The following is a 134,510-nucleotide window of genomic DNA, read 5'->3' on the forward strand; positions in this document are numbered from 1 at the left end:
TGGGTGAAGGGGACATGGCCCAGTCACTTTTCAGCCACCCCACAGGGGCCAAGCCTGGGGTGAGGCAGGCCCCTTCTCCTCACATGTCTTTCCCAGCTCCTATTATCTCCATGGTGCAGAGTAGGAATGTGAGGCTCAGAGAGGTTAAGTGACTGCCCAGGGTCACACAGCTCTATCATCTGAACTAAGGGTACAAAATATCATGGGGTTTCAGAAAGTGAAGGGTGTGCTTAGAGAAGGAAGGGGCACCCAACATGGGTCCCAAAGAATGAGAGTCACTCCAATACCACTCCCCAACATATCCAAAGCACCAACAGCACCAGGGAATTCCCACTGTGGCTCAGCAGGTTAAGCATCCAACTAGTAACCATGAAGATGTGGGTTCAGTCCCTGACCTTGCTCATCAGGTTAACGATCTAGCATTACTGCAAGCTGTGTTGTAGGTTGCAGCTGTGGCTTGGGTCTGCATGGCTATGGCATGGGCCCAAAGCCACAGCTCCAATTGGACCCCTATCCTGGGAACTTCCATATGCCGCAGGTGTGGGCCTAAAAAGAAAAAAGACAGCACCAGGAGCAAGACCAGGAGCCCCTCCCAGCCCTGGGCACCTCTGCCCACTTCAACCCACTCTCCACCCTCAGGCTGGCACAGGTGCTCGGGCCACAAAAGCCACAATCCAAGCCATCAACAGTGGACACACAGCTAACTGGCCCCACAAGGCCCGGTAGCAGCCCGGGGACCTATTACCTCTCAGCCAAGGTGAAGTCCCCGTCCTTCAAAGCTGGCACCTTCCTCAGGGGATTCACTTGGGCAAAGTCATCACTGAAGTGCTGGCCTGAGAGACAGTCCAGAGAGGCAGGTGGCAAGGCCTCTGTCCACTCCCGCCCCAATGTCCAGGCACCAACTTTCTGAGGCCTCAGGGAAGAGGGGGCCACTCTGCTGGTCACCAGATCACACACACTGAGCCCACTGGAGACCCACCCTTCTTGTGTCCACCCCTCTTGGAACCTGCACCAAGGAGCATCTTAGCTTGGGTTTAGGGGGAGGGTAACTCCCTACAACTGAAATTCACGCCCAGCCCCAGCCAACTCTGCTCTGTCCTTAGCCAGACGCTCCAGCCTCCCCCCTGGACTCTGGGCTTGTCCCCTGCAATCCACCTCTCTATGCTGACTGGGTGATGTGGACACACTCTGGGGCTCCAGCCATACCTGCTCACAGCCCTCGGCACACCTCGCTGTGGCTGCAACACCTGCCCTATACAGCCGCTCAGCCTCCAGGAGCTCAGCTCCTCTTTCTTTCTTGTGCCAAACCTTCAAGGCCTCTCCCCCATGGGAGTTCCCAGGTTGGACTCACTGCATACCTGCCCAGCCTGGGGCCAGAGCACCCCAGTTAATATGTGTGGAGTCAGAGGGCTTCAAGCGGAGCCAGACTCCAGCCTAGCCATGGGACCACCTGTGGGCCTCTGCCCTTTAACAGAGTGGACAGAACCCACCCCCACCCATTCTCCCTCCAGAAACTGCCCCTCAGGGCGTGAAAAGGCCAAGCAAGGTGGCACCATAGCATCTGGAAGCCCAGGCTGGGGCACCAAGGGCAGAAGTCAGGCAGGCTCAGCCAAGCAGGGGTCTCCCTCCCAGCCTGCCTGAGGGGCTCTGAATCCAGGGTTTGTTCTACTGTCCACTTACAGCCCTGCCCTCTCCGCCAGATTCTGTATAAGTGGAGGCCCAGGCAGGAGCAAAGAGGAGACTGGATGAAGGTGGGACAACCTTCTTCTGCACTCAGAAGCAGCACTGAGATGGGGGCAATGCTTCTCCTGGGAATGATGAGACCGTTTCGTTGTTTCCTCCAAGCCCTGGTGTGGAGGTACTCGCGCCCTCACCCCACTTCCCTCCGCTTCTCCACGTCCCGACACCCCCATTGCTCTCTTCCTGCTCTGCTTCCTCTTAACCTGTATTTTCGGTACGGTCGGTATTCACTAGGCTCTGAAAATTCACAACTAATAGGCGACGCCACTGTTGCCGACTGGAGTCTCCTCCAGTCGGTCTGCAAGGGCCCCCATGACCATGAGACGCCGGGAGTCCGTGTGCACAGAGGGGCCAGCCCCCGGGGCCCGCCGGCGGGACCCACCTTTGAGCAGGTCCACGGTGCGCAGCTCGAAGGGGATGCCGTTCTTCTTGGCGAAGATGTAGACGGCGCGGCAGGGCTGGGACAGCAGGTCCAGGTAGAGCTCCAAGACCATGGCGGTGGCAGGGTTCGAGGTCAGGGCAGGAGTGGGGCCTGGGGTTGGGATGAGGAAAAGGGCTGGGGACAGAAACGGTCGGCCTCGGAGCCCGCAGCCGCGTGAAGCCGGGGACCAAGCCCAGTCACGCCCTCCCCGCCCATTGGACGGCGCCGGAGAACTTTGGGCCAATCGTTTGCGGGCCTGCTCTCCCAGCTTCCCTTCCCAGGGCTCACAGTCAGGGTCCCTTTCTTCGTGGGGAGGGAGCCCGGAGAGACAGATTCTGACCCTGTATCTCGCTGCCAGGTCAATGCCCTTCCCTGGATCTGAGTGAACCTGAGTCAAATGGGGAGGGGAAATGGTATGAAAGGCAGGATTATACCCCAGCGAGCTGCCACTCCCCAATCCCTGGGGTCATATTCTTTACATTCTCCATTAATCCCTCGGCAAGCAGAAGCCCCATGGGGCCCAACTAGAGGTTTGCAGGGGAGTGTGGAACCTCCCTACTTCCTTTGCAGGGCCAAAGCCCTCCTATTGCAAGTCTGGGGCTGCTGTGGTCTGTGGTCTGTGGCTATGATGCCCTCATTCTGCAAGAGAGCCTCCTGGATGAAAAACCCTGTCCCTAAATCCATGATTCAGAGAAGGCCTCTCAGCAAGAGGGTGAGTTACTGGAAAACTTGAGAGTAGCTTTGTCTTCTTGGGCCCCATGCCCCTAGTTTAAGGAAGAACCTTCCCTCCTCCAGGAGAGAGTCTTCCTGACCTAGTGCTGCAGCCCTCTGGGCTCATGGGATCATGATCAGCTCCCCAGTTCACCCCCTTCGGTGGACTGCCCTCCTCCACAAGTCACCTTTGGCTGGATGCCTGCAATATCCAATCACCCTACTTCCTCCTTGGCCACCCTCCAGTCCAACCCCAACAAATAGCCAAAATGTTATTCTAAAATGCAATCTGAGCACTCTGTTCCTGTTCATAGTTTGCAGCACCTAGGCGAGGCATTTAAGGCCCCGCATGACCAAGTCCTAACCAGGAGAGCTGCTGTTTGGGTCCCCATTCCTCAGGACAGGTGCAGGATTCCTGATTTACAGTACTTGGGCCAAAGAGCCACGTCCCAGGTGACTAGCCCAGCAAAATGATCATCAGCATGCCTATAGCCAGCTCCTGAGGAAGCCTGCCACCCCCTGATGTCCCTTTGAAAACTCAACGGCTAGGGGGCATTTGTTAATATCACTCATGGCAATCATTAGAGGAAAGCTGATCCATAGGACCTAGGGAGGCAGGGGTCTTTCAGATAGAGGCCAAGGCCAAGGTCAGGACATAAGACAGGTCAAATAAATCATACATCAGAGTCAAAAGCAGAGGCTCAAGCTAAGCTCAGGTTTATTTTCCAAATTGAAAACAAAATGCATTGATTAAAGGAGAGACGGTCTGGGTGTGCCATTCTCATTGTGCTTTTCAGGCAGCTGTGGAAGATGGGAGGAGGTGGGGAGGGTGGACCTGGCCCTGGGAGCAGAGGTGCAGTGAGACTCAGGCAAGTCACTGAGTCTGCCTCCTGTGGACACTGGAAATCCAGGGCAGAGCAGGGGGGAGGCTTCCCGGCTCACTGGATCATGGCCAGCACCTTTGGCAGCAGCTTCTGCTTTAGGGTGGGGTCTACAGGCTGAGAGTCCTTGGCCTTCAGAATGACCTCATGGGCCTCCTGGAAGAGGACCTCCCCGATTGCCACCTCCACGCGCTGGCGCCATGCAGCCAGCTTGGGTCTGCCTTCAAAGACCTGGCAGCCAGCCCCCACAGGCTGAAGGGAGAGCAAGGACAGGATGGGGGTGGATGTGGGTGGATGGGGGAGGCCAAGGGTGGCAAAGAACCTTGGTCAAACTCCTCTACCTGGTTTGGAGGCCACGGCACTACAGAAGGTGTCTACACATAAGCACAGTTGTATGGCCAGGTGAGGCAGTGTGAGCAGGACTTGCGCAGCCACCCAGGGCTCCCTGCCCCACCGCCCCTCCCCCCCACCCCCACCCATAGCACTCACGTGCATCAGCTCCGTGATGGCTACCAGGTCAGCCAGAGAGATGTGGGGCCCAGCCAGAAAAGCCTTGCTCTGGAGAAACTTGTCCTCAAGCACCTGCAGGGTCACATCCAACTCTGCCAGCGTGGTCCCCAGTGTCTCAGGAGAGACCAGCTCCCCCATGAAAACAGGGAGCATCACCTGGTGGGTGGGCAGGCAAAGTGGGGGGTCAGGGGCCAGCCCGGCCTCCCTGCCCTTGGCGCTGCTTCCTGGGTCCATGCATTTTTTTTCCCACAGCCTGGCTGGGCCTACAGGGAAAGGATTCCTTTGCCCAGAACTATGCCTGCTTCCATGACCTGAGCCTTGGGTATCTGTCAGGAGGACTCACACCCCTCTGAGAATAACTCAAAGGGGACCAAAACGATGTGTCATACTGTGGGGGAGGGGCTGGCTTGGGAACTTTTTTTTTTTTTTTTAGGCCCACAAGTGTGGCATATGGAAGTTCCCAGGCTAGGGGTCGAATTGGAGCTGCAGACGTCAGCCTATGCCACAGCCATAACCAAACCGGATTCGAGCTGCATCTGCAACCTATAGCATAGCTCATGGTAATGCCTGATCCTTAACCCACTGAGCAAGGCCAGGAATTGAACCCAAGTCCTTATGGATCCTAGCTGGGTTCATTTCTGCTGAGCCACAATGGGAATTCCAGGAACTATCTACTTTTTAAGCTCTTTGCCCTGGAATATAAAATCAGTACTATATACAGTATAATTAAGAGGATGGGCTTTTAAGGTGTCAACTCTGTCACGTATACACTGTGTGAAGTAGAACAAAACACTCAACCCCTCTGAGCCTCTATTTCCTCATCTATGATATGGGAATAATAGTATGTGACTCCTCTCAAAAATGGAAAAGAGGCCCAGAGAGGGACAGCCAGCTGCCCAAGATGACACAGCCAAGAAAAGACTAAGCCAGGGTGGAACTGACACCTTCTGATCCAGTCAGCTGCCAGGAACTAGGGAGGAAAGCCAGGAGAGAGTGGCACTCAGGATTCTAGGAGGAGGGCACCTGGGGTAAGGCCATCAACAGCCCTAGGTTCGGAGTTCCTATCGTGGCACAGTGGAGAAGAATCCGACTAAGAACCATGAAGTGGATTCGATCCCTGGCCTGGCTCAGTGGATTAAGGATCTGGCGTTGCCGTGAGCTGTGGTGTAGGTCGCAGACACGGCTCAGGTTCCAAGTTGCTGTTGCTATGGCATAGTCTGGCAGCCGTAGCTCTGATTTGATCCCTAGCCTGGGAACCTCCATATGCTGCGAGTACAGCCCTAAAAAGAAAAAAAAAAAAAGAAGAAGCAAAGAAAGAGGAAATGTGACCCATAACAAGAAGGGAACCAATAGAAACAAACCCACAGAGAACTGAAGTGTTAAAATTAGCTGACAAAGTAACTATTATAAATACATTAAAGAATTTAGAAGAAAAGATGGACCAAACAGGTGAACAGATAGTGGATTTCAGCAGAGAAATGGAAACTGTGAAAAAAAAGAACCAAACGGAACTTCCAGAAGAGAAAAATACATATCTCAACTAAAGAATGTATTAGATGTGCTTAACAGCAGCTTGGGCAAATAGAAGAAAGGATTAGGAAGTCAAAGTCAGGTCAACAGAAGCCATTCAAACTGAAAAGAATGCAATAGTGCCCTAGCCCTTTTGGGGGAAATGCCCTCACTATCCCCGCCTGAGGGAGGGGGCACCTTACCTTATGCCACAGGGCCCGGAGGCAGTTTCTCCGCAGAGTCGTGTGCTGCCAGGCCAGGTACTCATCCACTTGGGCACAGGCCTGCAGGTCTTGAGGGTACCAGTGGTCAGGGACCTTATACTTGCGGGTCAGGTAGAGCAGGATGGCCACGCTGTGGAGGAGGGGAGGGTGTGATGGATGCAGGGAAGCTCCTGTACAAAGGCCCTTCTTTAATCTTCCTGATGGTGTGCCAGGTATCTGCTCAGTTTCCAGATAAGGAAACGAGGCTCAGAACAGGAAAGGGATTTGCCCAGGACACAGCCTTTGATGGCAGAGCTGAGAGTCTAAGGTTAATACCCAAGCTCATCCTATCACCAGGCAAAATCCCATGGCAGACTGTTCTGCCAAGTGTTCTGAGACAGTTTCTGATGGGAAGACCAAAGAGAGATGGCATCAAAGCCAAGCCATAAGGAAGCTTGGTTCTGTGCAGTCTGTATCGACTCTCATTTGACTCTCATCACCCAACATTCAGCCGCCCTGCACTACCCCCCTCCCCCGATGGCCTGATGGTTCAGAAAGGCTTTGCTGTCATCCCTTTGTGTCCCCACAGCACCTGCTGGAGACACTGCCGTGCTGGAGGTCATATTCCAGCAGGACAGACAAGACTCCAGCAGCTCTCCTCCTGCCCTGGCTGAGGAGGGCTGCCACAGTGTTGGGACAGGGATGGACCTGGAAGGGCACTGAACATGGGAATTTGGGACCATGGAAAGGCCATCAGGAACTTGGGGTACCCTATGGGCTGGGAACCCCTTCAAAAGAGCAGAAAGCTCTGTGTCGGCCAGTGGCCTGTGTTCTCCATTGGGAATCCTGCACCTGACCCCAGCTCACTTGTCTGTGCAAGATATGCTGCAGCTTATTTTGCTCTCAGCTAATTGTTGAAGTGACCTCTGAGCAGGGCTGCTGGATTCTGGGGGCCACACTCCCCCAAGGCAGGGGGAAGAGACAAGAGAAATACAGAGGTTGCACACTGCCCCCGGCACATACCCAAGGGCAGCCAATACTGGGTGACATGAGACTCGGGACAGAAGAAGGCAGCGGGAAGGAAGATGGTCCAAGGAATTGTTTGGGGTATGTTCACCTCGGGCCTCCAGAGCTGAGTTCTAAAGCTCCAGGTTCCCCTTGTTGCGGGAGGAGTGACTTCAGTGATGAAGGGGGCAGAACTGGGAAAAGAGTTGGCCTTCCCTAAAGAGACTTCCACTTCTTGGGACTGTTGTCTGGTGGTCTTCCAGTGGGTAGGTGCCACCCAGGAAAGCGGCACCCCAGAGATGGAGCCACCGGGTAGTGCGGACACCCCTGGGGCAGCTCAACACCAATTTGGTCAGACAACTGCCCTGGGGGATGAAGCAGACATGTCCTGCCCCATCCTCCTCCCCAGCCTCCCACCAAAACCCACAGGATTGGTACAGTTGTGAAACAGATGCTTGCTTTGCCAACCATCTCTGTGAACTAGAACTGTGGACAAGCCGCGGATCCAGCTCTGACTCTGTGGGATGTTAAGGAAAGGGCTTTTCACCTCTGAGGACTTTAGTTTTTTGTCTATAACATAGAGAGCTAGGACGAGATGGTTCCAGAGAGGTCTGGTAACCCCGGGGCTCTGCTTACCTCTCCGTCAAGATGAAATCCCCGTCCTTCAAGACAGGCACCTTCTGCAGGGGGTTCACCTGGGCAAAGGCACCGCTGAGGTGTTGGCCTGCAGAAAGCCCACCGTGGTGGGTGGTGGGAGGAAAACGCCAAGCCCTACATGCTCCCCCCTCCTTTCTCCCCCGACCTCAAACTCTGATTTTGTGGCTTCTCTCCATCCCTGGCTGCTCTCCAGTGTGGGGAAGGCAGATGGGGGCCACTGCGGGAGCTGTTCTGCCAGGGGGTACAAAAGAGACCTTGCTACACTTTGCCAAGTCCCAGTGGGCATGACCTCCCCCCAAATAAAACAGAGCTCAAGGAACTCCAAGGACCTGTCTTTGCCCAGCCCTCACAGATACCCCACCCACCACCTTTCTTTTTTTCTTTTTCTTTTTCTTTTTTTTTTTTTTTTTGGCTTTTTAGGGCCACACCTTCGGCATATGGAAGTTCCCAGGCTAGGGGTTGAATGGGAGCTGCAGCTGCCGACTACACCAGAGTCACAGCAACACAGGATCCAAGCCGTGTCTGTGACAGACCCATCTCCTTTCCATCAGTGCTAGCATCATGAGCTCACTGCGGGGTGTCCCCAGCTGAGCGGGCAGGGAGGCTGGTGACCTGAGTGGACTCTGTCTTCCTACGGTGTCCCTCTCCCTGTGGACTCTAAGGTAGGGTCACCAAATAGAGACACATGGCCTTTTCCTGCTATCTAACTTGCAAACCAACTTACACCAGGTCCTCTTTGTCCCCTTGCTCACCCTGTTCTAAGCACAGGGGACAGAGCTGGTCCCGTGTTTAGGCTCTGCAGTCTTGTCCCACCACAGTCCCCGAAAGTTGCAGTCCAGAGTCCCCCAGTCATTGCTCTGAGCTCATGAGTGATTTATGCTCCTTCAGATGCAGCCCGAGGGAAGCTTCTGAAGGGCACTTAAGTATCACTGCTGCCCTGCTCCACAGCCTCTAGCAGCTCCCCATTCCCCAAGGATCAGAGAAGTTCCTACCTCCTTAACCCTCCAACAGCAGTCACACCCTCTCTCCTCCCTTTTCCCTCCGTTCAGACTGTTCCTTCATCAGGGACCCTCCCCTCCTCCTGGTGAAACACCCCTCCCACTGCACCCTCTATTTGACAGCATGACTAGAACATCACTTTGTCCCCATGCCCTCTCCCTGACCCCACACTCTGCAGAGGTAACCCCTGGTCAGGACAAATGGGCAGTCCCCAGAGGAGGCTGGGGAGAGAGGGCCAGAAGAGGCTCAGGCGGAGGGCTAGGCTGGCCCAAAGGCACAATGGCTGGCGAGGCCCGCAATGGTGGGGGTGCTGGGTGGGAAGTTCAGCCAAGCAGATTTTCAGTACTTGTGCATCCTCAGCAACAAGAGGCTTCTACTTTCCTTATCCCCAGCCGCCCTAACATGCCAGCTGTGCCCTTGGGGCCCTGGGGACCTGCCAGGGAAACAAACACTCCAGTGCAGGGTGCAGCAAGCCCTGCAGTCCCCCTCCGGCATCCAGCACTTCCCATGGGACACCTCATCCCAGCAGGAATAAGAGGCTGAGGACGAGGGAAGTGAGGGCAAAGCAGAGTAGGAGGAAGGGCAGAGGGGGATTCAGTGCAACCCTCGCCAGAGCAGAGAGCAGGGCTGGGAAGTCCTGGCAGCTCCTGCTGTTGCAGAACTTCAGCAGTTGGGGGTCACAAAGGCAGGACTCCCTCTACACGTGGCCCCTTAAACCTCTCTCCTTTTGCCTCCATCTCTCTCCCGGGGCCCCCATCTCCTCCTTTCCTCATGCCCCTCTCCCCACCTCAGCTGAGGTGATGCCTCCGCTGAGCCCCGCGTCCACTCCACCGAACCAAATAGAGCTTGGGGGATCCCCGAATCCCGGATGACCCCAGTAAAGGGATATTTCGGGGAGGAGTCCACCTAAGCGCTGTCTGGCCTTCCCGGTCCCTCCCCCATGTCTCGGTCCCCCAAACCTGGGCAGGACTCACCTTTGCGCAGGTCCACGGTGCGCAGCTCGAAGGGGATGCCGTTCTTCTTGGCGAAGATGTAGATGGCGCGGCAGGGCTGGGACAGCAGGTCCAGGTAGAGCTCCAGGCCCATGGCGGGGTGGACCGGCCTTGCAAGGCAGTGGACTCGGACGGACGCCGCCAGAAGACCAGCGGCCCTCCCCACCGCCACCCCCGCCCCCTCGCCGTTCCCCCATTGGCCTTGGCCTCCCACTTGGGTCCAATCGCCTGCGCCCAGAGGGTCTGCGGGCTGGGCGGGGCTTGGATGGTGCCCCTGCCGGCGGGGAGGCGGGATGCTCAGAGGGCACCAGGTCCAGGCTCGTCTCACAGGGCATAATGTCCCCAGGGCTCATGCCTATTGTAGCGTGTGTCACAAGTTCCTATTGTCCCTCTTTTATGGATGAGGAAACGGAGGCCCAAAGCGATGGTAGGCCGGGAAACTTTGGCTCCAGCGTCCGTGTTCTTGGCCCCACGCTTCAGAGGCCGTGGTGCTTGCAAGCGACAAAGCCTCAGGGCTTCTTTCAGCGCTTCATGCTAACTCACTTGCCCCAGTGCACGCCTGGAATTTACAGCTAGTCTTGCCGCGCCCAGCACAGCGCCTCAACCACATTCCCTGGGTTTCTTTCTCCCCTTCTCTGGGCCTCTGTTTCTCCATCTTTAAAATGATGGGGGAGATCCAGCTAGTCCACTTCTGGGCATATATCCAAAGAAAATGAAAACAGAATCTCAAAGACATATCTGTAATTCCATATTCACTGCAGCGTTTTTCGCAATAGCCAAGATATGTAAACAACTTAAGTATCTGTTAAGGGGTGAATGGATAATGCAAATCTGGAGACTATACCACACAGACACACAGACACACACACACACACACACACACACACACACACACACTCAGGAATATTTATTCAGCCTTAAAAAAGTAGGAAACTTGGGGTTCCCGTAGTGGTGCAGGGGAAATGAATCCAACTAGGAACCATGGGGTTGTGGATTCGATCCCTAGCCTGGCTCAGTGGGCTAAGGATCTGGTGTTGCTGTGAGCCGTGGTGTAGGTTGCAGACATAGCTCGGATCCTGCATTGCTGTGGCTGTGGCCTAGGTCAGCACCTCAGCTCTGATAGGACTCCTAGCCTGGGAACCTCCATATGCCGCAAGAGTGGCCCTAATTTAAAAAAAAAAAAAAAAAAAAAAAAAAAAAGGAAACGTCATTTTCCACAACATGGATGAACCTGAAGGTAATTATGCTAAATAAAATAAGCCAGACACAGAAAGACAAATACTGCATGATCTCACTCAAGTGTGCAATCTTAAAAAGTGCAACTTCTGGAGTTCCCGTTGTGGCTCAGCAGTAACAAACCCAACAAGAATCCATGAGGATGCAGGTTTGATCCCTGGCTTTGCTCAGTGGGTTAAGGATCCGGCGTTGCTGTGAGCTGTGGTGTAGGTCCCAGACAAGGGTCGGATCTTGCTTTGCTGTGGCTGTGGCTAGTGGCCGGCCACAGTGTAGATTCAACCCCTAGCCTGGGAACTTCCATATGCCGTGGATGCACCCCCCCAAAAAAAAAGTGGAACTGGTAGAAGTAGAGAGCTGAACGTTGGTTACCAGGAGCTGGGGGGAGAGGGAAATGGGGAGATGTTGGTCAAAGAGTATAAAGTTTTGGATCCCCAAGATAAATAAGGTGTGAACATTTAATGCACAGCATGATAACTGTTAACAATACTGTGCCGTATACTTGAAATCTGCTGAGTGGTCCTTAATTCTTCTCAGCAACAACAACAAATTTGATAACTGTCTTTTGAAAGAAAAATGCACACCCTGAATGATATAAGTTTTATCTAGGGTTTTGCTGAGAATTATAGCCTGGGAAACAGCCTCTCAGCTCTGAGGAACTGGGCCAAAGAAGTAAGGGGGAAGGGTAGTTTGTATGTGTTTTTCTTAGCAATCCATGCAGTCAAACAGACATCTTGGTAAAAGATTACAGCTGGTCACAAAGAACAGCTATCTCAAGTTAGTGAGTTTACTATCCTGTGGATTCAATCTGCTAGTATTTCATTAAGGATTTTTGCTGCTGTATTATAAGGGATCGTGCTGGACAGTTTTATTTTTGTGATATCTTTTCTTGCCTTTGGTATCAGGGTAATGTTGGCTTCATGGAATGAGTTGTGGACTCTTTCCTCCTGCCCTATTTTTTGGAAGAGTTAGTTTGTGAAGGCTTGGTGTTAATTCTTTAAGCATTTGGTAGAATTCACCAATGAAAGCATCTGGTCCTTAGGCTTTCCTTTGTAGAAAGTGTTTTTATTACTATTTCCAACTCTTTGTCATAGGTCTATTCAAATTTTCTATTCCTGAGTTTGTTTTGGTAAATAGGTGTATCTAAGAATTTTCCCATTTCATCTAGTTTATATCATTTGTTCACATAGTCTTTCCTTATAATATTTCCTATTTCAAAAAGATCAGTAGTGATGTGTTCCCTTTCATTCCTGACCTGAGCAATTGAAGTCCTTTTTTTCTTGGTCATTTTAGCTAGAGAGTTGTCAATTTTGTTGTTAATCTTTTCAAAAATCCAATTTTTGGTTTTGATGATCTTCTCTATTGTTTTTCTATTCTCTTATTTCACGTATCTCCACTCTAATCTTTTTGTTGTTGTTGATGTCTTTTTTTTTTTTTTTTTTTTTTTTTTAGGGCTGCACCCGAAGCATATGGAAATTCCCAGGCTAGGGGATGAATTGGAACTGCAGCTGCTGGCCTATGTCACAGCCACAGCAACACGGGATCTGAGTTGCATCTGTGAACTACACCACAGCTCACAGCTCAACCCACTGAGCGAGGCTAGGGATTGAACCCACATCCTCATGGATATTAGTCTGATTCATTAACGCTGAGCCATGACGGGAAGTCCTCCACTCTAATCTTTATTATTTCCTTTCCTCTACTGGTGTTGTGTTTTGTTTGCTCTTATTTTTCTATTTCCCTAGGGTGAAAGTTAGGTTCTTTTTTCTTCTTTCTTTTTTTTGGCCACTCCACAGCATATGGAATTCCTGGGCCAGGGATCACAACCTAGCCACAGTCGAAACTTAAGCCTCAGCTGCAGCAACATGGGATCCTGACCCCATTGTGCTGGGCCAGGGATCGAATCTGCATCCTAGGAGCTCCAAAGATGCCTCTGATTCCATTGCACCACAGCAGAAACTCTGGAAGCCAGGTTCTTTTTTTTTTTTTTTTTTTTGTCTTTTTTTTTGTTGTTGTTGTTGTTGCCATTTCTTGGGCCGCTCCCTCGGCATATGGAGGTTCCCAGGCTAGGGGTTGAATCAGAGCTGTAGCCACCGGCCTACGCCAGAGCCACAGCAACGCGGGATCCAAGCCACGTCTGCAACCTACACCACAGCTCAAGGCAATGCCGGATCGTTAACCCGCTGAGCAAGGGCAGGGACCGAACCCGCAACCTCATGGTTCCTAGTCGGATTCGTTAACCACTGTGCCATGACGGGAACTCCTGGAAGCCAGGTTCTTGATTTGAGCTCTGAATGTGTTCACAGCTACCAGTTTCCCTCTTAGCACAGCTTCTCCCATGTCCCACAAGTTTGGGTGTTTGTTTTCATTTGTCTGAGTACTTTCTAAGTTCCCTTGTGATTTCCTCTTTGACTCATTGGTTGTTTAAACATATATCATTTAATTTCTAGATATCTCATTTTCTAGTGTTCCGTTTGTTATAGCTTTCTCATTTCTGAATCCCATTGTGTTCAGAGAACACATACTGTATGATTTCAATTGGCTGAAATGTATTGGTTTTATTTTATGGCCTCATTTGGGGTCTATGCTGGCGAACACTGCCCATTCACTTGGGAAGGGTGTATACTCTGTGGGCAGTGGAGTGCTCTGTGTATACCTGGTGGACTGATGGGTTTAGTATGTTGTCCACGTCCTTCACTTCCTTGGTGACCTTCAGTCTTGCTACTCTATCCATCAGTGACAGTGAAGCACTGAAGCCATCAAACATTATTATTGACAGTTTAATCATATTTAACCTTTAAGCTTTAAATTCTTTCTGTCTTTTTCTCTTTTTGACTGCACCAGTTGCATGTGGAAGTTCCCAGGCCAAGGGTCAAACCCAAGCCACAGCAATGACAATACCAGATTTTTAACTTGCTGAGCTACCAGGGAACTCCCTTGAATTTTTACGCATGAGGAGTTCCCGTCGTGGTGCAGTGGTTAACAAATCCAACTAGGAACCATGAGGTTGCAGGTTCTATCCCTGGCCTTGCTCAGTGGGTTAACGATCTGGCATTGCCGTGAGCTGTGGTGTAAGTCGAAGATGCAGCTCGGATCCTGCGTTGCTGTGGCTCTGACGTAGGCTGGCAGCTACAGCTCCGATTAGACCCCTAGCCTGGGAACCTCCATATGCCGCAGGAGCGGCCCAAGAGATGGCAAAAAGCCAAAGGAAAAAAAAAATTTTACGCATTACCACCACCCAGTCCCACATCAAACACTATGCTCACACCCACATCCAGGCTCAGTGGTTTTCCCAGGTCTTTATTGGGCAAAGAAACAGTGGTTTGCAGCATCTCCCAGAAGGAAGGAGGCTCTGAGGGCTGAGCTGGCCAGGCCCTGCAGGGTAGGCTACTTCTACTTGAACTTCTGCAGCAAATCACAGATCCTCTCCTTGACCATTGGATCCAGGGTTGAACAGTCCCACTCCGTCAGCTTTACCAGCCGGTCATGGGCCTCCCAGAAGAGGCCAGAGCCAATGGCCAGCTCCACCCTCATGCGCCACTCAGCCAGCTTGGAACTGTTGAGAAAGACGTTATGGTTGCCCCCCATGGGCTGCAGAGAGACAAAGAGGAAGGTGTGGTCAGTCTGTGCCCCAGCCACCCCAGGGTCCCCTCCTACAGCCACCGGGGCTCTCCCCATCCCAACCCCAAGGCCTGGCCAGGAGTCACAGACTATGCAATAGGTATAGGTGGAGACAGAAGGGCCCGAGTCCCCCAGGGCTCTCCATCACTGGTCTTTCACCAAAGCTCCTGAATCCCTCTCTGAGGTGCCCCCTGGCCCAGGTGGTTCCCACTTCCCAGAGTGACACCTCCCCTGGGCCTAGCCCTCTTCCAGGGAAACCCCTTATCCCCTGATGAGTGTGAGAGGAATTCAGTTATTCTTTTTTTTTTTTTTTTTTTTTTTTTTTTTTTGTCTTTTTAGGCCCGCACCTATGGCATATGGATGTTCCCAGGCTAGGGGTGAAATTGGAGTTGTAGCTGATGGCCCACACTACAGCCACAGCAGTGTGAGATCCCAGCTGAGTTTGTGACCTACACCACAACTCATGGCAGTGCTGTGTCCTTAACCTAGTGAGCGAGGCCAGGGATCAAACCCTCGTCTTCAGAGTTTCTGTTGTGGCTCAGAGGAAATGAATCTGACTAGTATCCATGAGGATGTGGGTTCGATCCCTGGCTTCCCTCAGCGGGTCAGGGATCCAGTATTGCCACGTGCCATAGTATAGGTCACAGGTATGCCTCAGATCCTGCATTGCTGTGACTGTGGCATAGGCCAGCAGCTGAAGCTCTGATTCGACCCCTAGCCTGGGAACGTCCATATGCTGTGGGCATAGCCCTAGAAAAGCAAAGCAAAACAAAACAAAATCCTCGTCTTCATGGATACCAGTCAGGTTCATTACCACTGAGCCATGATGGGAACTCCTGAATTCAGTTATTCTTGAAACTCCCTCTGTTATCAAGCACAGGCGCTGGAAAGAGAGACCCAGTAGGCAACCTGAGAAACATGCCTGCAAAATGTCTGAGAGGCCCCACGTGGGGTGCAGGTGAGGGACATGTGAGAGCTGCAGGGTGAAAGTTAGGCAACTGCACATCCTGGAACAGAAAGACTGAACTGCTTTCTCCTGGTACTGGCCTGCACTGCATGCTAAGCAGGGACCAAAGTGCTGCTCTGCCTACTGGCCAGGGTCTCAAATCCATCCTGCACACCAGCTGGGTCAGAACTGGCCACCCTCCCCCACACATAGCAACCACATACATGCCCCTGACACACAGAGAATGCCCCTCAGACCTAAAGCTGGGGAACTGCTCTGTCTAACCATCTGTCTGGAGCTCTGGGAAAGAGGCGGGAGGACACTTTGGAAGCGTCTGGACACTTCCCGAGAGTCCAGAGGGAGGGAAGGAATCAAGGACCCTGACCAAGCAATGCTGTGTTCTCCTCCCTGTCCCAGGCTTGCCCTCCAGCTGCTGCCCCTGTGGAGGAATTTTTGTGAAGCACGGATGACCACAATCCTCCCTGGTTCAAAACCTGTTTTCTGTGGTCCCTGGGTCAAGACCAGGACCCAGGTGTGGCTCCTGCAGCCCCCTCATCTCCCCCACTCGCCAGCCTCTCTGCAGGTTCCAATCACAGAGGAGTCCCAGGCCCTTCCCCCATCACCCACAGCAACCTGCATCATTTCCACCAGGGCGACCAAGTCGGCCAGGGAGATGTTGTCCCCAGCAATGAACAGCTTGTCCTGCAAAAACTTTTCCTCAAAAAGCTTCAGGTTGTTCTTCACCTCTGCCAGCATCTGCTCCGTCTTCTCAGCTGGAACCTCCTCACCTGTGATCATCGGGATCAGCAACTGGGGGCGGGCAGGGGGAGAGGAGGGGGAGGAGGCTGCAGCTGACCCTCCAGGCCCAGCATCCTTGGACAGGACCAAGGATGTAGAGGGGTGCTGCCAGTTATGCTTCATAGAAGTTGCCTGGGGCCAGTGTTCAGAAGGATTTTGAGGTCCCAGCAGGAAAGAATACTGTGATTGATTAGTGATGTCTGTTACAGGCATAGGATAAGAAGTATGGACACACATACTGGTTATTTGTCATCTTCAAATCTGGTAGTCTTTTTTTTTTTTTTTTTTGTCTGCGCCCATGGCATGTGAAAGTTCCCAGGCCAGGGATGGAACCCACACCACAGAAGTAACCTGAGCTACAGCACTGATAATGCTGGATCCTGTACCCTCTGAGTCACAAGGGAACTCCCAAATCTGGTAGTCTTTATGGACCCTTCCACTCTGATATTTTCTAGTTCAGAATGAAATGTCTTGGACCCTATCCTGGCAGGAGTAATAGCACCCCCTCCTCTTTCATATGCAGGGGTTCATATCCTCCCCACAGCTCTGTAAGGTGGGCAGGAAAGGGAGCTGCAGAAATGAGGCTCAGGGAGGGGAAGGGACACCTGCTTGGGCCCCAGCAGAGGCCCCGCTCACCTTAATCCAGAGTATCTTGTTCATGGGCAGCTGAATGGCCGTGTGCTGCCAGGCCATAAACTCATCCACACGGGCACGCGCGTGCAGGTCTGGTGGGTACCAGTGCGAGGGTGTGCTGTACTTGCGGCACAGGTAGAAAAGGATGGCCACGCTGCAGAGAGGGTGGGTCAGGGCTCTCCTCTGGCTGCCCTGACCCTCTATACCAATCACCCAGAGCGGCTCTAGGCATAGGTGAGCTCTAGGCACTGACCCTTCTCTAGGAGGACAAGCTCAAAGAGCTCTGTGCAAGGTAGTCTGCCCGCCCCCATCAGCCTGGCAGGGTGGGGGACCTGCAGGGGATGGGATGGCAGGCAGGGCAGGCCAGACAGGGGACAACATGCAGATACAGGTAAGAGGGAGGTCAGCAAATCTGGAGTGTCTGGGAGAGGGTAGAGCTGGGTGGGGGAGGTCAGAGACAGAGACGGCCTGTGCCCACCGCCCCCCACCGCCACACTCTCCGAGTCTCCTGCTCCTGCCCCTGGAGGTCGGGGCCCTGCCCTCAGCCCTCCCGGATCCCACACCAGCATGTTCCCACACCTCCTGCCCCACCACCGAGGAGAACCAGAGTTTGCTGTGACCTGATGGGCCCCCTTCCTGGGTACCACGTCTGGCAGCATCACAGCCCTGGGAGGACCCTGGAATGGGCAGCTGGCCTCTTGTCTACCCAGCACCCTTCCCCCTACCCTCCCTGCAGGGACCCGCTCCACCAGCAGTGATTCTAAAGGGGGCGACTGGCAGTCAGTCACAAGTCCCAGGGTCCTGGCCAGTGAGTGGACCAAAAGTAAGTAGGTGACTCACCCTGGGCCTGTCCCTGCTCTTCCCTGTGAACTTCGGATCACCCATAAAGGGGGTCATGCTCATTGCTGAGGACTAGGTGCTTCAAAGAGGTAGTACCAGAGTTGCTGTTAGCAGTGAGTAGAGGAGGAAATGCTAAGGGAAGCTGGCAGGCAGCCAGGTGGGAAAAGGCATCAGCGCCCCCGTGGCCAGGCCTGGATTCCCCTGGCTTGTCACTTTCACCACTAAATTCAGACTAGTTGAGCTGGGTTTCTGCCTTTGCAGCTGGCATCCTTAGCCCCTTCCTCAGTGCCGTGGGCAGAGAAGCTGGGAGGCTGGTGGAGTGGGGCAGAGGTGGGTGTTTGGAGAAGGCCTACGCAGGTGGCAGTGGATTCACTGTGTTTGAAGGCCCAGGCCTGGGAGCTGGGAGGGAAGGACCACCAGCATGAAAAGGTGGCATAAGAAGGCCAAGATCCTTCCTGGGCCCTTCCATGGTCCGCTTGGGAGACATACTTTAAGTTATGAGACCCCCCTCCCCTGCCCCTCCGGAGTTCTATGGTACAGCAGGTTAAGGATCTGGCGTCAGTGCTGTGGCTCAGGTTCGATCCCTGGCCCAGAACTTCCACATGCCAAAAAAATTTTTTCAAAGTTTCAAGACCCCCACCCCCCCACCCCGTGAAGCAGTCTGAGAAGCTGACAGTCAAGCCTTGAATCTTACCAAACCGCAAGATCCAACTATGAATTCACAGGCAATGAAGAGACAGAAAACCATTCTACAGAGCACCACAAAAATGCAATCAGCAAAATTCAGACTGATTTTGAAATTCCACAGGACAAAGGGCCCGGTTTCTTCAACCAGGGCCAAAATGCAAAGGTCAAAGGTCAAAGGTCCCCTGGAGAGGACTGTAGGTGAAAAGAGAGATTAAACAGGCAGATCAATCATTGGCGCCCTTTGCAGCTTATCTGGACCCTGATGATAACCCACAAACCGCAAAGAAAATATCTATGAGGGAGCTCCCCTTGTGGTGCAGTGGTTAACGAATCTGACTGGGAACCATGAGGTTTCGGGTTCTATCCCTGCCCTTGCTCAGTGAGTTAAGGATCCGGTGTTGCCCTGAGCTGTGGTTTAGGTAGCAGACACGGCTCGGATCCGGTATTGCTGTGGCTGTGGCGTAGGCCGGCAGCTACAGCTCCAATTGGACCCCTAGCCTGAGAACCTCCATATGCCGCAGGAGCGGCCCAAGAAAAGGTAAAAATACACACACAAAAAACAAAAAACAATTCCCAGAAATAAAAAGAGAATCTAGGCAATAAAATAAAGCCTAACCTGTTTTTTAAAAAAAAAGAAAAGAAAATATCTATGAGATACTCAGAGACTTTTGAATACGAAGGGGTATTTGATAAAATATAAGAATTATTATTAATTTTATTAGGGGTCCTCATGGTACTGTAGTAGGGCCTTTTTTTTTTTTTTTAAGAGCCCTTATCTCTTAGAAGTTCATTTCCAATCATTTACGGATGAAGGATGGGGTGGCCAGGAGGCAGAAGAACAGAGTGGGGTACAAATGATGCAAAAGGGGCCCTGAGGGGACCATAGCCCGAGGTGGGCGATGCCTACGTGAGGTTCGTGATATTCATTACTTGGTATTTGTTGTATTTTTGTGTATATGTGAAACTTTCCATCATGGAAAAAAATAAATGGCAAAAATCAATAGGCACCAGCAGGTGGCTGCTGCTGAATCTCCTAGGAAGAGAGACAGATGGCAAGAGGGCCTGGGAAGATCTTTACCTTTCAGATAAGATAAATTTTCCATCTTTGAGGCTGGGCAGCTTCCTCAGGGGGTTGATCTCGATGTACTCCTTGCTGTGGTGGTGACCTGAGAGGAGCAGGAAGGCCTGAGACTGCTCATTCTCCAGGCACCCAGGGCAGAGACACCCGGAACTCCCAGAGGCAGAAACGCCTTTCTATTATCTAAAGAAGGGAAAGGTGAGCCCCAGAGGAACCGCAGGTAAGAGGGCAAGTCAGGGAGTGGCAGAGCAGGGACCAGGTTGGGACTCCTGCCCCATCCCAGGCTCCAGGACCAGGACAACCCTGTGGCTCTCAGAAGCTGGAGGCCTCAGGCCCTCACCCCCAAGTCTGGGCCTAAAGCCACAGCCTGTTAATCAGCAGCAGCTATAAAGGCCTAGATCCCACCCAGCCCTAGGCGCCTCTAAGGGTAGCAGGGCAGGTGCCAGCACAGCAGGAGCCCCAGCCCCAGCACACAGCTGGAATCCAAAAGGAATCCTCAGAGTTCCCATTGTGGCACAGCGGAAATGAATCCGACTAGGAACCATGAAGTTGCGAGTTCGATCCCTGACCTTGCTCAGTGGGCTAAGGATCCGGCGTTGCTGTGAGCTGTGGTGTAGGTGGTAGACATAGCTCGGATCCTGCATTGCTGTGGCTGTGGCCTAGGTCAGCAGCTATAGCTCCGATTCGACCCCTAGCTTGGGAAACTCCATATGCCAGGGGTGTGGCCCTGAAAAAAACAAAAACAAGAGTGAGTCTCCCACATGCACCCAGCCTGATCTGAACAGAGAACCCAATAACGTGGGGGCAGGAGTTTTAACTCTTCCCTGACCGGCTGCCTCTGTTGGAGACACTTCCAGGCTGTATTCACACCCCAGTTGTTTCTGGGGCTCCTGTGTCTCCTCCTCTGTATTCTGGAGGCTCCTGCCCCTGCAAGCTGAGATTTTTTAAATTTTTTTAAATTTATCATTTTTTTTTTCCTCAGGCTTTCCCACAGCATGCAGAAGTTCCTAGACCAGGGATCAAACCCACAGTACACCAGTGATAACACCGGATCCTTAACCCACTGAGCCACCAGGAAATTCCTGCAAGCTGAGATTTTAGAGCCCGTTCTGTGCTTAGGGTGGAGTTGGGGACTAGAGCCATGAATGTCACCGATGGTCATGGTTACCCTGAGCAGGTCTGAAGGCTGCAGGGGGGCGGGGGGGGAACGTGGTGTGTGGACGGAAGCAGGCACAGAATAACCACACATCCCGTGACTTTTGCCAACCTAATTGGCAGCAGGTGCTGCAGCTGATGAGGTGTTGGACACCCTCTAGGAAAAGGTGAGGTACAGTGTGGGGACCTGGGGGCCCCTCTGCCCCTCTTCCTTCCATCTGGCCCTAGAAGAGCCTGTTCATCACTGTGGGGCAGAATCAGTGAGGCAAAGGCAGGCTGGGCAGCTTTCCTATCCTGTGGACTTTGGGGCAGCAGGGGGTGGTCTCCTCTGTCTCCATCTCCCTCTTTCAGAAATCCCCTGACCTTGTGTCCTGCCTCCCCCCACAACCTGGCCCACCCAGGCAGCTGCAGGTACCAACCTTTTAGCAGATCCACAAACTGGAAGTCGAAGGGGATGCTGTTCTTCCTGGCGAAGATGTAGACGGCGCGGCAAGACGCAGACAGCAGGTCCAGGTAGAGCTCCAGGCCCATGCTGAGACATGCGCTGAGCCCCCGCTTCAGCTGGCAGATACCCAACCGGAGCCCACCAGCCCAAGTCCCAGCCCCTGCATTCTGGAACCTCTGATTCTCCGGGTGTTGTCATGAGGCCAGGAGGCCTAGAACTCTCACCACAGCAAGGATTCTGAGGAGGCCCAGGAGCAAACTGGGGAGAGAGGCCTGTGGCTCGGGCCCCAGGTGGGAGCGGCTGTGACCCTGTTCTTCCCTCCCTGGGCGTATGTGTGCATCTGGCCTGGCTCTAAGAAGAGTGTACTCATGGGAATTCCAGGGTCAGGCAACTGTAGAACATGGTTAAAGGAGCTTTGCAGGGTCCAGAGTGAGGACAAGATGACAACCAACCCAGGAAGTTTCCAGAAGCAGACTGTGAGGGTATCCACAGGTCAGTCTAGCCTGAAATGTGGCTAGAAATGGGTGGGGAGAAAGAAATAGAAGCCCAGGGAGTTGTTAGGGCATGGGTTGACACACGGGGGACACAAAAGACCATGCTGAGAGCCCAGAAACTTCTAGCCTGGGCTGGGACTAGCCGTGGCCAGGCCATGCATGCACTTAGACTCGCCATCTGGCTGCTGAGGAAGGTCACCAGACCCCTAGGGGGGACCGAGTGCTGCTCACTTGGAGCTGCAGGATCTCTGGAGCATCCCCATCTGTTTGGAAGCACAGAGACCCCACTTCACTTCCCTGGGCAGAGTGAGCCAGGAGACAGTGGAGGCATACAGCACGTTTATTGCAGATTGCAGAGGGTGGGATGCAGCAGCCCCATCAACGGAGCCGCTCCTTCACGCACTTCGCCAGCTTCTGGGCCAGCTGGGGATCCTGCTGGATCTCTTAGGGGTCCCGAGGCTGGAGTACAAGCCTGTGGGCCTCCTGGACAAGCTGTCCAGGGCAGCTGGAGCTGGGGCTTTGGCTCAGCCAGTGCCTAGAGCACCCCCAGAGGACAAGAGAACAGGATGACCTCACCTGCATCAGCTCCGTGAGTGCCTTCAGATCTGCCAGGGAGACCTGCTCAGAGGCCAGGAAGGGCTTAGCTGCCAGAATCTCCTGATCCAGGTGCTACACAGCTGGCATCAGCTTTCCCAACAGCTGCTCCAGCTGTGTGGCATCCACAGGCTGCCCAGAGAAGTGGGACAGGAGAGACTGGGCAGGGAAGAGAGGGGGCAGTTTACCTAAGGCCCTTCCAAGTCTTCCAAGCCTCCTCTCCAAGCCTCCTCACCAGCCATCTTTCAGCATGCCCTCTGGGGCTCTATGTTCAGAAGGATTCTGAGGTTCATTCAGGCTCAGAGGAATGAGAACTGTGATTGATTAGTGATGTCTGCCTAGGCAGTAGATGGGAGCTGGTATACAGACCAACTGGTCCACTCCAGCTCTGGGGGTCCTGGCTCCTGCCCAAGCTGGCAGGACAGAGCAGGGAGGTTCACCTTGTACAGGTAGACCTTGGTGGCAGGCAGCTGGATGGCAGTGTGCTGCCACATGAGGTACTCATCCACATGGGTGTAAGCCTGCAGTTCAGGTGGATACCAGTGGGCCCATGTCTGGTACTTGTGGCTAAAAAGGATGGCTACGCTGCACGCAGGGGGTGTCAGAGACCCCAGTCCACCTGGGCTGGGCGACTCCATCTCTCATCAGCAAGGAGATATGATGGCACCAATCCCCCAACTCTGCCTCCAGGGGAGGACCTCCCCATTGCCACACCCTCTAGGAGGCATCCACCACCAAACAGCCCTTCAGCCCAAACTCTGCTCCTCCCAGGTTTCCACTCCTCTCCACTGCCACTCCAGCTACCCTCTGCCCCCAACCCAGCTCTCTGGTCTCAGGGTCCCTACTCAGAGAGACAGAGGCAGGCTCACCACAAAGCCCTGCCCAAGGGGTCTCCAAGTTCCCTTCTTGGACTGGTGCCCCCTAGGGCTCAGGGTGTAGGGAAGGGGCTCAGAGGTCCCCACTCTTTTTTTTTTTTTTTTTTTTGGTCTTTTTGTCTTTGTTGTTGTTGTTGTTGTTGCTATTTCTTGGGCCGCTCCCGCGGCATATGGAGGTTCCCAGGCTAGAGGTCGAATCGGAGCTGTAGCCACCGGCCTACACCAGAGCCACAGCAATGCAGGATCCGAGCCGCGTCTGCAACCTACACCACAGCTCACGGCAACGCCGGATCCCCAACCCACTGAGCAAGGGCAGGGACCAAACCCGCAACCTCATGGTTCCTAGTCGGATTCGTTAACCACTGCGCCACAACAGGAACTCCCCTTTTTTCTTTTTTATGGTTATACTTACAGCATACAGAAGTTCCCAGTCTAGGGGTCAAATGTGAATTGAAGCTGCAGCTGCCAGCCTACCCCACAACCACAGCAACACAGGATCTGAGCCCTGTCTGCAACCTACACCACAGGTCACGGCAACACTGGTTCCTTAATCCGCTGAGTGAAGCCAGGGAATAAACCTGCATCCTCATGGATACTAGTCAGGTTTGTAATCCACTGAGCCACAAAAGGAACTTTGGGTCCCCCACTCTCAGTCCCCCTTGGCCTCTAGGCATGTGGTGCCCAGTTTCCATGCCCTGACAAGCCTTGGGAGGTGGTTACCTCATAACCCTATTTTACAGAAGCAGCAGCCCCAGGGCATGAAGCTTTGTAACCTGCCCACTGGCAAAAGGTGGGAACAGGGAGGTGGCACTCAGAGCCCCATGCAGTCCCAGGGCTGCCCCGCTCTGGTGAGTCTGACATCTGCAGAGAGGCTACCCTCAAGCCTGGGTCTTCCTTGGTGGGTTCCAGGTTGTCCAGGCCTGGGAGGTGGCCCAAACCCCTGCCCACTCTGAAGCTCCCAGCTTTAGCCTCAAAGCAACCCCATACTCTCCAAGCTGAACTGGCCGCAAGGGAGAGGGACCCAGAAGTCTGGAAAGATTGCCAAGCCAGAGGTGACCAGCTTTCTGTCTGCCTTCCTCTGCCTACCTCCAACATTGAGTCCTGGACCCAGGTCACCCTACCTCTCAGCCAGCAGGAAATCCCCATCCCTGAGAGTAGGCACCTTCCCCAGGGGGTTCACCTTCAGGAATTTGGGTTTCAGGTGCTCCCCTGAGGGGCAGAGAGCAGGAGAGTCTCAGCGCAGGGTCTGGCCCCTGGGCATCTCCTCCATGGAGCCCACCTAGCTCCTAGCTCACCCCGTACCAGCTCCACAGGCCGCAGCTTGAAGGGAATGCCATTTTTCCTGGCGAAAATGTAGACGGCACAGCAGGGGACCAGTACAGGTCCAGAAAGAGCTCAAGCACCATCGCTGTGCTGGCTTAGTACTGGGCCACTTCACAATGGTGCCCGCGCTCTGGTTCGTGACCCTCCCTGAAGCCTACTCCCTCCACCACTGGCTGGGCACCCAGCCAGGCCACCACACCTCTTGGAGACTGGAGGTGGGTGGGCTGTGCCCCTGTGAGGGGCACTGGTTTTCCAAAGGCAAGGTCCCCAGCCTGGCCCCCCTCCTCCTCCATAGTACAAGCCTGTGGACACTCCCACCCCTGCTCCCTCCCTCTGCCTGGCTGGGGCCAAACCACCCCCTACTCCATCTCTGCTTCTCTCCAGCCTGGGCAGCTTCCATGTCCTTCAAATCCACTGGGGGCCAGCTGAGGACACACACTTCAGGGTTATTTTGTTTGGTCGGTTTTTGTTTTAGGGCCACACCCCGCAGCATGTGGAAGTTCTCTGGGATTGAATCTGAGCCACAGCACAGCCGTGGGATCCTTTAACCCACTTGCTGGGCTAGGGATGGAACCCACACCTCTGCAGTGCCCCGACCCCCTGCAGTCAGATTCTTAACCCACAGCACAGGATGAAAGGGGATTTTCTTTTCTTTTTTCTTTTCTTTCTTTCCTTTCCTTCCTTCCTCCCTCCCTTCCTTTTTCATGAGGAGAGCCCTGGAAGATTGCCCCCAGCCCTCCCACCCATAAGAAAATCAATCACTCCATTGAAAATAGACATGTGGGGTAGGAAACCAGGAGAAACTTGAAAGGGCAAGTCCCTAAACATTTATGTTTGGGCTCCTGGCTGGTTGTAAGGAGCCCCAGGAGGGTGGGAATGGTCTGCAAAAGGCGGAGGTGACCTGACCGTAGCCTGCACAAGCCCCAAGGACCCAGATCTCAGGGAAGCCAGTGGTGGCTGGGGCTGGGTAAGCTCAGGGGCACTCCCTGCTGCACAGACAGAGGGGCAGAGGGCCCCAATAGGACTGCAGGTTCTAAGATGCTTACCCTTCCATGTCCCAAACACCTTCCTAAGGCAACGACGTACAAGGGCCCTTCACAAATACAAGAAAAGGCCACAGGAGAGGGAAAGCAAGGAAAGTGCCCAGGTTTACTCTTAAAAATGTAAATCCCCAGAGAAACCAGTCTGAGAAGCAATAAGAAAGGAAGGAGCTTTCGTCGTGGCTCAGCAGTAACAAATCCAACTAGCATCCATGAAGATTTGGGTTCAATCCCTGGCCTCACTCAGTGGGTTAAGTATCCAGCGTTGCCGTGAGCTGTGGTGTAGGTTGCAGACATGGCTCGGATCCTGACTGGCTGTGGCGTAGGCTGACGGCTGCAGCTCTGATTTTGACCCCTAGCCTGGGAACTTCCAAATGCCGCAGGTGTGGCCCTAAAAAGCAAAACAACAACAACAACAACAAAAACCAAAAATACACACAAGGCAAAAGAAAAACAGGCAATTCTTAGAACATGAAAAGTGAGTTGACAAAAAACATATAAAAAGAAGCCTAAACTTACTAAAAGAAGTTAAAATTGCAATGTTATTAACGCTATTTATTCCACATCCAACAGGTTTAAAATATGTTCAGTATGTTGTTCAGTATTCTATTATAACCTTATAATAGTGAAGAGTTGAAAGCATTCTCAACACCCATTTACCAAAAGAATCTAACACAGTGCAGGGCGAAAATTAGTGAATTAAGCCCACATACCTGCCTGAGAGAGAGCATCTCAGACAACTGAGGGGCAAAGTGCCCAAAAAAATGCAAACCATGAAGCCAGCTACCAGGACTGTGCCAAAAAGGTAAAATTTTACCTTTGTTTTCTGAGGGTTTTTTCCAGCTGGGCCTGATTGGCATAATAAAGATCAACAGGAGAAAAGCATAAAAAACGTATTAATACAAGTTTTTCCTGATGTGGGACCCTTCATAAGGATTGATGACCCAAAGATGGCAAACTCGACATGCTTTTATGTTAGGTTGAACACAGAGGTCATGGGGAGAAAATAAACTACATGGAGAGGCTAACGGAAGATTATTTTCACAAGGTTTGTACAGAATTCTCTTGGTCTCAACTTCTCCTCCTTGATGTTAAGTCCATTACTTTCCTTCTGGTGCGTGGAAAACCTTTTCCTATGGCAATTTCATCTCCTGTTCTTAATAAAAAGACAATCAGGCAGTTCCTGTTGTGGTTCAGCAGCTTAAGAACCCAATGTAGGAGTTCCCGTCGTGGCGCAGTGGTTAACGAATCCGACTAGGAACCATGAGGTTGCAGGTTCGGTCCCTGCCCTTGCTCAGTGGGTTAACGATCCGGCATTGCCGTGAGCTGTGGTGTAGGTTGCAGACGCGGCTCGGATCCTGCATTGCTGTGGCTCTGGCGTAGGCCGGTGGCTACAACTCCGATTCGACCCCTAGCCTGGGAACCTCCATATGCCGCGGGAGCGGCCCAAGAAATAGCAACAACAAAAGACAAAAGACAAAAAAAAAAGACAAAAAAAAAAAAAAAAAGAACCCAATGTATACTCTGAGGATGCAGGTTCCATCCCTGGCCTTGCTCAGTGGGTTAAGGATCCTGCGTTGCCACAAGCTGTGGTGCAGGCCTGCAGCTCCAGCTTCCATTAAACCACTAGCCCGGGAACTTCCATATGCTGCAGGTGTGGCTTTTAAAAAAAGAAAAGAAAAAAAAAAAAGGCGAATCAGTGTCTTTCTTGCATTTGCTGTTTCTTCAAGTATCTTTGACTCAAAATCGTCAATATGCCAAAGCAGCCTATTTTGGGATGGTAGTTCTGAACTCCTTCAATTACAGACACATAGCCACAGCCACCACCAGATTCCTGAATGTGGTTTCCTCCGAGGAGACTGAGGTGGAAGCACCCAGGGTGGCCCTCACTTACGCCTGATCCAAACGGGGGATACACGAGTACTCATATATTATTCTTTATAATAATAAATTAAAACTACCATACCAACAAAAAGGTCACGGCAATAAACCAAAATTATGTCAGACGGGCTTTCTCTTGGACGGGTGTTTTACGCGAGCCCTCAGCACAGCAACTTATCAGCCCTCACTTCGCGGCTTGGGACCCCCTGTCAAGCACAGGCGTCCTGGCGCCACAGACCCTGGAGCTTGCAGGGGGTGGGCGGATCCCCCGACCTCGCCGGCCCCGCCCCCGCCCCCGCCCCCGCCCCCGCCCCCGCCCGGCGCTGCTCGCGGTGCTTGCCGGGAGGAAGGGGTGTGGGTGGGCGGGTTGCCTGGCAACAGGCAGCCGGCTCGCGCCAGTCAGTTAAGGTCTGGTGACTTGAGCTGCCCCTGTGCTCTGGGCCTCTTGAGTGCGGCGGGTGGTTCCGTTATTGCCAAGCGGCATCCGAGGCTGACGGGAAGGGGAGGGAAAGGACCCGGGAGCGGAGCGTAAGGGAAGGATCTGGGGCACAAAGAGATCTGGGGCGGAGACCCCGAGGGGCGAGGGCAGGGAGTGCAGCCTCCTGTCGGCGGTGGGAGGAACTGTTCGGGTCCCTGGGGGAAGACAGGGAGAAGGGGAGACAGGAGGGCGCGAAGAGACGAGGGTGGACCCAAAAAGTGGAGAGAAAAAAGAAATGAAGGAACCGAGCAGGGCGGCCTCCTGACAAAGCTGAGTCCATGGCGACTTTCCCCAGCCTTAGAAGCCCCTTCATTAAGCAGACCATAATAGACCCCTACTAATTTTTAGATCAATATTTTTTATGCACAGGATGGGAGAGGGAAAGGGTGGAGGACAGTCAGGAGACCTGAAGCAAGAGCCCAGTTCCAGAGCAGGAAGGAACCTCAGAGGTTACTGTCACTTGCAGGTGAAAGTGTGACCGCAGCTCTTTCCGGCACCTAAAGCTCTCTTAACCACCCTTCGTCTTAGCTCTACCTGTGGGAGACTTACCTTTGGGTTGAGGAGAAAGAGGGACAGATGGACAATAGCAACGCAAGGAAGGGATGCCAATGGGAGGAGAGAGTGAAAGCACCCTGGGGGCACACCCTGGTGAGAACTAGACACTAGTTTTAAGGGAAGTCTGTGTCATGAACACCCCAGTCCCATTTCAGGGCTTCTGGATGAGGTGGACCAAGTGTAGGACTAGGGGGTCAGAGCAAGAAGCCTCTCAGGATCCCTTGTCAATAGGAGACTTAACATGGGGTTCCCCCCCCATCTTGTTCATGCTTTGTTCATCCTTTGCCAGGGCACCTTGGGGACCCAGCCCACCTCCCTCAGGGAGGACCTTGGCAGTCTTCTGGTAGAATCTGTTCTGACCTTAGGTGAATGGCCCCTGTAGAGCAGGTTACATCCCAATGGGGAGGTTACTGAGCTCCCCGAAGTTTTCTGAGGCTGCTTTGTCATCTGTAAAATAATCACAGCTCTTATCTGTTCCTGAGGTGGTTATATCTAGTGAGACACAGTGCTTTTAATGGGCATGGGGCCCTCAAATGCAAAGACGTGGTACCAGAGAGCCCAGTCCATGTGGCTTGAGGAAGCCACTTGGAAGGGGCTAAAGCCAACCTTTCCCAGCCAAGGCCTGCTGCCACCACCTGCAGGGCCAGGCCACCTCAATGGGCTGCCAGTCTGTTTGTCCTTGTCCTCCCTGGCCCAGCTCTGAGTCCAGAGACCTGGATTTGAATCCTGGATCTGTCACTTACTAGCTGAGTGATCTTGGGCAAGTCATTTCAGCTTTCCTGCTTAAGTAGAGCTAAGATGGCCTGTGAATGAAACCATATAAACCAAGGCATTTCTGGCTCCAGAGGGAGGCCACTGCTGTGGGGGAGGAGCCCCGGCCAGAGAATCTGTTAGAGACAGTTATTTTGTCATCGACTGGCATGGCCTTGGGACAAAGCATCGCAGCTGTCTTGACCTCACTAACTGCCTAGACCTCATCCCTCATGTCATGCTGTCATTATCAACACTGTCAACTCCTTCAGCCTTAACATTGGCCTTGGCCTCAGTTTCCTTCTGTGTGACTTGGAGATGATGACTCCTGCAGAAATCAGAAGCTTGGGATAAGGAAGATCTTAGGTCACATGACAGTTTACCTGCATGAGGTGGGATGTTCAGTCCTGGACAGCAGCAGATGGCACAGCATAACAGAGCTGCGGAGAACATCAGGGGCCCCATTAACAGCCAGTAAGAGTCTGATCCATAAGCAGGAGGGCATTGAGTCTTGAGCGAAGAATTGGTTGGAAAAGCAGGCTGAACAGAAAAGCGGGTCATTGGCAACACACTCAAAATGATAAGCACCCCTTTTTTTATATAAAGCAATTGTTTAGATTGAGAAGTTAATGAATTTTAAAAACAAGTACCACAAATATCACACAAGAAAAATATCCAGACATCTTTATTAACTGTCACATACCTTCACCTTTCAAATGCTCCCTTCCCTGTATTTCTTGACTACAGGCTTTGATTACTTTTCTTTGTGACAATGATTTTATAGTATTTCCTATAGAAAATAGATAATTTCACCTCTTCTTTGGCAGTAAGCATATCCCAGAAGCCATTTATGCACCAAGATACAGTGATGGTAATTTTAAGCAGACTCAGGAGTGACTTCAAAGCATGTGAATCCATGCCACCCCCCCACCCCACATTAGTGATCCCCCAATTTTACCTTCCCCCTTAGCCACACCCCAAATGCCCACAGCTACTCCCACAGTTTTGTGACAGCAGGAATTTACAGTGGAAAGAGACAACCAACTTATAAAAATATCTTCTGCAAATTTTTCAAAAGCACCTGAAAGTTGAAAGCATGTTTGGGACCCCTGAAGAGGCACACAGGTGCCCTGGAGCTTAAGCTCTGCTTACCTTGGCTGTGAAAAATCCACCTTTGCTCTGAGTAATTGCAGCAGTGCTAGGCTCCAGGTTCGCCCCGGGGAGTTGAAGGGAGAGGAGCAGACACCTTTGACCACTGCCAAGCACTGGCTGACTCTTGAATTTTGCCTCATTTTGTGTGGACACACTAACTCCTCTGCTCCATCCACTGCAATATGCACAGCAGGGAGGTTCCTGGCATTTGTGCCCACCCCAAAAAGCCCTCCTCCAGACGGGAAAGGGTCCTTGGCCCTTAGCAGAATTCTCCCTGCTGAGCCCACCACACCCTCTCCTGTGCACACACAGCTGGTCAAGCTGATCCAGAGCACAGGCCATGTCCTGAGCCCTGAGCAGGAGAGGGGTGGGACTGGCAAAGCGATCCCTGGTTCAGGTCCCAGACAGGCCTGGCAGAGCCTCGGCCATATGCCCTTCACCTGCCTGTCTTCTGAGAGGACAGGGGAGGGGGAAAATATAGAAGAAGAAGAAGAATTGGAAGAAAAGCTTGGAAAGGAGGGCAGGGGTGAGGATGGGTGCTGGTCCTGCCACTGACTGGTTGTGTGACTGTGGGGAGGCCTCTTACTTTACCCCTCTGGGCCTCAGTTTCCCCTTAAAGTAGGGCCGCTACCACCTACCTTGCAGGGTTGTTGTGAGGATAACACAAGGTAACGTCTGGGGAACTTGCTTGGGAAATTGGGAAAGGCCACTTAAAGTGAGAGCCCCTCTTAACCTTTTGTCCGAAGAGGGCTCCAGCCGCCTGTTTTGGGAGGCCGCCCCCTGCCTTTACTCAAAGCTGACCCTGCCCTAGGCGGAGCGGCGGGCACCTAGAGCACTGCCCAGGTGAGCCCCCAAGCCCCAGCCTGACTGGCCAGGCTGCTGGAGGAGCCTTGGAAACCGAGGGGCTGCTGTCCTGGTCTGGCCAGGACACCTCACCCCCACCCCAGCTGCCCCTCCAGGGACCGCAGGGAAGATGAGCACCGGGGAGGAGCATCAGAGAGGTGACAGGGCAGCCCAGGGGGCAGCACAGGGTCCACCTTGGTGGGAGCTGCAGCGGGGAAGCTCACCTGGGGCTCCAGCTCGGGGCCGGAGCTGGCCTGGCCCACCTGTTTGCTCCTGGTTGGTGTCCCTCCGCTGCACCTGGGCCCACCCTCTGGTCCCATCCTGCTCCCTGTTGCCTCCACAATCTGAATACATTCTGCATCTTCCCAGGTATGCAGAGGGAGCCCTTTAAGAAATAAAAAAGTTTAACCTGAAATGATAGTTGGGGGTTCATTTCCAGCAGAGAAAATGGGTGTGGGGCTCCAGGGACCAGAGGGCAGAGGTCAGGGCAGGGATGTAGCACCGAGGATGAGAAGGGGGAGGAAGACGAGGAGGGGGTGGGCAAAGGAGGAGAGGTCAGCAGCCTGTTGGAGGTCTGGAGCCATGGAGAGTGTCCTTCACAAGCTGGGTGGCTGGCTCTGCTTTCACCCCCAACCAGAGCAAGGGCGCCCCTGGGCACCCACATGGCAAGGGGAACCAGATCCTTGGGAGCTGGATTGAACCTGCCGCCCACTGTCTTTTCCCAATTCATGGATCCGAGGTATTGCTGCCACTTGCTGAGCAGAGTGGTGGGTGAGACCAGGTGGGAGGGAAAGGCCCCGGGGGCCTCCCCAGCTGTTTCCAAGGGGGAGCAGGTGGCCCCATTCCATCCATGCCCCTGTGGGACCCATGGGCACCGCCTCAGACACAGATACTCCAATTAAAAAGTCAACACAGAAATCCCCTTTATCATGAATTTCCTAGGGTGACATTCAAATCAAAAAGTTAAATTCCTTTGCCACCTTAGGTTAAAGTTCAAAGAAATAGAAATTGAAGTTCTTAAGGTCAAAGGACTAAAGCCCAAAGCATCCCCAGAGAGCCTTGCTATTAACTCCGGCATCGCTTCTGGAACAGGGTCCTTCTCCATGCCTCTGTATTTTAATTAGCCTGTCATGTGCCCCACTTTTTTTTTTTTTTTTTTAAAGATTCAGAGTTACCAGGAAAAACCAGAGGGTGACAGCCTCCCAGCCCCGCCCACCACAGGGAAATCCACCCCTAGGGCAGCCGGCAGGTGCTGGGTGTCCTCAGAATCCAGCGTTCAGCCCTATAGACCCTCTTCCTGCTGCCTCAGGACCCAGGTAGAAATGGAAGGAGAGTGGACAGGGAAGCGGGTGCCAGCCCAGTCCCCCCACCTGCAGTTCTGACCCAGTCAGGGGTGAGCCTAGCCCTGTGGGACACCTTGCGTGGGGCAGGAAGTGACTGCCTTCCTTCTCTTCTGAGCACATTTGTGCCACTCCTGCCTTCTCACTACTGGTCACCCCCGGCCCTGGCCTGGGGCGGCCTGGCCACTGGATCTCATTTATGACAGCTTCTTTCTTCCAGAATGTTCCGTTCCCCTCTGGGGCACTCTGGCCTTGAGTGGCGGCTGCTTCCAGCGGGGGGAGGATCTGTGCCCACTGCTGGCTGCGGCTCCTGACAGTGGTTTCATCCCTTTTGCTCACCAAACAGAGGACTGGCCATTTTTGTTGGATTCCAGTGCCTTCCCTCCTTTTACTTTCTCTTTGCTTTCTGACCCAAACATTCACCTTTTTCTGACATATTCCGCTAGATTTTGTCTCTTGGGATCGCCTGTGGCAAGAGAAAGAAATACCAGGCAATTCCAGCTTCATCACAGCATCCACTGTTGAAACAGCCCCTTGGCTCCACTCAAGAGACCCGAGTGGCCAGCCATCAGCCACTCTCCCCGCTGCCAGCCCCCTCTCGCAGCTGGCTCTGCTCGCCCCGGGTAGGGCTCCGCTGAGCCCTTGAGATCTAATCCATACATCTGAAAACATATTCCTTAGGGCCGTGGAATCTGGGATCCCCAAATTTTCTCAGTATTTGGTGCTGACCTTCCGTCCTTGAATTTGCCCAGATCCTCCACAGCCTCTGCGGGCTGCCAGCCTCGTGGGATGGCTTCTGGTTCCTAGGAGCAGGCCCTGTCAGCTGCGTGGGGTGGCCAGCCCTCACGAGTGTTCTGAGTCGGCTGACTCACCAAGGGGCCTGGCTGGTCCCCAACCTCAACCCCATCCCCAGGGAGCATTGCTGGCACAAGCTGGCCCCTCCACTCCGGGGTCCCATGCCCCTTCATTTCTGCCCAGCCTGCCCTCCAACACCTCGTGTTCCTTTGAGGACATTCCTCTTTCTCATTTTCCACTGCTCCTGTCCTGAGAGAGAGACTTTCAAACCATTCCAGTTCTTCCTTTACCTCCCAAGGGAGCCTGCCGCCTGGGGCAGATGGCTGCCACACAAGCCTCTCACTCGGCCCTCTAGCTTTGGGGTGTGCAGTGACTTCCTTAAGCTGTTTTTCTATCTCAACTCTTCTTTTCTGAAGGGCCTCCACTGCTGGGACCTCTCCTATCGATGAACAATCCCTGACCTTGTGCAGGCGAGCCAGGCTCCATGTCTGGGCTCCAGGGATGCACCTCCACAGCCCCTGTTCTGGCAGGAACTCATGGGCCACCCCTACCCTGTGTCTGACCCCGGAAACACCCCAACCCCCCCAGAAGATAGAAGCTCTCTGGAGACCAGGCAAGACCCCTGCGGCTCACAAACTTGCCCACAGGGCCCGGCTTGCATGGCAGGTGGAGTCTCCTGTCAGGACCACTAGTGAGATCCACCCACCCAGCCTGGGCATCTGCTCACAGCCCCAAAGCCCTGGGCGTGGGGGGGGGGTACCTTGCCACAGTGTGGGAATCATAGCACATGCCGGAAAGGTGAGCCCAGGGCAGAGCGGAGCAGGTTGAGGGAGTTGGTGGGGGAGGGCTACTTTAGGGATGGAAACACCTCACAGGGAAATGTGAGGAGATGAGGGAAGCCCCCCACCCCCAGCAGGCGCACCAGTGGCAGGAAGCTCAGGGTGGCTGGGGGGGTGGGAAGAGGTGGGCTGGGGAGAAGGCAGCCAGTGGGAGCAGCCCTTGTCACGGGCCAGAGTCCAGGCAAGGTCTTTGAGGGCTGGGGGAGCTGGGTAGCACCTCTGCATGGTATGTGGTGGTGTCTACCCTTCCTTCTGTGTGTGTGTGTGTGTGTGTGTGGTCACTTGTACCATGAAGTAGAATGTACACACAGAAAAATGCATAACGGTTTAACAAGTATAACACAGACACTTGTAAGAAGCGTGAGGGGAAAGAATATCACTGCAGCACCTGTCAACCATCGTGTGCTCCCGCCCCCCTAGTCAACCACCCGCCCTCACTGGTGGGACCACTGTCCTGATGGGAGGCGAGCCACCACAGCCTGGCTTTCATCACAGTTTTACTACCTAGGTCTGGACCTCTGATCATGTAGCTTGGGGGCCCCTGGCTTTGGACTTTAAATAAATGAAATCCTATTACCTGCATCTTGCATCTTTTGCTCAACACTTTATGCCTGTGCGACTCACCCATGGTGGGACCTGTCCCTGTGGCTTGTGAATCGCACTGCTATATAGTACTCCATGCCAGTAATGTGCCACGATTTATTTATCCATTCTGTTCTTGATGGACATTTGGGGTGTTCCAGGGACAGGTTTCCTTAGGGCATTATATACCTGGCAGTGGGACTGGGGGCATATTAATCACAGACACCACGATGGGTGGTAGGAGCATCCTGTAGTGCCTGTAACTGCAGGTCCCTCATTTCTGCTGATGCCGAACACCTTCTCCATTTGGAAATTCTGTTTTGGGAAGTGGCTTCTAAAGCCCTTTGCTAATTTTTTATTGGGTTGTCTATTATCAATTTGTAGGAGATGTCTTTTAATTTTAATTTTAATTTTTGCTGTTTAGGGCTGTGCCTGTGGCATATGGCAATTCCCAGGCTAGGGATCAAATTGAAGCTACAGCTGTCGGCCTACACCACAGCCACAGCCACACGGGATCCGAGCCGCATCTGCGACCTACACCACAGCTCATAGCAACGCGAGATCCTTAACTCACTGAGTGAGGCCAGGGATTGAACCCGAAACCTCATGGTTACTAGTCGGATTCGTTTCCGCTGTGCCACAACGGGAACTCCTGTAGGAGTTTTTTTAATGTATATGTTCTGGATATGAATCCTTTGGCTGCAGCATGTCTTTTCAGGCTTCATGGTGTCTTACTAATATTAGGTCAAAGTGTCCATCTCTTCTTAGTCGTTTGCACTTTCTGAACCTTATTTAAGAAATCATTCAGATGATATCTTCTCCTATCACCTTGCTGTCATTAATTCCCTGAAAACTGACTTTTGAGTGGGCATGAAACAGAAATCCAGTCTGCTTTCTCCCCATGCAGTGGCCAGCTGCCCTGCACCGCTGACTGAATCTCGCCTCTGGTTACATAGGTTTCCATGCTTCCCTGGTCCCTATGTGTGTGTAGATGTCTGCCCTGTGCGGATCTCGCTTGGCCTTGATTATGGAGCTTGATGACAAAGTTTGACTTCGGAAAGCAAGCCCTCCCGCCTTGCCTTCTTCAAGAAAATGTTTTGGCTCCTCCTGGCCCTTGGGTGTCTCATAAATATTAGCATTCAGTTGTCAAATTGCACCATAAAATATGTTGGAATTTCTACTGGGACTGTGTTGAATCACAAACCAGACCAGGGAGAAGTGATGGCATCATGACAATGTCCCCCCATGTCTGTGGTCCTTCAATGATTCCCCCACCCCTGCATTGGTTTTCTCTGTAGAGTCTGGCACATGCCCGGTTCACTCCTTGGTACAGGGCAGCATGCTCTCTAATCACTTGTTCCCTTTGCTCTCCCCAGCCATTTTTCTCTGCATGTGTGAAGTCATGTTCTGTCTGGTATCTGTAAAGTCACATCCTCTTCTGGAAAATGTCTGTTTCTTCACTGATATTCACTGTATTCTAAGCATTCCTTGTCTTGCCTATCTGGAAAATACTTAAGTCCATAGGACAGGGGATTAAATGTCAAAATTGCGTGAATTCACACCCTTCATGTCCTTGGGCTTTTTTTTTTTTTTTAATCCACCCATGATCACCTGGATCCTTATCCGTGTCTCCCCTTGGTATAGCAGTAGGGGGGCTGTGAAGCCTGCACTTTCTTCTCTGCTTTGTGGCTGTGTTTTGTTTGACTGGCAGCAACTCACAAGAACTCACCCCTCCCCTGAAGGGATTGGTTCCCAGAAACAGGACTCCCTTCCAGAACCTTCCTTAGCACACAGCTCTCGTCATGCTTTGCTACTGGAGGAGCCCTGTGGACAGCTGGGATGGAGGCCCTGGGCTCTTTGTTATGAGGTATCCCCGGGTCTGTTGCTGGCAGGGAGGACGGGGTGTCATATCAGTCACCCAGTTTGAACGGGTGATGTGCTGACACAAGGCTTCTGTCACCTCTTACCTGGCTGTTCCTCTTGTTTTTTCTCCTTGGCTGGCTCCTTAAATGGGACACTCAGGGGCAGTGTCACCTGGGCATCACAGCCCCACAGGTTGGTGGGCAAAGCCACTCATGCTCTTCTTCAAGGCTGAGCGCCCGCTGGAAAGGGTGGACATGTGGCAAGTGGGGAGGCAGGCACAGGGGAAACTGAGGCCCGTGGGGAGCAGCTGGAGGGGGCGCCAGGGGGCGTCTGGTTCCTGCCCTTTCCCTCCTGACCTGGTGATGGAGCTACAGTTTGGGTGTTCACTAGAATTTAAAGAATAGTAGAAAGGCATCAAATCCAAAGGGTCTTTTTGCTTTTCTTTGAACAAGAAGGAAGTGGGCTGCTTCATAATCAAGAATATTATCCTCTGAATTATCAGAAAGCAAAAGGGGCAACTCACTTCCCGAAAAGTCTGGTTTTCTCCTGGAGAAATACTAGCAAGTTCTGAGAGTCCACCCGATTTTCCATGCGTGGAAGGGTCCTGCCGTCACATTGCTTTTTTGACTGGCCAGTTTTATCTTCAGGAAGGTTCAAGACACCTTGCAATTCATGCCATGGTTGAGTTGAGGTGGGCATCGCACAGAGAGCTTGTGGCGATGGAAGAAGCTTCTCAGGGAGGAGAGGTCTGGTGCCAACAGGAAATCCTGAGTCATAAGCTAACGTGACAACTTTGTTGACCGCTGGTAGCATCGAGGTGGCAAGGGGGCACGTCATCCTCAGACGTACTCGGGACGTCTGAGGTCCTGGGGTGCGTGCAAGCTGCCTGTGGACACAACAGGCAAGGTCCCATCAGGCGAGCAGGACCAGAAGGGTGGACATGTGGCAAGTGGGGAGGCAGGCGCGGGGGAAACTGAGGCCCGTGGGGGAGCAGCTGGAGGGGGCGCCAGGGGGCAAGCCCCCTGCCTTCGTCTTCCCAAGTGCCGGGAAGCTCCATGTTACAATCTGGGGAACCTCTTGGCATTGGAGTCAAGAGCTCAGAAGTAGACCCAAGTACAGAAGGGAACTTAATTTGGAATCAGAGTGGTGTTTCATCAGTGGGCTCAGATGGATGATGAGACAGATGGGGTGGGGAAAGGTGGGAGGCTTGGACAATAAATTTGATAACTGTACAGTGGGGGAGCCTGGGGACACACACTCTGAAGAAGAGTTGGATCAGTGTCCCGAGAGCCCACCTGCAGTCAAAGGCCAGATGATAAACTGGGGGAAATATCTGCAACTCATGGCAAAAGGTTAAATTCTCTGATATACGAAAAACTTTATAAGAAAAACAGTCCAGTGGGGAAATGGGCTTGAGGGTGTGACTTCGTTTCCAGAAAAGGAAAAGGGAGTGGCTGTTAACCAGAGGAAAAGATGCTCCACCTCCTAAGAAGAGAAAGATGAATTAAAGCCTTCAGGCTTGGGAGAAAAGCACCTCCCCACCAGATGCCAAGGTGCCCAGGAGCCCCCTCTAGGAAGGACGTAGTAAATCAGCATTGATTTTGACCAACCAATCCTACTTCTAGGGACCTTTTCTCCAGATAGAACGCCACACACACAGACATCAATAACAGTGCAGGGCTAAGAGCAGGGCTGCAAAGTAACCAAGGTAACCATGGCCCCTCCCAATAAGGGAATACTGGAGACCCTTCAGGTCCTGAGACAGACTTTTAACTTTTTGAGCAAAGTGCCAACTAGCGTAGAATATGTTACCATTTGTGGGGGAAAAAAATGTTGGGTGAAAGAAGGGGTGTGATCCATACTTGCCTGTACGCACATAAAATGTCTCTCCAGGGGTTTGAGAGAGGGCTACCCTGTCGGGGAGGCGGCTGGAGGGAGCCTTCGCTTTGGGGATCCTTGCAATGCTCTGAATTTGAGCTGCATAAACACATTACTGAAATCAGAGGACAATGAGGTGAGAAACCAGGCAGCAGAGCCTTGACCTTTGTAGCTTTGGGATTTGGAGCCCTGTCTGGATGTCTGGGGGGTAGACCCATGAGAATGTCCAGACCCCAGTGTCTCCAGATGGGGGCTGAGACTCCAGGAGGGACAAGCCAATTTCTGAAAAATGACAAAAGTTTTCTCTTTTATGTGGGCTTCAAACAGAAGTGAGGTGTGCTCACTTCACCAGGAGAGGGAACCTGGGCAAATGGCTGGTGGGTGTGCTTTGTGCCCCCATCCAAGCCCGTAGTGGAATTCTCCCCAGGAGGGCCAGAGGGCTGGGATCCAGCTTTGCTCAGCTAGGAAATGGGGCTGAATGGCAGCCAAGAACTTTACGGAAACAAGGGAGCAGCACTTAGTGCAAAGTGGGGCAGGAAGGCAAGGAAGACATCAACGATCCAGAAACACTGGACGCATCCCGAGCCTCAGGCTCAGCTGACCTCCCCTGCACCGTTTTCACCTACTGCTTTGGAGGCAGTAGGCCCCGTGGCCTGACCTACCAGTGCCCGAGATTGGTGGGTCCCTTCCCTACCCGCATCCTCTCCAATACCTCTCAGCTCTGGGTGGGGCTCCAGAAGACCCCTGCCCACCCACCAGGAGTTTCAAGATTTATGGAGACCTGAGTGCAGGCACAGGCCACTACTTGTCCATCAGCTCCCCTGCATAACTCGTGCCCCTGAGACTGAGACATCCAGTCAGCTCTGTGGTTTAGGGAATATGTAGGAAAGACATTTGGTGACTCCATTTCACAGAAGGGAAAACCCGAGGCCAGAAGGAGAGCAGAGCAGGTCCCTGGCTCCTGGGTCCCTCAGATCAGGCTCTCAAGGGTAGCAAGCCCCAGGCAGGGGAGTCTCACACTGGGGGAAAGGGCAGTGCTATCCCTCTAATGAAGGCATGCCTGGAGGGGACAAGGTGGGAGGCCCAGGGTAGACCCCACACTGCTGGGCTCAGGAAGGACAAGCTGCTGACCCAAAGAGCAGAGCTGATGCACCCACCTAGAGGCTGCTGGGGGACACAGGACACAGGAAGAGGGGCTCATGGGCCTAGGCCAAAGCAGAGGAGCCCTGATGCCAAGCCAGGTGGTCTCAAGGAAGGTGTCCTAGGAGGGTGAGGTGTGGCGCTGGCAGTGGGCAGGTGGAGACAGGCATTCGATGCAGAAGGAACAGCACCGGCAAGGGAGGTGCAAGGCTGCAAACCAGGGCAGACAGCCCGGTCTTGGCTGCCAAATAATATGGTGCCACTGGAGCGAGTGGAGAGCAGGTGGTGGTCTGGGCCCCTACCCTCTCCAACCCACACCTCCGTTGGAGATGCTTTTTAAAAATGAGTTTCTACAGCTGTCTTGAAGGATTGACTGCACCTCTATGGGTCTTGGGGCAGCCACTGGAGTTTGAAGAGGGACTGGCAGCTTGGCGGGCAGTGGAGCCCATGCTTTGGAGGAAATGGAGCTGGCTGGGAGGTGACTGGGATGGGGGACAGTATATGGCTGGAGAGTGGGGTGCAATAACTGCCCTCCTGGGCTTGCAGGGCCAAGAATGGGGGGGGGGGCTGACTCACAGATGCCCCCCTTTCCCTTGGATTCCAAGGAGCCACTGCTTTTCCGATGCCCCAGCTGGCCACAGAGACTCTGGAACTGCCCAATTTGCAGAAGCAGCGAGCCATGCTTCACTCTCCCAAGCCCTTCCATCCTCCCCAACACGGCAGATGCCCAGCCTGCCTTGCCCACCTCCTGCTCCTATGAGGACACAAGTGAATGCCCTAGCTGGGGGCAACAGGGAGGGGAAATGTGAAGTCAGACCCTGGAAGGTGGCTGGCACAGCATGGGCACATCCAGGGAACCAGGACAATGTCCTCACCTGTGAAATGAGAGTTGGATGAGACACTCATGGAGACCCTCATCTCTGCTCTCATGACCACGTACAGTATAGGCCCCAAGAGGCTAAGTAAAAGTGGGACAGCGTGCAGCCTGGAGCCAGGGGAAGAGGCTCTATGCTGGGAACTGGGGGGGGGGGGGTGGAATGTGGGAGCCAAGGGGATGTGACAAAGGCCAGGGCCCAGGCAGGAGCCTGTTACGTAGCAGGTGCTCACACCCAAGAGGGAGGCCTAGCCTGCAAGCCAGGCTGAATAGGGCCAGCTTGGGCTATGCTACCCCCTCCCCCAGCACAGAGATGGACCTGAGGCTCCAGTCCCCTCACTGAGGACAGAATGAGACTGAGGAGAGTTGGAAGAAGACCTTCGTGGAATAGGAGCACCCCAAAGACGGGCCACATCCTCCAGACTCCCTGGAGCTGATTCTTCTAAGGTCACAACTGTCCCCACTGTTCTAGAAGTAAATCCTCACTGCCCAGGGAGCTGACTGGGGGCTGAGAGTACCCCCGGAGCCAGACTGCTGGACCACCCCAGAGACGGAGGGGTTGGGGTAGATGTCAGCGGATGGAGCTGACAGACTGGGCTAAGCAGCCTGGGGCCTGGGCTGTTCAGAAGGTGCCATAATCCAAGGGTAGGTGTGATCTGTCCTCTGCTACAAGCCTGGGCTGGGCTCCTGAAGCTTCCTGCCCCTGCGTAACAGGAGTTCACACTGATGCCACAGTGTGCCACACAGGCTAGGTGACTGGCAGTGGGCCCAAGGAAGGAGCCTGTGGCCACCCCAGGCTCCAGCACATGTACAGGAACAAGGTGGGCCTTATTACTGCCTATGGCTCAGAGGCAGGCCTGTTCCTCACTCCCAGCATCAGAAGGAAAGCGCTCCAGGGGCTGGGCTCAGGCGGTTACCCTCTTCCCCAGAGTCCTTCACCTTCCAAAAACGGTTCACTTCAATTCTGTGGAATTTAAAAAACCACCTCTATCTAGGATGTTCTTGTCTATCTCAGGGGCTGAGGCAGAACAAGGGGTCTCAGGTGCAGGGCCAGGGGTCCAGAGGTTAGGCCCCCAGGAATGGGGTTCATGGGGCTGGAAGAGCCTCTCTCTGCAGGCAGCTGCAATGAACTGGGCTTCTCCCACAGGGTGGGCAGTGCAGGAAGGGCAGAGCTGGCTCTTCACTTTAGCCAAGACACAGGTGCCGGCTCTGATCAAGGGACGCCAACTCCAGGCACGTTAAGTCCCCAGTGCTCAGGGCTGGGCCTCAACTTGGAGTTGCTGCGCAGGTCCATGGAGGATCTCCTGCTGTGGGGCAGTGAGGCATTCAGCCTAAAGGTGACTGGCCTGGGCAAGCAGCACCTCCTGGCTGGAGGACTGCCCAGTACCTTGTCACCACCCCACAAGGGAGCAAGGCCCTGCACTTGGAGAAAGGATCCTAAGCCAGGAAACTGTCCTATTGCACCTTGATACTGATTTTGTTCTTGATCAAATCCTCAGCGTCCTAGTGGGGTTAACTAGCCACCTGCAGGCTTTCCGGACTTGCTGCGCACTAGAAAACATGAATGGCACCCAAACTATAGGAGTATGCCCTCAGGGAACTGCTATTCCTAAGGGCCTGGGTGCCTGAAGGGAGCCCTACCCAGGCCTGGAACTGGGGTGGACAGGGCAGCATAACCAGAATCCACCTCCTGGAGCCTCTGTCCCACACTTGAAAACCATCCTAAAGTTCCAAAACAATGGGATTTCCTAAGTCAAGACACTGAAGCACCAGCTTGGCAGAGAATGACTCCTGAGGTGGAGCGGGCGCCCTCACCCGGATTTGGATTACTCCCCCTTTGCCCGCCAACCCTAGCCCACGTGGTGCCTCGGCAGGAGAGAGGGTGGGGGACAGACTATGGATTCCCGATTCGAATTTGATTCCTGGGTTGTGGCCTCTGGAAGGATGCCAACCTCAGTGGGGCCTTCTGCTGGCAAAGGGTAGGCGGAAGGCGCCCCACAGCTCATTCTGGGGGCGCCCCTCCCGGCCTCGGACCCCTGTCACTGACCCGGCCCTTCACCAATTCCTCCGCTAGTCAAGGAAGCCGGAGGCAGCCATCTCCACACCGTTTATTTCTCTCTTCCGGGAGCTGGGGTCGCTAGGGGCGAGGCAGGCAGAAAACAGAGCGGGCGGCGCCAGGCCGAGAGCAAAGGAGTCTTGGGGTGCGGCCCTCAGGCGAAGGTGGAGCCGTTCCAGCCCACATTGGCCGCGTTCATGTCGTAGTAGTTGATGTAGATCCTGCGGAGAAGGAAGCGAGGCTGAGCGGGCAACTGGGCGGCCGCCGTGGCCGCGTGCTCCCCGGCCCTCGGCGCCCACGCACCTGTCCGGGCTGATGCGCAAGCGTTCGGCCAGCAGGCCGCACAGCAGCTTGCTGTAGGAACGGTTCTGCGCGCCGCCGATCTTGCCGATGCTATGCAGACTGCAAAGGGCGCACGGCTCGCTGGACCCTCCGAAGGCCATGAGCTGGTCCGGGACGACGTGCACCGCGATGTACTGCGGGGGAGGAGACGCGGTCAGTCGGCCCGGGTGACCTCGCCGGCCCAGACGCCCCCCGCCCCCGCGTCCCTTCCCCGCCCGGAGCCCCATTCCGGAATCGCCGCCCCCCCTCCCCCAACCCCAGCCTCAGCCCGGAACCGCCTCGCCCGGCCCTCGTGGCAGACCTGCGCCGGCTTGCCCATGGCCTGCACCAACTGCTGAGTCAGCTCGGAGAGGAACCCGTCCGGCACAGAGGCGCGGGGAACGTTGGTGTTTACCACGAACATCGGCATGATGGCCAGGAACAGTGGGGACCCGGAGCACAGGAACCTAACTGCGCGGTCAAGAAGCAGGGGAACCTGAGATACGTGACCGCCGCCCGGCGCCCCGCCCACTGCGACTGCGGTTCCGCCCCGTGACGTCACCGCCGGCGGAGATCCCGCCCCCGAGGCCGCGAGGCCTTCGCGACTGGTGACGTCACCGCCGGCAGAGGCCCCGCCCTCACGGCGGGACTTTGAGACCCTACTCCGCCTACCCCTGGCTGGGTGCCCCCTCCAAAGCCGTTCACCACCTCGTGGCCAGAAGTGTGCCTTTCCCTCGTTCATCAGCCCTTTTATTTAGTCACAGATATCTACTCATCTGTGTGCCAGGAGCGGGGATACTGCGGTTAGGGGGGCAGGTGGCTTCTGGCCCTCCAGGAGCTCACAGCTGGACAAGTAGATGAAGTCCAGCTCATTCTCACTGAGCCCTTGTGTGTCCTGAGTCTCTGGGGCCACTGTCCTGAGTGGACGGGTGGGCGTGGTGGTGTTCATGTGTAGGGGTGAGGCGCAGTCACTGATGCAGGTGGGAGGGGGCTACCACAAATGAGTCACCATCCAGATGCCTTCCCTATACCCCTGCTCCTCAAGGTGGGTGGGGATGCTGGGTGGTGCCCCGGGTAGGGGCAGCGAGTAGGAGGGGATGTCTGACAGAGCTCAAAGCCCACCCCAAAACTTGAGTCCCCTGGGCAATTCCTCTGATGTGTCCTCTGGGGACGCCCTCTTACAGCCTGAGTGAATTTTCTGTTTCTTCCACTAGTGGTCAGCTCAACGGGTAGCTAGTAGGTGCCAAGCATATGAAAGACATGGACTAAATACTGGGTGAATGAAGTTAGCCATGACGGGGCAGGAAGAGGTCAGGGCCAGGGATGAGCCTGCAGGCCCTGCCATTACTGGACAGAAGGGCCACCTGACCCCTGCTCTGAGGAGACCCCTGGTCAGGGGGCTGGGCTGGGGACTGGCACTCAAGGGGCATGCAGGTTTGGCCAGTCTCAGAGCTCTCCAGGAAAGCCCTGTCCTTGGTCTCTGACAGTTGTGGTCTGGTTAAGGTGGCAGAGCATGTTGCTGGCCTTGACAATGGCCATATGATGGATCAAGGCCACCAGGCTTGTGGGACCAGCTAGCCTCCAGAGGGAAGGTCTCATGGCCCAGCTGTGCCAATAACTCTGTAAAATGTGGGGCTTTCCAGGTAGGCCCAGATCACTTTCCTCCCCACTCCCACACCCAGCCGTCTTTCTGTGCTCAGGGTTCTGTTACCACTGATGCACTGATGTCTCCAGCCCAGGATGCTCCTCTGAGCTCCAGCAGCCAACTCAGCATGGCCTGCTCCCGGTGTCCACATCCAAGTGCATGACTTTTCTCCCACCTCTGATCTCCTCCCAGTGAACTGTGCCTCCCTCCACTATGCCTTTATCCTCGCCTCTCCCCCCACCCCTGATCCCACCTTAGTCTAAGTTAGCTGGCATCACTCTTGGCCTGGCCTCTCCTGGAGGAGGAGTCTGTTCCCCCTGCCTACCCAGGTAGATCTGGCCATGTGACTTGCTTTGTCCAGTGACCAGAAGTGACGCAAATGATTCCAGGCAGAAGATCCAAAAGCTAGTGCCCAGTTCCATGTTCTCTGATGTGGCAGCGGGTGACACAGAGCCTCTCCAACAAACACCTGCAATGCCCTGTGGGTGAGCCGCTATGGTTTTCAGGTTGTTACTGTGACAGAGGGGAGCCTTCCCCATCAGGACAGCCTTTGTGTACCCTCCCTTCCCAGGAGTAGTCACTGCTGTCTTTCAGGGAGGGCCTCTGAGGAGGGACTAGATTCCCAGTCCCACTTGTCACTAGCTTGGACACTTGGCTAACCTCTCTGAGCCTCAGTTTTCCTGCCTGTAACTTGGGGATGACAGTAGTGTCCATTTTACAGGGGGATGTTGTGAGGACCCAAGTGGTTTAATTACTGGTGATGGTCCCCAGTACCATCACAGTGCCCTGGGTGACCTGGTCCCCTCCTGCACTTTCCCTGATCTGCTTCAGCACCCAAAGCTCCTGGCTGGGTCAGGCCCAGTCAGGAGCCCAGCACCTGTTCTCTTCTTCCAGGCTATCACCATATTTCTGTGTGTGAGTTACTGCTTCCTTTCTAGGCTCCCTGAGCTGGGGGACTATTTCTTTTGGGCCTGGCTGCGTGCCTACCTTCTGCCCTGTTGCTCGGTAGCAGGCAGAGGGCCTCCAAGGCTGTCCATGCCCTAGTCCCCCAAACCTGTGAATGCATTACGTTACATGGCAAAAGGCACTTTGCAGATGTAATTAGGGTTACAGACCCTAAAATAGGGAGGTTATCATGGATTATCTGGGTGGTTCCGATGTAATCACAGGAGCCCTTAAAAGCAGAGAATTTTCTCCAGCTCGAGTCAAAGACAAGGCAGAAGCGGAGTCAGACTTAAAGCAGAGGGACTCAGTGTGCTGTTACTGGCTTTGAAGATGAGGGGGCCTCAGTCCTGAAGCCGCAGGGAACTGAATTCTGCTAACAGCCTGAATGAACTCGGAAGTGGGTTCCTCTCTAGTTGACCTTGAGACACCTTGACTTGGGCCGTGAGTCCTAAAGCAGAAGACCAGTCACTTTGTGTTCGACTTGCAACCCACAGAAACCGTGAGATAATAAATGTGCGTTGTCTTAAGCTGCTAAATTTGTGGTAATTTGTTCTAGAAGCGATAGAACAGTAACACACCTGACGTCACTGGGGCTCCAATTACCAGCTGAACCACAGCCCACACTCACCTGGAGGCCTTGGCCAACAGTTGCCAACCTTCCCTGAAATCCCCTCCCCTTCCCTCCTCACTGACAGAGCCCCAGTTCTGTTGCTCAGAATATTCCCTGTCCCAGAACCACAGCAACCAGACGTGGTGCAGTGATGCACGGCATGCACAGGGAAGCAGCTGCCTTGCTCATGGAGATGCTACTCTACGCCCTCTCTCCTGATCCTGCCTGGAACTTCGACATGACCTCCAGATGTGCAGCAGCTGCTGGGCCACCTTGAGCGGGAACACAAAAGCAAAAGTCAGGAGTAGCAACAGGGAACCTGGGGTGCTTCTGGCTCTGCCTGGTCCTGTCAGCTGCCTTCTCATTGCAGAGGAGAATCAGGCCCTCTGCTCCAAGCCCCAGATGCCACTCCTGGCTGGTGCAGGGGACTTCTTAAGAGCCATGTCCCGTAGGTGAGTGCTGCCAGGCAGAGAGGGAGGGAAGGGATGAGAAGAGGCAAGCCTCTGAATAGGACCTGAGTCACCTGCTGGGAAGGGGGTGCAGGGAAGGGAGGCTGCCAGGCCTCTGCTGCAGGGCTACTGCTGTCCTCTTGTTGCCTCTCCCTGACATGAGCTTGGCCATCAGTCCTCAGTCCCTATCCATGGATATTGGTCCCCGTCCCACGGCCTCTCCCCCAGGGCACACACATAGAGTCGCTCACAGCAAGAACCCAGCAGGCCCTGAGCCCCCATCCATCCACCCCCCACCAGTCGCTGGGCCTTTGTTCAATGGATGTAGTAAAATTTGTGCTGAAGACAAGCAAACCCAACCTTTCCCCCTCAGTGGGCATCACATGACCTGGCAGGGGTCCTCTTTCCCCCGATGACCTCCCCCACTCAGCCGAAAAGGTCCAGATTTTAAGACAGTTGTCTGCCAGGAGACCACCAGGCTGCAAAAGCTGGGCCTAGGCTGGGTGGTCCATTTGGAGCTGTAGCCACCAGCCTACGCCACAGCTGCAGACACACCAAATCCGAGCCGCATCTGTGACCTACAGCACAGCTCACCGAAACACCAGATCCTTAACCCACTGAGCGAGCGAGGCCAGGGATTGAACCTGCATCCTCATGGATACTAGTCAGGTTCATTTCTGCTGAGCTACAACAGGAACTCCTAAAAATCTTTTTTAAAAAATAGTGGACAAAACATTTGGGCAGATTCTTTACAAAAGATATGTGAATGGTCATGTTAACACATGAAAAGATGCTCAACATTATTAGCTGTCAGGGAAAAACCACGATTAAACCATGAAATGCCACTGCACATTCAGGAGAATGGCTAAATTAAAAAGACCGACAAATAATAAAAACAAAAAGGCTGAAAATGCCAAGTGCTGGTGAGGCTGAGGAGCATACAGAACCCTTATCCGGTGCTAGTGGGAATGTAAAACAGTGTAGTCACTTTGGAAAACAATTTCTTCTACAGTTGAAGACATTCCTTATTACACTTAGCAATTCATTGACCCAAAAGAAGTGAAGGCATATGTCTACACAGCTTGTGCAGGAATGTTCACAGCTGTTTTATTCATGATAGCCAATGGTTAGAAATAGCCAAAAAGGCCACCAACAGAGAAATGGGTTCATAAATTATGGTCTACCCATACAGTGGAACACTACTCAGCCATACAAAGAATAGATGCTAATACATACAACAATATGCATGAATCTCAAAAGCTTTATCTGGAGGGAAGCCAGACACAAATGCATACATGTGGTGTGGAAAAGACAGCAAATTCTTCAAAGGCCAATCTGACCTATGGTGACAGAAGGCAGGTCTGTGGCTGCCTGGGGTCTGGGACGGGGTGGGGTTTTGACTGCAAAGGGGCATGAAGGAACTTCGGGGTAATGCGAATGTTCTACCTTGATGGTGGTGGTGGTTCATGGGTATGTACACCTGTCAAAACTCATCAAATGTATGCTTAACATGGATACATTTTATTGTTTGTAAATCATGGCTCAATAAAGTTGACTTTTTAAAAATCAATTTCTTGAAAATTCCTTCCTAACCATGCCCCTCTCAAACACTCCCCAGCATACACACCCTTCACAAGTTGTATTTTCTTCCATTGCGTATCCCAAGTTTGTAATTACTATTATTATTATTATATATATATATATATTTTTTTTTGCTTTTTAAGCCCGCACCTGAGGCATATGGAAGTTCCCGGGCTAGGGGTCAAATCGGAGTTACTGCCACCAGCCTAGGCCACAGCCACAGCAATGCGGGAGGTGAACCACATCTGAGACCTACGCCACAGCTCATGACAATGCTGGATCCTTAACCCACTGAGCAAGGCCACGATCAAACCCACATCCTCATGGATACTAGTTGGGTTCATAACCTATGGAGCCACATTGGGAACTCCCTGTAATTGTTTCTAGTGGTTTCCTGTTAACTGCCTCTAGACAGGGAGCACCAAGAGGTCTCAAATTCCATCTCTCCGAGTCACCACTGACGGCCGAGCACCATGTCTGCACATAGTAGGTGCTCAACAGGCACTCATTAAATGAGGGAATGAGGGAGCTTAGTAATGGAGAGGGCCAGAGGGGAGAGCAGCTGGCTGGGCCCCAGCCACACCTGCCGACCTAGAGCTCTGTGGCCTGGATGACTCCCGGGCCCCTCCACTCTGGGTCCTGGCTCCACCTGGGGAAGTTGAGTCTGTGCAATTCCTCAGCGATCTCCAGGAAGGTCTTGCCTTTGGTCTCAGGGAGGAACAAGCCAGTGTAGACGGCCCCGCAGACACAGACACAGATGAAAGGCACATAGAGGAAGTGGGACAAGCCCTCCTGTGGGTTAAGAGAGAACAGAGACCTGGTGTGGCCCACTTAGCCCTCGGACAGAAGGCCCCATGACAGGGCCTGATGAGGGGCTTGAGCCTCTTTGCTCAGATGTGCCCCATCCCCTTCGGTTTCACACTCCCTGGATGGAGCCTCCCCTGGCTGCCGATGGGGACAAAACCTCAGGAAGGCCTACCATGATGAAGGGGAACCCCAGCCCCACCACGAACAGCATGGTCCACATGAGCACCCCGCAGACCATGTAGGCAGCAGGCCGGGTCGTCTGGTCAAACAGCTCTGTGGCCAGGATCCCAGTCACTCCAGCTGGAAGGAGAGGTTCTGATGGGGCTGCCAGGCATGCCTGCCTCCCCCACCACCTTGCCCCAGACAGGAAAGTGGGGGCCCCCAGTAGCTCCTCCAGCAACTCCCTCCCAGAAGCCTGTACAGGTGAGCGGGGCAGAGGCCACTCACCCATCCCTCACCCAGACAACCTTGCTCCTTCAGCAAGGCCCAAAGCCTGCAGCCCTTTGGGCCCACTCACCAGGGCCGATGCCAAAACTGAGGATGAAGGCAAAGATGCAGGACATGGCCAGGTACGGCATCCAGGGGAATGAGCTCTGTGCCAGAGGAGTGGGGTGAGGGGGCTGAGGGGAGCTCAGGCTGCCAGCACCCAGCCCTCATCTCCACCCAGCTACCTGCAGGCACAGGGCTGCGGTGAAGATGCTCGCCCAGCAGGTCATCAGGCCATAGCCCCCCATCAGCAGCATCCGCCGGCCCACCTTCTCGATCACCACACACTGCAAAGGAAAGGGGCCCTCTCTGAGGAACTAAGTACCCCTCAGGTCGGGGCCAGGCAGTAGGAAGGGACCTCATGGGGAGGCTGGAGTGCGTGTGAGGGGGGAGCAGGAGCAGTTTATCACTTCAGGGTATTAAGACATTAATTTCCCAGAGGTCTACGGTCACTCAACTTCAGTTTCCCCATCTCAAAATGGTGACGTGAGTGCCCAGCAAACAGTAGGTGCTCAATACGTGTTCACTAACTCGCTGAATTTTGACAGAGTGACCTGAAGTGGAAGTGGCTTAGCGCGGAGACTAGCACCCCGAGGGTTCACTGCAGGACTGGGGATCAGCCCGGAGCCAGACTCACGCTGACCAGCACCGCCAGCAGCTCGCAGCCCCCGGTCCCGATGGCCGCATACTGGACCTTGTCTGGGGGGATTCGCGCCTGGAGGAACACGGCGGACGCGTAGGCGTACACCTGCGGGACAGCCGAGGGGCCACTGCGGGCGGGCTCCCTCCCAGTCCATCCTGTACCATTTTGTCCCACCTAATCCCACCTTAAGCCACCCTCTGCCACCCCCCCACCTCGCCCCGGCTCACCGCGTCATTTCCGCACAGCTCCATGGCCCCACCCAGCACCACCAGGCTGGCCACCTGCCTCCGCAGCGCTCGGTTCCCGAACAGCTCCCAAGGACGCTGTGCGCGGCGGCCCAGGCAGGCGATGCGCTCCTGCTCCAGCTCCGCCAGCTCCCCGGCCAGGTCCGCCGGACCCCGCAGCCGATGCAGCGCTGGGGGAGGGGGCAGGCGGAGGACTGTGATCTTTCCTCCCGCAGGCACCCACAGTGAGCTCCCCACTCCTTTCAAGGGCTCCCTTGGTTAGATGGGCATGCTTTTCCTTGTCCTGTCATTTCACTGAGCCACAGACCAGAAAGGACTATAGCAACTTAAGGGGGGTGGTGTGGGAGAAAGGGGTCTGAGGTTCAAAACAAAGGACACAGCTGACGCAGATGCCACTGTCGTCGGGGTTCTCCACCCCTCCCTGTATCCAAGCCCTTTACTATGGGAGCTGACAGTTGCTCCCACAAAGGGCAGATGGTTGCCCTGGGCTGCGCCCTGTCCTCTGGATCTGTGGGAGCGCACCTGGAACCCTCCAGCCCAAGCCTTAAGAGACCTTGCCTGTTTCTACTTGCTCTTCTGTCATCATCGTAAAAACTAGCGGTGGGGTTGGCCCACTGGTCCCAGGAAGAAGCGGAGATAGCCTGATTGGAACGTCCTAGATCAGCCAACGCCCAGCTGACCCACATAAGCAACTGGGATGAGCAGAGTCTCTAGCCAAACCCAACCCACATCAGCCAACCTCAGAGAACTCTGAGGCTTGAGCCAGCTAATTGCTTCTTTGGTCTGCCGCTACAGAAGCAATTTCTGCTTTTGTTAGGCAGCAACAAAAGACACTAAAAAAACAAAACAAAACAAGGAGTTCCCATTGTGACTCAGTGGAAATGATTCTGACTAGTATCCATAAGAACGCAGGTTCGATTCCTGGCCTTGCTCAATGGGGTAAAGGATCCAGTGTCGCCCGTGAGCTGTGGTGCAGGTTGCAGACATGGCTCAGATCCTGCGTTGCTGTGGCTCTGGCATAGGCCGGCAGCTACAGCTCCGATTCAGCCCCTAGCCTGGGAACCTTCACATGTCTAGGGAGTGGCCCTCAGCAGACAAAAGACAAAAACAAACAAACAAACAAACAAAAAAAAAAACCACGTTTCTCATCTTTAGCTTCTCCAGCCAGGAAAAGTCCTGAGTTACAGCCTGAAGGCCAAGACAAAATCCAGAGCACTGCCAAGGAACCACCACCTCAGGGTGAAGATCAAGTCAGGGGTGGGGCTTAATGCAGTGCCTGCCTCATGGACCCACCTGGCTGGAAAAAAAGGTGCATCACAGAGGCGTATTATGGGTATTGGTCCACATCAGCTCAACATGCCCCAAATTCCCGTAATTAGGTCACAAGAGAAAAGCATGTCTTAAAAAGAACTGTGGGTGTGGCTTTTTGGCACATAAATGCATTGAAAATTCACATCATTTTGGAGAAAGCTGCACTGACAAAAGCTCTAGCAGCCTGGATGAAAAGAGACCAAGACAGTTTGAAAGATACAGACTTCTGTGTCGCAGTTTCCTATGGGTGCATTTTCCAGTGCCCTCTCAACTGTCGAGGAAGGTGATGGAAAAGGAAAGACATCTCGGGAGAGCAGGACCAAGAACATGGGGGAACCATGGTCCCCTCCTGGAGGCGGAGCCAGGGCTTGATGGAGGAACGCTCCCCACCCTAAGGCCGGGGGACATAGCAGCATTTTCCTAGGGCACTCAGCATTGGTATGGATGGGACTGCTTTTTGCCTCCTTGCCGCCTCTTTTTTGAAAAGAGAGTTAGTTCTGCTTACACTGTCCCGTTTCCATCAGTTCAGCCTAGTGCAGCTGGGGCAGAAGACTTGTGTTCTTATCCCCTAGGTTTGGATCAAGAAGAGGCATATATAGGGACTTCCCTGGTGGCTCAGTGGGTTAAGGATTCATTGTAGTCACTGCCATGGCTTGGGTTGCTGCTGTGGTGCGGGTTTGATCCCAGGCTGGGAAACTTCCACATGCTGTGGGTGCAGCCAAAAGAAAAATTTAAGTAAAAAAGAAAAAGAAAAGGCACATATGGACCTGACATGATCTTAAGATTCTGGACTTCAAGGCTGAGCCATGATTGGGTGACTATGGGTTGGGTGGGAAGGTCCAGATGAAATTGAGCATATTCTGGACCCAGGAGAGACATAAATAATAACTGTGGTCACCATGGCAAGCTGGGAATACATCTTGGGCCCTGGTCCTCACCCCTCCCTAAATCTATATGCCCTGCCACATGAGTGGAGATACTAGGGATTTTTCCATCTCTGGACTTTGGGCTCAAGGACAATAACTCTCTTTGGCTAATGGGACCAAAGGTTTGGAAAGTGCTTGCACAGCTGGATTTGCCTTCTTACGCCTCTGCCACCACCATAATAATAGCATTCCTGGGCTCATCCATCAGGACCAAGAGTGAGAGGATAGGTATGTGCAGCAGAGCTGAACTTCCCCAGTCCCCAACACTGTGATCCAATCCAGCTGAGCTCAGCAGGGTCATGCAGCCAGCCCAGCAAGTAAATGAGTAGAAGATACAGCTAATGCTTTAAGCAGAGATTTGGGGATTGTTTCTTGGGCATCAGTGTTGTGGCCACTGCTAACAGATAAGACCATCAGCCCAGCTGGTACTGGGTCCTTGAGGTGCTACCTGGTGTTGCACCATCTTGCAGGCCTGGGGTCAGGGGGCTCCTTCTCTGCACCACACTGGGGGTCCCAGATGGCAAAGGCTGGATCTGTTCCATCCCACTGCACTGGTGTTTAGGACAGCCCCTTGATAAAGCGTTTCAAAGGGATGGATGGATCATGAAATTGAGGCACAAAGAGAGGATGAGCTTTTCCTGAATCAATGCAACCGAAGAAGTGAGGAGGCACATGCTCTGGCCAGATGTGCCCTAAGGTCAGGGGTGGTCTGGGGACACCGATGTGGGGGACTCACCTGCCAGGCAGGCCTCAGAATCTCCACGGTCAATGAGAAGGTAGCGCGGGCTCTCAGGGAGCAGAGGCAGGGAGGCCAGCTGGAGCAGCCCCGGCACCAGGCAGCTGGCCAGCAGCAGGGGCCAGGCCTGTGGGCCACCCAGGAGCTCCCTGGGGAAATGGAGGAGAGGCTGGGCCAAGACGCTCCCTTGCCAGAGTCCTGTCCCCTGTCCCCTTCCCACCCTCCTGAGGGCAGAGGGTCTGCATTGTCCTGTGCTTCTTCCTAACTAGCTCTGGGTCTGGACACCCAGGTGGGCACTCACGTTAGGGCAGGTTGTGACCCCACCTTAATCCACAGCTCTTCCCAGGGCACCAGCTCTGCCCTCTCCTCTGTTTTCTGGGATAAACAGGACATCCTCCCTCTGAAAACCTGAACCCACACCCTCCCCTCTGTCCAGACTGGTCTTGGCTCCCTGACCTAGAGAGGCTGACAACCGCCCGCTGTGTGCTGGTCAGATGCAGGGGGAAAGGGTTTCATGGCCTCGATACAGGGAAGCAACACCTTAGTCTACTTGGGTGGGGGGGTAGCAGGGGAGAAATTTAGGCGAAGCAGGGCTTTCCCTGGCATCCCTCTATGCACTCAGTGCCCAGAAGTGGGGGGTGCTTACCTGAGTCCCACCACCTGACCCATCACGATGCCCAGGGCAGTGAAGATGGCTGAGGTCATGGCCACGGCCCCACGGAGCTCCTTGGGGGCGCTCTCCCCCAGGTACATAGGCTGGACATTCATGCTCACCCCTGGACACATGCACATCACAGCATCAGCCACAGGCTGGACTCCCCACAACGCCTGGGCCTGCCCCCCTCACCTCCAGGCTCCAAGTCCTGCTCCCCGAGCCCAAACACCCTGAGGGTTCCTCCCCACCTGTTGTAGGGCCAGACAGACTCCGGTCCACACCCAGGACTTCTGAGAGAGAAGCCCCATCACTGGGAGGCATGTGAGGGGCTTGGAGGTAAGTGATGCCCACTAGCTGCCCCGGCTCTCACCTCACATCAACTACCGCTTCAGGTTCTCCCCACCCGGGCTCCCCCAGGGATGCATCTGGTGCCCAGGCAGCCGGGCACCCCCACTGCCCACCCTGGATGGTGGAGTCCCAAGGAGTCCCTGGCAAAAACTAGCAGGGTGCAGAATTGGGGCATCAACCATCTGGGAATGGCAGCGACCGCTATTCCATCCTCTCCACACCTGGGGCAGGAAACAGCCCTCGTGGGGCCTGCTGCTCTCTAGGCACCTGGCGGGGGAGCAGGGAGGAAGGTGGATACCCCTGCTCTTCCTGTACACACTTAGGGAGGGATTTCTTCTGTGCTAGGGACTTGGGCATAAAGACAAAGTAAGACCTATCCCTTTCCCCTGGGCTGTTCCTAGCGAGTCACTTCTAGTAAATAGACTGTGGCATACTGATGGTGTATGACTTCTGGGATTAAGACATAAAAAGCACTAGGGGAGTTCCCGTCGTGGCGCAGTGGTTAACGAATCCGACTAGGAACCATGAGGTTGCGGGTTCGGTCCCTGCCCCTGCTCAGTGGGTTAACGATCCGGCGTTGCCGTGAGCTGTGGTGTAGGTTGCAGACGCGGCTCGGATCCTGCGTTGCTGTGGCTCTGGCGTAGGCCAGTGGCTACAGCTCCGATTCGACCCCTAGCCTGGGAACCTCCATATGCCGCAGGAGCGGCCCAAAGAAATAGCAAAAAAAAGACAAAAAAAAAAAAAAAAAGCACTAGGCCTTCCTCCTTGTGCCCACATGAGTGGGCTCTGTCTCTTTCCCATGACTTCCTCTAGGGGGAGCCAGCCGCCACCCAGTGAGAACACTCAAGCAGCCCTATGGGGAGACCCACAGGCTGAGGAGCCTGGGCCTTCTGCAAACAGCATCAAAGGGCACCATCTTGGAAGCAGGGCCTGCAGCCCCAGTCAAACCTCAGGTGACTGCAGCCCTGCCTGACAGTCTGAGAACAGCCTCACGTGAGACTGCAAGCCAGGACCACCCAGCTAAGATACTTCCGGTTCCTGTTCCTTAGAAACCACGAGTTAATACATGGTGCATGTATCAAGCCACTAAATTTTGGAGTTCTTCGTATCACAGGAATAGATAACTAATAAAGACATCTGCCCCTGGCTGTATAAACAGTAGGAGTCAAAGGGGGTTGTTGGTGGGCACCCCTAAAAACCCAGGTGGATATGCCCAAAACTGTTCCCTCCCATGAAGAGCCCTGGAACCCAAGGAGTCCCTAACAGCTGTCCTGCATCTGTGGGGAAGATCAGATATAACTTGTCTGAGGTGCCTTTTCACTTTGACTGCCAAGAAGCTCAAGCTTAGAATGTTGCTCAAACACAAGACCTCTGCTAGTGTAGGTGGGGGGATGTTTGTCCTCTCATATCCCTGTACAACATTTCCATTTTTCCAGATCCACCTTAAGTGTCTAGTGATATAGAGCCTTTTAGCATTTGGCCAAAAAAAAAAAAAAAAATGGTGGGCATGAGTGGAAGACAAATCAATGAATAAAGAATAAGTGAGTGAGGAGTTCCCTGGTGGCTCAGTAAGTTAAGGATTCAGCGTTGTCACTGCTGTGGCATGGGTTTGATCCCTGGCCCAGGAGCTTCCACAGCCCATGCGTGGGGCCAAGAAAAAAAAGAAGTAAATGGATAAAGGGAACAAAGGGGATGCATGGAAGAATACAGGGGAAGAAAGGAACAGAGCGGCAGGAGGAGCCCCCCGCCCCCATGACCCCCCTCCTCATACCTGCGCTGACCCCCACAAGCAACCTTCCCAGCATGATCATCTCAAAGGAGCCTGCTCTGCGGCTGAAGCCAAACAGGGTCGCTGCGGCCACCACAAAGATGTTATTCACCAGCAGGGACTTCTTCCTTGGGCAAGTGAACACAGACAAGCTCAGGGTCAGTGCCTGGGACCCCCCCGGAGACCCTTCTCTGCAGCTCCAGCCAGCCCTGATCAGACCTGCAGGCCTGGGGGACAGTCAAGGAGGTAAAGCTCCGTGATCGGAAGTGATGTTGGCCCCTATAGCTAGAGTCACTCGTGGGGTACCCCAAGGGCATCCTCCTCTCTCTCAACATAACCCCAAATTCCTCTCCTTTCTGTGTACATCCAGCTTGAAATGCCAGAGTGTGCATTTTTTGGCTTTGTCCCTCCAGGTCCTTTGTAACACAAAGCGTCTAATATCTGATTGTTTGGCCTCAGTAAAACCCCAGAAAGGTGAGCAGGGCCTCTGAGAGTGAGGGAAGGGATCCCAGAAGCCAAGTTGAGTCCCCTCCCATGGCCCCCACACATCACAGTCACTGCTCAGTCAACCTTCAGGATGGCGGGTCATCCCTGCGCTCAATGGGACAGACTGACAACCAGGAAGGCACCCCAGGGAGGTCAGCAGCCCCACTGAGACGACACAGCGCCGCTCTGGGCTCCTGACCCTGAGTTCAGAACTGCCAACACACAGGTTACCCATGGGAGCTCGCAGTGGATCATGCGGCTCAGGTAGGGACAGGAAGATGGGCTGGAGGAGGCCACTGCCCCAGCCGACAGCCCATGGGTGAAAGTTGAGCCAAAGACCAAAATCCCCTGGTCCACAGGAAACAGAATGATGGATGGTTATGACAAGCTTGATCCAGCAGCAACTCCAGCTGTAAGATACACATGATTCCTCATAGGTCCTTCCATGTAGCAATTTATCAGACAAACGCATTTTGCTGCATTTCAGTGACAGCCAACAGTAGAAGCACTGAGCTTCTGCCCAGTGTCGCAGCTTTACCGACCCCCTTAAGGACACGGAAGCTCTCGAGCTGGAAGAAAGCCAAGAAAAGAGGAAGCAGCACGTACACCCAACAGGGTAGAGGCCACCGCACCAGCAGAGATCCTGAGGCCTGAGGGCACCTGTGCTCCCCTGGCTCTAAGACAGATGACCAACCTGAGCCAGCCTCTTTCCACTTTGCGGGCAGCCTGCCCCACATTGCGTGTTTTGCTCTGACACCTACACCAGGGCTTGCAAACCTGGAAGATTTGAGAGGAGGATTCCCTCGTGGGTCTGCTGCTTTGTCCGCAACCCTCTAGACCGAGGAGACTGCAGTGCTCAAAGGGCCAGTGGTGCCGCCTACAAGGAGAATCCTGATGTGATGAAGACTGAGGGCTTTCGAGTAAAGCCATTACTATCCCCTTAATCAGAAATAACTCCTGGCTTGTCACCAGGCCCTGGTGGATAATAAACACCAGACTGGGATGTTGGGCAACTGTCTTAGGCAACAGAGCCCTGGTTTTCCACTACTTGAAGTAGAAGACATCTGATAAAAGAAATGTTCACATGTTGAGATCTAGGGAAGTCATTCTGACTTATATATGAGTTAACTTGAATTTTATGCTAACTAAAATAACCTGTTTGTGGCCTATCAAACATACACTGTACATCTGCTTTAATTATTGAAGAAAGGGGCACCCTGACCAGAAGCAAAGATGTCCATGTTAAAAATAAAGCTTGGGAGTTCCCTAGTGGCTCAATGGGTTAAGGATCCAGCATTGTCACTGCAATGGCTTGGGATGCAGCTGTGGTGTAGGTTTGATCGCTGACCAGGGGAATTCTGCATGCCACAGGCACAACCAAAAAAATTTTTTTTTTTGCTTTTTAGGGCTGTAACTGCAGCATATAGAAGTTCCCAGGCCAGGGGTCGAATTGGAGCTGCAGCTGCCGGCCTACACCACAGCCACAGCATTGCGAGATGCGAGCCATGTCTGTGACTTACACCACAACTCCCTGCAATGCCAGATCCTTAACCCACTGAACAAGGCCAGGATTCGAACCTGTATCCTTCATGGATCCTAGTTGCGTTCATTAACGGCTGAGCCACGAAGGGAACTCCCCACCAAAACTTTTTTAAATAAAAAAATGCCTCTCTTCCAGGGATGCCAGTTTTGTTCCTCCTCTGATGATAAGACTCCCTTCCCTGGTACCAAGGCCAAACTGCCTTGCTGTGTACGTGCTGGTCTGTTCTTTTTCTCTTTCGGAAACCTTGAAGACATGTAACCCTGACTTGTGTGATGTCATTTTTTTCTGACAAGATATAAAACTGCAATGAAAATCCAGCTTTTCTGAAGCAGTTTCTCAGGGTCATCTGGGACACAGGCTTCTGGGCTAGACCTCAGTTTGGCTTGAATAAAACTGTTTTCTGTTCTTTTTTTTTTTTTTTTTTTGGCATGGCATACAGAAACTCCCCAGTCAGGATTTGAACACTAACCACAGTAGGGACCTGAGCCACGGAACCACCAACACCAGACCTTTAACCACTAGGCCACCAGGGAAATCCCTCTTTTTTATTCTTTTGTTGATTATTTTCCTCAACACATCCAAACAGACACTCCTATTTAACACACAATATGCTATTTGTGCAATTTTGCATCCAACAAGGGGATCGTGCCCACGGAACTCAGGACTGAGTTAGGAACCCCATTGCCCAGAAGCAGATGGCCTTAGAGAGGTCGGCTGACCGGCGGAGGGACCCACACCATCAGGACTCCCGCGCCTACCCAAGCATGAAGATCTTAGGTAAACAGCCTCCGCCCTTGGAACTGCTGAACCAAGACAAGAATGGAGAACCGAAGGACGGACGTCCCCAAGGCAGGCAACAGTGTGACCGGCACCAAAACCAAGGAGCAAGCCCTCTGTCTATGCTTCCAGGCTCTGGGTAGTATGACTTAAACTGCATTCATCCACCAGTTGCTTTTCCCTTGATTGCTTTCTTCCCTGCTCCTCCTTCTCTCCTCTGCCCGAGAGGTGTCTCGAGGGCAGTTCAGTTTACCATGAAGTGTGGAGGCTGCCGACCATCAAGAGGTCAACTACAGCGGTGGCAGGATGGTCCATGCATGGAAACCCCCTGCCCTCAGGAGAAACACAGCTCTACTGCATTGGCCCCGGTGGCTGTGCAGAGACGGTGCCCTGGTTGTCTGGTGGCAGGGAACGGAGGGCCCCCGCAGAGCTGAATATATGGGATAAAGGTGTCCATGTGTGCTGGGGGCCAGCCCCCCCCCAGGGGGGGCAGAGGGAGCCGCTTGTTTTTCTGCTCGGCCTTGACTCGCTCCCGCTGTCTCACAGGTGCAGGCGCTCCACCCAAGATGGGCCAAGAACAACCCGCCTTCCTGGATTCTCAGCTTGAAGGCAGATGCTGGAGTTGGAGCATGGTTGGAGCTGAAGCCACCCTCCTGGGAGGAAAGCCCAGGCTCTGCGGCCTTGGACCCTGCCATCCCCAGGCCTGCCTTCCAAGAGCACATCCTTTCACCCTGTGGGCAGCTCCAGTCTCCATTCAGCCAGCCTGTCTCTCTTGTTTGCCACCCAAGAACCGTGTCAGTTGGACGCAAAGGGGGAAATCCAGGAGCAAACACTTGCTCACAGTAACAGCACATGCTGGCAGCCGTGGGTCCCCTCCCAACGTGAGACCCTTCCTTCCATCACATCCCCTGGGAAGCCTGGGTCTCAGGGCGACACTGCAGGCAGAATGGGAGGCCAGTGACATGCTGCCCAGGACCTGGGCCTGCCGGGCCTCCTGCCCAGAGCCCTCAGCCTGTAGACAGGAGTGCCCCTCATTGAAGGGCATTCGGGATGCATGGGAAGCACTCACCTTCCCAGCTTGATGGCCAGGGGCCCAGCAAGCAACGCTCCAAGGAGGCCCCCCAGGGGATACAGAGATATGATGAGGGACCACACCAGCAGCACCAGGTGATCGGGCAGTGGCCGGCCAGTTCGCATCTGCCACGTCTCATTGGTGAATTCCTGAATGTGCTGTGGACGAAGAGGCCAGTCAGTGCCCGGGGCAGGGTCCCCCTCCCAGACCAGTGCTCTCCCCAAATCCTGCGCCCCTCAGGGCGCTAAGCCAGCTCTTTCAATTTTTTTTCTTTTTCCTTTGTTTTTATTTATTATTTACTTATGTATTGTCTTTTTTTGTCCTCAGTGCACAGAGCAAGGCCAGGGATGGAACCCGCAACCTCATGGCTCCTAGTTGGATTCATTTCCGCTGCGCCACCATGGGAACTCCTATTTATTTATTTATTTACTTTTTTTTGAGCCAGCTCTTTCAGACACAGCGTCTCCTGGAGCTCAGAGATGGCCAGTCTCTATGCGCCCCTGAGTCCACTATCAGCCCTGTCCCCTCTGCTTCTGGCCTGGGCTTCACCTGCATGGGCCACATGAGCAGGCTCCCTTGCTGACCAGCTTTCTGATGGACTTGGCCATTGATGAGCACCAGCGGGGCCTCAGAGGAGGCAGGAGAGGGGTCTGTTCCCAAGGCTCTCTCCCCGGGGAGGTACCTCAGGCTGGCCACAATGCTTGACCAAAGGTTGCTGCTCCTCTCAAGGTTCCGCTTATCCCTCTGGGGGTCGGGGCAGCACTAAAGCTGCATTACTGCACCCCCCTGGCCTGTGTGTCCTTGTGGCCTTTGCAAACCGTCCTTTGTGGTATCAAGACCAAGTGACTTTTCTGGAGCATGTCATGTATTTCCTTGGGATGGTGACAAGCCCCCTGAAGTGCTCTGTTAGATACACATTCTGTATTTGTTGTGAAGACTGGGAATTAGGCCCAGAGAAGTGAAATGACTTGCCCATGGCCTCAGCCACAGGTCAGGACTGTAGCCAGGTCGTCCAGACACCCCAGAGCCCCATCCCCCCCGGAGCCGCTGCTCCAGGTCTGTGGACAGGCCTGTGTGGTTAGGAATGACTATGCTGGGGGGAGACCCAGATAGACTCCCCATGGTCAGAGAATTCATCACGTCATCAAGGTCAGTGTCTGGCTGGTCTTAGGCCCTCCAACGGGACGTGAGGGTCAGTGTGTGGAAGTGTGGGGCCAGCTCTCTCCAGCCCGGGCCAGTTCAGGGTAATGGCTGTTAGCTTGGTGTCTGCCAGGGCCCTCTGGAGGAAGGACCTGTTCCCAGGGAGCTGGGACCAGGGCCAACCTCCCCTGACCTTGGATGGAAATTCTCAAGGCTGACCATTCAAGGGGGAAGGAGTCTCTGAGGCCAAGAAGGTCCCATTTGCAGGAGCAAGTGGTAGCTCATGGGAAGCAAGGCCTACGAGTGTCCTGCTGCAGGTAGATCCCCTCCAGCCTTTGAGTTTGCACTGAAGTGGACACTCAATGCCTGTTGAAAATACAGACATAACAAATGCAGCCAGCTCAGACCCCAAGAGCGCCACCAAGTGGATGCTGGCCTGAAGATCCAAAGCAGGCAGCTATTGGCCCTTGCCCAGCACCCACTGGGATGGTGATAGTGGGCACAGAGGGTACATACCAAGGTTGGGGCATTGATGATAGAGAGGTTGTAGCCAAATTGAAAAGTCCCACCAATGCCAGCTGCACAGATGGTCAGGAGCAGGATCCTACCCTGAACCTGTGGAGAGAGGAGAGGACAGAGGGACTGATTACAGCCTCCACAGCCCTCCCGGGGCTGGACTCCATCAATCACAGCATTGTAATATGTCTGAATTGGGCAATAATGTCTCCACTTTGCAGATGAAGAAACTGAGGCAGAGAGGAGAGGTGTTATCTAGGTCCCATGGCTGAGGCACCCCAGCCTTCTGCTCTGAGTCTGGGATCCAGCTGCCCCTCAGTCCATCCCCAGCCCCACAGGATTTGCCTGAGATGGACAGCCATTCCCAGCCCTCCTTGCTGAGCTGCTCCTGGGCATGCCTGCTGTGGCTTCGGCGACAACATCCTGAGCTGGGGCCTCAGGGCAGTGAAGCTATGCCTCTGGCAGGACAGGAGACCCTAAGCCCCCATGCCTTGCCCCTGTGAAGCTCCTAACAGAGTGGCTGGGCTTCCCTCAGTTCCCTCCCAGTCTGGACCAGGAGGGCATACGCAGCAGCAGAGAACAGCCTGGGTCCCAGTGCCGGTTCTGCCCTTCTTCCCCCATCTTCTCACTGGCCCTGCAGATAATGGCTACCTCTAGGTGGGGGGACAGCCAAGGTACGTGTGTACCACACACACGTGAAAAGGGCAGCTTTTCATCCTTGTGTAGCACCCTTAGACATGGAGGGAGAACTCCCCAAGGCACCCAGCCATGAGGACTCAGCGCCCTGATGCCCTGTCAAGTGTTTTTGTTTTTTATTTTTTTCTTTCACACCACAGTCTGAGCAAGTTCCTGGGGCAGGAATTGAACTCCTGCCACAGCAGTGACCTTCACCACAGCAGGGACAATGCTGGATCCTTAACCCATTGAGCCACCAGGAAACTTCAGGGTTTGGCTAGGGGTCTAATTGGAGCTGTAGCCCCCGACCTACGCCACAGCCACAGCCATGCCAGATCTGAGCCATGTCTGCAACCTACACCACAGCTCATGGCAACGCTGGATCCTTAACCCACTGAGCAAGGCCAGGGATTGAACCCGCGACCTCATGGCTCCTAGTCAGATTCGTTTCCATCACGCCATGATGGGAATTCCTTCCCTCTTATAATTTTTAATTATAAAATAACATGATCATTAAATTTTTGAAAAGTTAGTATACACTGAAAGTTCTCTGCTCTCCCAAAGAGCAGCTGACAGCAATGAACTGCTTCCCTTGGGTATTTTCCTAGACATTCACAAAGTGGTTACTATACAAAAATCAAATTGTTGATCTTTTCTCAGCAAATCTATATGACCATTTTTGTTCTGGCAAATTGTCCTGCAAATATAAAGTCCTGTGTCCTATTTGTTATTCTTTATATACTTAAATACAAGTTTCATGGCAGAAGGATGTTTGGCTAAGGGCTTTCTAAAGAATTTCCAAAACCTGAGGACTACTTGTTTATTCATTGATCAAATACCAAGTGCCTGACCCAGCCAGGGTGGGGAAGATAGATTGCTGGGAAAAGACCTGCTTTTCATAGAAGGGTGAGGAACTGGGCTGCAGTGGGGGGCAGAGGAAGAGGCTCCAAGGACAGGATCTTGACAAAGGTATTGCCACCATCTGGAAGCAGGTCCATGACAGGCACCCTGGCTGCCCATAGTTTCTACAAGGTCTAGGTAACTTCCTCCCAAGTCGGAAGCCACAAGGGAAGCCAGCTGAGAACCCAGAAGTCCTGTCTCACTGGAGTCACATGGAAGCTCCTTGCATAGGGCACGGAGGTGAAAGTTCCACTAGGATAGCAGATCTTACCAAGCAGCAAGTCATGCAGTGCCTCATGAGAACTGAGCAGGTTTCCAGGACAGCAAAAATTAATTCCGGAGTTCCTGTTGTGGCGTGGCAGAAACAAATCCGACTGGTATCCATGAGGATGCAGAGTCCATCCCTGGCCTCACTCAGTGGGTTAAGGATCTGGCATTGCCCTGAGCTGTGGTGTAGGTCACAGACTCGGCTCGGATCCCCTGTTGCTGTGGCTGTGGTGTAGGCCGGTAGCTGTAGCTCCGATTTGACCCCTAGCCTGGGCACTTCCATATGCCGAGGGTGTGACCCTATACAGCAAAAAAAAAATTACTTAATTCCATGAGATCCTGCATGGAAACTGCCTAGTCCCATGACTGGTCATGAAAAACATTCAGACACTAGCTATGGCGGTGATTATTAATTCAATGAATAAAGATTTCTTGCCTCCCTACCATGGGCAATAAGTCTACTGTTCTAGCTGCTGGGGATACAGCAGTGAACAAAAGCGATGAAATCCCGTAACCTCATGGAACTTCCTTTTCAGCCGGTGTAAAACAAGCAGTAACAAAAAGAATAAGGTATGTCAGCTGGTGCGACGGACACAGAGCAAGGAAAGGTGAGGGAGTGCTTGGAGAGTGTGGTCAGGGAACACACGCCATGCAGGTTATCTGAGGGAAATCAAAGCAGGTTGGCGCGGGGCGGGGGAACCCAGGGGTGGGGCGGTGGGTGGGCGGTGTGGGCGTGCTCTTCCCGCTGCCCAGCTCCCTTGGGGATGCAGGACCTGAGGACGGAGTTTACAGGGAGCCTGGAGGAGATGAAGGTTTGGGAGAGAAGTGAAGGTGGAAAACAGACCCAGGACCGGATGCAGCGGCCAGGACTGCAGTGACCAGGGGCTGCTGCTTCTGGGGGCGTCTCCGGCCTGCACGAGGACCCAAGGGCACAGACATAGCCAAGGATGTTAGCCCGGGACGTGGTCCTTTCAGGGGCCCGGCACAATGCGACCCCACGCAACCTTGCACTGGCTCCAGCCCATCCCTGCGGGTGAACGTCTGCTCCTGCTCGTCTGGGCCCAGCACCTAGCCCCACTGTGCAAACAAGCACCAGATACTTCTGTACACTGGACGCCTTCGTTGAGCCTTCCAGAGTGCACGCCGGTCCGCAATCCCCCATCAGAGGAGTCTGTGCCGGCGGGTCTCGGAATTCTGACCTTCGCGAAAAGCCAAGTCCACGGCGGGGCGCATGCGCGCTGGGCATTTGAGCGGCGCAAACCTCTCTGGCGGCAGAGGCGTTCGCGCAAGCGCAGTGGGTACTGAAGGAAATCCGGGGAGCGGAAGGCTGCGCGGAGTGTACCTTGTCCAGTGCCTGCGGCCGAGACACCAGCGCAGGCGCACCGGGTATTGAGGGGGTGCCTCACTCCCCAGGGGAGGCCGGTCGCCTGGGTCCGAGGATGTAACAACTGTGCCTGTTCATCCTCCGTCCCTCCCTTTCCGTTGCTCTGAGGCTGAAAAGCCACTGAATCCTTAGTCGGCGGAGCCTGGGGCCCACATCTGCAGACCGAAAGGGAACTCAGGTCTGAGGTCACCCCGGCCAACCCCCACTGCCTTCGCCCCCATAGGTCTCGGCCGGCCGCTCTGATCGGCGCGCTCCAGACTCGCCAGAAATCCTGGCCCTGGCCCCTCGTCCCCTCCCCCCTCCCGCCCCTGGAGTGACTCTACCTGTCCCGGCCGCACCCTCCGCCCACCCCCGGACCTCCACCGCAGCCCTTTCAGGCCCCTCTGCCCGACCTCCTCTAACCCCCATCTGGCGCCCCTGCCGGAGCCGCCAAGGCCCGGGACGCCTCTGTCCCTGGGAGGTCCCGTCCTTGGGAAGTCCCCATCCCCAGGCAACTCTGAGGGCCGCGCTCTGGATTCTGCACAGATATCCCCGCTCCCCTCCAGTCCAGTCCAGTCCACCCTTTACCCTGAGGAGGGGCAGGACTAAGGATGACAAAAGGCAGACCCACCAGTCTCTGGAGGCCTCTCATCTGTCCGTTCTGGCAGAGCCTGTGACTTGGAACGCCGACCAGAGAACCAGTCTCGCGTTGCAGCCCGGGGATCCACAGCGTGAGAGGCTGGCCGGCCTGTGCGCCAAGATGCGTCCGTCCCAGTGGACCCTGCGAGGTGTGGAACCACGGGGTTCACTGGGCCGGATTAATCTTTTATTTCTCAGGTCTTGTGTGAATCCAGGAGTTGGATTAAGGCCAAAACGAAATCAGACTTGCCAAAGATGCTATATGTCGTCATAGAAACATACACCTGAAAGTAGGAAGTCATCCGGGCAGACTGTGACAGCACATACACCAGAAAGGATACCGCACTATCTTTATTGCTCATGCTTGGTTTTTGTTTTATTTCCGCTGCTCTGAACTTTTAAAAGTTTAAAAATTTTCTTTTAAAGCATGCATTTTTTAAGGAAAAGTACAGTAAACAAAATATTAGCAGTTGCGAATTGCATGCCTTTTTGCATCTACTGACATGATCACTGCTGTGATTAACAACCAGTTGCTCCCCACCCACCCGCCTTGGTTCTTTCTGAAATGCTGCCCAGACACCTCGCTGAAGTCAGCCCCTCAGTGCGTGGGCTCCCAGCCGTTAATTATTATCCTTAAACAAGGAAGCTTGAAGTTTCTCCTCAGCAAACAGTAACCCGGAGTTTAACCTTGAGTATGTGAAAGTCAAGGTCGTGAATGTTTGTGGCTGCCCAGTGTTGAAGGCTAATCTCAACAATCCACACGTGGGTGGCTTCAGCCCCTAAGATTCCACAAGGTGGAGCCTGTGCCCGAGCACCCCTACCGTCCTGCTGGAAGTCGGGGCTGGGCTGTCAGGTCTCCAAGTCCCGCGCAGAGCCGGCGGGATGGAGCCGCCAAACCACGCGGAGTCGGGGAGCATGGAGAGAATCCCCTAACTCCTCCTCCGTGGGGCTTCCCGCGTGGATTCCCACCCAGTCTCGGTTTGCCGGGGGAGAAGGTGGAGGTGGAGAAAGGGGAGGAGAGGTGGTCTGCCCACGGCCACCAGTGCTCAGGACCTGCGGGCCGATGGCCAGTGTGGGCGGTGACACCCTTCCCTCGATGTGGGAGTCACGCCCCACCGTCCCTCCTGCACGCTGGGACATCTCACTGCGGACGAGGAAACTGAGGCCGGGGGAAGGGGGATCTCCGGCGCGGATGCCGGCTGGAAGGCTCCATCCAGTCCACGCGACCCACCGAGCCGAGGGCTGCTCGCACTCCCGCACAGGCGGCGGAGCTGCCTCGTCGACCCGAAACCGCGGCCAGAAGATGTCTCCACGGTTGCCTGAGCCCGGGGTCGCAGCCAGGGTTTGGCTTCCAGACCCCCAGGGGATCCTTCAGCCAGCCCTGGCCGCCCCCGCCGCCTCCCTAGAAACGTGCTTTGGCCGCAAGAGGGCGACAAAGCCCAGACTGCGCGAGTAGACGCGGCGGGTCTCTGGACGTTCCCGGGGCTCCGCGGTGACCGGGTAACAAAGAGCCTGAGCCAGGGCCACTCCAGGTACGGAGCATCCAGGGGAGAGCTGCCTCCTCGGCCGCTGGGAGCTCCCTGTTCCCCGAGCCCCAAGTGATTTCGCTTCCTCTGTCCTGCGTACCCAGCCAGGTGGGCCAGGGCCTTGCGCAAGAGCGCTGACACCCAGCCCACCCTCCCTCTGCCTCCCTAGGTTCCTCCCCTCTCTGCTCCATGAGGGATGGGACAGGGGTCTGGTCAGGCGCCTAACCCGTGGAGCCAGAGCTCAGGCTGGACGCCTTGACCCCTGGTCTCTCCTGCAGGGCTCGGTCCATCAGCAGGCTGTCCATCACGGGTGAGATCATCTGGTACCTGCACGTGACCACCCCACAGACTCTAAGCCGCTTTGACCCGACTTCCTCCTTTCCGACATCGGTTTCCCTGGTTTCCCCGTCTGTCAGCTGTGGGTTCCAGGAAGAGCTGGGGAGTGGGGCGGCTGCTTCTTCAAGACCGCTCAGAGGCCCCTCCTCCTTGCCACCTTCCCTGTTCCTCCCACTTGGACTGGCATCTCTGCTTCACACCAGGCACCTCCAGGGTGCACTGGGTGGAGTTCAGGAGGCCAGCTGACCTTCAGCACTAGGCTGCCAGAGTGGGCAGTGAGCCACACCAAGCAAGCTGGCTGTCACAGGCCTGGCTGCAGCTGATACCAATGGGACCCCAGCAGTTCAACAGGGACTTCCTCCCTCCCAGCCTCCATTTGCTCATCTGTACAGGCTCTGTGCCCTCAGGTCCCAGGTATGTCTGTTGACCCTCCCTGCGCTGGGCATCCCAAGGGCAGGTACCCAGGATCTCCAGAGAGACCCTGCCCTTGGGTAGGTGGATGTGGGGAGCTGCAGCCTGGCTGGGTGTGGAGGGCAAGGCTTTGCTCTCCTCCTCCGAGCTGGCATCCACTCCAGTTCTGGGTCACATTTCCAATTTAACAATTCAAAAGAAAGAAAGAAAGAAAAAAGGAAAGGAAAAACCCCAAGCAAGAACCAGCTGAGCTACCCTTTGATATTTGAGGACTGAAGAGTGGGGCTGATTGCGGATAGGAGATTTTTGAAGCCATCTTAATTAGTAGGAAAGAATGTCCTCCTGGTTAGCTGTTCTAAAAATACAGCTGTGCCCACATCTGGAGGGGATGGGTGGGAGGCGAGGGTGGGGGTGGGGGATAGTGGTTAGACTGGGGTCTGAAGTGCTGAGGCCTGCATTCCTTGGTGGGGGAGGCCCCCTCCCAGGAGGGCCCGTGGAGAGGGTGGGGGCAGATGCCAAATCAGGCAGACCCCTGTGGCTGGGCCACCGGGCGCAGCTTTGGGATGGAGCTGAACAGACAACCCATCCTTTCCTAGGCCCACTCTCACTCCTTCCCTGGCCCTCCCCACAACCCAGGCTCAGTTTCCCCAGCTGTGCTGAGGGGATAGGCAGTGGCCTGGTTAATGCACCCCGCTTTTTTTTTTTTTTTTTTTTTTGTCTTTTTGCCTTTTCTAGGGCTGCTCCCGCGGCATGTGGAGGTTCCCAGGCTAGGGGTCGAATCGGAGGCATGTGGAGGTTCCCAGGCTAGGGGTCGAATCGGAGCTGTAGCCACCGGTCTACGCCAGAGCCACAGCAATGCGGGATGTGAGCCGCATCTGTGATCTACACCACAGCTCATGGCAACGCTGGATCCTTAACCCACTGAGCAAGGCCAGGGATGGAACCCGCAACCTCATGGTTCCTAGTCAGATTCATTAATCACTGCACCACGACAGGAACTCCCACCCTGCTTCTTTTTTACCAATCCCTGCCCAACGTGGGCACCTCGGGCCATCTAGTCTCAAGCCTCTGACCAAGGAGGGGATTTTTTCTGGATTTGAAATGTGTGTTATTTATTAGCTTTTACTTGTCGCTTATTTGTTTGCTTCCTCATTCTAAGCAAATATTCACTTTTGTACCTAATCCTGGATTTGTAATTTTGCATTTGCTTCTTAAAGAGGCCCCAACACCTCATACAGGCTGAGGGAAGTTGAGCAAAATGCAGAGGAAGGGCTTGTGGGGGTGTCTTTGTGGGGAGGACAGGCCACAGGGTTCTTGTCCCAGTGTGCGCAGGGCCTGGGCTGCTTGGCAGGGGTGTGGGTGGTGCCAGCCAGGTGGGAGGTGGGTGAGCCCCGGGCCTCTCCAAGCCTCTCCATCTGTCTGCTCTGAGTGCTGAGTCACTGGTCCTGGGAGCGGGCTCCCGGAGTGGTGGCCCCTGTCCTTCCAGGTCCCTGCCAGGTGACAGACCACAACTGCCTGATGATCTGGCTAGCAGGCAACAAATAGGAAGACCCAGTGGCCTCAGGCTGCACAGGGCACCCAGGGGTCACAGGGACTGGCTCCTTTGAGCATCCCCAGTGCCCAGACAGAGACCCATGTGGGGCTGCAGTCCTTTCACTGCATAGCCAAGCTCCTGTCACCTGAACACGAAGCCCCGGCCCTGCCATTTGGCTGACTCAGCCAAGCACATGATCTTCTTCCAAAACACAGCCCCACAGCCACACTGATCCTGAAAATAACTGGGGTGGAGGAGGGGGCCATCTGCCAGCTGCTCTGGGGCTCTGGGAGGCAGCTCTGACGCCCCGAGGTGGCCACAGTAGGAAGTGGGACTGAGAGGTGATTGCTGACGGTCATGACAGCTGGGCATTGAGGGTCAGGCTGGCCTGGCAGTGGGGGCTGGGGAAAGACCACCTTATCCAGCTACTGAGGGTAAGGTGGGGAGCCCCACGCTCCAGTGGCTCAGCAGGGGAGCATCCAGGGGGCAGAGTCGAGACATCAAAGGAGCACAGATGCGGCAGAGAGCTTTTGTGTCCAAACCACAGCTGAAGAAGGGCCAAGGCAAGGGACTTGGAAGACTTCCCTGGGGGGTCCTGTCCCCCAGCCCCCTAACTAGGCCTGTCCCAAACCATCAGGGGGCTTCCTTCTCAAACCTGGCCCTCCCCAATAGCTCAGCCTCCTTAGGCTCTCACTGAGGTCAGTGCCTTCTGTTTCCTTGACCCATCCACTCCCTCTCCGTCAGGTGCCTGCTACTGCAGGCCGTGGCCATCCTCCCCTCTGATTGCTGCCTTTTCTCTTGGCCCCTTCTTCCTCCAAAGAGCCGCCTTCTGAGGCTCACTCCCCATCATGCTGACAACTCCTGCGGTTGCCCACTGCCCTTGGGACGGAGACCACAACCTGTAGGCCCCGCTCAGCCTCCTCTCATTACATGCAGCTCCTCTTCCTGCCTCTGCCCCCACCCTCAGCCCTGTGACGCCTCAGGACCTTTGCACCAGCTGTTTTCCTGTCGGGCCCAGGTAATGCCTACCTATCCTCTATGCTGCCTACCTCCTCCCTCCCCATCCTGCCCAGATTGCTGAAAAGCCCTGGAAAGTGGATTCTGTTACAAGACTCAGAGAGCCAGGCCCAGGTCGCTCCTGCTGCAGGGCAGGTCCGCACGGCCCACCTGGACAGTTTGTTGTTCTTGTGCTCTGGCCATGAGCAGCTGCTGCCAAGTGAGTTCCGGATTCAGTGCTAAAAATACCCTATGACCTAGACAGGAAGGGCCACCGGGGACACAGCTGCTGGGGATGGGGTGGCTGAAGCTGCAGTGAGGCCCACCCACCGCAGTTGTGGGGTCCATGAGCCAGGAGATGGGGGGGGCACCAGGTCCACCTCCAGCAGTCGTCTTGTTTCTCATCTTATTTCTGCTTCTTCCCCTTTGTTTCCACAGGCACATGCTGCCTTCAAAATAAAATACATTTTAAACTGAGGGCATGGGGCCCTAACAGAGTCCTAACAGAAGGTAGGTGGGTTCTGGTCCCTTCAGGAAGGGCTTCCTGGGGTAGGGGGCATTTCCACCACCCTCCCTCCCTCTCCATTTTTTGTTTTTTGTTTTGTTTTGTGTTGTTGTTGTTTTTTTGGCCGAGGTCTGCAGCAGCTTAATGTGGGAATCTCAGTTCCCAGACCAGGGATTGAACCCAGGCTGAAGAGGCAAGACTGTCCAGTCCTCACCACTAGGCCTGTCAGGTTTCGGGGTTGTCACTGGGGGCTCCTGAGAGTCTCTCGTGGTGTGGGAGGCAGTGAAGAAGAAAGCCAGCTCAGTGGGTGGGTGCTGTTTTGCCTATGGGCCCTGGGAGAGCCTGCATAGAGGGAGGAGTCAGGGTCCCCTGGGTGTTCCTAGACCCAGGATCCCTGGGCTCCTTGTTCTGCAGCAGGCAGGGTCCCGAGGCCAGTGAGGTGGCCTGGGAAGCAGACTCATCGTCACCTTGCCAAGGGACCACAGGTCCCCCTCCTGCCAAGGTCCTCAGCCCAGGAGAGGCAAAGCGGCCTGAACGGCAGGTCTGCAGCTGTGCTGCTCAGGACAGATGGCTAAGTAGCTGTGACAGTCCAGCACACTACCTGCCCAGGTCACCTAGGCCCCTGGGACATGCAAAGCCCAGGGCTTCACTTCATAAGTACTTGGAGGTGGCTGGGGTTGGAACAGTGAAACTGGTGCCTCCAGGACCTGGTAATGAAGGCCCAGTCCTGCTGGGTCTCAGTCCCTAACTGATGACACCCCTTGGCCCTGAGAAGGGACATGTGCATGGGACCCAGCCACTGCTCCCTGCACATTTCACCCCCACCCTGGGCTCCCAGCCTCCAAGGAATGTACTTCTGCACCTGCAAACCGGCTCCTGTCTTAGCAGCCCCATCAGCCCCATGGAAGGGGAGAGAAAGGCACCCCTCTCACAATGACAGCCCCTCCCCACTAGCCCCAGCCCAACCCTAAGTGGAGGGCCAGCCAGTGCCTGTGCTGAGGGCCTGGAGGCAGGAATGCCTCCCCCTCCCCAAGAACAAGACACCCGACCCCCTTGCTGGCTCCTTCAAGCCTGGTAGGTGCAGTCGCCCATGCCTGTGTCCAAGGCCTGGCCCCTGCCCCACAGCTGCACCTCCACCAGGATGGGATCTGCTCCGCTGGGCTCAGCTCCAATGGGATCATCAACCCTGTGGCTAACCCACATCCTGCCACTTCTGGCCCCCCAGGCTCCACCCTGCCTATGCCTCCAGTATTCCCTGCATCCTCCCCCTGCTCACTGATTCCTCTGGCAGGCTGCCCTCCCAGCAGCCACAAGGATCTTCTTTTCTTCTTCTCCTCTTTTTTTTTTTTTTTTCCCTTTCTTTTTGCGGGCCCTGCAGTATATGGAGTTCCAAGGCTAGGGATCAGATCTGAGCCACAGTTGCAACCTATGCAGCAGCTGTGGCAACGCTGGATACTTAACCCACTCACTGTGCCCAGCCTGGGATCGAACCTGAGTCTCATCACTCCCAAGATGTGCACCACAGCAGGAACTCCCAAAGAACTGCTTCTTTTTTTGTTTTTAGGGCCGCACTTGCGGCATATGGAAGTTCCCAGGCTAGGGGTCCAATCAGAGCTACAGCTGCCGGCCTACACCACAGCCACAGCAACGCAGGATCCGAGCTGCATCTAAGATCTACACCACAGCTCACAGCAACGCCAGACCCTTAACCCACTGAGGCCAGAGATCAAACCTGCAATTTCATGGTTCCTAGTCGGATTCATTTCCGCTGCCTCAGAACAGGAACTCCCCAAGGATCTTCTTATAGTGACAAGCATCACCTCTTCACAGAGTTTTCCAGATCACTTCATGTAGCATGGGGCCCACTATCCAACGCTCCAGCCTCCACTTGGCTGTTATTTCCATCAGCACCCTGCCCAGCAAACACTGGCTCTTATTTAGCATAAGCTCTTGGGTGCCTGTCTTCTTGGCTACACCAGGAGGGAGAGCATCTTCTGTTGGCCACTTTTTCCAGCATCCAGAACAATGCCTGGCAGCTGGTGTTCAATAAATGATTGACTTTATTCATTAAAATGAATAAATGGAGTGTCTCTTTTCCACCAAAATAACAAGGCCCTCTCTTTCTCGCCAACTTGCGCCAGCCTGCCTTGGCACCCTTGTCCTACTGCAGTTGCAAGTCCCCAACCCGGACCCTCTGCCAGAGGCCCTCGTGTGGCTTCTCATGGAGCGGGCAGGTTCAGCCGGGCCTGGACGTGCAGGAGTTTTGGACAAGCTGCCATGCACCTCCTTTGCTGCTCTGGTTCTCTGAGGGAAGAAAGACCGCCCACATCGCGGGCCAGCCCAGGTGGGCCTACCGCGCAGGGCGGCCAAATTCCGGGTTTCGCATCACTCCGCCTCGCGCGGCCCCGCCCCTTCAGTCTCAAGAAGCCTAGATTCCTGGTTACCGACTAAGGAGTAATCTTACCCCCGCCCCCATGGAGGCCCCCGTGGGTCCTCACTATTGGTCCTCCCTTAGTTTGCCGCGAAGCGACAAGTTCCTCATTGGCCACTCATTCTCCCGCTCCGCTGCGGGAGGCACCACAACAACCGCCACGTGCTCAACCGTGGGGCCTGCTTATTGGTCCGGAGATTCGACCCACCCGCCCGCCCCCTCCGCCCCGCCCCCAGAATACAGTTTACTCCTCCTATTAGTTACCTGTCCCAGGACCCCTCCCTCTAGCCCGGGAGCGCGGTGCCGCCGACGCGGATTGGCTAAAGACTAGCAGGCGGGGCTTGGAGGTGGGTTAAAGAGCTTGCTAGCAGTACCGCCACGCGTGCCTGAGAAGGTTCAATGGCGTGGCAGGGACTGGCGGCCGAATTCCTTCAGGTGCCGGCGGTGACGCGGACCTACACCACGGCGTGCGTCCTCACCACGGCCGCGGTGGTGAGTGGGTCCTGCGAGTGGGGTGTCGCCATGGTTACACCTGGGGGTGGCTTTGGTTGCGGTTGGACCCGCCCCCCGCCCACAGGGCAGACCCTGACGCGCCCTTGGTTCCGCAGCAGCTGGAGTTCCTCAGCCCCTTCCAGCTCTACTTCAACCCGCACCTCGTGTTCCGGAAGTTCCAGGTTAAGCCGCCCCGCCCCCTTACACCTGCCCTTCCAGCCCCACCCGCCCCGCGCCTGACCCTCTGCCGCCCCACAGGTCTGGAGGCTCGTCACCAACTTCCTCTTTTTCGGGCCCCTGGGATTCAGCTTCTTCTTCAACATGCTCTTCGTGTATCCTGCACCGCGCGGGATCGGGCAGGGGGCGGAGAGTGGGGAGGGGGGGTCCACCCGGCGGGACTTTCCCAGGAGCGGGAAACTGAGACCCAGCCGGTGGCACTTCCTATACGGACGCCGCAGGTTCCGCTACTGCCGAATGCTCGAGGAGGGCTCCTTCCGCGGCCGCACAGCAGACTTTGTCTTCATGTTTCTCTTCGGGGGCGTTCTTATGATCGTATCCTTCCGGGTGCCTAGAACCTCTGATCCTGGTCTCTGTGGCCCTGGGGCCTGGCTTGAGTGCTGGCTGGAGGACTGTCGCTCCCTCTAGCTTAGCATGTATTCAACGTGCATGGTGTGTTCAGCTCCAGGTGCCAAGGCGGGTGTAAACGAAATATCACAGCGTGGGGTGCCTGTGGCCCAGAGGTGAATGCTAGTAGCCAGGAGGAACTCGGGCAGGGGTGGGCAGCAGTGGGATGTGGGGGTGAGGTGCTGAGGCAGGGCAGATGAGGTGGCCCCTGGAGGCCAGAGCGTGGCTTTAGATTGGGAAGGGAAGCCAGCGGGAAGTTTCCCAGGGTTTAGGAAGTCAGGCAAGTCCTGGGCAAGGTATGAGGCCTTGACTCTGGCCCAGCTGCTGGGGCTCCTGGGCAGCCTCTTCTTCCTGGGGCAGGCCCTCACAGCCATGCTGGTGTACGTGTGGAGCCGTCGAAGCCCCCGGGTGAGGGTCAACTTCTTTGGCCTCCTCACCTTCCAGGCACCATTCCTGCCCTGGGCGCTCATGGGCTTCTCACTGCTGCTGGGCAACTCGATCCTTGTGGACCTGCTGGGTGAGTGCTGTCCATCCAACCCTCCCAAGGGAGCTCTCTGGGACCTGGGGGTCTGTTTGGCCAGAGCCTTCCCTGCACCTGCACTGGACCTCTCATCTGCCCCCGCCCCCTCTTCCTGTCTTCAGAGCTCCTCTGTTCTTCCAGCCCCCCAAACAAGCCAATGGGTTTCACTTCTTCAGGCCTGACCTGCTGAGGCTGGTGTGGGTTCTGACCAGGGTGGGGATGGGTAGGCTGGGGTTCCTTCGTGGCTCCCTTCCTCCGATGTTCTCAGGCACCCCCTGCCCCAAGCCCCACCCTGGCCAGCAGTCTGGGCAGGACATGGGGCATGGGTGCTCTGGGCCTCCAAGGCTCTGGACTGTGGAGGGTGGCCTCAGCAGTTGGTGGCCCTTCCACAGGGATCGCCGTGGGCCACATCTACTACTTCCTGGAGGATGTCTTCCCCAACCAGCCTGGAGGCAAGAGGCTGCTGCTGACCCCCAGCTTCCTGTGAGTGCTGGGGTGACAGCCCTCCTCCTGCTTCCCTCCTACGGCTCAGAGCCCAGGTGCTGCTGACTGCAGCTCAATGTGGGCCCTTCCCCACAGGAAGCTGCTCCTGGATGCCCCAGAGGAGGACCCCAATTACCTGCCTCTCCCGGAGGAACAGCCAGGACCCTTGCAGCAATGACCCCTCCCAGGGCCAGGGCCACTCGAATAAACAGAAAGATCTGCAGCCTCTTCACCCACAGCAGTGGCTCTCCTCGGCTGCCCACACCCTTCTTTCAATGCTGGGCAGGTGCTGCTGGCCTCCAACCAGGGCCACTAAGCCTGGTCCAAGTGCAAGTGGTAGGATGGAGGCCCAGAGAGGGTCAAAAACCTGCCCAGGGTTGCCCAGCAGAGATTTGGTCTCTCAAATCTCAGTGGCAGGGCCAGGACTGAGCTGCCTAACTGGTGCCAAGCCATCTGTGGTGGCGACTGCTGCCCATGGGGTCCTCAGGGTGTCACCCTGGGCCCCTCCTGTCCTTCACTATCAACCCACAGCAGGTCTTTGCCTCCGTTTCCAGCTAAGCAGCTAAAGGACCCATGGGGCAAGGTGAGGAAGAGGGCCAGGCCCTTTCTGTGACCCAGAGCCTTAAGTGTCACCTTAGCAAGTCCAGCAGCTGAGGCAGAGACCTCTGGGGAGGACCCTAGGAGCTTCCCTTTTCTCTCTGTAAAGTGGGTATCAGATGACCAGCTGTGTGGTGGTTTATTCCTGGATCACAGCAGCAGCACAAGGGCTCCAGTCACAGGTTGTCATGTTCACAGATGACAAAAGTAATGGCTGTGGAGTTGAATCATAACTTTGCAGTAAAACCTTCAGAACAGCAACAGGTGGGCTAGGCGGCAGGGGGGGGTGGCAGGTAAAGGCCCCTTCCTGGGCCTCTGCCAGGCAGGCAGCCGGCCTGGCCAGTGGGTTGAGGCTGGCAGGGTCCCTCCCATCCCACCAGCTATGAGGCTTGGGTTGTCTCCTGATGGACAAGCTCTTCAGTGGCAGGACCCTCTTGTCTCCAAGGCTAGCTGGGCCTGGAATCTCCCTCTTTGTTCAGAGCCTTCCAGTGAAGCCAGCTATCCCCTTGCTGGGAGTCCAGCAAGTTCCATGGATGAAGGGAAGTGGCTGGAGGTCAGACTGCTAGGACGTGCTCACAAGACCCCTCAAGTCTGAAGGCCAAAGCCCAGCTCACCCCACATCCTACAGCCAAGAGTCCTCAGAACCCCTGCCCAGCATGGGGTATGGGCCAGCGCTGGGTGCCATGGGCCCTGCCCTGCTCGCCACCAGCAACTGAAGGCATGTCAGCCTGGAGCAGGCTCTAGCTCACTGTCTTCAGACTGCAGCCACTCCCAGTTCACTGTGCAGTAGCTGGCCCGGAGAGGAGGCCAACAGGTGCCACATATCCCACGTAGAGTGGAGATCTTTCCTTGTTACAGAAGAGGTGGCAGAGCCAGGCGGGATGCTCTTCTCTCCTCTCACAGCCGGCTGAGAGGGTGCAGCTGGCCTGGCCACACGCCAGCCAGAGTGGAGACGGGCCCCAGTCCGCCTGTCACTTGAGTGCTGCTGGGAGGTGTGGTGTGAGAGCACACCTGCTGGAGCCAGGCACCAGGTTGGCAGCATGCCCTCAATGCCTGTATGGGATGGGGTGGCCCAGGCGATAGTGGGGGTGGGCCGTGGTTGGCAGGCTGGTGGCCCTGCCCTCTGAGCCTTTCACCATCTTCTCACACCTGGGGACAGCTGCTCCCCAGCCAGGCAGCGGTTTGGCAATCCAGAAACCACCCAGCCACAGACTTGCCAAGTAGGGTGGGTGGGACGCTGGGGTCAAGGGGACCTGACAACTGCTCTGACCTGGGGGCCTTGCAGGGCCTGAATGGAGCCATGGCCTTGCGAGTGCCGAGCAGGAACATGAAGTGGAGGATGGTGAGGGCCTGTCCACCAGCTTGGTCATGCGTCCCCGCCAGCCTGTTCTGTGCTCACCCCAGCCCCATTCTTATTTTTACACCACTTTGATGAAACAGAACAGGACTTGTTGCCTTTTATTTAAAAAGTGTTGCTTGCCCTGCCTGGGGTTCCTATACAAAAACAAAACACAACCCAAAACAAGGCCTCTTCCTGACCAGAGACGGGCAGCGGGGACTGGGGCTCAGCAAACGGAATGTGTACCCGGGGGTGGGTGGGGGGCGACTGAGAGGCCCCTACCCCATGCTCCTCAGGCAGCCGGGCTGCCTCTCCTCATGCCCTCCTCCCAGAAGACAGGAGAGGTGGGCGGTCCAATCTTCACATGCTCCGTGGGAGCCATGCACCACCGGGTGGTTACCAGGCCGGAGCAGTATTGGCCAGACGCCTCATCCGCCTGCGGAGGGGAGAGAGAGTGACCTGGGGCAGATGCTGTCCCCACGACCCCATGGGGAGCCGGGGTGGGGGGTGGAGACAGGACATGGCAGGTGGGAGCCCAGCCCCTGCCCTTGCCTGGGCCTGTCTGATGCTTGGGGCCTGAAGCTGCCCCCTGCCCTGTCCACCTCTCCAGGGGTCCTGGAACCCAGTCTGGGATGAGGTCAGGCCCCATCTGAGGGCTCACTCATTCCCTGAAGGGCTAGATCGGGACTCATCACCCAGGGGCCTGCCAGGTCTCAGGAAAGGCAATGGTCCTGCGCTGCCTGGGAAGAGGGCTGGGGGGGCACCTTGTGTTCCTGTCCTGGTCGCGGATCTTCTTTTCCATCTCGGCATCTGTCAGGGTCTCCAGCAGCGGGCACCACTGGTCAGCATCGCCTGTGTTCCGGATGGCAATCTCCACCGTGGGCAGGGGGTTCTCACTGTGGAAGGTGGGAAGGAGGCAGATCATGGAGCAGCGGCCAGAGAGGCCCCAGAAACCACCATCCACCCCCGCCCACCAGCACATGGACCAGAACCTCAGGGCAGAGCCACTGGGGCCACTTGGCCCTTCCCTTCCCTCCGCAGCACCAATACCGCTGGCCCACCACCCAGTGGATTTCTCCTTGAAGTGGCTCTCGGCAGGCACTCTGCTGCCACCATAGTATCTCCAGGCCAAAGACTAGGGCAGGGTCCACAGAACAGTGTGGCAGGGCCAGCCATTACCACTGGACCTGTGGGGAGCAGGAGGGGGGCCTACCCGCTCAGTGTCCAGGAGAAAGAGGAAAGCAGAGTCTGCAGGGGGGTTGGATGCTGCTCACTGAGGCCAGCTCCTCAGCCTGCTTCACAGGGGCCCAAACCCATGACCTCTGACCACTGCATCCTAGGTCCCTTAGCAACTGTCCCCCGACTCCACCCAAAGGCCACTGCACACCCTCTGGTGAGTGGATTTAGCTGGGGGTGGGGCACTACAAAGGCCTGGAGGGCACCTGGCTGAGCTGCCGCCCTGATCGGAACCCCAGGGTGGTGAAAAGTGAAGAGGTCCAGAGATCACGGGCCAAGAGAGCCAACCCCCCGGCTCACCCCCTCCTGCAGCGCTGCCCAAGCCTGGACCTCTCCCACCCTGGCCTGTGCCCCGTAGCTTGGCCCCTTGAAGGCCCATCAGGAGTTGGCCCACCCAGAGCCCTGCAGAGTCAACTCGGTGGCGGGGGAGAGGGGGCAGTGAATGATGGCCCTTGGCCTTGGTTTTGACACCTCATCTGGAAAATGGGGACGATGTCCTTGCTGTGAGGGATTTCACAAGATTGTGATTACTAAACATCCCATGTATACCCACTGTGTATGTTGGGGCCAGGGGCCCACTCACAGCCTTCCTGTGTCCACGGTTGGAGGAGAGTCTGCCTGGGGTCCTGGGGACCTCGAGTGCTTGGGACACAGCTCGGAGCTGTCCTGCCCCCGCAGAGCAGGGCTCACCTCTTGCTGCCACAGTGTGGCCTGTTGGGTCCATGCCCACAATGCCCAGGGCTCAAACCTGTGCTGTAACTCAGAGGCCAGGGGCCAGGCCGCCCTACTCTGCAGCTCCTGACAGCTGTTCCCCAGCCAGGCAGCAGTTTGGCGATCAAGAAACCACCCAGCCACAGACTCAAACATCATTCCTCACCTCCGGGGCTCCCAGCTGCCTTCCGAGGAAGAGCAGACATGAAAGTTGCCAAGGCCACGCCGAGGGGAACAAAATATGTTTTCTTCTTAATTTAAACAAGGGCCTGGAGGCCCCTGTGTTTACTTCCCCAGTGTATTCCACCCCAGTGGGTCTGTTCTAAAGTAAGAACTGTTCAGACCAGGCATGAGAGGACGGGCCTGAGCCAGCAGGCCCCATGGGTATGGGGGGACACATGGGCAGAGAGCCGCCCAGCCTACAAGGGGGTTCTGCTCCCCGGGCCTCGAGGCACCTGGGACCCCGATATTCCTACCAGCCAAGGTGTCCAAGCAGGGAGGCTGTGGCTGGGAGAGAACGGGGAGGTCATCTTCAATGTGATCTTACTTTTATGACCTCATGAGGTGCGATGGACCAGCTGAAGAGCCTGTTCACCGTGCCTACTTCATAGGTGAGAACGAGACTGCAGGGGCCTCTTGCCCAAGCTCTGCGGCCAGTTAGGAGGTGACAAGACTCGACACCACCCTCCTGTTTATGGCAAACTGACTTTGGATAAGGAGCTAAGCCCACTCAATGGGGGAAGGGCCGTCTTTCCAGCAAAGGGTGCTAGGGTGAGACCCTGGACCAGGCAACACAAGCAATGGAAGAATACATGATTAAACTGAGTATCATCAAAACCAAAAACTTGTGCTTCAAAGGATAGAGTCATGAAAGTGATAAACAACCCATGAAATGGGAGAAGATATTTGCAAATCAAGTATGTGATATGGAACTTGCATTGAGGATATATAATGAATTCCCACAACTCAATAATAAACAAACTTAGAGCCCAACTAAAAACCAAAGGACTGGAATAGCCTTATTTTCCAAAGAAGATACATAGATGGTTAACGGCCCATTATGAGATGCTCGACATCATTAGCCGTCAGGGAAATGCAGATCCACACCACACTGACACGCCATGTCACTCCCACGAGGGTGGCCAGGATCTAAAAGTCAGAAAGGTGAGCGAGGATGTGGAGAAACAGGAACCCTCACTCAGGGGCTGGGCATGTAAAACAGTGCTGCTGCTTTGAGAACAACAGTTGGGCAGTTCCTCCAAATGCTAAAGAGCGTGACCACACGACCCAGGAATTCCACCCCTAGGTACCTGCCCAGGAGAACTGAAAATAGCTGTTCAAACAAAAACCTGTGCATGAATGTTCACAGCAGCACTATCATTTACAGCCTAAAAGTTGAAACCACCCAAGTGCCCATCATCTGATAACCAGGTAAATAAAACATGGCCTGACTATATGATGGACTATTACTCAGCCATGAAAAGGAATGAAGTTCTGATACAGGCTCCACATGGACAAACCTTGAAAACATTTATGCTAAGAAGCCAGCCCCCAAATCATACATTATATGACTCTATTTATATTGAGTGTCCTGAGCAAGCAGACCTACTGACAGGAAGCAGACTGGAGGTTGCCCAGGGCTGCACAACCCTGTGAACATCCAGAAAACCCCAGAGTCGCCCATTCTAGATGGGTCATTTGAAGGGTTGATGGATTCTGCTTCAATAAAGCGCATACAAAAACCAGCCAGCCAGCCTGTGGTTGGGCCAGGAGTGACCTCTTTTGGAGGCTCCTGGTTAACCATCTCACAAGGACCCTGGTGCCTCTTAAGCCTGAGGCTGTGACAGCAACAATGCCACATCCCTCACTGGCACAGCTACCAGGTTCTCTGCCCCTCTGCCTTATCCCTGGCTGGTTCCCAGCCTGACCACCTAATGTCCCTTCCCCAGGCCCCCTCTGGCCTTCAGTAGCTACACATTCATTCCTCCTCTACCGGAGGAAGTGCCAGCAACTCTGCCAGAAGTGACCCTCCTCACAGGTCTCAGTGACCGTCTAACGTCCTCATACCCTCTGCCCTGCCCCTGACCACTCACTGTCTGTCCCCACTCCGCTGGCCCTAGGAAATCTACACGTTCTTCTGGTTCAGCTCTGTCTTCTAGCAGCCTGGGGCCCCCAACCCACGTGCCACAAGCCCGTGTCCCACCCCCAGACTCACCCAAAGCTGCACTGCCTGCCTCTGCCCACATCGGGCCCACCCAGCCCGCTACCTGTTCTCTGTGCTGGTGCCCATGCTCACATGTCCTGTGACTGGCCTGCTCCACTGGTGCAGTGGACACTGGGCTGGGCTCAGTCTGTAGGAGACAGCCCGCATTGGCTTGCAAGAATCCAGGGTGCTTCCAACAGGGGTGACAGAGGCCCAGGGTTTCAAGTCTTGAGTCACATGACTCAGCAGCAGCCAAGCCTGAGCCTAGCAAAGACCAGGCTAGGGGCCTCCCAAGGGACACTACTGTCCCCTCTCCTTCCCTAGCCAGAGGCCGGCCAGCAGGGAGGGGCCACCACTGGTCTCCTGGGGAGCTCCCGGGTGTGGGTAGTGTAGCAGAAGAATGCAGTGGGGGTTGGGAGGCCATCTGCAGGGCTACTGGAGGTCACACATGTGCCCTCAGCAGGGCTGCCCGGGGCCTCGTGCCCTGCAGGTGTCTGGTCACTCCTCTCCTGCTCAGTTACAGGAAGCCCTGAGAAAGCTGTCTCCAGGAATTTTGGGGAGGACCAGCAGAGACGCAAACAGACTCACACGCTCCGCTACCGTCATGTCTCTGCAAGTTCTTTGTCCCGGCTCCTTCACCACCTAAGGGGCTGCCCTGAGTAACTAACCACCTCCAAATGTGGACGGTGACGCCTTAATGAGCAGAATAAATCCTAACATCCTGTTCTGACGCACTGATACTCAGGGCCGCCCCCACCAGCACTCCATCCCCACATGGAAAAGGAGCTCACGTGACAAAGTCCTAAAGGGCAGGCGAGCACCACCCCCGGGAGGAGGAGGGCCACATCTGTGTTTCGAGGAGCTCCTACCTCCAGCCCCCAACCCCGCCAGCACCCAGGACAGGAGGCGGATGCTCTGTTTACACTTCTCTCTCTCTGACACACACACACACACACACCCCATCTCGGGCGGCCTGAAGGCCACTCCCTCTTCCATGCGTGTAGCCAGCGACTGCTCACTGCCTACTCTGGCACTGAGCATGGGCAGTCAACAGGAAGGGGCTGCCAGGGGATGCCCTGACCGGGGAGGGCTAAGTGGGGTAGCCCATGTTTGAGACTGGGTGCAAGCCCATGAGGCAAGGACCCTAGCAGAGGAATTGCTGGCAGCAGCAGGGGCGGAGGGCAGAGGGGCAAGCCGCCGTCTCCTGAGATCCCCAGCGGGGGATGGGAGGAGCCCTTGGCCAGATGCACCTGGAGGTTCCAGAAAGACATCACCTCATACAGGAGAAGCTCGTCCCCAGGACAGGTTTTGCAGGGGAACAAGGGAGTGGCCAGGGGTCCTACCTGAAGGCATAGGTCTTCTGGTGCCAGCTCAGCTGTCCCCGAATGCTGTATGCAATGGTGGTGACGAACTCCCCGCCCAGCCCCAGCTCAGAGCACAGCTTCAGTGCAAACTTCTCTGGCGAGTTCTCCTTCTCTGACATGTCCCACTCGAACTGGTCCACCAGCGAGATGTTTCCCACATGGATGTTCAGCTGGGGCCAGAACCAGGAATGTGAGTTAGAGCAGGCGGAACTGCACCTGCCCTGGGGGCCATGAGGAGGCAGGACAGTCATTCTGGAGGGGCCAGGCTAGGCTGGCCCTTGTCCCTCTGGCTGCAGCTCTCCATCTGTAAAATGGAGCGGACCCCACAAGCCTCCTGGGTGGTCCTGAGAGGCTCTGGTTCAGGGCCTGTAGTCACCCTCTAGGGAAGACCTGAGGTGCCCTGGGCAGCCAGGCCCGGGCCTTGGTCCCACCGTGGCACGTGCATTTGTAAGTGGCCACTGTGAGCTAAGGCACTGCTCTGTTGAGAAGTGACACTGCTCAGGTGCCATGGTTCCAAAGATGTCCATCCTCTGCCACCACAGACACATTGACTCCTCTGGAGCCTGGAAACCCTGGGTGTGCCCGCCAGCTCCCTCTCCTATAGGGTCACAGGACCCACGAGGCTTCTGCCTTACCAGCTATGTCCCACCTCAGTGCTGGCAGGCCCTCACGCCACTCACCAGGCAGGCCCCCCAAGCTGGGGATTGTCTCCTAGCAGCCCACCAGCTGCCACCATCCCATGGGTGGGATTATCGGTGGGCTGAAGGGCCTGAAGGGACCCCATGGCTGACAAGTGTCCAGTCACCAAGAAAGCCTGTGATCAGGGGAGCAGGTGATGTTCCCAGATGGATTTTCAACTGCCTGACAGCTTTCTGTATGGCTGCCCACAAGTCCCATCAGGATAACAAAGAAGTGATGAGAAAAATGTCAAGAAAGCCAGCTGGTTATTCGTGAGGATCCTCTTGGGGGCTGAGTCCAGCTATGTGGAACCATGTGGCTGGGTAAAGCTAAGCCTATAAGGCCATGACTCCACTGTGGCTACAGGACAAGGATGCAACCGAGAGTGAGGTCACGGCCATCCTCCGAAAGCCACAGGCTGCACACGCAACACAGGAGATGGTCCCAGGGTTGTACCCCACACCCCCATTTCTCTCCCAGTGCATCCCCCTTCTGAGAAACTGCCTCTTTCTGCTAGTTAACCATAACATGAAACTGAAATGGGTTAATTAAAATAAATTTGTATTTCTCTTAAAAGAAATTAACTAGCAAGGAAGCTGAATCAGTAATTAAAAACTTTCCCACACAGAAAAGCCCTGGACCTAATGGTTTTATTGGTGAATTTTACCAAACATTTAAAGAAGAACTAACACCAATCCTTATCAAATTCTTCCAAAAAACTGAACAGAAAGGAACACTTCGTAATTCATTGCCTTGATTTCAAAGCCAGACAAAAATACAAGAAAAAATACAGACCAATATTTGCTATAAACATTGATATAAAAAATCCTCAATAAAATACCAGCAAAACTGAATTCCACAGCATATAGAAGAATTATGTAACATTATAAATGAAATAATGTTATAAATAAATTCTAAAAAGTGGGATTTAGGAGTTCCCATCATGGCTCAGTAGGTTAAGAACCCAATATAATGTGTCCATAAAAATGCAGGTTTGATTCCTAGCCTCATTCAGTGGGTTAAGGATCCCAAGTCACTGTGGCTGTGGCTGTGGCCAGCAGCTGCAGCTCTGATTCAACCTCTAGCCCAGGAACTTCCATATGCCGCAGATGCAGCCCTAAAAAGAAAACAAAAGCAAAAACAAAAAGTGAGATTTATTCTGACAATGCAAGGATGGCTCAATAAGAAAACTGATCAGTGTAATAATATACCACATGAACAGAATGAAAGACAAAAATCACATGATCATCTCAACTGATGCAGAAAAAAGTATTTGACAAAATTCAACATGCTTTCATGATAAAAGTACTCACCAACTAAGAACAGATAGAGACTATATCAACATAATAAAGTCAATACATGAAAAAGCGCATAGCAAAAAAGAAAAGAAAAAAGTCATAGTAAATATCATACTTAATGGTGAAAGGCTAAGGACTTTTAAGATCAGGAACTAGCCAAGGAAACCTACTCTTGCCACTTCTATTCAACACAGCATTGGAATTTCTAGCCAGAGCAATTAGGCAAGAAAAAGAAATAAAAGATATCTACTTGGAAAGGAAGAAGTCCTCTGTTCTCAGATGTTATGATCTTATATGCAAAACACCCTAAAGATGCTATTAAATAAACTGTTAGGACTAATAAGCAAACTCAGCAAAGTAGGAGGATACAAAGTTAACACGCAAAAGTCAGCTGCATTTCTCTGCACTAACAATAAACAATCTGAAAAGGAAATTAAGAAAAAATTCCAATTACAATAGCATCAAGAAGAATAAAATACTAAGAAATTAACTTAACCAACAAGATGAAAGACTTGTATAATGAAAACTGTAAAACACGCTGAAAGACATTAAAGATATAATTCATATGGAATCTAATGACAAAGGATGTCCAGCCAAAACAATGATGAAAAAAAGAACAAAGTTGGAAGACTCACACTTCCTAATTTCAAAACTTATTGCTAAACTGTAATAATCAGGAGATCCCCTTGTGGCTCAGCGGTAAAGAACCTGATTAGTAACCATGAGGACATGGGTTTGATCTCTGGCCTCACTCAGTGGGTTAAAGATCTGGCACTGCTGTGAGCTGTGGTGTAGGTCGCAGAAGTGGCTCAGATCCTACGTTGCTGTGGCTGTGGCACAGGCCAGTGGCTACAGCTCTGATTCGACCCCTAGCTTGGGAACTTCCATATGTTGCAGGTGTGGCCGGAAAAAAAAAAAAAAAAGACAAAAAAATTAAAATAAACTGCAGTAATCAAAACTGTGGTACTAACATAAAAATAGACACACAAACCAATGGAACAGACAACCCAGAAATAACCCCCAAATATGTGGTCAAACAATTTTCAACAAAGGTGCCAAGATTATTCAAAGGAGAAGAGACAGTGTTTTCAACAAATGGTTTTGGATAAGCAAGATATATATATGCAAAAGAATGAATTTGGACCCTTACCTGATAGCATACACAAAATTAACTCAAACTGTATAGAATATATAAATGTAAGAGCTAAAACTATAAAACTCTTAGGAAAAAACATAGAGGAAAAGCTTTATGACATTTAATTTGGCAATAAATTCTCAGATATGACACCAAAGGCAGAGGCAATAAATGAGAAAATAGACAAATTGGACTTCAACAAAATCGAAAACTTCTCTGCATCAAAGGACACTATCAACACAATAAAAAGGCAAGCACAGCATGCAAGAAAATATTTGCAAATCACATATCTGATAAGTGACTGGTATCTAGAACATATAAGAAAGTGGTAAAACAAAACACACCTGATTCAAAAAGGTCAAAGGACCTTAAGCAGACAGAAGATAAACAAATGGCTGATTAGCACATGAGAAGATAGTCAAAGTCACTAATCAACAGGGCAATGCAAATCAAAACCACAAAGATATATGCTTCACACCAAGCAGGCTCTGCCGAGGACAGGCCTGGGTCCAAATCCCAGCTCTAAGACTTCTCAGTGGAGAAGCTGGGACAGGTGACCTGCCTGACCTCTCTAGGTGCCCACCTCCTCACCTGTAATACAGAATCTTCCCCCAGGATGGCAGCAGATTACTGAGACAGTATGGAGTGTGCTGACTCAGCCTGCCCACAGGAAGAGGGTACTCATCCTACTGTGGGCTTCCCTGCTCTACCTATCATCTAGCCTCATCTCCTTTGTACCACTGGGCTCTGCACCATGCCTGGCAATGTCACACAGCACCCCCTGAATGTGATATCTTATTCAGAAGTCAGCCCATGCCCTTCCCGGGATAAGAGTGTTGCCTGAAAGACAGCTTTTCAGAAGTCCCATCCCACAGCGTGGACCCCAGACAAGCTCTGTCAAGGCCTCCAAGTACCTTCAATGCCTCATGAACTCCGCACTTGTCCCGCCCCACATTCTGCAGGATAAGGAAGCCCCAGTGCAGGGCAGGAAGCTGCCTACCTTGATAATGACCCGCTGGTCTGACTGGTCCTCCAGGATGCTGTCTGTGGGGTAGGACTCAATTTGCTGTCTGATGGCAGAGGCGATGGCTGGTACAAATGTCAGCGGGTTCAAATCCAGGTCATCACAGAGAATTTCTGAAAACATCTCAGGGGTCATCAGCTTCTCTGCAATGAGGAGGTAGGGACTGCCATTGGATTGCAGGGCCTCATCTCATCGCTCTGGGCCCTGATCTCCCTTACCCCTTCCTCCTCTGCCAAACCTCCCGGATGAAGATGAGGATGAAGAGAAGGAAAAGGTTAAGGGGAGGAAAGAGACGAGCACCCCCTCTGGCCCTCATTCCACACACATCCCCACACACACCTCTGGGAGGTGTCAAGACCCTAAGCGCTCCCCCATACCAGGCCCCCCTTGCTCCCAGGCTTAAGACCACACAGCTCCATTAGTTCTACCAGTGAGATGTCTGGGGAGAGGGTACACAAGGGCACTTCAGAGCTGAAATACCATGTCCTCCCTCTTCTGACTCAGGCAACCAGGAAGGTCCACAGGGAGAAGATAGCCTCAGAGGAAACCAACGCTACCAACACCTTGATCTCAGACTTCCAGCCTCCAGAACCCAGGGGAAATCAAACCTGGTGTTATACCCCCAGCCTCTGGTACTTTGTCATAGCAGCCTGAGCTAACACAGGTTCCTTCTGAAAAAGCCACTGTGAGGCCAGCATCCCATGCACAAGTAGGTGTGTGTCCACTCACCATTTCCTCCCCAGTAGAGAAATCTCTCAGAGATAATGTCAGGCTGCCTGTGGATTTTTACAGATCTTCGGGCAGTTTCTGACTCTGTGGGCAGCTCATGCACTCAACCAGGTGACAGCAAGGAGATGTGTACAGCTCCTGAGAATGTAACTGCACCAAGGGCAAGCTTCACGGGGATGGCTTACAATTGGCCAGACCTCAGCAAGGTCCTGTGTGGTCAAGTGTTCTCGCCCCACCTAGCCTCTTCTCACAGCCTCAAACCTCGAGGACCACATGCCACACAGGGATGAGCCACAGAGGACAAGAAGCCAAGAATGAGTACCCTCAAGAGTTCACAGCATGATTCCATCAAGAACCAGGTCTGGGAGTTCCTGTCGTGGCTCAGCAGAATCCATGAGGATATGTGACTGGTATCCATAAGGATGCAGATTTGATCCCTGGCCTTGATCATGTGCTATGGTGTTGGTGGCAATGAGGCTCAGATCCTGCGTTGCTGTGGCTGTGGCAAGGCAGCTACAGTTCCGATTGGACCCCTAGCCTGGGAACTCCATATGCTGCAGGTGCAGCCCTAAAAAACAAAACAAAACAAAAAAAAAACAGGTCTGCTGGATAAATGACCCGTTTCCTCGAAAGACCAGAAGAGCCAGAGACCAGCCCACCTAATGGCACCGTTTTGACAGACCTGAATGTTCAGCCAGCCTCCCGTCAATAACGCATACAGCCAGCAAGCATTACTTATTTTGGAGATGCGGGAGGAAGCTGAGCGAGCGCTCAGGCCAAGCATCCCAAGAATGTCTTGTGCAAGGCCATCTTCAAAGGTAACTTCTTAGTTTGTGACAGCTGTAGTTCATATGCTGTCTTGAGAACTGTAGCCACACACTAAACCTGAAGACTGGGAAGATTCATTTCTCCCACTTTCTCCTCTTTCAAAATTGCTTTAGTGACCCTAATTCCTTTGCCTTTCCATACGCATTTTAGAATAATTTTGTCTAAATCTACAAAAAGTCTTGCTGGGATTTTCACAGAAACTGCATTAAACTTGCTATCTACTTAGGGAGAATTGACACCAATCTTTTAATCCATGAACATGGTTGTCTGTCCATTCACTTAGATCTTTTAATAACTTTCATTGGTGCTTTGAGGTTTTTGGCATACAAATCCTATGTTTGTAAGATTTACACCAGGAAAAAAAAAAAAAAAGATTTACACCAGGTATTCCTCTGCTTTTTTATTTTGCGGGGCGGGGGGAGGGGGGGTTGACTGTACCCGAGGCATGCCAGAGAGCCAATGCCACAGCAGTGACTTAAGTCATAGCAGTGGCAACACTGGACCCTTAGCCTGCTGAGCCATCAGGGAACTCCTCCCTTGTTTTTAATTGAGTGACTGGTACTTGTAATGTACTTTTACACTGAACATTTGAGTGTCCATGTGTTCACTGATAGTATACAGAAATACAATTTATTTTCGCATGTTTATCTTGTGTCTTGTGACTTTATTAGTTCTAGCAGGTTTTCTTGTAGCACTCAGCTGGAATGCTGACCCACTGAGAAAGGCAGGGGAAAGAACTCACATCCTCAAGGATACTAGTCAGATTCATTTCTGCTGCGCCATGAAAGGAACACCTCTTGGGATTTTCTATGTACACAATCATACCATCTACAAATAGGGACAGTTTTCTTTCGTTCTTTCTTTTTTTTTTTTGCTCTTCAGGGCCCCATGTGGACATATGAAAGGTCCCAGGCTAGGGGTCAAATAGGAGCTGCAGGAGTTCCCGTCGTGGCTCAGAGGAAACAAATCTGACTAGTAACCATGAGGATGCAGGTTTGATCCCTGGCCTCCCTCAGTGGATTAAGGATCTGGTGTTGCCGTGAGCTGTGGTATGGGTTGCAGACGCGGCTTGGATGTGGTGTTGCTGTGGCTGTGGTGTAGGCCAGCGGCTATAGTTCCAGTTCCACCCCTATCCTGGGAACTTCACATGCTGCAGGTACGGCCCTAAAGAGACCAAAAAAAAAAAAAAAAAAAAAAAAATCGGAGCTGGCCTACACCACAGCCACAGCAATGCAGATCAGAGCCACATCTGGGACTTACACCATTGCTCATGGAAACCTCACAGCTCATGGCAACACCGGATCCTTAACCCACATCCTCAAAGATACTAGTCAGGTTAGTAACCCACTGAACCACAATGGGAACTTCCTATTTCTTCCTTTCTGATTCATGTCTCTAATATCATTTTCTTACCTTATTACACTGGCTAGTACCTCCAGCATTATGTTCTGTTTTGTTTTTTATTTTGCTTTTTGCTGTGCCCACGGCATGCGGAAGTTCCTGGACCAAGGATCAAACCCAAGCCACAGCCCTGACAACTCCAAGTTCTTTTTTTTTTTTTTTTTTTTTTTTTTGTCTTTTTGCCATTTCTTGAGCCGCTCCCACAGCATATGGAGGTTCCCAGGCTAGGGGTCGAATCGGAGCCATAGCAATGTGGGATCCAAGCCGCGTCTGTGACCTACACCACGGCTCATGGCAACGCCGGATCCTTAACCCACTGAGCAAGGCCAGGGATCAAATCCACAACCTCATGGTTCCTAGTCAGATTCATTAACCACTGAGCCACCATGGGAACTCCCCCAAGTTCTTAATTATTAGGCTACCAGGGAACTCCCCCATTACTATGTTGAATAACCATGGTGACAGGAGACATCCTTGCCTTGTCCTGATCTCAGCAAGAAAGAGTTCAGCCTTCTATCACTAAATAGGCTATTAGATAAAGGATTTTGTGTATATGCTCTTTATCAAGTTGAAGAAATTTCCCTCTATTCCCAATAGTCTGAGTTTTTATCAGGAATGAGTGATTGGAGTTCCCGTTGTGGCTCAGTGGTTAACAAATCTGACTAGGAACTGTGAGGTTGTGGGTTCAATCCCTGGCCTTGCTCAGTGGGTTAAGGATCTGGCATTGCCATGAGCTGTGGTGTAGGTTGCAGATGTGGCTTGGATCCTGCGTTGCTGTGGCTCTAGCGTAGGCCAGCAGCTACAGCTCCAATTGGACCCCTAGCCTGGGAACCTCCATATGCTGTGGGAGCAGCCCAAGAAATGGCAAAAAGACAAAAAAAAAAAAAAAAGAATGGGTGATGATTCAGTTAATTCAGTTCTCCTTTTATCCTTTGTATATATTAGGACTTGGGTATAATTTTATCTTTTTTTTTTTTTAATTCTGCTGTTAAAAACAGAAAATAACAATAACAATTCTGGAAATCACCACCATAAAGGAAATTCTAAAGTAAAAAAAAAAGAAAAAAAGAGTGATGAATTTTGTTAAATGCTTTTTCTGCATGAATTGATATGATTGTGTGATTTTTCTTTAGTCTGTTAATGTGATGGATCACACTGATTTTCAAATACTGAACAAGCCTTGCATCCCTGGAATAAACCCCTCTTGGGCCATGGTGTGCAATTCTTTTTTTTTTTTTTTTTGCTTTTTAGGGCCACACCTGCAGCATATGGAAGTTCCTAGGCTAGGGGGTGAAAAGGAGCTATGGCTGCCGGTCTACACCACAACCACAGTAATGCAGGATCCGAGCTGTGTCTGCCATCTATACCACAGCTCACAGCAATGCTGGATCCTCCTTGAGTGAGGCCAGGGATCAAACCCATATCCTCATGGATACTAGTCAGATTCATTTCCACTGCACCACAATGGGAACTCCCCTGTAATTCTTTAATGTTGCTAAATTCTGTTTGCTAATATTTTGTTAAGAACATACACATCTATAGTTATTAGGGATATTGGTCTGTAGTCTACTTGTTATTTATTTTGCCTTTTGTCCTTTTAGGGCTGCACCTGGGGCATATGGAGTTCCCAGGCTAGGGGTCTAATTGGAGCTGTAGCTGCCAGGCTACGTCACAACCACAGCAATGCGGGATCTGAGCCGTGTCTGTGACTTACACCACAGCTCGTGGCAATGCTGATCTAACTAGCTTTATAAAATGAATTGGGAGGTGTTCACTCTTCTATTTTCTGGAAGAGAATGTATAAAATTGGTGCTAATCTTTCTTTAAATGTTTGATATAATTCTCCAAAGAAACCATCTGGGCCTGGAGATTTCTTTTCTGGGAAGTTTTTAAATTATGATTCCTTTATAGTTACAGAGAAGAGTTTCCTGATGGCTCAGCAGGTTAAGCATTGCCACTGCTCTGGCTCTGAATACAGCTGTGGCATGGGTTCAATCCCTGGCCTGGAAATTTTCACATGCCACAGGTAAGGCAAAAAAAAAAAAAAAAGTTACAGAGAAATTAAAACTATCTGATATTAGGTGAGTTTGTTGTAGCTTATGTTTTGCAAAGAATTGGTTCATCTTGCTATCCAGCTGTTCTACAGCTTGTTAAGAGATGTTGAAGTTTCCAGTATAACTGTAGATTTGTCAGTTTCTCATTTCAAGTTCTATCAGTGTTTTGCTTCACGTATTTTCTGGTTCTGTTGTTTAATGTATATGCATTTAGGACTTCTATGTCTTCTTGGAGGACTGACCTTTTCATCATTATTTAATGTTTCTAACACTGGTAATTTTCTTGGCTCTTTAGTGTGCTTTATCTGCTAGTACTGCAAACTCCTGCTTCTCGTTGATTAATGTTTACATAACATATTTTTTACTAACTTTTTTTTTTTTTTTTTTGGTCTTTTTGCCATTTCTAGGGCAACTGAAAATACTCTTTCTAGCAGAGTTCCCTGGTGACCTAGGGGTTAAGGATTTGGTATTACAACTGCTATGGCTCAGGTCCCATCCCTGGCCCAGGAACTTCAGCATACTACAGGCATGGCCAAAATGTGTGTGTGTTTGTGTGTGTATTGCTCTACCAATCTGTTTTTTTGTCTTTTGTTTTTGGGTTTTGTTTTTGTTTTTGCTTTTTAGGGCCACACCTGTGGCACATGGAAGTTTCCACAGAAGGGGCTGAATCGGAGCTGCAGCTGCCGGCCTACACCACGGCCATAGCAATGCAGAATTTGAGCCACATCTGTGACCTACACCATAGCTCACAGCAACGCTGGATCCCTGACCCACTGAGTGAGGCCAGATATCGAACCTACATCCTCATGGGTGCTAATCAGATTCGTTTCCGCTGTACCAAAATGGAAACTCCCCAATCTCTGGGGGGGGGGTTGTTTAAATTTTTTTTTTTTTTTTTTTGTCTTTTGTCCTTTCAGGGCTGCACCTGAGGCATATGGAGTTCCCAGGCTAGGGGTCTAATCGGAGCTGTTGCTGCTGGCCTATGCCCAGAGTCACAGCAATGCCAGATCCAAGCCGCATATGCAACTTACACCACAGCTCATGGCAACGCCGGATCCTTAATCCACTGAGCTAGGCCAGGGATCGGACCTGCAACCTCATGGTTCCTAGTCGGATTCGTTTCCCTTGCGCCACAACAGGAACGCCCCCAACCTCTGTTTTTGAACTTACAATTATTGACACAACAGGGCCTAGGTAGGCCATTTTATTTTTGATTTCTGTTTTTTTTCTTGCCTTCCTGTGAGTTACTTGAATATTTTTTAGGGTTCCACTTCATCTACAGTATTTCTGAGTGTTATCTCCTTTTTTTTTTCTCTTTTTTTAATCCTTTTTACAGCTGCACTTGCTGCATATGGAAGTTACTGGGCTAGGGGTTGAATTGGAAGTGCACCTGGGGCCTACGCCACAGCCACAGCAACACTAGATCCAAGCCACATCTGTGACCTACGCTGTAGCGTGCAGCAATGCCAGATCCTTAACCCACTGAGCAAGGCAAGGGATCGAACCCACATCCTCACAGACACTACGTAGGGTTCTTAATCTGCTGAGTCACAGCAGGAACTACTCTCTCTGAGTGTATCTCTTTGTTTGGCATCTTTAAGTGATCCTCTATATTATATACATATACACATACCTTACTAGTCTACTGGTTTCTTCATTTTACCAACTCAAGTGAGGGACTGAAATCTTAACTTCTCATGATGTCCCTTCACCCTCCCCCTTTGGAACACAATTGTCTTAAATGTTTCCTCTACATACACTTAAAACCATATTAAACAGTGCTATCCAAAAAAAAAAAAAAAGGAGTTCCCGTCGTGGCGCAGTGGTTAACGAATCCGACTAGGAACCATGAGGTTTCGGGTTCAGTCCCTGCCCTTGCTCAGTGGGTTAACGATCTGGCATTGCCGTGAGCTGTGGTGTAGGTTGCAGACGAGGCTCGGATCCTGCGTTGCTGTGGCTCTGGCGTAGGCCGGTGGCTACAGCTCCGATTCAACCCCTAGCCTGGGAACCTCCATATGCCGCGGGAGCGGCCCAAGAAATAGCAAAAAGACTAAATAAATAAATAAATAGTGCTATTATATTTGCTTCAACTGTCAAACATAATTTAGAAAACTCAAAAGAAGGAAGTCTATTGCATTTACCCCTATTTTTGCTTCTTCCTTCCTGAAGTTCCAAAGTTTCTCCTTCTACTATTTCCCTTCTTTCAGCCATTCTTTTAGGTTAGGTCCGCAGGTGATAGTTTTCCTTCATCTAAGTTCATCCCTGAAATACTTTGATGGGGTATAGGATCTGGATTGGCAGTTATTTACTTTTAGTGCTTCAGTGGTCGTGATGAGCAGTCTGCTGTTGTTCTACGTCTTTCCTTGTGGATAAGGTGTCTTTTTTCACTGGCTGCTCTCAAGGCCCTGTGTTTATTTTTTACTTTATTATAATCGTAATTTTAAAAATGTCTTTATTAAAGTATAGTCAATTTACAATGTTGTACCATTCTCTGCTGTAGAGCAAAGTGACTCAGTCATACACACAGACACTTTTAAAAAATATTTCTCATCATGGTTATTATTATTTGACCTTGCCTATGGCATATGGAAGTTCCTGGGCCAGGGATGGAACCTGAGCCACAGCAGTGACAACACTGGAGCCTTACCCTGCTGAGCCACCAGGGAACTCCTAAAATTTTGTGCATAGATTTTAGAACTTGAATTATGATGTGTTTTGGATGGATTTCTTTGGGTTTATCTGGTTGCGGTTTACTCAGCTTCTTGAATCTGTCATTTGCGATTTTTTAGGCCTCCCAAGTGAGCATGATGGATACAAATCTTTACAAACTGCTCCCTATAGCCACGCCCTGGGGTACAGACCCTCAGGGCCTCATGGACCCTGGCCTGGAGCAGGAGCAACTCTGTATTTTTTTCCTCGGGGCAGTTCACAGGCCTGCTGTGGGGGCCCCTCACTGCCCGGGTGCAAAGATGGTGTCTTTGTGGGCACATTTCCTCACCAGGCAGCTCATCCTTTCCAAAGATGCCAACCCCCTGAAGATGTTGCCACATTCCACAGGCACCCCAATCAGCTCCCTCTCAGGTCCTTCTCAGAGAGCTCATCACTGAGAGACACCTTCTACAGGTGAGGCTCAGACTGAAGAGGACGACACAGTGGTTCATTCAGGCTGCCCCACCAGTGCCCTGTACACTGCTAAGCCCTCTGCGTGAGGGTGCTCATGCCCACCAGTAGGTTATTTGAAACTTAAATTAGTACATTAGATAACACTGGTGAGTTTCTCATGATTCTACACTTTTATTCATTTAAAAATTATATTCACTATGTTTTTGTTTGAATATAAATAATATCTTTGTTATAAAAGTCTGTGAAATTCAAGAAAAGAAAAGCAGAAAAGAATAAACCCATGTGTAACCCCCCCCCATCCCAGAAGCATCAAGGACTCTAAATGCCTGGGTGGGTGTCTGATCTCGGCTTTCCTTTCTACATCTGCAGAGCCTGGACATGAGAAGTCAGGAGAGTGGGCATCTGACCAGGACTCAAAGGACGAGAAAGGGAACTGGGGCGGGGAGAGAGTAGCCCTACTGACCAAGGAAGTGACAGAGGCTGTGGCATGCACACAAAGTGCTATGAAAGAAGGGAGGACATGTGGGGAGCCGGCCGGCTGAACCCATTTGAGGGGCATCAAGACCCTCGTCACACTCTGTGCACTGGTAGCCTGCATGCCAGGCTCCCCCATGCTCACTGGGGGAGGAAGGACCCAAGGTCACGTGCCCCGCCCATAGGAAACCATGGCAGAAGCAGGATTTGAACCCAGAGTCCACACCTTCCAAATCCATGCCATGATGCTGGGGTTTTTTTTGGATTTTTTTGTTGCTGTTGTTGTTTTTTAAGGGCCACACCCATGGCATATGGAGGTTCAACCTCCAGGCTAGGGGTCAAATCAGAGCTATAGCTGCCAGCCTCTGCTATGGCCACAGCAACACAAGATCCAGAGCCGTGTCTGCAACTTACACCATAGCTCACAGAAATGCTGGATCCTTGACCCACTGAGCAAGGGCAGGGATCGAACCTACATCCTCATGGATGATAATCAGATTTGTTTTCGCTGAGCAACGACGGGAACTACACCATGATGCTTTGAATGCTGTGTTCAGAGTCCAGGGTCCCCTTGATGGGTGGCAGGTGGGAAAGGGACTGTGAGCAAAATGGCCGTGTTGGCCACCACGTACCATTCATGTTCCAAGTGAAGGCATCCCGTAGCTTCTGCCCGTCGATCTCCATGTCCAGCCGGATGGGGACCAGCACCTCGGGCTGGGATGCATTCTCATGGATCACAGCTGGGTCATGGTCGTCAAAGCTAGAAAGGGAGGCAACAGCATGCTCAGCCAGGGTGGCTGGGGTCCCGCACCCTGACCAGGGGGGAAAGCCTGCTTCTTAAAGGGACTTGTCCACTATCAGCAGAGATGGGGCCAGCAGGGGTCCTGGGGCCACAGGGGCAGAGCTCTGACTTGGGCACTGGGACAAAAGATGTGGACACTCTCCACAAGAAGGGAGATTTAAGTACCAAGGCAGGCAGGACTTCCCCAGAAAGCTGTGGGAAAAGAAACATGTTTCCAGAGAAGGAAGCACCTGAACAAAGGCCAAGGGGCGGGAGAGCTGAGGGAGTAGCCAGAGCAGCCATGGAGGATGCAGACCAGGCAGGGGAGTGGTACAGGGGTACTGGGAAGCGGCAGGGGTCCAAGCCTTCTGCTTCCATCCCAAGGGAGCTCAGGAGACTGTGAGCCAGGCGGTTGCCTGCTCACACATGGAGACAGGAGGGAAGAGCCAGGCGGGGGATGCACCCAAGGGCATATTCGGAAGACAGAAGGTTCCAGACATGGGTATGAACAAATAAACAAGATAAGGGGAAACACCCCCATGCCAGACACAATGGCCTTGGGAGACATGGTCAGGGGAAGGGGCAGAAAGGACTTTTTTTTTTTTTTTTTTTTTGGTCTTTTTAGGGCGGCATTAATGGCATATGGTAGTTCCCAGGCTAAGGGTCTAATTGGAGCAGTACTGCCAGCCTACACCACAGCCACAGCAATGCCAGATCTGAGTCACATCTGCGACCTACACCACAGCTCACGGCAACACCGGATCCTTAACCCACTGAGAGAGGCCAAGGTTAAAACCCACGTCCTCATGGATACTCATCGGGTTTATTACTGCTGAGTCACGACAGGAACTCCAGAGTGGCCATTCTAATGGGAGGGCACTCGGAGAAGACATTCAAACACAGATGGGAAGGAAGGAAAAGGTGGGAGGGAGGAAGGTGGGAAGGAGAAGGGAGGTAGGGGTGAGCCTGCAGGTGCTGGCAAGAAGCGAGGCAACCACAAAGGCAGGAGCTCCGGGGTGGCCTTGGAGCGCTGAGAAGGCCTGAGGCGGGGAAGGCAGTGGGTGGCAGAAGATGGGGCCAGAGAGGGGCGGCCACCACCTGGACTCTGGCCTGCTGACATCAGTGTGATGGGCATCTGGAGGACCCACCCTGGCTGATGGGGAGCTGGCCAGGGATGGTCAGATTCTGGATACTCAGAAGGCTGGGCATGCAGAATCTACTGAGACTGGCTCTGTGGTGTGAGAAGGAGGAAGGGTTGCAGGGTTTGGGCCCGAGGACAGCGAGGGTGGGACTGCCGTGTCCCGGGATGCAGGCGGTGCATGTGGGGGTGCCCAGGGCCGGTTAGGGGAGAGCTCAGGGGATGGGAGCTTGCAAAAAGGCCTCCTGAAGACATCTAGGTCCTAAGTCTTAGAACCTGATTGTTTCCTTGTAGAGCAAATAAAAGGGCGGGGCTTACATTAGTGATTAAGAATCTTGAGAGAAGATTATCCAAAGGGGCCCTAAATTACATCACAAGTGTTCTTACAATAAACGGGGAAATCTCTCTCAGAGACACACACACACACACACACACACACACGGCAGGGGGGAGGGGGGGAAGGCCACATGACTATGTGGCCACTGAAGAGACTGGAGTGAGGCAGCCACCAGAACAAGGAAAGTGCCTGCCAGAAGTTAGACCAGCTCCCAGAGGGAGAAGGGCCAAGTGAAGGTCCTGGGATCCAAAACCCTGAGAATAAACTTAGGGGTTTTTTGGGAGGGGGGTACTGTTGGTTTGCTTGTTTGTTTTTGGCCCAGTGTGCAGCAGCTTGATGTGGGATCTCAGTTCCTAGACCAAGGACTGAATCCAGGCCATAGCAATGAAAGTGCCGAGTCCTAACCACTAGACCACCAGGAAGCTCCCAGACTTGTGTTGTTTTAAGCCACCAGTTTGTGGCATTTTGTGCCAGGAGCCACAGGCAGCTCACACAGTGAGTCACATGGACAGCATTTGAACCTGGCAGAGGAAAAGTCCGGGGACTGGGCCCAGAAACACTGCCCGAGGAGCTGGGGGTGAGGTCGAGCCAGGCTGGGCCACATGGGGCCCAGCCGTGCTGGAGGCTGAGGGAGCTGGCTTCTGGGGGAGCAGCACGGCATTTTGGGGACACAAGGCCAAATGCGGAAGAGAACAGCAGCGGCGGCCAGAGGTGGAGGAACACTCACCAGAGTGGGAATGTCCTCTTCTTGTCCCGGCCCATGCGGTTCCTGTTGATGGTCGTGGAGCAGGGCACGGCATCCAGGTGGTGGGAGCTGTTGGGCAGGGTGGGCACCCACTGGCTGTTCCTCTTGGCTTTCTGTTCCCTGGGAGACAGTGGACACCCCCTGGCTCAGTCTACAGGCCCCAACTGGCCCCAGGCACCAGATCATAGTCATGGGCGCCCACCACTGCCCTGCCCAGGACCCCCTTGCACCCTAGGCCTCTGCAGGCCTTTATTCTCAAGGCTTCTCACACTGGCTCAGAGGCAACAGCATTAAGGGAAGGTGCACAGCAGTCCCCAGCCCGGCGTGAGCCACAGCCCATGTGCTCCATGCTTGGCATGGCTCCTTGGAAGCACTGTCCCTCCTGTGAGGAAGGGGCACCAGGGGGCTGCCCAAAAGAGTGGCCCTGGACAGAGCCTCAAACACTGAGTTTTTCTGGAGGGGGGGAAATTCAGGCAGAGCACAGGTGGCGATAGGGCAGAGGTAACAAGTCATGGGCTTGGCAGGGGCAGGGGCTGGAGACACGGAGAGGGTCCTGATTACAGAGGCTAGCGGCTGGCAGTCCCTGAGGATCTCAGGCAAAGTTACTCATCAGGCTGAGATGCATTACTTTAGACGCACGGTCCAGTCTGAGACAGACTAGGCAATGTTGCTGCCTCCGGACCTTTAGGACAGCAGAGGGGAGATGTGTTGATAAATTCACTCTAGAAAATGAGGCTCAAAGTAATTTCAGAAATTTGCATCCCACACAGGGCTCCAAATTACTAGTTGCTTTTCCCTACTAGGAAAACACCCAAAGCTGGGAGGTCCCATTGTGGCTCAACAGAAACAAATCTGACAAGTATCCATGAAGACACAGGTTCGATCCCTATCCTTGATCAGTGGGTTAAAGATCCAGCATTGCCATGAGCTGTGGTACATGTAGGTTGCAGATGTGGCTCAAATCTTGAGTTGCTGTGTCTGTGGTATAGGCCAGTGGCTGCAGCTCCGATTTAACCCCTAGCCTGGGAACTTCCATATGTCAAGGGTTCAGCCTTAAAAAAAAAGAGAGAGAGAAAGAAAGAAAAAGAAAATGCACAAAGCTGCTCTAGACAGAGGGCATGGGCTCCTACCATCTGTCCCTTCATCACCCTTGGCCACCATCCCTCGTGACACTGTGACACTGTGAGCAACATGGGGGCAGCGACTCACATTTATGCCCCCAAACCCTCACCACGACGCCTTTAATAACTACCATCCAGGGAAGATGACAATCACCTGGCTTCCTGCCGATTAGATTCACCCTCTCTGGAGTGGTGAGGGTACAGCTACAGAACTGAGGTTCCCCCAAAGCCGTGGCATCTCTGCAGCAGCCTCTCCCACTCCTGGGACGCAGCCGCTCTGCCAGCCCTCCTGCCCGCAGTCTCAAGCAGACAGTGTAAGTTATGTCACAGACATGGTGCATGGCACTACATGTCTAGACACAGAATCCGAGAATTTGGGATCATGTAATTCAACCTTCCATCCACCGCAAGGGGGTATGTCTAAGCACTCAGAGGGGGGCGTCCAGCCTCTGCCCGACCTGCCCAGCAGCCAGGAGGGAGATGCCAGCCCCTGGGAAGGCTCCTGCTGACAGTGGAGCCCATCAAAGTGGCTTTTCTGGAGCCCACCCCCACCCCATAACCCTACAGTGTTCTAGTCTCTCAGCTTTTCCTCACAGGACGGAATCATCCGAGAGTATTTACCACCCCATAAAAGGTTCCCAGCAGACTTGAAAGTCCTGTCCATATGCACATAATTTCCTCCTGAGACTCCTCTAGCAGATACTGGCTAGTACTATTTTTTTGCCAGATCCCTTGGGAAGAAAGGAATCTACAGAGCATGCATCCTCTTAGAGCATAGGCCAGGCTGGATGCATGCCATCTTTTCCAGGGGGCAAGGGGAGTTATAAAACAATCCAATGGTAAGGTTGAGAGAAAATCTACAAAATGATTCTCCATAACCACATCACTTGAAACACTGCCCAACCCCGCCTCAGTGCTCCTGGGGTCTTGTGCATATAAATGCCTTCATGTGACCCAGGGTTCAGGGTATCGCAGAACCTACTTACCTATAACCCATCTTTACATCTGAGTCTACTCAGCTGTCTGCCTCTTCACTCACTTGGCCCTCCCCTAGAGCAGGACACTCAAGTAGCTTCCTATTTCCCATCATGATCCATGTGCCACCGAGAGCATCTCTGTACTTAGAAAGGTTTGTAGTGATACTGTTGTTCTTTTAAATACTTTCTCTGGAACAAATTCCCAGGGGTGAAATTAATGAGCCAGAGAACAAAAGTCTGTGGTCACAATGCCTGACCCCGAGGCACTGCAGAGCTGTGAGTATACAGCTTTCCGACATCTTCCCAGTTCTTTATGTTGCTCCTTCTTTAACTTTGCTTTTTTTTTTTTTTTTTTTTGATGGGGACATGTAGCAGCTTGATGTGGGATCTCAGTTCCCAGACCAAGGATTAAACTTAGGCTGAGGCGGTAAAAGCGCAGTCTTCACTACTAGCTCACCAGGGAACTCCCTTTACTTGCCATTTTCAAAATTACACACAAGGGGGAGTTCCCATCATGGTGCAGCGGAAACAAATCTGACTAGGAACCATGAGTTTGTGGGTTGCTCAGTGGGTCTTGCTCAGTGGGTTAAGGATCTGGCGTTGCTGTGGCTGTGGTCTAGGCCAGCAGCTGCAGCTCTGACTTGACCCCTAGCCTGTGAACCTCCATATGCCACGGGTACAGCCCTAAAAAGACAAAAAAAAAATACACAGGGGGAGTTTCCATTGTGGCTCAGCGGCAACAAATCCGACCAGTATCCATACAATGCAGGTTTGATCCCTGGCCTCACTCAGTGTGTTGGGGATCTGGTGCGTTGCTGTGAGCTGTGGTATAGGTCGCAGACGTGGCTCAGATCTGGCGTTACTGTGGCTGTGGTATAGTCTGGCGGCTGCAGCTCTGATTCGACCCCTAGCCCGGGAACTTCCATCTGCTGAGGGTGCGGCCCTAAAAAGCAAAAGTAAAATAAAATAAAATTACACACTACAACACACATCGTTCCCTGTGTTTGTTTATCCCTGTCTATGTACTTCAGTGTGGTCCCTTTTATCAATTTATCAATTGGTTTTGGGTTTTTTGTTTTGTTTTGTTTTTTGGGGGGTTTTTTTTTTGTCTTTTGCCATTTTCTTGGGCCGCTCCTGCGGCATATGGAGGTTCCCAGGCTAGGGGTCGAATCGGAGCTATAGCCGCTGGCCTACGCCAGAGCCACAGCAACGCTGGATCAGAGCCGCGTCTGCGACCTACACCACAGCTCACGGCAACGCTGGATCGTTAACCCACTGAGCAAGGGCAGGGATCGAACCCGCAACCTCATGGTTCCTAGTCGGGTTCGTTAACCACTGCGCCACGACGGGAACTCTAATTTATCAATTGGGACATCCAAGTTTTTCTTATAAATCTGGATGAAAAACCTCTTTCTACAATGTAGTAACTTCCCAATTACTTGCCTATTTAATAATCGTTACTGTAAATACTCTTTCAAGGATCTAAGCTTTGGGGTTTTTTTTTGGTTTTTTTTTTTTTTTTTTTTGGTTTTTCTTTTGGCCATGCCCCCTGCATGCAGCAGTTCCTGGGCCAGGAATTGAACATGTGCTACAGCAGTGACAATGCTGGGTCCTCAACCTGCTGAGCCACCAAGGAATTCCTCAAGGGATCTAAGTTTATAGATTCAAAACCTATTATTTATTTTGTGAGTTTACCTGGGTCACTAATTTCTCTGACAGGTGGGTCCCAAATTCTCAATGACTCTTCAGACCCTAAGACTTGGTTTACAGTTCTTAGAAACTCCAAAGACAGAGAAAACTTGGAAACCCTAAGACGATATGTAAGCACAGTGGGTAAAGCACTAAAAAATATGGTGGTTGCAGCCTATGAGAAAAATTCCCACGGGTGTTTTGAGAGTGGGCTCCGGCTGGGGGTGTGATACCTGAGGTAGGTTGGGGGCTCGGTGCTGATAGACACGGCCTTGTACTTCTCATCGTTGCCGTCCAGGATCTCTTCCACCTCGGAGGCTTTTAACAGAGTCACGCTGGTGGCCAGGGTTGTGTATCCATGATCTGCAACCAGAGACGCAGCTGTGGTCACCCTGCTGGCAGGCAGCGGGCAGTAACAGCCAGGAGATGCAGCACACCGAGGTCCTCACGTGCAGGAGGTGGGACAAGCAGGCGTCAACCTCACTACTGCCGATGCTGGCCTCTTCCAAAAGGGCAGTCTGGACCCTAGCATGCTTTCGAGAGTCAGCACTCCCTTAGGATGGACGTGGACTAAGGTGTCCCGGAAGCACTGGCCCCAGGCACAGAGAAGTGCACAGGCAGCGGCAGCTACAGTGCGGCTCCGCCAGCGGGGCCCCTCGGGGCCATGGAAGGCTCCAGAGCGACACCACCAGTGGGAAGAGGTCTGACACCACTGCAGTCCAGGACACAAGCAAGGTGGAGATGGAATGAGAGATGAAAAACACAGTTCTTTTAAAGCAAGAGCCCAGAGAGTGAAAGAACTGCCTCACACCAAACAGGAATTCCCTGGTCCAGTCAATGCCAGCCATCTGGGAAGCAGCCAGTTCTAGGCCACTGGACCCCCAGCTCTCCTATGGAGCCTGGCTGAGAGAGTGGCCTGGAGGAATAAATCGGTTACAGGGAAGGTGTCTCAAAAACACGAGGCAGAAGGGTGGCCAAGATTTCCTTGGAAAGAGGCTGGCAGAGGGGAGCACAGCTGGGGGCTCACTGCAGGGGTGATTGGAACTCCATTGGGGCAGGAGAGGACAAAGGGAGACTTTTTAAAGCGCAAGTGAAATGTTATAGCAGCGGGGGTGGGGGGGGGGGAAGCAGCTCCGGCTCCTGCATTAAAAGAACGCTATTTTGCTGTGGAAAAGACCACAGCAGCGCCTACAAACAAGACACAGCCCGACGGGACAGACTGCAAAGCACACTCACTCACGGGGAAAGCACACAGGCATGCGGGGACTCCAAGGGGCGGGGGTACGCGCACAGCAGCTTTGCCCCCCACCAGAGGCCTGGGGAGCACCCTTCGCCGCCGGCTAGAAGCCCCAGCGCCCCAGGCTCTCAGGCAACATGCACACGCGCGCGCTAGGGGAACGGCTGGCAGAACAAGGTACTACGCTACTACGGACGGACGTGCATTGGGAAGCGAAGCGGTGAAAGCCCGGAGGGCGGCGGGGGCTGGGGCGGCCCCTGCCGCTCCCGCTCAGGCCGCATGGAGAGTGACGATGGCTGGCGACGCACCGCGGAGAGGCGGCGGCAGAGCATCACAGCATTCCTAAAACGTTTTGAGACCAACGTGTCTTCACCTCCCGGCCCCGCCCCCTGCACCCCACGCCCTCTGCTCCCAGCCTCGGCAGAGACCACCTGACCCGGGCCCACCCCAGGATCCCGCCCCAAGACACGCTGGAGTGAAAACGTTTTATCTTCATGATAGAAGCGAGTGGTTTTGAAACAGGTTTACAAACCCTCGTGAAGACGCACCCTTAGTGTTAGGTTTTGTTTTTTTACCATGTGACGATGCAACTATTTTCTTCCTCTCTTCCACAGTGGCTAGTCGCCTCCAGAGCGAGGGGTATCTCTTGTACAGAGAACCTCGGAACATACGGAGGTAGTTTCCCACCTATGAGTAAAGCAAGAAGGCTCATTATAAGGGTCGCACAGGGGCCAAAAGGGACGATCCGGGTGCAGAGGCTCTGTTGGACCACTGACAAACAGACTGCAAATTGGCCCCCAGGCGCCAGGCTTCCAGCTGTAGTAAAAACATATCCTGCTGACACCAAGGGCTCAACTCAACATAAGTTCTGATCTGGCCCACATCTGCCCCTCTGGCAGGGGAATAACATCTGCATCCCCACCACCCAACCAAGTTCAGAAAGGACCCGAAGCTCACAGAGAAGCAGGGATGATGCTGATTTTGGACTAAGGATCTCTGGCACTTTACAGAAATGTAAGGCCCTCTGACTTTCTTTTATCTTAAGAACATGACTTTGATATTTTTACGATGTAATAAAGACCAAAAAGGGCCTTTAATTTTAGACAGATGCAGGATAATTTTCCCCATGGCCCTTGTAGCTTTGTTTAGTAACAAAACTCAAACCAGAAAGGCCAAAAGAATTTTCCAAAGAGTTTAAAAAGCACTTATCAGCAATCACTAGATTGCTATATAAATCATTACCACCCCAAACAATGGCTTCAGTTTGCCTGTCCCAAATACTCAACATATGACTTACTTGATGAAAAGAGATCTAGCCCTGAAGTTTTTATAAAGAAAACCTCATTGTTTTGTTTTGGTTTTTTTTGTCTTTTTGCTATTTCTTTGGGCCACTCCTGCGGCATATGGAGGTTCCCAGGCTAGGGGTCTAATCGGAGCTGTAGCTGCCAGCCTACGCCAGAGCCACAGCAAAGCAGGATCCAAGCCGAGTCTGCGACCTACAGCACAGCTCACGGCAACGCTGTATCGTTAACCCACTGAGCAAGGGCAGGGACCGAACCCGCAACCTCATGGATCCTAGTCGGATTCGTTAACCACTGCGCCATGACGGGAACTCCAGAAAACCTCATTGTTTCACTGACTTTTCAAAAAAACTATCACATGGTCATTTCTGAGTCACGTGGCAGGGGAATGGGCGCTGGCTCCACCTGTGACTGAAAATCACTTCCCTTTCCCAAGTCTTCTTACTCATGGGTCAAATATTTATTTACTGTGAAGTTCACCCCACAAGGACCACTTCCACTATTTTCTCATTTACCTACCCCAATATAGTATGTTTACTATTTAAAAGTTTCTGCATTCTCCAGGAATAAAAGATCTACATGATGGACAACCAGAGCTGCCAAACAGTGTGGGAGAATGTGGCCATGGGGTCACGCGTGCTCCACACTGCAGGCACAGACCCACTCGAGTCATTGGCTTGAGTGTCGTTACCATCCAAGGGTAAACATAGAGTTTCCATTAGGTTTTTGAAAAGACACTGACTCTAATGATCCCTTTAGAACTGAGATCAGGGTTCTGCCTTGTTGGGTTTTCCCAGAACCAGCCTTTGCCATCTGGACCACGGTTTCCCAAATGCAAAGTGAAGGTGTGGATAAGGGGACTTCCTAGGGTCCTCTCAGTTGTGACTCCAGTTTGGTGATTACAGCTGCCTCCAGATGACAGGAGAGGGACGACACACTCACTGCAATTGCAGATGCCCTCCCAAGGCTGCACACCCAACTGGGGAGGGGGCACAGTGGGTGCTGCTAAGGCTGGCCGGTCTCGCTGAATATGGTGCCTGTTTGTCAAGGGCAAGGGGTCTGGAGGCTGTCCACTCAATGCTGTCAGAGGAGCTACTGGATATCTGGAGACAGCACTCTGATCTTGAACCTTTCCCAGAACTCCCACGGTCTGATGATTGCTAAGCCAGGCCCCTGAAAGCACAGCCTCTCCTTTCTCCCATCTGGTCTCTATAAAATGTGTCTCTGGGCAAATGTTCTCACTCAACAGGGCTGAAAGAGAAGACTGCAGTTAGCTTTCAGATCTTAGAGATCATCTAATCTAAGCATCTCCTTAGAGCCACGAGAAAAGTGACATGGAGGCAGAGCTAGAACCAGGCCTCCTGACGTTCTGCCCACCTAGCCATATGCTGCTTCTCAATTTGCTCCACCTAATAATAAATGCAAGCTGGATTTTTTTTTTTTTTTTTTTTTTTTTTGCCCCCACCCATGGCATGCAGAAATTCCCAGGTCAGGGATTGAACCTGAGCCACAGCTGTAACCAGAGCCATGGCAGTGACAATGCTGGATCCTTGACCTGCTGGGCCACCAGGAAACTTCTGCAACCTGGATTTTCAAAAGTGTATCTCCAACTCAGAGCCAAGGCCAAAGTGACTGCTCTTCCTGTCCATTAGATCACATAAAGGTTTCTTTAAACAATCTGCTCATTATCACAGACTGAAACTCCTCTCCTGCCTTTGTATCCCACATTTGAGCAGGTACCTACCACTCCATGAGGACCATTCTGAGCTATGGCAGGGACTGGTTCCTCCCCAGCACAGCTAGCTTTCAAGGGTAGCATTTCTGTGATGACAGGGAAAATGTATTACATCCTGTCCCTTGTGTTTTATAAAAACTGGTAAAAAATGGAAACACTAGAGTTCTGTTGCTACTGACAACAATGGTCTCATAACTCAATAAAACTCAGAGGAGCCAAGGATTACAGGGTGTCCTGAAAGCCCCAGTGTGACCATTATAAGACTTAATTCATTCACACCATGTTCAACTGTGAAGGAAAAAACCCAAACATTGTGAAGAAAAAAAAAAGGGGGGGAGTTCCCCTTGTGGCTCAGCGATGACAAACCCAGCTAGTATCCATGAGGTTTCGGGCTCGATCCCTGGCCCCACTCGGTGGGTAAAGGATCCACCACTGCGGTGAGCTGTGGTGTAGGTCGAAGACGAGACTTGGATCTAGTGTTGCTGTGGCTGTGGCATAGGCCTGTGGCTGCAGTTCTAATTCAATCCCTAGCCTAGGAACTTCTACATGCGCAGGTACAGCCTGGGGGAAAAGAAAAGGATGAAATGTTTAATATGGAAAACCGTCAGCATTTGTTATCTGCTTTAACACCTCCGGACTTCCACTTACCTCCTTACATGTGGGGGACACTACTGCTTGGTAGTTGCACATCTGAATTGTATATGCATAATTTAAAAATACATGCGTGTAAGTGTGTGTATACACACACTAACTGGGGACTGCCAAAAAGGATTAGTTTGAGGCAATCTGGAAAAACTTAATATACTTTGTATGAACTACCAATAAAGGACCAGTTGTAGGGTTTTCCTAAAGTTAGTCATCCAGCTGACTCTACGAACTGCTGCCACTTTAGCTAAGGATTAAAGATCGTTAGGCTCTTTAAAAAAAAAGTCAGTCCACGACATTCAAAGTGTCACCTGCTTCCGAAACTGCTGATAGATCTAACTCACAAACTGGAGCCTTATCCATCCAAAAGCAAGCATCTTCCTCCCAACCTGTTTCCTCACCATTAATTAAAGGTCAAAACACCTCCCTGCCCACCTCGAAGTCAATGAACGCAGTGCGGGTGAGTCCTCACTAAGCTGGGTGCTTCGAACCTGCGATTTCAGGGTCCCAGTTGCAGCAACGGGAAAGGATGCATGTGGGGGGGGTCCAACATCTTCCCCCCAAGGTGTGGCAGGGGACGACTAAAAACCCCGCTTCTGTGCTTCCCGATGGAGTTTTGGAACTCATCATGGAACCAGGGGCCACCAGGACGCCCCAGCCCCGGCATCCGGGCGCGTCCTGGACCCTGCGACACGGGTGGGTAAAACCACAGTAGAGCGCGGGGCGGGACCTGATCGATCACCCCCTCGCCCGACCACGCCCCGCCCACCGCGCCCGCCCGCCCGCCGCGATGAATGGAGACGCGCATTCCCGCCGCGCAGGCCCGCCCCGAGGCTCCCGCAGGGGCAGGGCCGGCTGGGGCCCGGAGGACGAGGATGCGCCGTGGGCTACCTCAGAGCCGATCATGTAGAATTCGCCGTCGTCCTCCAACTGGAACTTGACGGGCTTCTGCCCGAAAGTCTTGCTCAGCGCCATCATCATCATTGCGGCGGCGGAGACAGGCAGCCAAAGCCCGGCGTGGCTGCGAGTGTTGGGAGGGGTCAGGCAGGGCCGGAGCGCGCCAAGCCCAGGGAAGCCGGAGTTAGAGGCGAAGGGCGGGCGGGACCGAGTGCTCGCGCCGCCGCCGGGCTTCTCCGCCACCGCCGCAGACTAGGCCGCCCTCACTGCGCAGGCGCGGGCGTTGACGCTAACGCGCGCGCCGCCGCCGCCGCCGCCGCCGCCGCCTAAACAAAAGGTCGGGGCGCGCCCCCGCGGGTCCCTTAAAGAAGCCTCAACCTGTGTCCCTTCCTCCCAGGCAAGCGGGGCGGGTTGGGGGCAGAATCAAGGAACACTTTTTTTGTGTTTTGTTTTGGTTTTTTTTGTCTTTTTAGGGCCGTACCCGCGGCATATGGAGGTTCCCAGGCTAGGAGTCTAATTAGAGCTGCAGCTGCCGGTCTACACCAGAGCCACAGCAACGCGGGATCTGAGCCGCGTCTGCGACTTACACCTCAGCTCACGCAATACCGGATCCTTAACCCACTGAGCGAGTCCAGGGATTGAACTGGCAACCTCATGGTTCCTAGTCAGATTCCTTGCCCCTGGGCCACGAAAGGAACTCCCCAAGGGACACTTCTCATGGACAGAAATAGCAACGGCGGCCCTGACTCAGGCTGCGGCTTTCCCAGTCTCACCGCTGGGACTGGAACTCAGCCCAGGGGAGGAGAAGCAAATTGAGGCCTGAAAGCCGGGAAGGGGCCCGGAGTACCTGTGACTCCGTTTCCCCACCTGGAGAACGCAGTGCAGCTGAGCAGATGAGAGGGTTCCCAGAACAGATAACCCAGTTCTGGGCCCACAGCTGTTACTGCAACTTCAGAGATGGAGGTGGTGAGGACGAAGGCTCCTGGGCTTGGCAGGATTCCAAAGCCCAGGCGGTTGGCTTGCCTGGTGCTTGGGATGAGTGTTGGAGGGGAGGGGACCATCTACAGACCATCTCCGTTCCTTCCTTAACTCTGGGCTTTGTGCCTTCCACCAGCCCAGTGCATTAAAATTATACAGCCCTGCCCTGGGGTGCTTAGAACCAGAGTGGGGCCTGCATCAAAGCATCCATGTATCTGGTGGAACAGTGCAGTGGGTCAAAAACGGCCTCCTGCTGACAATTTCCTGTGGTTCCATCTAACAAACTGCAGCTGTGATGGCTGCAGCTCTGAAGAAGATTCCCAGAGGCTGGGATGAAGGCAAGGAGACCTTGGAGAGTTAGGACTGGTCAGTCCTCTTAGCCAGTTTTGTCCTATGTTCTGACAGTAGCAGGACAGGGGCTGGGGCATAGTAGGATCAGAAAAAGTGACCACCGCTTAGTGGAGAAGCAGGGAAGCAGGAAACATTACAAAGCCACTCAAGGGGAGTTCCCGTCATGGTGCAGCAGAAACAAATCTGACTAGGAACCATGAGGTTGCGGGTTCAATCCCTGGCTTTGCACAATGGGTTAAGGATCCGGCATTGCCTTGAGCTGTGGTATAGGTCACAGACGTGGCTCGGATCTGGCATTGCTGTGGCTGTGGTGTAGGCTGACAGCTGTAGTTCCGATTAGACCCCTAGCCTGGGGAACCTCCATGTGCCACAGGTGTGGCCCTAAAAAGACAAAAGACAAAAAAAAAAAAAAAAAAAAAAAAGTCACTCAAGGCATCTAGTAAGATGAGGTAGAGCCCGGCACCCAGCCCCAAGGACCAGGGGCTTCAGAGTGGGGTGGGCTGCAACCCTGGCTCTTAGGATAGAGCAGGTCCCCAGCCAGGCCTCCCACCTCCCTGTGCCAGCTCTCCCCCCATCCTGGCCTTGTAATCACACAGAGACCCTAGGCAGGCAGGTAGAAAATGACCATGTTTAATGACAGTCCTCAGTTAAAAAAAAAAAAAAAAAGGAAAGAAAGAAAGAAAGGCTTTATACACACTGTACACATTTACATGGCTTTGGAGGACCTGGGGTTGGGGAGGGCTGAAGAGGATCTGACCCGTGACACGACTGAGGTATGTTGGGGCCTCCAGGGCCCGGGGTCTTGAGCAGAAAGCACCCCCCTCACCAGCTGACTGGACGTTTTGGCCTGGATCTTGGGAACAGGTCTCCAGAATTACCAGCTGGAAGACGGCCAGCTGCAAGCACCCACCCAGAGCTGACTTCTCGGGAAAGGGCAGAAGGCACAGGGCCCCGAGACCACCAGCACCCTGTGGAACCCCCGCAGCAGGGATGGTGAGGACTCCAGCTCCCCCAGCCCAGCCAAGGTCCTACCTGAGAGATGAGGGTGGAGACCAAGGGCAGCTGGGTTTTACCGTGACCTGCACGGGAATGGTGGAGCCATGGGCACCCTCAGCCACCCTCACTCTTAACACTAAAGCCTCCTGGTCCAAGTCTGAGACGGTTGATGGCAGCTGGCCATGACCTGCATGGCCCCCCTGCAGTCTTGGTGGCAGCAGCCCTCCTCCCCACCCCCCAGGGCTCTGTGCCAAGCCTGGTGCCCACAGCAACAAAGATGACCGCGGTCTCCAGCTGGCCAGACAAGGGTCAGGAGCCCTGAGGACATCCAAGCCGTGGCTAGCGGAAAGTGTTGGCAGGCTCGGAACAGCCAAAGAAGTCCAGGCCCACGAGGCGGGGGAAGCCCTCCAGGGCCTTCACCTTCACAGGGTCAAACTTCCAGTAGAGGCGGCCACGCAGGAAGTAGGCATAGCCTGCGGAGAGTGGAGGGCAGGGCCAGGTGAGTGGACACAGGGATGGGCACCGCGGGAGGTCCCATGCCTTGGCCGCTGCTGAGTTCCTTGAAACCCCAGGGTATCCTTTCCAAAACCTCCCTTCCCTTGGGTGAGCCCTTCTGCCTGCCCGGAGGTCTTGTCTGAGCTACCACTCAACCTGACAGAGGCTGGAGCCCCCGAGGCCCAACTCCTGCCTCTTGGGAAAGTCCATCCTAAGCCTTGAGTCAAGGTGGGTGACACTGGCTACTTGTAACCTCAGAGCCCGAGGTCACTGCATGACAGCTCTCCCAGCAGGTCCTGACGTGGGGACACAAAGAAAAGGGAGGACATGGGAGAGAGCGGTGGCCTGCAAGTCCCTGGAGCTCGTGGCTCTTGGCTAGGAGCAGGGACTTCCCGCCCAGTTAGGGACCTCCTTGCCTAAACCTCTGTTTGCTCTTCTGGAAACTGGGCTCACAACAGGTGCAGCATCTGGGAACTGCATGAGACAGGGACGGAGCTCAGCACTCTACCTGGAGGCTCATCGGCCCTCAGCAAGCAGTGGTTATTTTACCAGCTATGACCTAGGGACCTGGGCAAGTCCCTGCACCTCTCTGGCCCTCAGTCTCCTCTTCTACAACACAGGGGTCTAATGCTGCCCTGGCACAAGGAGGAGGTGGAGCAGAAGGGCGCTGATACCAAGCCACCACCGGTGCCCCGCCCCCCACGCACCATCGGCGTCCTGGAAGGCAGCGTCGATCTCAGAGGGCACCCCTCGCCAGTCAGTGGCCCGGCGAGGCACGGGGCTATCCACACGGTGGGTGCTGGGATGGAAGCGCCAGTAGTCTCCGCCTCGGAAGAAGTAGACCTTGTTCTTCTCAGGGCCCCAGACCAGGGCGGCGTGGACAGGGGAGCCGGGCAGGCCCAGCTCAGAGAGGGGTGCGGGACCCAGGGCTGGCTTCTCACCATCATACACCCAGTACTGAGCTCCTGCCGGAGAGGGGAGGCTGCAGTGGAGCTGCCCATCTGTCACATCCAGCCACCACTGCCATGTTTCCTTGTCCATAAAACATGAAGGCCAGTAATGCCGGCTTGGCGCGCGCGTGAACACACACACACACACACACACACACACACCCCATATCTGCAAGAGGACATCGGGTGATGCAGGTGCTAAGAGTTACACATGGGGAAGGTTATTTTAAACAGCAGAGAGGCCACCTGGGCCCGGCTCCTTCCGTGCACTTGGCTGCACTGGATAAGCCCTGCTGCCCACCCCAGGGTGCCATCCTGCCGCAGCAGGCCCTGGCTGGGCATTTGTTTGTGAAGCCTTGCCACCTGCAATGCTGCAGGCTCTCAGCTCTCCAGACCTAGGTCACATCCAAGCTCTGCCTTCAGTAGGTCACTTCACCACCTCTGAGTCTCAGAGCCTCGTCTCTAGACCAGGGTTAGCAATCAGACATGCTCCATGGAGTGCAATACCTTCTATTCTACTCATACCTCCAGAGCTGCCTCCTCTAGGAAGCCTCCCAGCTGTGCCTCCCAAAGGAGAGAGCCATGCTCTCTCTTGCCCCAAGATTTTGGGACACCCTCCATCTGCCCATCCTGTCCCTCTCTGTCCCTAGCCTTGGTCACGACGTTCCTGGCTCCCTGAAGTCTCCTGAGTGTGACCTCCATCCCCCACTCACCTTGGAAGAACCAGATGTGGCCCTGGGCATCCTCAAAAGCTGCATCCACGGGGCTGGGCAGTCCCTGCCAGTGGCGAGAGGCCAGTGCAGGGTAGCCAGGCTGCAGGTGGCCCCTGCGCAGCCGCCATACAAAGCCTGCCTTGAAGAAGAAGAGTTCACCACGGATGGTGGCAACTGCATCAAAGGAGACCTGGCAGGCATCTGGTAGGGTGTCCGGCTGGGGTAGGAGAGGATGGTGAGAAAGAGCCACAGAGGCCAGCAGGGGGGGGCTGAGGGCTGGGAGCAAGGCCTCACCTCCAGTGGTGCAATCTCATTGGTGTCCACCCCAGCCCTGTGGCCCAGGTCTGGGGATCCCGAGGTGGGGGCTAGCTGAGGCTGCCCATAGAGGTGCTGGATACCCCTGCGGTCATCTGGGCTGAGGCTCAGCGGGTAGCGGAAGGTGTAGAAAGGGGACATGAGGGCCTTAGCAGCTGTTGTGTGCTGCAGCCCGAGCACGTGGCCAAATTCGTGGGCTGCCACCTGCAGGAGGTCTGTGCCTGGAAAAGGGAGAGAGAATCCCCAAGTTTCTGCAGCAAGCACCAGGCCCAGCTCAGGACCCTAGCAAGCCCCCGATCTCTATGATTCCCAGCAGCCTCCTCTGGAAAGTGGGTCCCCAGCTCATACCCTGGTTGTCCCCCACTGTCCAGGTCTCATCATAGTCAAAGTGGACATCCCCTTCTCGGTGGGTCTTGGGGAAGAAGGCATGGGCCAGGATGCCCCCAGGTCCATCAAAGGGCAGGTTGTCCCCATGCCAGTACCTGCAGGGGGGTGGGGGCAGAGTCAGTGGCTGCTGACAGGTGGGGCTCATTTCTGGAGGGGCCCCAGGCCACTGGCTCACCTGGTGAAGTCAATCATGATGTCGGCATGGCCCTCGTGCACCTCGGTGAAGGTGAGTGGCGTCACATCGCTCCACACCTGTAGGGCCTCTGCCACCGTCTGCCGCACCTGTTCCCGCACCAGCTGCCACGGGAACCGGAGGATCCTGGGGGGAGGAAGTGGGGCCTGGGCCCGGCTCAGGGCAGGGTCAGCCCCAGATGCCCGCTGGGCCAGGAGTTGCCCCAGGATGCTCAGTAGGGGTGCACACATGCAGGACCAGAGGCCAGGTGTGCTCTGGGCCTCAGGCACACTGGTCCCTCTGCCGCATGGGCACATCTTTGTGTGGGTTGGTGTATCCTTAGGTGCACACAGGTGTCTTCATCCGGCTGAAGAACAGGACCAGGACTCCCAAGCCCCACCTTCTAGACCTGACTGTACTGCTCACCATGGGGAGAACGTGGCCCCTGGACCTGCCCCACTCCTGGTTCCCAGCTCCCATCTCAGGGCCTTTCTGGGGCCCCAGCAGTTTAGGTGCCAATGCAGTGGGACACACCAGTCTTCAGGCTTTCTCTCCCAGGTCGGGCGCCCCCTACAGGATGTGTAAGCCTCAGCATCTGCAACACTGGGCGGTGGCGGCGTGGGGTAAGGTGTGGGAGGGGGTGAGGCTCAGGTCACCTGAACTATTATTACCTGTCCTACCTCCACTGTTCCCTACCTGCGAGGATTCCTGGTTGCAGTGACAGATCTGAACCAAGACCTGGTTATCACCTAGCTCCACGACAGGCAGGGCTGTGTCTACTCCTGGCTACTGGCCCTACCTGTAAGTGAGGTCGGTCTTCTCCCAGCGCCCACCAGACAGCACGAACCGCTTTTGGCGGTTGCGCGCACTTGGCCCCCCAGGTGGGTCAGGCACGCCACAGCGGGGAGGTCTGGGGCCACCACCAGGCCGGGGCGCCTCCTGGTAGGCCAGGGCAGGGGCTGGTCCGCTGCGAGGAGCTTCAGGCCAGGGCTGCGGCCCCCTCCTCACTGGGTGGCGGTGGTGAACATCCTGTGCAGAGAGAGGATGGGGGGGGCTCTGCTCAGGCTTTGCGTGCTAGTGGCCCACAATCTGGGTGTGGACCGCATCCCGCCCTCGGTCCACCCCAGCCCTCTGTGCCCATGGCCAAGCCTAGGCTGTCACACAGCAAGGGCCTTTGGCACAGGCTGACTGGTATCTGAATGCCAATTCCAAGGCCTCCTACTGCCTCCCGCCCCCTCCCGGAGGCCCCAGGCTGCCGGTCACCCACTCCCCCCATTTGGGCTGTGATCTTCACACACACCCACGGATGGACCCCACAAAGCCCTCTCCTTAAGTGAGCTGGCTCCTGCCCAGGATGCCCACCACGGCCACTCCCCAGCGTGGAGGGCCTGCAGCCCAGCCTTGATTTGCTCACCAGACAGATGGGGTGATACTTCTTCCTGGTGTGGATCTGAGGGTGAGCCAAGCGCTGTGTGCAAAGCCTCAGCACGGGCCAGGCACCAGCTACGGGCACCTGGAACTGAGGGCTGAGGTCTGGGGTCAGTTTCACTCACGCCCTTCCAGGGCTGGGCACACAGTGGGGCTGGACAGGATCTGCTTCCCCCTCCATGCGCATATGGGGTGTGGACAGTTACCAGACGCCAAGGCCCATCGGCCAGAGCCCCTGGACTACAAACAATGCTTCTAACCCAGAGCTGTCATCCTCTGTGAGTCCCAGGGCGGGGGTGGGGTGGGGTGGGGTGGGGTCATAGTTCTCAGCAGAAGCCCAGAGAGGCTGGGAGGGCCTGTGGGGTCCCCCAGCAAGGGCATGGCAGGGCCAGGGGAGGACTCTGGCATCCCAGGCCGTAGGTGAAGGTAAAGCTAGGGGAGAGGCATGGAGCAGGCTGTTTGCTGAGAGCCTCAGCGCTTGTCTGGTCTGGGCCTGTCTGGTCGGGGCACCATGGCCTCCCCACAGCCATATTTGGGGCGGGAGCTGGGCCACCCAGGCCCCACCCTCGGCCTCAGCCTCTGGCGGCTCTCCCAGGCCCCAGGCGCCCCGAGCTCCAATTAGTCTCCCAACCCCCCAGCAGCTGATTCCAGAGTCACCAAGTACTCAACCCCCCAGGCCACTCAATCCCAAGGATACCCTGCGACAAAGGGATCTTCTGGACACTAGAGCTTCTGAACCCCTGTGGGGCTGTGGAGTAACTTGGGGTTTGGGGCTCTGGGCCAGTCTGCCCCCATTTCAGAGTTGTTTAGGAATGGCTCGTCACGTGGTAGAACCCAGCCGACACCAGGCATGCTGTTAGGAAGTGCTGGTTGCTATTGTACCTGTCTGTAGGCCAGGACCCGGCCAACAGCTCCACGGACACGCTCTTAGCCCCTGGTGGGACCACACCCCATCTCCGCCATCAGCATCCCCACTTCTCAGATGAGGACCCAGAACCCAGAGAAGTTAAGCAACTTGCCGGGGAGCAGCCCACCCCCTACCTGCTACTCTGCACTGTTCTTCAGGCTGGAGTCACCCTGCCCCTGGAGGAGGGACCCAGGCTGGCCTCACCTTGGTGACAGAAGAGGAAGAAGGGAAATTATAAAGCACCTGCTGCTTCCCAGGAGCTTTGCAGGGAGGTTCACCAACCCCCCGCCCCCACCTCCGGTGTGAGGTGGGGGTGATAACTCTGCCAGGTGTCACATTGAGGATGTGGACCCCAGGCCCATGTGGCTCAACCCTTCCCCTCGCCACGCTGCCCCCTGACCTCCAGGATAAACACATTCCTTCCCCTAAGCCTGGCAAGGGGTCCGAGGATCCTCCCTTGGGAGCCCCAGACAGCCCGGAGCTCAGCCTGCCAGATCTGTTCCTGTTCTTAAGCAGAAACCTGTCCTCTTCTCTGCCCTCCAGAGAGGCCTGGAGCAGCCAGTCACAGAGGGAGCATGGATGACGGGCACACACTGTGCCGTCTTCTCCTGCTCCCACGAGGCACCAAATCCATACCCAGGCCCCTGGTACTCTCAGTACAGCAGAAAGGGCCATGGTTTGAGATTCAGAAGGCCCAGTGCTATGCTGTGGAGACCCTGGATGGAGTGGCCCTGGGCAAGTCACTGTCCTTAGTCTCCTCTTTGCTATCTGTCAAATGGAACGGTGTCACATCATGACCTCCCTCTGTAATGCCCCTGCAGCATCTGGCGCAGAGAAGAGCCTCTTATCTGCTCTGGCTTCTCGGCCCCGTGGGCCCTCCCCTCCCACACCTAGGAATCAGCTCCACCAAATTCCCTTGAGCTCCTACAACCCTCCAGGTCCCCCAACATTTCCAGACTTGATTTTTTCTTTTTTCAGTGCTGTACCCGCAGTATATGGAGGTTCCCAGGCTAGGGGTCAAACCGGAGCTGCAGCTGTAGGCCTACATCACAGCCACAGCAATGACAGATTGGAGCCGCATCTGTGACCTATACCACAGCTCACGGCAACACTGGATCCTTTAACCAACTGAGCAAGGCTAAGGATGGAGCCAGCATCCTCACAGATACTAGTCAGGTTTGTTACCGCTGAGACACCATGGGAACTCCCAGACTTGAAATCTTAAAAAGGAGTCTCAGCTAGAAGGGAGCTCTCCGGCTATGTCCACTCGCAAGCCAGGGGCCTCTTGCTCCCTGACCATGTCACAGTCATTGGTCTTGAGGCATGAATCAGCAGGAGGCACTAGGATCAAGCCTCTGCCAGTGGAGCCCATCATTTAAGGGCTCTTGGCCTCAGTTTCCCCATTGCTGGGCTGGGACACACCCTCCCTGCCATGCTGACCTCCCGCCCTCTCTCTTCCCGAGTCCTTTCTGAGCTGGGGCCAGGAGCCCTAGCGGCAAGGCCCGGCACGCAGCAACCTGATTCCACAGATGGGTGCGCCAGTCCCCCGAGGGCTGTTGGGAGGCAGTGAGGTGGGTGGTGGGCAGAAACCACACCTTGCCTCTCTACAGCCCTGAGGGATTGGGGAGCAGACATCACCCCACTTCCCAGGGGAAGAAACAGACACAGAGAGGTCAAGGTCTTGGCCCAGGGTCACACAGCAAGTCAGGCAAGAGCTGGGCCTAGAGCTGGGGCTCAAGCCTCTCTACCCACAGCCCCTCACAGCCCCCCGCCCAGCTCTCTGGCCTGTCTCCAAAACCGACATTCCTGGGCAGTGCTCCTCCTCTGTGCATCCCCACCTCCTCCTCAGCTGGTGGCCTCCCCTGGCCTGCCCTGGGGTGGGTGCCCAGCTCGCTCACCCTGCCCTTGCCTGGCAGGCACCAAACCACAGCCCTCAAACATACTCGAGGAATTTTTCGGGGAACTCCATCTCTTGGCTGAGCTAGAGACTCGGAGTGAGCCGCTGGGTCAACTTCCCATCAGGAAAATGGGAGGCGTGCAGAGGGCAGGGGCGGGAAGAACCTGACTGGAAACTGCCAGGAAGGCCAGGCTGGCCATGCCCCTCTCTGGACCTGTCTGCTGTTGGTCCAGTGGGATAATTACAGCTACTCCCTTCACTGTGGGCAAGTGACCCTGAGGGAAGGACACCTGGGCTGTAAGGAAGGCAGGAGAGCATGCCCATGCCATTCTATGTCCCTCTGAGGCTCAGAGACATTAAGCAACCTGCCCAAGTCCGACAGCTAGTAGGCAGGCAGGTCCAGCTCCCCCACCCTGCCCCTGCCCCTGCTGGCTCCACAAGGGAAGGCAGCATCCGACCCACTGGGCTGCGGAGCTTTCATCAAGCCTAAAGGCTGTGAACTGGGATGGATAAATATTTACAGAGCTTTTCTGGGCCTGCCGACAGCAGCCTGGGGATAAACACATCGGAGGTGACCCCAAATGCTCCCTGCATATCTGCAGCGTGACAGACAACAGCCCAGCTCAGACCCGGCCCCAACTGACCCCACACATGCGGCAAAGTGGCAGCTACAGGTGACAGAATGTCTCCAGCGTGCTTGGCTGAGTCCTCTCCCAGCTTCACCTCACTTACTTCTCTGCCCAGCGGTGGGCACTGTCACCTCCCACCCACCTGGAGAGGAATGGGAGGATGAGGTTCTGAGGTGGCAGAAGGCTCAACGAGGGTCACATGATTCAAACCCCGGTCTCTCCAATTCCCCAATCTGGGGGCTCAACAGCTACCCAGGGTGATCCCTGACTCTGCCCCAAGGTCCAGGGGCCTGGGAAGGGCTGGGGATGAGGGCCCTGGACTGAGATGCCCCCCACTCCTTCTATTCCTTCCTCCTCCCATAGCCAGGGCAGAACTGGCTGCCCAAGTCCGACGCTGGACACTGAGGCTCAGCCTGGTCAGACTCCCCACCTCACCAGACCTGTCCTGAGACTGCCAGCACCCCTCTAGGCTCCCATCTCTGCCTGAGCTGGCTGGAGGTTGGGGTCTGAGTGGACTTGCAGTTGCTCAGGCTGTGTCCCCAAGCCCACCTGGCCACTCCTGGGACTGGTGCCCCAAAAGCCCCAGGTGGAGGGGAGTATGCAGCCTCTGGGGCACACATAGGCTATTACACACACACACACACACACACACACACACACACGCATGCCCGGTTATACACACAAACCCACGCCCGGTTCAGTTTGTCCCTCCTCCCCTCCTGTCCTCATCACACCTTCAACTCCCTTCCCAGACTCACCTCACCCTTGCTCTCACAGGGTCTCTACCTGCTCTTGATCCCTTCTTTCTCACCTCCACCTCACAGTCACACACACTAGTTTTCTTCCCACACTGCCTCCAGGCTCATGGCCTTCGAATCTCACCACGGACAGGTTTCCCTGGGGGTGGCTCCTCCTCCAGGCTCAGACCCTATTTTCCGGTGCCCGCTGTCCCTCCCCAGGGCTTCCTTAACCCTCCCAGCCAGGAGGTATGCTCACTGAGGCCACACACCCGCAGGCTGACACCAGCCCGAGTCCTGCTGGCTTTGTCCCTGCAATGAATAGGTGGCCCTGTAGCCACTCCCTCTATACCTACCCCAACACACACCCCAGTATCGCGGCCGGACATCAAGGAGCAGGTCCCGGGGCTGGGAGGGGGCGTGCGTCTAGCGCGGAGTCCCGCCTCACCGGCCTGAGGGATCCCGGCGCAGGCTCCACTTGCACACCTCCAGGGACAGGAAGCTCATTATCTATCACGCCCCCAGGGACCCAGACAGCGTTTCGGGGATCGGGCCGCGCCTGGCCACCCCGCGCGTCCCCGTGGGTCCAGCCCGCGTGCCCGGCGCCCCTCAACTGGGGGCCGCCACTCACCGGCGGCCGCGGGGCCCGGGCCAGCAGCGGCGGCGGCGGGAACAGCAGCAGCAACAGCAGCAGCGGGAGCAGGAGGGCGCGCGGGGCCGCGCTTCGGAGCCCGGTGGCCCGAGCCATCCGCCCCGGGGCTGCTGGGCCTGCTGGGCCGCGCCGGCCACCACCCCTTATAGCCTCCGCCCCGCCCCCGGCCGTCCGCCCCGCCCCCGCGCCTTTTGTTCTACTCTCTCCCCGAGCCCGCGGCCAGGGTGGGGGAGGTGGGCAGGGAGGGCTGGCCAGGCGGGGCCCTACCCAAAGATCCCGTCCTTCCCGGGGCGAGCCGGGCCTATGGTCCCAGAGGCCTGGTGTTGGGTGACTCTGGGCAGCTGGCGCTTCTCCGGCCCTCAGTTTCCCAAGGCGGTAGGGAGTCTGAGAGGAGTCGGGTTCACTTTTCCCCCTCCTTACCAGGCTATCTTTGGAAGGTTCGTCCCTAGCTGGTCTGATTGCCTGACCTCTGACCTCCAGTGAGCCAGAGACAGGTGGCCATACCCATGGGCAAGTTTCCCGACTCCTTGGAGCCTCAGCCAGTCCACCTGGAAGATGACACTATAGCCCCTGTGAGGAAAGTGATAGTAAAATGTGTCCCAGGGGAAACTGAGGCAGGAGGAAGAGGCTAGCCAGCCTCCCCAGCTGAGGACAGAATCACGGACAATTTATAGATGGGGAAACAGAGGCCCCAAGAGGGAGGGACCAGAGGGACTGAGTGGGGTACTGGGCGCCCAGGCTGTCTCTTGGTCAGCCTCCTGAGATAGGATAAGTAGATGAGAATCAGAGGAGGGATGGTGACCGCAGGCAAGACAGGATCCTCCAGGCTCATATACTCCCTGTGATGACCAGGGGCCTCACCATCTGGTCAGGCAACCTGCAATCACAGACCATGCTGGGGAGCCATACACAGACAGTAGTTCCCAGCGGTAGCTCCCAGCAGACAGGGTCCTGAGCTGCTGCAGGATGAGGCTGTGGGCACCCAGCCTGGGCCTAGGAAGGGAGGCAGGGTGGGAGGAGAGGACCGCTAGCCCGACTCAACCCTACCACTGGGTCCCAGTCCGGCGCGGAGCCTTCTACAGCCTCTCCAGGGAGGCTCCACAGAGACCCCTAGCGGGCGGGGAGGGGAACGACAGCAGTGATATTTACTCCCTGGACAGCAAGGCATTTTTTTCTGGAAAGTGACTCACTTTTAAAAATTGGAAGTTCCCATTGTGGTGCAATGAAAACGAATCTGACTAATATCCATGAGGATGAGGGTTTGATCCCTGCCTTGCTCAGTGGGTTGGGGATCTGGCGTTGCCATGAGCTGTGGTGTAGTTTGCATATGTGGCTTAGATGCCAAGTTGCTGTGGCTGTGGTGTAGGCCTCAGCGGCAGTTCCTATTTGACCCCTAGCCTGGAAACTTCCATATGCCAGAGGTGTGGCTCTAAAAAGCAAAAAATAAAAAAATAATAAATTGGTAGTTCTTTTGTAGCACAATGGATTAAGGATCTAACATTGTCACTGCAGTGGCTTGAGTTGCTGCTGTGATGCAGGTTTGACCCCTGGCCTGGGAATTTCCACATGCCTCAGGTGCGGCCAAAATACATAAATAAATATGAAGAATTGAAACCGGGAGTTCCCGTCATGGCGCAGTGGTTAACGAATCCGACTAGGAACCATGAGGTTGCGGGTTCGGTCCCTGCCCTTGCTCAGCGGGTTAACGATCCGGCGTTGCCGTGAGCTGTGGTGTAGGTTGCAGACGCAGCTTGGATCCCGCGTTGCTGTGGCTCTGGCGTAGGCCGGTGGCTACAGCTCCGATTCAACCCCTAGCCTGGGAACCTCCATATGCCGCGGGAGCAGCCCAAGAAATAGCAACAACAACAACAGCAGCAAAAGACAAAAGACAAAAGACAAAAAAAAAAAAGAATTGAAACCGGAGTTCCCATCATGGCTCAGCAGTAAAGAACCCTACTACTATCCATGAGAATGCAGGTTTAATCCCTGGCCTTGATCAGTGGGTTAAGGAAACAGCATTGCTGTGAGCTGTGTGTGGGGCAGTTCACAGATGCAGCTCGGATCCTACATTGCTGTGGCTGTGGTGTAGGCTAGCAGCTACAGCTCCATCCAACCCCTAGCCTGGGAACTTCCACATGCAGCCCTAAAAAGACAATAAATAAATAAATAAATAAAATAATTGAAACGCTTTCTTCAGCCTCTTGTTAGCAATATTGGTCAAGAAATGGATTGGGATTTCCCATCATGGCTCAGTGGAAACGAATCCGACTACCATGGGTTTGATCCCTGGCCTGGCTCATGGGTTCAGGATCCGTCATTGCCATGAGCTGTGGTGTAGGTTGCAGATGCAGCTCTTATCTAGTATTGCTGTGGCTTTGGCGTAGGCGGGTAGCAACATCTCCAATTAGACCCCTAGCCTGGGAACCTCCATGTGCCACAGGTGTAGCCCTAAAAAGACAAAAAAATAAAATAAAAAGAAATCATGGATTTAATGAGCTAATTATACATTTTTTTCTGATACCTATGAAAACACAAAGTAAAATATTCATTTGTGTAACTACCTTAAGTGGCTCCAAGTGCCTCTATGGGTGCATGGCTATGCTTTGGGGGACCTCAGTCCACCCGTTATGGGGGTTCCAGTAACAACCACCCACCTGGCAGGCCACAGGGGTGAGCCATGGTTACAGCAAGATGGGCTGGTCACAGAGGGCTTCGTGTAAGAGGAAGACCTTGATAAGCCTAGTTTGGCAAATAGGAATAGGTGGATGGGGACTGTATGAGCCAAAGAGGTGGAGGTCCACCAGGCCTAGCATGTCTGTGATGAGAGAGTAGCCACCCTTAACATGCTCCCTGCATCTCCAGGTAGATGGTCTCTCCCCCTTCAGGGGAGAAAACTGAGGCCCAGGCCCAGGGGGGGGCCAAGGGAGGACCCTGGCCCACAGGCTGGCTGAGAGCACTCTGTGGTACAGACAGAGGGACATAGTACAGACATAACCAACCCTGCCAGGCACTGCCGGGCCCCTCTCCCCTCCTTCCCTCCCACCATCTCCTCACAGAGGGGCCTCATCTCCCCACCTGGGTGCACCCCCTCCCATGCTTTTGCTCTGGGCAATTTCATCCACCCACAAACCTGGTGCCAGGAGGCCTCTCAGGTGTAGGGGACCCAGGATGGGTAAAAAGTCAGGACCCCTCCCCACCAACAATAACAATATGACCACTGAGAAATCACTCAGAAAAGATCATGAAGGAGTTCCCGTTGTGGCTCAGCAGAAGCAAAGCTGACTAGTATCCATGAGGATGCGGTTTACATCCCTGGCCTCACTCAGCGAGTTAAGGGTCTGACATTGCTGTGAGCTGTGGTGTAGGTCACAGATGTGGCTCGGATCCCACGTTGCTATTGCTGTGACATAGGCTGGCAGCTGCAGTTCCAACTGGACTCCTAGCCTGGCAACTTCCATATGGCACATATGCAGCCCGAAAAAGCAGGTAAAAAAAAAAAAAGAAGAAGAACTTGAAAACCTCGAGTTCCTCAAGGGCTGGGCAGCATCCTAAGATCCTGCATCAGCCCTGCACTGGGCCTAGAACCAAGGTGATTCTTGGTTCTAGAATTCAAGGCCACGGGATTCAAACCCATTCAAACACCTCTAGGCGCTCAGGTCAAGGCCTTTGGGAGGGACACACTGCGTGAACGCTGTCAGAGTCTGGCGCTGCATCCTTGGGGCAAGGGATCGGGAGGGGTGGAAGGCCAAACCGCGGGCTTGAGCGCACCTAAGTGGGAGCAGGCTGCGGGTTGGGCTTTTGCTGGGAAGGAGTCGAGACGCCCCCTGGTGGGCATTCGGGGTCGGGGGATGGCGCAAGACCTCCTCTGGCGGGCGGTTGGGTGAGTGCTTTTTCCCTGCCACAGTCCGTCCACCCGGGACTCAGAGGCCACGCCGCAGCCAGCGAGCCGGTCTGATAGGAGGGAGAGGAGCAGGGCCTGGCCTCCTGGTGCCTACTCCCCGAGCTCGGGACAGCCCCCAGCTCCCTCCGCTCCCTGCGTTCCACTGGGGTCTCTGGAGGACCAGGCTGGTTGCCCCGGCGTACGTCCTCGGCACCCTGCGACAGCGGCCCACGTCTCCAGGGCGCACACGGCTCGGGCCAGGAGCCAGGGCGCAGGTCACCGACACCAGGGGAAGCAGGAAGGTAGAGACCGACGGACCCGCGCAAGTACAGCAAGACCCGGGGTCCAGCTCCTCCTTCCGGGGGCGTGGCCCCGCCGCGGCCCCGCCCCGGCTGCGCCGGCTGTGACAGGCGCCTCCGCGCTGGTCCTCGAGCCAGAACTGCCGCCGCCGTCACCTTCGCGGTCGCTCGACTGATCCCATCAAAGCGACCATGCCCCGGGGGAGCCGCAGCGTGGCCGCCCGGCCAGCCAGGTGTGACTGGGACAGGGCCCCAGGGGGAGGGGGCTGAGGAAACGCGGCACCCAAGGGCATGACAGCGTGACCTTGGCGGCTGCTGCGCCATCTTGGCGTGGGAAGGGCGATGGTGCAGCAGTCGCGGGTGGTCGCCCACCCTCTGGCTGGGGTAGAGGGTGCCTCCCCCGAGCTGCAGGCACCTGGGGCCCTCGGCCAGGAGTCCGGCAAGGATTAACCCTGTTAACCTCCTACTTTGCAGCCGCGCCGCCGCGCCCTCTGCCCACCTGCCCGCGCACCCGCCGCCCTCGGCAGCAGCCCCTGCCACCGCTCCGTCGGGCCAGCCCGGCCTGATGGCGCAGATGGCGTCCACGGCTGCCGGAGTAGCCGTGGGCTCGGCTGTGGGACACGTCGTGGGCAGCGCCCTGACCGGAGCCTTCAGTGGGGGGAGCTCAGAGCCCGCCCAGCCTGCTGCCCAGCAGGTGAGCAACTAGGCTCAAGGGAAACTGAGACCGCCTTCTCTCAGGGCCACATAGCAGGAGCTTCAGGCATGTCCAGCCAGGACTGTCCTTTGAGGAGTGTCGGAGGTGTCCAGAGCTTCCTCCGCCAAGGACTTTGTCCTATTCATCGCCCTACTGTTGGCCTCTGGTCACTCACAAGCAGGCTCTCCCATCACCTCCCCTGGGGCCAGGGTCCCTAAATTTCCATGGACAGACACCGAACAGCCTTCTAAAGATGGGGAAATGAAGGCCCTTAGGGGCTCAGAGACTGGCCCAAGGTCACCTAACCACTGTAGAAGAGAGAGATGTTGAAGTTCCTGAGTCCCTGCTCTCCCACCCCCAGGTGTGCCCCAGAGCCCCTGCACCCAAGGGCGAAGGGTAGCCAGTGACTTTGGGCCTGTTCCCTGTTGGCCTATCCCCCACCAGGCACCCTACCAATCCTGATCCACATTCAGGCTTAGTGGCGGGGTCAGGGGTCATGAGGATCAGTGTGGCTGAGCTAGGAAGGTGCTAGAAATTGTGGGGGTGGGGCTTGCACTCCAGCAGAGCACTGAACTTTTCTAGAACCTTCTTCCGCCTCCCCACCCCCTTCCACCTGCCCAGTGTGCCTGTTATGAGGCAGCAGGGAATGCTATCTGTACCAGCACCAGCAGGTTCACCTGTTTCAAGGACAGAGCCACTATGGCTAAACAGGGCAGACTGGCCCAGGTCACTCACCCTCCAGGGACCTTTGGGCAGCGGGACTGGGAGTGTGGGTAGAGGCAGCCAGCACCACCAGGCGTGGAGTCCTCTTCTGTGTGCGAGCCCCTAGCTGACCTTGCTGCCTCCTCCCCTGTACCCCAGGCCCCAGCCCACGCTGCCCCCCAGCCCATGCAGATGGGGCCCTGCGCCTATGAGATCAGGCAGTTCCTGGACTGCTCCACTACCCAGAGTGACCTGTCCTTGTGTGAGGGCTTCAGCGAGGCCCTGAAGCAGTGCAAGTACAACCATGGTGAGCGCAGTGGCTCCAGGGGGTGGGAGGGGTGTCCTTCCCCCTGCACCTGCGGGCTGACCTCCAGCCTGTGCCATCTCCCTTGCTCCCTCTGCAGGTCTGAGCTCCCTTCCCTGAAGAGCCTGGTGTGGATTCAGGAGCCAGCCCCCCACCACCTCCACCCTTTCACTGACAGCCCGACTACAATGTCAGATTGTACCCACAGAGCTGGGGTAGGGAGTGAGGAGGGGGTCTCTCACCCCACAGGTGACCCGAGACGAAAATGTGCAATTAAAAGAGTTTATTTTAGACCCAAGCATGCTGTGTCCCCCTCATTGGATCGTCTTCGGGGTGTGGGTGGCAGATAGATGTCACACTGTGGGGTGAGATGCTTCACCCTAAACTAGTGCCCTCAGTGGGGAGGGTGTCCTTGTAATCCTGGGTAATCCGACAGCCTCGGGCAGTCCAAGCTGAGCCATGAGGCATCAGCAGGTGACCTTAAGGTGCCTGACTCCTGGGTAGATCCCTGGAGAGGCCTTTTGTCTCCTTTTGGGGACCCTGCCCCCTCCACCCTTCCTGTCTCTGCCTCTGAATCCCTTTCTCCGCACCCACATCTTAGAGGCCCTGGGCCCTGTCTGTGACCTTGCTGATGCCAGTTCCCAGTAATTCCAGATTCTGCAACAGGAACGAATGCTGCCAGGCCTTGGCCTGTTCATACATGGCAGAAGTCATGGCCAGCCCCCTTGGATTGAGTCCAGCTCATCCACTTGGCCGTGGTGTGCCAGCAGCTGCCAGAACAGAGGAGCAGGCCCTTCAAAAGCCATCATGGGAGTTCCCCCATGGGCGCACCTTCTCTGCATCCTGACATTGCAGAAATAGGTGGCATCTCTGCAGCGCCAGGACACAGGTTCAATCCCCAGCCCAGCATAGTGGGTTAGTGCCTCCGGCAGGGTGGTGGGGAGCTGTCTCCAAGTACAATGTGTGCCATCATGTGGGCATACGTGCCTCTCTGAGGGAGGTTGGCATTGGTGTCCATCTCTCAGCAGACACATCTGTGTCCTGGAAAGAGGTCCCACTTCTGGGTATGAGCAGCCTCCCAGGGGTTCGTGTCTCCTTACCTGGCTCCCAGCCCCAGCTAGTGGGTCCTGGACTGCAGAGAGCCCACCCTTCGGGGTCTTGATGGAGGTCCTTGCTCCTGGTGGCTGCGCCGAGTGCCCGCACGCCTCCTCCAGCCATCACCCACAGGGGGCAGGCCTGACAGCCAGCGCAGCTCCTCTGGAAAGCCCGGGAAGCCCTGCCTGTGGGGGCTGGCGGAAAGGCATGCCCTCTCCCCCACCCCAGGGCTCTTCTGTGATACTCACCTGCCAGCTCTGGACACCAGTCATCCAGGTTCTCCAGGAGGGACTCATAACGGGTAGGGGCCCCTGCCTCTTCCTCTGCAGAGGAAGGAAGGCTGATTCCTAGCTGTCCTGATGGTCCCTGCTCCCACCTCTGACTCTGGATCTGTTTATTTATTTATTTATTTTTCTTTTTAGGGCTGCACTCACAGCATATGAAATTTCCCAAGTTAGGGGTCCAATCAGAGCTGCAACTGCCAGACTATGCCACAGCAACAGCAGATCGGAGCCATGTCTGTGACCTACACCACAGCTTGTGGCCAGATCCTTAACCCACTGATTGAGGCCAGGGATTGAACCCACATCCTCTTCAATACTAGTCTGGCTCTTAACCTGCTGAGCCACAGTGGGAACTCCCAACTCTGTACCTGTTTGCTGGTGTAGACTGGGGTCAGGACAGGACACTAAATGGGAAGTTCAGGGCTGGGTCCTGGCCAAGGTGGGGCTCATTAGGGCTTGGTTGGTCTGTGTCTGCTGTCCCCCCTCTTATATTCCAACATAGGTGCAGGGGGAGTCTTGGGCTTCACTTACTGATGATCTGCACCAGGACATAGGTCCCACGCTCCTGCAGCAGGACGCTGGCCAGGGAGTACGCTGGGGAAGGGCCCTCCTCCAGTCCCTCACCCAGGTTCACCAGGTGCCCATCCTCAGCCAGGAGAGCAATGGTCGCTGGGAGGGCAGAGAGGGAGTCAGGGCAGGGCTGGTATCTCTGCCTGGGGACCCTCTGCTGGTCCTCCCAGCACCCCTCCCTGCCTCCTCACCATCTGGGGGAACCTGGCCCTTCTGCCTCAGGTGGGCTGTGAGGGTCACCACGCTGCACCAGGGATTCACCAGCTCCCAGCAGCCGGCTGTGGGGGAGGGGCAGAAGTGAGGGAACAGAACCCTCTATTTCCCCCCAAACAGGGACCCTTCACCTCCCTCCACTACAGAGAAGGAATGGGGCTATGGGATAAGGAATGTACCTCCCTCCATCTCCCCAGATGTCAGTGACAGGGGTGCACAATTCCTTCCTCTGCATTGGACCCTCCACTCCCACCTTAGCCCCACCTCTGGGACCTGACAGCCCCCCACCCCCACCGCACACCAACCCTGCCAACTAAAACTAGAGCTTCAGGTCTGTCATGCCCCCTGAAGCTTGAGGACCACTGACTAGCTTAAGAGATGGAGCAGTTAGCAAATATGCTCCATTGTTAGTGGGGGGCAGTGGCCTGGCGGGAGCAGTCCTAGAGGAGCCCGTGTGAATTTCCCAGGATGCAGTGGGGCCTCCCCTCAAGGGACTCGATCCAGCCACTCGCATCCCCCTCCCACATGCACCCCCTTCACAATGCCTGACTACACTCCCCCAAGGCAAAGGGAATGTACCCCCATTCTTCTGCCAGGACAGGGGACCCCACTCACCTCCAAACATCACGGTGACAAACATGGCTGCAAGGAGGGGAGGGGAGACAGATGTGGGGGCTTTGATCTCTCAATCCCCAACTTCCCCACTAAGGAACAAGTTAGGGCCAAAGCCCTGGGGGAGATGTCTGGTGGGGGATTAGCGATGGGTGGGTCCAGGTTGAGTTCCCTGCTCAGCTGCCCTTGAGGCTGGGCTCCACCAGCCCAGGGGGTCCCTACAGCTCATCCAGAATCCTTGGCCTCCCCTTCCTCCTGCTGTCTACATCAGAGCAGCCAGCAAAATCTGAGGCCCTCACAGCTTCCAAGCTGGTCTCCATGGCAGTGGGAGCTGCCAAGACATCCAGGCAGGAAATGCCTTCCCCCAGTATCCTGGTTACAGGATCTGGGGAGGGTATGGACCCTCCCTGACTCAGAGCTATTGTGGGGGCTGGAGCCTCTGGCCCTGGGATGTCCATAGACCACACCCGCTTAGCTTTTCAGACAGAGCTCCTATACTGAAAGTAAGGAAGTTTCCTGGGGGTGGGGTACTGGCTGTGGCTTTGGCAGAAATGGGGTCCTCACGGACTTTGCAGGCTCCCTTCCAACTCAAGGCCCCTTTCCCTGGGCTCACTCCCAGCCTCCTCCTCTTCTGTTCTTGTTCCTTTCCTTTTTCAGTCAAGTTTATGGAGGTATGATTTGCATACAATAAAATTCACCCTTTTGGGCAGTTGCATATAGCTCAGTGAGTTAAGGATCCAGTTACTGCAGTGGCTTGGGTTGCTGCTGTGGCACGGATTTGACCCCTGGCCCGGGAATGTACAAATTTTCCCTTTTTAGTGTTTTTACTTAATTTGTTTTTTATTTATTTTCTTTTTAGGTCCACACTGCAGCATATGGAAGTTACCAGGCCAGGGGTTGAATTGGAGCTGCAGCTGCTGGTCTATGGTACAGCCACAGCAACACTGGATTGGAGCCGCATCTGTGACCTATGCTGCAGCTCAAGGCAATGCTGGACCCTTAACCCAATGAGCGAGGCCAGGGATCAAACCTGCATCCTCATGAATACTAGTCAAATTCTTAATCCACTGAGCCACAACGGGAACTCCCTTTTAGTGTTTTCAGAGTTGTGACAAATCTCATGGAGCCATCACCACAGCCAGGATACAGAACATTTCTCCCCAGAATTCACCACTAGCCCCCTGGCAAGCGCCACAGTGTTCCCTGCCACCCCCCTGCTTCTTCCAGACTGTCACAAAGAGGGACGCACGCTGACAGTGGAGCCTTTTGGGTCCAGCTACCTTCGCTCAGCTCCATGTGTGAGATTCACCCGGGGTTGGTGGTGGTGTCAATGATTCCTTCCTCATTGCTCAGGAGGGTCCCACTGCCTGGAGGTGTCATGGTCTGTGGACCCAGTCACTGGTTATTCAGGATTGTTCCCTGTTTGGGGTGATTATGAATCAAGCCAGACCAGACCCTCGCCTGCAGGTCTCTGGGTGAAGAGACATTTCCATTTCTCTCTGGTAAACCCCGAGAGAGGGATTGTAGGTCGTAAGATGAGAGTTTGTTTAACTTTGTAAGAAACTGCCGGTGTTCTCCAGCATGCTGCACCAGCTTCTATTGGCCTGGTGTGGTTGTGGCTGTGCCTCCAGGATTCCTGTGCAGCTGGCCTCAGCTGCTTGCACAGGCAAAGAGGGAGGCGAGAAGCTCTGCTCACAGGCTAGTGCCAGGATGAAATGCAGTACCCTCTGCCTTTTTTTTTTTTTTTTTTTTTTTTGCTTTTTAGGGCCACACCCGTGGTGTATGGAAGTTCCCAGGTCAGGGGTCAAATTGGAGCTACAGTTGCCCCCGCACAGCAATGCCAGATCTGAGCTGCATCTGCAACCTACACCATAGCTCACGGCAAAGCCAGATCCTTAACCCACTGAGCAGAACCCTGGATCGAACCCCCATCCTCATGGATACCAGTCAGGTTTGTTACCACTGAGCCACAATGTGAATGCTAGGAAATGTTCTAAATCTCGGTCTAGGTAGAAGCTGCAGGGATATGTATACATTACATATAATCATCAAGCCATACGCTTTAAGATGTGTGCCCTTTACTGTGTGAGCTACATCTCAATGAAAAGCAGCCACCTGCTATAACTGCACATGTGGATTTCCAGGCTTCTGTTCTCAGAAGACCCTGTGGGGCCAGGGCTCTGACATTTGGGAAGATAGGGTCTGGCCGCTGGTCTCCAGCACCGCCCCTCCTAGCCTGTCAGTGGGCTGATTTGCATGCCCTGTTGAGGTCCAGTGGCCTCCCCTGTGTGCCCTGAAGCACCTGGAGCCTCCCAACTCAAGGACTCCTACCTGCCTCCCAGCCTCCAGCTATGGCCTGCTGGCACCTGGCCCTCCTTCTGATTGGGGTCCTCCTGGAAGGTAAGCCCCTCCTGGTCCTAACTCACCTGGGGGGTGGGGGGAGTGGGAGATGGCACATTGGCTTTAGAAGCCCTCTGCTAGGAAGCAAATCCATGTGGGCAGTGAGTAGGGTTCTGGAAGGGGCAGGGGGAACGGGGGGAGGGAACTGACTACAGATGGCTCTGTCCTAGAACTGTGGTGGGTCACTTTGGGTGGGCCTCAGTTTCCCCACTGGTGAATGATCAGATGGCTAGGGTCCCCAGACTCTGGGGTCTCAGAGACCAGTCACCTTTTGAGTTTTTCAGAAGGAAATCTAGTGTGAGCTGTTCCCTACCCCACACGGACAAGAGGCTTCTTGGGGGTGGTCAGTCTGTAGCCGGGGTTTGGAAGAGCCAGTGTGATCAAAGCTATAGGGGACTGCAGAACAAGGGATGAGGCTGGGCAGCAGAAGGACCCAGAGGCCACCAGTCCCACCCTCTGAGATCTGAATCCTAAACTGAACATGGATCCTTGGGAACATGGCACTAATGGGGGCCTAGGGGTTGCCAATTCTGTGCCCCACCCAGTGTTGATCCCATGGCACCAGGCCGTGAGTTTTGGAATCAGATTCTCCTGGAGTCTGACCAGGGCTTTGTGGGGCAGGGGCAGGAGGGAAGGGCCCAGGCCGGGTCTGAGTGTGTCTGTCTTTCTTAGTCTCCCAGCCGGCCCTGGCCCAGCGGAACTCACTGCTGGTCTTCCCAGGCCAAGTGGCCCAACTCTTGTGCATGCTCAGCCCCCGTCATGCCACCGTTGGGGACTACGGCGTGTCTTGGTATCAGCAGCGGGCAGGGAGTGCCCCCCGCTTGCTCCTCTACTACCGCTCAGAGGAGGACCACCACCGGCCCCCTGACATCCCTGATCGCTTCTCAGCAGCCGCGGATGCCGCCCATAACTCCTGCATCCTGACCATCAGCCCTGTGCAGCCTGAGGATGACGCCGATTATTACTGCTTCGTAGGCATCAAATCATAGGGGGGGATGTGGGATGAGTGCCTCCCATCTGCCTTCTGCTTCTTTCCTGACCCTGGGACCCTATCTTTCCCTGAGCCTTGATTTTCCTCTTCTGTAAAATGGGATAACAATATTCAACATGTCAAAAATAACTATTCAAAAAAAAACAAAAACAAAAACAAAAAACTATTCATGAGATCCTTGCTGAAAAAGTGACTGTGGTTGGTCTGGGAGTATGGGGTAGGGATTCTGGGGGTTGTTGCAGAAGAGGAAGCATCTAAGACCCCTGGGGTGGTGCCCAGCATCCCCACAGGCCCCAGGGGGCTCAGGCTGGTGGCTCTTGCCTTTCTGTGACTGGAAGAGCTGGAGTGAGAGAAAAAGGAACCAGCCCTTGCAGGTCCTGGCTCTGCATGGCTGCTTGTGGTCCAACGCTCACAGGGTGACTGGACTGGGTCCTGTCGATTTAAAAAACATGCACAACCTAAAAGTTGAGAGTTCAGTTTTATTTGGGGCTAAATGAGGACTATAGTCAGACAGGCAGCATTTCAGCTCTGAGAAACTGCTCCAAAGAGGCGAGGGGGAAGGTCAGTATATGTGTGATTTTGGTGAAGGGGGAGGTACATGCAATCAAGCACGCGTTTTACAGAAGGTCGCTGCTGGTCTCCTGAAGGTTATTATTGCTAGTCACGAGGAGCAGATGTCACCACGAAGAATTTTAGTGCTTTTCTAGATACGAGGAGATGCAAAAACTGGGCTCATAAAGTCTGAAAATATCTAACTATCTGAAGGTTTGTTCTACTAGTTTTCTCAGAGCACGTAGTGCCTCCCTCCTGATCACCCTGGGCTTCTCTCAGAGGGGTGTTGAGGGTCCGCAGCTGCAGTGGCTCATGATTCAGTCTGTAGAAGTAAACGGCAAATGCCAGTTTCCAGTCTACAGTCCCCATTGAGCCCAGGCTCCCAGCTTAGGCGAGGTAGCCCCTACCTATGCCTGGGTGGGGCTGGGAGGCGGTGTGAGTCGAGGGTGGGGGGCACTCAGAGGCACCTGAGGGCCAGGATGGAACGTGCTGAAGGCCGGTGGGCAGATGGCAGGGGCCCTCCACTGGGACCGTGTGTTCTAGCGGTTTCCTGTGATAGGGCCCTGGCCCCTAGGGAGGCTCTCCCTCAGCGGGCAGTCTGCACCTGAGCACTGGTGGGCGGGGAGGGTGAAAGGGGCAAGTCTTGCCATCAGAAGCAGAACTGAGCTCTGGGAGTGGGTGGGGGCGGAAGAACACACCCCTCTTCCCTCCCCATTCTCCTAAGAGGCGCCGCCTGAACGGAGATCATCCCTCAGATGCACTGAGTTAAGGTCTCGGGGGTCCAGAGAGGGTCCCGCCTAGGCTCCCAGCCATCTCCTGGACTCTCACCGGGTCCTTCTCATCTGTCTCTGTGGGTACGGGGTGGGCTGGCAGGAACAGGACTCCCCACGAAAGGAGGATGAACCCCAGCAGGACCCCGGCCCTGTGCGAGGTGACGGGCTCCGCAGCCCTGGGACGCCTGCCCTTCTTCCGGGGACACCAGGCGCCCCAAGGCCTCTGGCCGGCCCCACCGCCAGGGCAGGTGCCTGGGAGCCGGCTGCCCCTCCCGGCCTATTTCCTCCCCTGCGTTCCCGCCAAGGGCTGCCCAGCCTGGAGGTGCCGGGAAGCCGCCCGGAGCCCCCGCGCTGCGGCGAACCGTCCCGGCGCGCTACGCGGTGGGACCAGCGAGACGCGGGCCTCCGCGATGCCTAGAGCGGTCCCGGAAGTGCCGCGGGCAGGGGCGGGGCTCGGGCGCTCGGGCCGCCGCGGGTTTAGAGTCAGCAGCCGCAGCCGAGCGAGGCCACGGCCGCGGGCAGGAGCTGCTCGGGTGCGGCCCCGCCCCGCCCGCCCGCGGCCCCGCCCCCGCCAGGTGAGCGGCCCCGCCCCGGCCAGGTGAGCGTACCCGCCCGGGCCCAGGTGAGTGGCTCTGCGGCAGCCAGTGTAACCACCTGTCCCTCCGATGGCGCGAGTGTGGGCGGCTCCCGCAGGTGGAAGCAGGTGCGGGTCCGCGGCCGCTCGCGGGCCCCCAGCCAGGAGGCCCTGAGGGGCCCAAGGGTCGGCTGGGTGCCCAGGCCCTGGGGGGGTCCTCGGAGCATGGGGGCTAAGGCAGGAGCAGCAGGAGAAGGCCCAAGAGAGGTGGAAAGCGTGGGGTTCCAGACCTTTGGATTTTCGGTCCAAAAATATTTAAAACATCATTGGGCACAGATCAAGTATCGCCAACTTTTCCAACACTTCGTAGACTTGAGCGTGTAGCTGGTCCATAGAGGAATGGACAGCCCCCAGGGAGGGAGACCAGAAACACCAGGGTTTAACAGGTGGTGGAGGGAGACTGGCAATCCCCGGGTACCAAGAAAAGGAGGGATCAGAAGGCATGAAAATTAGGAGGGAAGCAACTTTCAGAAAGCAAGAGACTAAAGTGGGGCATGGGAAGGGGGGCGTGGGCTGTGCAGCAAGCTCAAAACCTTCAGTCCAGGTAGGTAGGATGGGTTAGTGAAAGGTGGGCCCATATTGTCACATCTTCCAGTTTTTCATGAGGAAACCTACTGAGCTTTAAACATTGGCAGAGAAGGCAAACAAGAAAAGCCTAACTGAGAGCCAAACGCAACGTGTCTGTGGCAGAATCCCCAGGCTGCCAATTTGCAGTCTCTAAAATGAAGGGTTTTGAGAAGGAGGTCTTGGGGAGGCCTGCCAAAGGGGTGGGAAAGTGAGGCCCCAGAAAACAGGGATTGGCTGTAAGGAGGTCATTGGATGCTGGGGCTGAAGTTGGAAACTTGAAATTTGTCTCCATGCCAGATACAGTCGTGTGATTTTCCTTGGCAGTGTTCAGCATCTTAGGAGGCGCTGGCAGAGGAGATGGGTCATTAGTGGCTGGTTGCAGCAGGGCAGGGAGATGAGGAGCGTGAT

General features: G+C 54.4%; 11 protein-coding genes, 1 long non-coding RNA gene and 1 pseudogene across 82 annotated transcripts in view; 5 read left to right on the forward strand and 8 right to left on the reverse strand.

The window, feature by feature from the left end:
• LOC100153094 (glutathione S-transferase theta-1) overlaps nt 1-9,996 on the reverse strand; it is a 12,796-nt gene extending 2,800 nt beyond the window's left edge. For 4 of the 12 annotated variants that reach the window (XR_014825511.1, XR_014825512.1, XM_084992678.1 and 1 more), the window contains exons 1-3: nt 4,243-4,396; nt 2,123-2,272; nt 746-833 (exon numbers count right to left, since the gene is read on the reverse strand). Coding sequence is in view for 9 of the 12 variants with exons in the window: in XM_084992678.1 (XP_084848804.1) it covers nt 746-833; nt 2,123-2,234 (200 nt within the window). In the remaining 3 variants the exon portion in view is untranslated. Of the gene's footprint in view, nt 1-745; nt 1,896-2,122; nt 2,273-3,562; nt 4,006-4,242; nt 4,420-5,975; nt 6,213-7,616; nt 7,705-9,610 lie in introns of those variants that run through there. The other 8 variants (XM_084992679.1, XM_084992677.1, XM_084992675.1 and 5 more) reach the window with 7 other exon arrangements.
• A 4,138-nt stretch (nt 9,997-14,134) lies between these two features.
• GSTT4 (glutathione S-transferase theta 4) lies at nt 14,135-21,235 on the reverse strand. Of its 7 annotated transcripts, none has more exons than XM_001929381.5 (5): nt 21,039-21,235; nt 19,465-19,552; nt 16,863-17,013; nt 16,062-16,238; nt 14,135-14,452 (listed from the first exon to the last, which is right to left on the reverse strand). In XM_001929381.5, the coding sequence occupies exons 1-5, from the start codon at nt 21,148-21,150 to the stop codon at nt 14,255-14,257; spliced, it is 726 nt and encodes a 241-aa protein (XP_001929416.1). In that variant the 5' UTR covers nt 21,151-21,235; the 3' UTR covers nt 14,135-14,254. The 7 variants fall into 7 exon arrangements, with proteins under 7 accessions (XP_001929416.1, XP_084850064.1, XP_084850063.1 ...); XM_084993938.1 differs by lacking the exons at nt 19,465-19,552; nt 21,039-21,235 and adding exons at nt 15,297-15,365; nt 18,394-18,464 and having other exon boundaries at nt 16,863-16,977; XM_084993937.1 differs by lacking the exons at nt 19,465-19,552; nt 21,039-21,235 and adding exons at nt 15,297-15,365; nt 18,394-18,459.
• Nucleotides 21,236-21,936: 701 nt separating this feature from the next.
• On the reverse strand, nt 21,937-24,433 carry LOC106505977 (glutathione S-transferase theta-3-like; annotated as a pseudogene).
• An 18,019-nt stretch (nt 24,434-42,452) lies between these two features.
• MIF (macrophage migration inhibitory factor) lies at nt 42,453-43,213 on the reverse strand. Its single transcript, NM_001077213.2, has 3 exons — nt 43,060-43,213; nt 42,720-42,892; nt 42,453-42,637 (listed from the first exon to the last, which is right to left on the reverse strand). Exons 1-3 carry the CDS (start codon nt 43,165-43,167, stop codon nt 42,571-42,573), a joined length of 348 nt encoding a protein of 115 aa, NP_001070681.1. The 5' UTR covers nt 43,168-43,213; the 3' UTR covers nt 42,453-42,570.
• A 4,258-nt stretch (nt 43,214-47,471) lies between these two features.
• SLC2A11 (solute carrier family 2 member 11) lies at nt 47,472-72,999 on the reverse strand. 41 transcript variants are annotated; one of them, XM_084993973.1, is made up of 15 exons: nt 65,263-65,412; nt 64,611-64,807; nt 61,427-61,525; nt 59,768-59,928; nt 57,156-57,255; nt 56,610-56,788; nt 55,896-56,020; nt 53,768-53,897; nt 53,122-53,270; nt 50,131-50,318; nt 49,898-50,008; nt 49,446-49,547; nt 49,292-49,367; nt 48,947-49,074; nt 47,472-48,759 (listed from the first exon to the last, which is right to left on the reverse strand). In XM_084993973.1, the coding sequence occupies exons 7-15, from the start codon at nt 55,933-55,935 to the stop codon at nt 48,559-48,561; spliced, it is 1,125 nt and encodes a 374-aa protein (XP_084850099.1). In that variant the 5' UTR covers nt 55,936-56,020; nt 56,610-56,788; nt 57,156-57,255; nt 59,768-59,928; nt 61,427-61,525; nt 64,611-64,807; nt 65,263-65,412; the 3' UTR covers nt 47,472-48,558. The 41 variants fall into 41 exon arrangements, with proteins under 41 accessions (XP_084850099.1, XP_084850101.1, XP_084850090.1 ...); XM_084993975.1 differs by lacking the exons at nt 64,611-64,807; nt 65,263-65,412 and adding exons at nt 63,273-63,346; nt 64,369-64,489; XM_084993964.1 differs by lacking the exons at nt 64,611-64,807; nt 65,263-65,412 and adding exons at nt 63,273-63,346; nt 64,273-64,489 and having other exon boundaries at nt 55,896-56,016.
• Nucleotides 64,051-72,651, forward strand: LOC106505982 (uncharacterized). 4 transcript variants are annotated; one of them, XR_014826061.1, is made up of 5 exons: nt 64,051-66,904; nt 67,075-67,546; nt 69,898-70,095; nt 70,512-70,583; nt 70,708-72,651. It is a non-coding gene; the product is annotated as an uncharacterized LOC106505982 (long non-coding RNA). The 4 variants fall into 4 exon arrangements; XR_014826060.1 differs by having other exon boundaries at nt 64,051-66,802; nt 70,716-72,651; XR_014826062.1 differs by lacking the exon at nt 69,898-70,095 and having other exon boundaries at nt 64,051-66,802.
• A 390-nt stretch (nt 73,000-73,389) lies between the features above and the next one.
• DERL3 (derlin 3) lies at nt 73,390-77,167 on the forward strand. Of its 5 annotated transcripts, none has more exons than XR_014826059.1 (7): nt 73,390-73,501; nt 73,618-73,683; nt 73,760-73,833; nt 73,960-74,241; nt 74,570-74,642; nt 75,038-75,128; nt 75,225-77,167. XR_014826059.1 is itself a non-coding variant. In XM_005670904.4 (7 exons), the coding sequence occupies exons 1-7, from the start codon at nt 73,409-73,411 to the stop codon at nt 75,304-75,306; spliced, it is 696 nt and encodes a 231-aa protein (XP_005670961.1). In that variant the 5' UTR covers nt 73,390-73,408; the 3' UTR covers nt 75,307-77,167. The 5 variants fall into 5 exon arrangements, 4 of the variants coding, with proteins under 4 accessions (XP_005670961.1, XP_005670962.1, XP_084850111.1 ...); XM_005670904.4 differs by having other exon boundaries at nt 73,960-74,053; nt 74,447-74,642; XM_005670905.4 differs by having other exon boundaries at nt 73,621-73,683; nt 73,960-74,053; nt 74,447-74,642.
• On the reverse strand, nt 77,153-108,193 carry SMARCB1 (SWI/SNF related, matrix associated, actin dependent regulator of chromatin, subfamily b, member 1). Of its 3 annotated transcripts, none has more exons than XM_001929438.6 (9): nt 107,920-108,193; nt 103,923-104,034; nt 102,344-102,473; nt 98,306-98,443; nt 95,955-96,082; nt 86,690-86,856; nt 82,558-82,748; nt 77,829-77,960; nt 77,153-77,500 (listed from the first exon to the last, which is right to left on the reverse strand). In XM_001929438.6, exons 1-9 carry the CDS (start codon nt 108,010-108,012, stop codon nt 77,461-77,463), a joined length of 1,131 nt encoding a protein of 376 aa, XP_001929473.1. In that variant the 5' UTR covers nt 108,013-108,193; the 3' UTR covers nt 77,153-77,460. The 3 variants fall into 3 exon arrangements, 2 of the variants coding, with proteins under 2 accessions (XP_001929473.1, XP_001929472.1); XM_001929437.5 differs by having other exon boundaries at nt 103,896-104,034; XR_014826058.1 differs by lacking the exons at nt 77,153-77,500; nt 77,829-77,960; nt 82,558-82,748; nt 86,690-86,856 and adding an exon at nt 94,136-94,320 and having other exon boundaries at nt 95,175-96,082; nt 103,896-104,034.
• A 1,675-nt stretch (nt 108,194-109,868) lies between these two features.
• On the reverse strand, nt 109,869-119,650 carry MMP11 (matrix metallopeptidase 11). Of its 3 annotated transcripts, none has more exons than XR_014826057.1 (8): nt 119,512-119,650; nt 114,082-114,311; nt 113,286-113,429; nt 113,072-113,205; nt 112,703-112,944; nt 112,409-112,625; nt 111,453-111,777; nt 109,869-110,723 (listed from the first exon to the last, which is right to left on the reverse strand). XR_014826057.1 is itself a non-coding variant. In XM_001929445.6 (8 exons), the coding sequence occupies exons 1-8, from the start codon at nt 119,626-119,628 to the stop codon at nt 110,590-110,592; spliced, it is 1,476 nt and encodes a 491-aa protein (XP_001929480.1). In that variant the 5' UTR covers nt 119,629-119,650; the 3' UTR covers nt 109,869-110,589. The 3 variants fall into 3 exon arrangements, 2 of the variants coding, with proteins under 2 accessions (XP_001929480.1, XP_084850110.1); XM_001929445.6 differs by having other exon boundaries at nt 111,453-111,710; XM_084993984.1 differs by having other exon boundaries at nt 111,453-111,710; nt 113,286-113,459.
• Nucleotides 119,651-123,824: 4,174 nt separating this feature from the next.
• On the forward strand, nt 123,825-125,709 carry CHCHD10 (coiled-coil-helix-coiled-coil-helix domain containing 10). The gene is made up of 4 exons (XM_001929468.5): nt 123,825-123,944; nt 124,186-124,405; nt 125,267-125,414; nt 125,512-125,709. The coding sequence occupies exons 1-4, from the start codon at nt 123,904-123,906 to the stop codon at nt 125,529-125,531; spliced, it is 429 nt and encodes a 142-aa protein (XP_001929503.1). The 5' UTR covers nt 123,825-123,903; the 3' UTR covers nt 125,532-125,709.
• An 810-nt stretch (nt 125,710-126,519) lies between these two features.
• Nucleotides 126,520-128,213, reverse strand: C14H22orf15 (chromosome 14 C22orf15 homolog). Its single transcript, XM_021073686.2, has 5 exons — nt 128,189-128,213; nt 127,552-127,638; nt 127,322-127,459; nt 126,755-126,829; nt 126,520-126,668 (listed from the first exon to the last, which is right to left on the reverse strand). The coding sequence occupies exons 1-5, from the start codon at nt 128,211-128,213 to the stop codon at nt 126,529-126,531; spliced, it is 465 nt and encodes a 154-aa protein (XP_020929345.1). The 3' UTR covers nt 126,520-126,528.
• A 2,265-nt stretch (nt 128,214-130,478) lies between these two features.
• VPREB3 (V-set pre-B cell surrogate light chain 3) lies at nt 130,479-131,739 on the forward strand. Its single transcript, NM_001413615.1, has 2 exons — nt 130,479-130,585; nt 131,258-131,739. The coding sequence occupies exons 1-2, from the start codon at nt 130,537-130,539 to the stop codon at nt 131,572-131,574; spliced, it is 366 nt and encodes a 121-aa protein (NP_001400544.1). The 5' UTR covers nt 130,479-130,536; the 3' UTR covers nt 131,575-131,739.
• A 1,621-nt stretch (nt 131,740-133,360) lies between these two features.
• Nucleotides 133,361-134,510, forward strand: part of ZNF70 (zinc finger protein 70) — an 8,120-nt gene continuing 6,970 nt past the window's right edge. The window contains exon 1 of one of the 3 annotated variants that reach the window (XM_001926805.6): nt 133,361-133,523. The gene's annotated coding sequence lies outside the window, so the exon portion shown is untranslated. The remainder of the gene's footprint in view (nt 133,524-134,510) is intronic. The other 2 variants (XM_013983166.3, XM_084995445.1) reach the window with 2 other exon arrangements.

Source organism: Sus scrofa, chromosome 14, assembly GCF_054392235.1.
Source record: "Sus scrofa isolate SSC_HxYL_T2T_F1_AM1 chromosome 14, Sscrofa_HxYL_maternal_Yorkshire_Landrace_v2.0, whole genome shotgun sequence".
NCBI lineage: Eukaryota > Metazoa > Chordata > Mammalia > Artiodactyla > Suidae > Sus > Sus scrofa.

Coding starts and splice junctions, on each gene's coding strand:
- GSTT4 (XM_001929381.5), bottom strand. CDS start 21,150: ATGGGCCTGGAGCTCTACCTGGACCTGCTGTCTGCGTCTTGCCGCGCC. Junction 19,553..21,038: donor GTTTGTGGATCTGCTAAAAG/GTTGGTACCTGC, acceptor TGCTCCTCTCAG/GTCACCACCACAGCAAGGAG. Junction 14,453..16,061: donor CCCTGGTGGAAATGATGCAG/GTTGCTGTGGGT, acceptor GTCTCTCTGCAG/CCCATGGGGGGCAACCATAA.
- MIF (NM_001077213.2), bottom strand. CDS start 43,167: ATGCCGATGTTCGTGGTAAACACCAACGTTCCCCGCGCCTCTGTGCCG. Junction 42,893..43,059: donor CCATGGGCAAGCCGGCGCAG/GTCTGCCACGAG, acceptor CCTCCCCCGCAG/TACATCGCGGTGCACGTCGT. Junction 42,638..42,719: donor TTGCGCATCAGCCCGGACAG/GTGCGTGGGCGC, acceptor CCTTCTCCGCAG/GATCTACATCAACTACTACG.
- SLC2A11 (XM_084993943.1), bottom strand. CDS start 64,514: ATGCCCAGCGCGCATGCGCCCCGCCGTGGACTTGGCTTTTCGCGAAGG. Junction 53,898..55,895: donor GCTTGTGGGGGTCAGCGCAG/GTATGAGGAGGG, acceptor GCATGTGTCCAG/GGGTGAGCATGAATGTCCAG. Junction 49,368..49,445: donor CCGCAGCCCTGTGCCTGCAG/GTAGCTGGGTGG, acceptor CCTCTGGCACAG/AGCTCATTCCCCTGGATGCC.
- DERL3 (XM_005670904.4), top strand. CDS start 73,409: ATGGCGTGGCAGGGACTGGCGGCCGAATTCCTTCAGGTGCCGGCGGTG. Junction 73,684..73,759: donor TCGTGTTCCGGAAGTTCCAG/GTTAAGCCGCCC, acceptor GCCGCCCCACAG/GTCTGGAGGCTCGTCACCAA. Junction 75,129..75,224: donor CTGCTGACCCCCAGCTTCCT/GTGAGTGCTGGG, acceptor CCTTCCCCACAG/GAAGCTGCTCCTGGATGCCC.
- SMARCB1 (XM_001929437.5), bottom strand. CDS start 108,012: ATGATGATGATGGCGCTGAGCAAGACTTTCGGGCAGAAGCCCGTCAAG. Junction 98,444..102,343: donor GAGCCCCCAACCTACCTCAG/GTATCACACCCC, acceptor ACTGTCTCCCAG/GGAACAGAAAGCCAAGAGGA. Junction 82,749..86,689: donor ACCAGCGGGTCATTATCAAG/GTAGGCAGCTTC, acceptor TTCTGGCCCCAG/CTGAACATCCATGTGGGAAA.
- MMP11 (XM_084993984.1), bottom strand. CDS start 119,628: ATGGCTCGGGCCACCGGGCTCCGAAGCGCGGCCCCGCGCGCCCTCCTG. Junction 114,312..119,511: donor CCCGGGCCCCGCGGCCGCCG/GTGAGTGGCGGC, acceptor CTCTCTGCACAG/GATGTTCACCACCGCCACCC. Junction 110,724..111,452: donor TGCCTTCCAGGACGCCGATG/GTGCGTGGGGGG, acceptor CACTCTCCGCAG/GCTATGCCTACTTCCTGCGT.
- CHCHD10 (XM_001929468.5), top strand. CDS start 123,904: ATGCCCCGGGGGAGCCGCAGCGTGGCCGCCCGGCCAGCCAG. Junction 124,406..125,266: donor CCCAGCCTGCTGCCCAGCAG/GTGAGCAACTAG, acceptor CCTGTACCCCAG/GCCCCAGCCCACGCTGCCCC. Junction 125,415..125,511: donor GCAGTGCAAGTACAACCATG/GTGAGCGCAGTG, acceptor CTCCCTCTGCAG/GTCTGAGCTCCCTTCCCTGA.
- C14H22orf15 (XM_021073686.2), bottom strand. CDS start 128,213: ATGTTTGTCACCGTGATGTTTGGAG. Junction 126,830..127,321: donor TGTCCTGGTGCAGATCATCA/GTAAGTGAAGCC, acceptor CTTCCTCTGCAG/AGGAAGAGGCAGGGGCCCCT. Junction 126,669..126,754: donor CTGGTGTCCAGAGCTGGCAG/GTGAGTATCACA, acceptor CGGGCTTTCCAG/AGGAGCTGCGCTGGCTGTCA.
- VPREB3 (NM_001413615.1), top strand. CDS start 130,537: ATGGCCTGCTGGCACCTGGCCCTCCTTCTGATTGGGGTCCTCCTGGAA. Junction 130,586..131,257: donor GATTGGGGTCCTCCTGGAAG/GTAAGCCCCTCC, acceptor TGTCTTTCTTAG/TCTCCCAGCCGGCCCTGGCC.